The sequence below is a fragment of the Pseudopipra pipra genome, chromosome 4 (genome assembly GCF_036250125.1).
Source record: "Pseudopipra pipra isolate bDixPip1 chromosome 4, bDixPip1.hap1, whole genome shotgun sequence".
NCBI lineage: Eukaryota > Metazoa > Chordata > Aves > Passeriformes > Pipridae > Pseudopipra > Pseudopipra pipra.
In genome coordinates this window covers 13,268,538-13,410,890 of record NC_087552.1, presented here as the reverse complement: position 1 = coordinate 13,410,890, position 142,353 = coordinate 13,268,538, and the positions used below count along the sequence as shown (strand labels likewise).

Here is a 142,353-nt window from a genome sequence, read left to right as displayed (position 1 = left end):
CAGATCTAGAATATTAAGACTACATTTGCTTGAATACAGAGCAAATACAGCCTACAGGACCTACCTGCTTTAAAGTTCTGCCTTTTGTCTGAACATTTACCCTGTACCTGACTCGGAAAAAAATGGACATTTACATAAACCTCAGAGCAGTAACCAGCCAGCCAGCACTCAGAAAATAAGGTGATGAAAGACAATTATGTAACTAAGACAGAAGGATGAATTGAACTCAGGTATTTGTGAAATTCATTACTGGAGATTCTGCCTTTGCCTCAGTACAGCTTGAAGATTAAAGATTTAAAAGTAAAGCTATTTTTTAGATCACAGATTTATTTCCTTCTTCCCTACGTTGTCCCTCCTCTTTTAAGCAGGTAAGACCAGCTTTCATTTGTGAACAGTTGAGTGGAATAATTGAATGATCACATGTCTACTAGGATTTTAAGTGACCTGTATTCAGTCCAGACAGCCTTGTAATCAATAACACAATGCCCTGGGTCCTCACTTTTAGATTGCACTCATATGACTTTTGGATTTAATAGAGCCATCAAAAGCATCAGTGTGAAGGAGCAGTCAGGTCCAAGAAATTAAACTGGACAGGTAACTGGACAGAAACATGCGTACCACCAAGAATGATTGAATGAGAAGTTGGTGTTTGCTATTTGCTCAACAGCCAAGTCTCAGATTTCAGTGCCCCTGAAATGCAGGAAATGAAATCCGGATTGAGTCATATTTTGGACCTGCAGCCCAACACCAAAACAGCATGCCAGAGATCAAAGGTGAGAATAACCATGTGCACTTGACTGAAATGCAATTTACCTTTAACATCTCTGTTAAAAGGTTCAGATATTATTTAAGACTGTATAGAAAACCACCTTCCTTGAGCCAGATTCACATTTAAATAGTGGATTTTTAATTTTTTTTTTACCTCATCCATTCCATTTATGTCTGATAACCATGATGATCACACACTATTAAACTGACAAGCTCCTTCAGACTAAAGCAGTTTGAATGCTTCAAAACAGATGATGTCTGCAATTCATTTGTCCATGTCCTGCACCCCAAAACAGACAAGTGAAGCAATTACCACATTGCTGATAATCTTGCAAGCCTATTTTTTTCCTCCTGCCACCCACTTCCATTACAAGAATTATATTCTACCTTTAGGTGCATAAAATAATTTTAAACTGCTAATTTGCTAAAGCTTTACCTGTACAGTTGACTTTATCAGCTTAATAACCCTGGTTCTGGTATTCTGGTGTAGCAGAGTGCTCAGTTTTTTAAGAGTCTCATTCACTGCACAGGATGAGTTACAGAGCATCTGAAGTAGTCTATTATTTTGCCCTGAGGGCAACCACACAGCTCTGTCTCCGCTACAAGAAATATTGATTGTCACACATACAAAACCTCAAGGGATCTGGCTTCTCTTGCTGTTTTGTGTCAAACTTTATCACTAATAGAAATGTCAGTTTAGCAGACAGTTCATGGGCTGCCTCAGGTTCCACCATGACACAAGTTCTCCTGGGCTATATTTCTTGGGGTATGAATTTGGAGGGTTCCTTTCCCCTCTTTGCTGGAGAGGCTGCTTTCCCTCAAAGAGCCCTTCTGTAACCTCCCAGGCTTGATCTATCCACGCAGCAAACAGAGCCCATGGAGAGGCAGTTTGCCCCTCTCCAGTCCTGCTTCTGCCTGGATCCAGTTTAATTGCTACTAGGGGTTGCTGTACTGCACACCCTAATTGCCTCTTCTTCTGTTGCTCCCTGGAGTAGCTGGAAGACAAAAATACCCTGGTCTCCATTCTTCACATTCACTTCCAACCCTAAAACATTTGCCACAGCTTGCTGTCCAGACATCGTCCCCGAGGCACTTCCCAAAACTCCTCTTTTTTTTCTGATCCTTGTCCAAATGTCTCAAATCTCCATGTTATTTCTCCTAAGACTTTGATCTGCTTTTGACCCAGCGGAAACAATGGTGGGAAAAGAAGATACTGAAAAGCTGCATCTATCACTGGAACATTCTGTGAAAGTCTAGTCATTTACAACAAGGAGAGACAGCTCAGCAAGAAGTATCCCAAGACATGGTTTCCACACACTATTTCCAGGGAACTTTTATGAATACAGCTACTCCACACTCCCTTCTTTTTAGAGGAGAAATTCAAAAGTATTGCCAGCACATGCTCATTCCAACCTTTTTCAGAGCAAAAGACACAAGACTTTTTGTTCAGGCTTAGAAGGCACTTATTGCTTCTCTATGATGACAAAAACTTTATTAAGTTAGACTAAATGGAAAGATTTTCCTGGTATTAGCAGTAGACAGTTTTATATATCCATGTGAATTTGTGTTATTAAAAACAATCACGGAATTTTCATGCTAAGTATCCATTAAAGAGATACATTATTCTCAAGGAAAAAAAATCCATTAAGAGCAAAAATTGAAAGTTAACTTGTTTTTGCTGGATTTTATTCTACCATCACACTCCCATCTGTTTTTGCAGTCCTCCCTTATGTTATATAACTTTATTTTATTTTTTCATTAATTTATCTTTTGTTTTTCCACTTTACATCTTACAGCAGTACATCATAAGCATAATTTCTGTTGAGAAGTTGTAATTCTTACTGGGAAATATGAAAATTTTAGTTAAACCCCAAGATATTTATTTTATTTTAAAACAATAATTATTCTCTCTCAATTAAAAAAAAGAAAAACATCAATTATCATAACTTTTTTCTCCACGTCCCCTCTGAACTTCTTAAGCAGAGGTCTTAAAAAGAGGCAATAATACAATTTAACAACAGTAAATTGCCAGTGAGAAATACACTTCCATTGTTTCAAGCAGAAATAGTTTGTGGGGAAACAACAAGCTTTCAAATATGTGTCTGCGAAAACATGCAAATAGCTACAAGAGTTTGAAGGCCTTATAGGTGGTTTGTTACCCAGCCCAAATAAGCTTTGAAACTGATTTGACTTTGTCCTCTAACTCTGATTTTCACAAGTTTCTGTAGAGAACAACAACCACCAAGTCTCCTATGCAAAAGTGTTGCCTGTAGAAGGAAGCGCTAGAAGAGTCCAAAGAGTCATATCCTGAGTGCAAGGACCACATAACATGTTACTAGAAAACTCAACATCTTCTCACTTGCTTGAGGCATTTGTTCTCGATGTCATTCTGACAGTCAAGCACATCGCTTAAGAATGCTGTTTAAGAACTCCTGGTTGCACATTAAGTTTTGTTAACATGCATTTTAAAAGCATGTTTTCACCTCAAAGGAAATGTCTGTGGTTTTGTTTGTTTGTTTTTCTTTCTTTCTTTGAGTGTTAAATGGATTTTAACAGAAAAAAAAGTAACTTCTGGCCTGATACGGATAGAGACAATTCAGCCAACTCTGTTACTAGAAATTGTTGGTGTCTCACATTTCCAAACACCCCTGACAGTTTATCATGAAGCTATGTAACCACAGTGTTCAATACTGTAGCATGACTTAGATGTCTGTTTTTTAGTGAAATCAACAGCGGACTGTGGTCAACTTGTAAAACTAATACTTGGCATCCTTAGAAAACAATTGACTCCACTGGCTCAAGAAATCAGTTACTCTCTCAGCTCCCAATCTGTAAAGCTGGAATAATGTTTGTCTTCCTCATGAAGAGGTAACATAAGGGTAAGATGCAAGTTGAGCCACACTCCAGACGCAGACTACTGGTACACTCAAATACTGTACCTCATGAGTGATATAAGAACTTCTGAAAGCATTTAATAGCTGCAAGCAAATCAACAGGACAAACTGGTTTTATCACACCTCAGACTCACTAGTTCTGGTGGGTTTCTGTCCTTACTGACAGTACTAACAATAACAGAAGCTCTGAAATCCCACTTCCATGTTCAAACTCTCGGGTTCTGAGCAGAGTTGACTTTGTCAGCCAAACTCAAGGACAAGATAGATTTACTTCTGGATAAACTAGGAAAACAGAACCTGGGTTCTGCCACCTGGACAAACCTGTTGTTTGTCTCCATGCAAATATATCCTCCGTAAATCCTACATAGTATAGGGCAGTAAGACTCGATTCCATAAGGCCTTTCAGGCAGATAGTGGCATGCCATTGCAGGAGTTTGCCATCCTCCTAAATGCATGTGATGGTGCTATATTGTTCAACCAGTTCAGTGAAAGTAAGTATCAAGAGTTCAATCCCCTTGACACCAGGATCTTGGTAGAAAGAAAGAAAACGAACTGGCAACATCTCTTACTTCCTTCTAGTTTCCTGATCTTCTGCCATCCTTGTTAGACATTTGTTTCCCTTCAAGAATTGTTGAATCGATACCCATGTTCCCCTCTTCCCTCTTTTTCTCCCTTAAAATGGTTCGTTCTAACTACTGCCCATCTGCAGTCTTCAGCATCTTCCTAGGCAAGCAGAGAACACACCAGTAGCTCACTGAATGCTTGTTCTCAAACCACGTCAAGCTGAACAGACAGTGCCCTAGCTCAAAAACACAGCCCTGCATCTATCCCTCGGTGATGGACAAGCAATTCTATCTCTACACATAAATACAAGTTTACAGTATCGAATTACTGCAATAGGTTACAGACCTACCAAAAATGCTAAGAGATCAGGGAGACAAAGTATTTTAAGTGAAGGTATGGTTTTGGAGGAGTCAAAAGAGAAGTTATTCCCACAAGTTTCAATGCTATCAGCATTATTTCAGGGCCAGTACAAACCGCCACATCAGGAAAACATCAAGCTTCACAACCCACAACACTTACTTACCCAGTCCTTGTGAGAAACGGAAAGAAGCACAGCAGCAAGCCAATGCCACGAGTTACTTCCATTTGTACAACCCACCTTCTGCACAGGCTCCCCTATTTCTTCCTCTTGACGTTCTCTCCTGTCTCCTCAATCCTCTGCCTCTCATGTCAAGAAAAGGATGAGGGAATAAGGAAGACATGAAAAAAGGCAGTCTTCTACTGCCATTTAGTCAACTTCCCTAGATGAGCATTTACCTTGAGTCTTTCCTCTAGGCTCAGATAAAAAGAACAAAGGTAAGTTACCTCTGCATAAATCTAGTTGCTCTGTAAGGAAATCCATTCATGGCTGCTGGCCTCTGTTGCTTCTTTATTCTAACTGCACTGCCTTGGAAGAGCAGCATCCAAATTCACAGCTTTTCCTGACAGAGTTCACAATTATTAATGAGTGACAACTTCCAGAGAATAATCTACTTTTTCTAGCATTTCAGGATCCAAATGAATACCTCACCTGTAATATATAAATCAAGTAAGCATATAGCAAGAGGAGTCATGTAATTCCACTGCCCAAAGCCTGATGGCACATTAGGTCTTTTCCACCTAGCAGATTTTTTGATTACCTATCAAAACAGGTATTAAAAAAAAAATGTGGTTCTACTGTTTCTGCAAATGCAACTCTACAAAGCTGGCAGGCAGGATGTTGAAACCTCTTCAGAAATTTTCAAAGAAATCTCTTTTGGAATATGAGCTGTAACACTATATCTCCATTGAATGGAATCTCATAATTTTTCCTATAATTCCTAAACAGTGTATATATGATCAGTAAAATAACCAAAGTAACCCTTTTGTCATACTACCCATTGAGTCAGTTTTAGAACAGGTGGAAGAGGAGAGAAACTGTCAAAGTAAAGCACATTACAAGGCAACATAGAAGGAGAAGTTGTAGGATCCAGAACCTAATAGAAGTTTAAGTCCATTTTTGAAAGTAAAGCTTGGTCATTTCCTGTTTCATGCAAAGCAGTTTTCCCATTTCTAATTCTGACTGTAAGACACGTGCCATGGATCATTTAAAGCATGCTTGCACTGGATGACTAAAGGGAAAAAGGCTTCCTGTAAGCTTTGGAACAAGAAATTAAACCCAGTGCTACACTGGTAAAAGAACAATTCTATTATGAGTCAAATCTCAGTTGTAATGCTGAATATGTACTATGAGAGCTACACATTTCAACTACAGAAAGAATGGGTTTGTTTTGTTCAAAAAATTTTACAATGTTATTAGATATAGTAAGTAATTTAAGTCAACCACCAGAAAGAGCTGAATTGGTTATGATTCTTCATAGTTATTGTTCATTATCTGCAGTAGATTGTTTTTGTTATGTACAAGAACACTTCAGATACACAGTTCCACTCATAATCATATGGAAAATAATAAAATTGAAAAGAAAGGGTGGTTTGTACTTTCTCACAGTACTGTCAGCATTACCTGATGTCCAACAGAAGAGAATGATACTGTTCCAGTATTACTTTAGGCAAAAACAGAAGAGCAATACCATTTCAGATGTATTGAGTAAAGTACTAAATCCTGAACCACTTAGGAATTCTCAGGGGATTTCCAACACCCAACTGCAAACAGCCACACTCAGGAAATTAGCACCTTTCATCTGAACTTTTAGTATCACAGTGCACTTAGAAAATAATGTGGTTTACAAAACACGCACGAGACAGGTTGCTCTCCAACATCTTCACTTCTTAAGGATTAGCTTCATTCATTCAAAGTAATAACTGTATTTCAAAGACTGGAAAATGAAGCTTTAGCACTCAGAAACACATCCATTCATGAATTACTGCCCATCAGGATTCTGAAGTTGATGGGCTGGTAAGCAAGGTAAAACAATGTTTTGTTGCACTCTTCATTTCAAGGTTAGTGAATAATCATATCACATGAATCCCAGTGCAAAATCAAAACCTGAGTGAGAAATGCAGGGTGCAGCACCTTCAGCCCTTCCCCCCGCCCCAATAAGCTTATTTACGTATCATCCCCAGAAACCTGAAAGCACAACCTACCTCTTGGGCACACACTCCAATTCAGACTCACTTAAAAACCCTTCATCTACTTGATTCTTTCATGTGCAAAAACTGACTTGGTTGTTCTGCAAGCTCCTTTACAAAGAAAGAGAGTTGCCAATCACTCTCAGACTCCAGTGTCCTTATAATACTCCATTTTTTTCAACCTCCTGTGGTTTAAGAGACATCAGATCAATAACTGGCTCCAAGTCTGGTGTCACTGGCAGATTTTTTTTTTAACCATGGGTCTGTCCACATGACACCAGGCCTGCTGGCAACAGATGGGGTACACCTGCCTCAAATGAGTAAAAGACTCTTTGCACAGGTCTCAGAGGGCTCACAGAAAGAGCTGTAAACTCTATTTGAAGGGAGAAAACCAGACTCATTAAGGAGAAGTCTGGGGACAGCACACCAATGTTGGAAGTAAGGTGTGCTGGGGAGGTCCTTCAGGAGGCCATCTCAGTGAAGGTAAGGGATAGAGATTCACTTGGCAGCAAAGACACAAGGGTTATTGATGGGTTAGAAAACACAGAAATGCCTGATAATGGTCTTGGAGAAGCTGGACTCACTGATCTAGAAGGTCCTTCCCAACCTAAATGATTCTATGAACCAGCCTTAAAAATAACTCACAGTTTCTAGTTATCAGTGTGAAGAAACCCACATCACTACTGTCCACATTATAACTCTTCTATGAATAAACCCAGTATTTCATTTCAAGGGCTGTCTGTCCCCAGGTTTCTTCTGTGATAAATTCAATCTGTTTTTTAAAAGGAGTTGAGCATCTGAAGGCCTCTTTTCACGATATTCACACAGTGAAATGGGACCTTGCTATTACAGTAGCACTCCTTGTAGCCCTACAGATGACGTGTCAGCATTTCCATTATCATAACCTCTATTTCTCAGAGGTTAATAACTGATATATTACTCTACAGCTACACAGAACAAGCCACAAAGCCTCCACCTGGGAGGAGTTCTGCAGGATACAGCTGGATCTTTCCCCAATAGTTATTAATCTCTTTAGGTAAAACAAGTCTTGTAATATTACAGTGTTAAGATAATTTTTGAAAGATCAAGGAAAATAAAGTTATCGCTTCATAAATATTAACTTAACATGTGTAAAAATGTGTACTGAGTAAAACTGCATTTTTAGCTGTAGGTATGCTCCAAATTTCATTTTTGCCTTCAAAGTGTTTGGAACATTTTTTTTTCCCCCACCTTTGAACTATGAAGAGAAAGGTTTCTAACTTCACGAAAATCCCACACTTGAACTTCATTCCAGCAGACCTCACAGTCCAAACCAACCAAATGTTATGGTTAATATGCAAAGATTTCAATTTAAAAGATTTGTTGCAATTTAAAAAGTATCTCAAACTCTTAATCTAAAAATGTTCACTTGATTATAATGTTTTCTCACCAGTCTGTATGTTAGAGCTGAAGGTCACATTCAGTTCCATTTACTTCCAGCACTTACAGAAGATTTACTACAGCTAGTGGTACTCTGGCTTTTGATGCGCTCTTAAAAATATAATTGAAGACCCTATTTCACATACTGTTTTCTAGAACAAAACCTTTCACTTTTCAATCTACATTCTTTGCAATTCTGTGTGACCAAGTTTAAGTATGAAGGCTGTGGCCCCCAAAACATACCAATCACTTTCTGATAGGAGTATTGAATATATATTAACACAGGGCAAAGAAATAGGGACAATTCAAAGCCACATTAATGAATGTGCTACTACACGCAAAGCAAATGATCTGTTCTGATGCTTTAACACAAAAGTCCCTCAAATTTCACGTGTCCATCAGAATATGTGCTTTTAGAGACTGAATAAAGATTTATACTGGGGAAGTCAGAACTTTCACACAAGTGTTGAAGTAAACACACAACAGTTGCACTTCACCTGAAAACAGTTCAGTCGTGATTCTGCTCTTATCATACCTGGGTGATTTGCTAACTCATTTTTCATGTAGGTGAAAGAATTTTTACAGAGACCCTTCGGCCAGGTTGAGGCTTTAAGGATAATTCCAGATGTCACAGGGTTTTACTTCTCGTAATTTCCTCCTACTGATATGACTATTGCACAGGCATTAAGGAGGTTTATGTGTATCTAAATACCCACTACACTAAATTCATGCTTATCTGATACTTTATGCATTTGTAAAAACTTAAGAACTGATTATCAATGAAAAAAAAAAATAGTCCTCCCCCCATTGACTTGCTTACTGCTAGAAATATGTAACTGCAGGATTACACCTGATCTCTTATTGCTATCCACGAAATGCACACGTGAAACAACTCAGAGCTCAGTGGGACTTGCAGTCTCTCACTGGCCATCTTACATGTAACTTGACATTCTGCTTTGTGAAAAACAAGAAGGTATTAAACAGTCGCCTTTCTGTATGAGCTACTGACAATAGTTGCATTTTTTGTCAATTAAATCTTTTATAATTTAACTATGAAGTCAACTGTCCACTTCCTGTAAAAAACACAATTAATAACTTGGATGTTTCTAGCTATGATATTAACATCAATGTTTACATGTAAACATAAGGACAGCAATAAAGTCATAGAATCATTAAGGCTGGAAAATACCTCTAAGATCATTTAGTCCAAGTGTTAACTTAGTTCCAGTGTGTTCACACCTAAACCATGTCCCCTTTTGCCACATTCACATTCTTTGAAGACTTCCAGGGATGGTGATTCCACCACTTCCCTGGGCAGCCTGTTCCAACGCCTGACCACCCTTTCAGTGAAGAAATTTTTCCTAGCATTCAATCTAAATCCCACCTAGTGCAACTTGAGGCCATTTCCTCTCATCCTGTCAACTTTATTACCTGGGAGAAGTGACCGACTCCCTCATTGCTACAACCTCCTCTCAGTCAGTTGTAGCGAGCAGTGAGGTCTCCCTTAAAGCTCAGTTCTGGTTAGCCAGAGAAATTGAATTTTAAGAATGGTATAGAAATTACTGAATTCCAACTGAACAGGCTCAGTACCAGTGAAAAAGGAAACAGTAAAAACTCAAGTATTTAGGAAGCAGGGGTATTTAAAAACATTTTTCAGGTAACAGGTAGTCTTCTCCACTATGTAAAACGATGGAGAGAAGTCATAGATCAGGAAAACCCTGAATGTTGTATTTCAGTAACAAGATGTGAGCCACAGCAGGAAAAGGGTGAGCTCATCTCTTACAGCACCAAATTTTTCCATCCAGGATGTGCCAATCGGATACATCATGTCAGATAAGATCGCAGCAGTGCAACATAACAGTGTTATTTACCCACGTCTTCTTTACTCATCACAAATGAGTCACCCACTGCAAATCACAACCAAAGAACTGATTATTTTCACCTCAGAGACACAAACATTGTTACTTCCAAAGAACAAAAGCTTAAGTAGGACCTTCAACTGATAAAACTGTTGCAAGGTCAGTCAGCATTCTCCCAGTTACCCGTGCTTCACTGCTATACAGTAGCCTTTTATGTATTTATTTAATGAAAATTCTGATTAATTAAAACATCCCAGGTAACTCTTTATTCTATTGTAAAAAGGAAATTAGGACACACCTTAGCAGACTCCCTAAACTGTTCATCAATACCAGAAATAACAATGCCATAGAAATATTATCGTTATTATTTCTTGTTTGACTACCTTTATCATACACATGTACTATTTCATTATACCTTCTTTTGGAAGTTCAATAACAAATGAGATTGAACATGTAAAATACATGTTCATTGTAAGCAGAGCAACCACAGAACTCTTCCCAAGGAGCCACACTGCTTGTCCTCCTCCCGCTCTACAATGTGGAATTGTCTTCAATTCCTCCATCACCATCAGCCCTGTCTGCTCGCCCCATGGCACAATGGTGCCACCACAGCTCAGCTGAGGTGTGATTATGAACTGCAGCTCTGAGGCTTACATTTGGGATGTACTGGCCCCTGAAAATTTACTGCAAAACCTGTTTTCCTTCTAACAAGAAATTACATGACTCCAAGTTTGGGATCTGCCATTGCATGTCGTATTTCTTTAAATCTTCGATAACTTTCTCTTAATTGTGAAGCTAAAGAAATCTCTCAAAAATTCAACAGAAGGCAAGAGATGAGAAGAAACTTGTATTTCTATATTCTTCAGCAGGAAAAAAAAATGTTTGAACTTATTCGAGTTTAGTACTGGCACAGTACTAAGAGGCAAGAGGCATTTTTGTGTAGTTTCCAAAACTCACACATCTTGGGGAACTTGGCACAACTCCTTTTAAAACAAGCCTTGCTCTCCAGTCACCTTCTGCAGGAATGGGGTTCACTGCATCCTCACACTTCACTGAAGGTGCAGGAGCAAGCTGAGGCTGGGAAAAACCTGGCCAGAGCAAGTTTACAGAGGAAGCAGATTAAAGAACATTATGATCTATAGACCATAAACTGTAGGAAGCACCTTATGAGCATGACTCTTTGGAGGCTTGTTCCAAAGCAAGTAAACTCTGTCATGATCAATAAGCCCTTGAAGCTGATTCCAGACAATTCATACGGGGGGGGAAGGGAAATCTAAAACCTTTCAAAGAGAAGAATAGCCAACCAAGACAAAGAGTTAGAGGCTGCAGCTAAGTGAGTGCAGCCAAAGGTAACATAAAAGGCTGCACTCAAGATACAGAAGTCTACTGAAGCATCTCGAAGTGCCATTGCTCCCTGTATACTGTACAAACCATTCTTTTTATTCTTCCTCTCCTTTATTATTTCTTGAGTCAAAGCCAGGTGCTCCCTGAACAGATCTCCAATTTCAGAACTGCTGCACTCAGATGAATAATAGATACCAGCTCTGAAAGGAAATAGTTTGAAATTTCAAATTTGCTTTAGCACCACAGCAAAAGCCATAATTGTCCATTGTCTCCACAAGTGAATGCAGCCTGCTGCAAAGAAAAGGTATACGTTTCTCCCCAGGACACAACAGGATTAGTGGAAATCTTTGCTTTGCACAGGCCAGAAACCTTAACCTGGGAGCAGATCTGCACATTTCCACAGATGGCATTTTCAAGGAAGGACTGTGACAGCAGCAGTTGTGGGAGTGAGGAGAAGATTACCTTCCTAGCTAGTATTTATGCTGTGTACTCCCCCATAGAAGTGAAAGTGTTGTGATTTTACCCCAGCTGGCAAATAAGTACCAGACAGATGCTTGCTCACTCCCCAAGCCTCCCCAGAGGGGTCGGAAGCCCTCTCGTCCTCCTTCCCCCAGTGTGGGGTGAATCAGGACAGAAAGCATTCGGAAAAGGCAGTCAGTTACTCTCCTTGTCTTACAGGTAGCAAACCTGAGACAGGCTTGGCACACAATTTGCTTTGGGTAGCGTGGCTGGTCAGAGGCAGGGCTGGCACTGTCACCAGACCACACAGTCTCAGAGTAAAGCTTTATATTCATTGACCACCAGACAATTTTCCTTTCCTGATCATGCAGAAAGAAAAAACCTTAGGTTTCAAACGCTCGATTTTCATGCAACACAATCTCTCCTGAGCTGTGAGAGTGTCAAATTAATTTACATCTCCTGAGCTCTGTCCCATACACAATTATGCCAACAGAAAACCAATATACACAGAGCATTCCTGGGAACATACACAAGACGCACTCTCCTTTTGCTACTTTTCCTGTCCGATATAAGTACGCCTCATTGGTGTTGTGTTTCAAACTGATTAAACTCCTTTAGGAACAATAAAGCCCTTGATGTGTATCCTAAACAACCTTTGGTGAGAACATGACAAGTTACTCCAAGCAGAAGGAATAGCCAAATAGGACAAAAAAGCTTACATAAATACTACAGTTGATCTTTCCAAAAGAACTTTCTAAAATACTAAATCTTCTAACAGAGAATTGAGTGAGTAACAAAAGTCAAAGTCAGTTTAACTGCTAGGTCATTTTCTACTTTGAAAGATGCACAAAGATTTTCCTTTATCAGAATCAGTCTTATAGATATAACCTCTGAGGAAAAAACCTTGGGCAAATATCCTTAGGTGTCAACATTTTAGCCTGCCTTCATTCCCAGACCTCTTAAGAAATGATTTATATTAGCAGAACAATACAAACTTGTCCTAGCAGGAATGTGAACTCTGTGACTGTTCCCTTCTAAAATGTATTCTTTTTCTCTTGTTCTCTTTGCAAATACCTTGAATTGCCAAAATCATCTGACTCACCTGCCCCCAGCAGCAAGCAGGGCATGAGCCCTTCCCACAGATAACCCTTTCCCTTTTTGCAAGCTGTTCTGATCATGGTTCAGCTGAGATATTAGCACAGGATCCATGGCTTCTGCAGGAGAAATCATGCACTTCCTTGGGGACTGCTCATTACAATAACAACTATAGCATTCATTTGGTCCACCGCTAAATGTCACCACCCTCCCGAACTCAGTGCTTGCATTCAGCTTTAACAACAATACTACCCAGCAAAACCAAGGATGAGCACACAACGTCTGACTATACAGGCTAGACATTCCTTACAGGCTTGAGACCTGGGCAGCATCTGAGATACATAGCTTAGTTTTGCAGAGATGAAGCTCAGGGTCTCAAATCACTGCTCCACACATGAACACATATCGGGTGTCACATACCTACGACATTAGGCATTTTGGAACTTCAAACTCCGGCTTTAAAAGCAGCACATCTTATTTTAAATGTTTTGAAAAACAAGAATTAAGGGAATATGTATGCCAATAATGCACTTCTCATGATCCAGCTCCTTCCAGTTGCCTGCACAGGCTGTGCTGACCAGATGGATACTGGAGCTATGTTTTCATAATCAGTTTAGGCCTGTGCTGAAGTAAAAGAGAAGGTCCCACCTTCAAATTTTAGCTCTCCAAGTGGTGCATCTGACCTAAGAATTCATCACTCCTGACCTTTTCTTTTTTTTTTTTCCCCCCTTTACTTTTAACCACCATCAACTTCTCCTTCTGAAGTGCATTACTGCACAAAAGCTGACAAGCTGCATGGCACTGAGCATCACCTCCTTTCTGGCTGGGAAACCACATTGCTGCCAGACGTTTGGAAAGAAAATCTAAGCATCTACCTGTCACACTTGAAGGTAAACACAGTGGATTCATCTGAGAAAATTTCTGTAAGGTGGATAGAGGGGATTTTACAGAAAAGTCAGTTTTAACTTCAACCATGAAGCAGCTGCCACTGTCCAGAAAGAAACGTTTTCTAATTGGCATTTCAGATCAGGGGTCTGTAGTTTAGGAAATTTAGGAGCACTTTTTTTGTTAGCTCACCTGAAAAGCCAACAACTGCCTCCAGGCCTATGGTTCAGGTCAAGTACTTGTCTCAGCTAGAGTTTTGGAGACATCTGAAGGGCACATGGAAAACACACAGCATTCAAAGGTGAGAGTGCTTGGATATCAAACAGATAAATCCTCAGTAAACAAAACCCTGGCTCAGTCTGAACAAATAAATTCCTGAAATATCTCAGCCCCAGATAAAGGAGGATGTGTCCGTTTTTTTTTCCATCAAGACCTGAGTCTCCTCTGGTCTTCATATCTGTAGGTTCCCTCCTAGATCTAGCACAGAACAGTTTACATTCACTTTTCTCTGTGCCTATACACCCCCTTTTCAAGAGCTCTATTCTGAAGCCTATGAAGCATCCAAAACACAAGTAGGAGAGAAGGGGTTCAAGAGGCAATTACTTACTGCTGACAGTGAGAGATTTTAGATTCATTCACCATAGGAGTCAGCCAGACTTCTTCATTTGGCCCATGATCATACTACAAAATGAACTCTGAGCTGATGCCTTTTATAAATTACTGAGTAATTTTCATGGCTGAGGACTGAAACAGTCAAGTCCAGCCACTGAATAGGCAACTCTTCCACCATGCTGGTCAACTGTTACACACCAAAATCCTTCCTTTCCCTCACTAGGATGGTACACTAGGATTGGCCTATCAGCCAAGTGCCTCCTTAGATGGCTGACAGCAGAAAGAGGGAATTACCCCAAGTGCCACTGTGCCAGACTTCCCTTGCCAAGCCCATCTGTGGCACCGAGTCTTAACTGCAGTGCCCAAAGTCAGAGGGCATCTTCAAGGGGCTTCAAGCGAAAACTCCAATACCAGAAGGAACGTAGCTGCTGAGTTCATCCTGCAACACAACTAGAAGAATGCAAATGTTGGATAGATTATTTCCCTGTCGCTTGCACTGAAAATGAGATACAATGGATGTGTTTTAACAGAGCACAACACAGCCCCGAAGAAAAAGTGTCATCTGAGTGCAACAGGTGCCAACATTCAAACTTCTCCAGCTTTGCTGCATTAAAGATATCCTAGAGCACTCTACCAATTATTGTGCATTTGTCAACACAGAGCAATTGCTGTCACATGGTAGTGATAGATCAAAGTGCCAGTCCTTTGTTAATTTACCTTTGCTGCATTAAGCCTGCATGACTCAAGTGAAGCTCAAAGATATGAACTGATGAAATCCTACTAACAGAACGAAACCTGACAAATATTTAACTATTTCCCTTCTCTTGGAGAATTTTCCCCCAGACAAAAAAATTCTTAGTGCAATTACACTTTTTTCAAATGCAACCTTTTCAAATATAACCTTGATGGTTATCTTCCATTAACATCTAAGTTTGCACTTTGGTCACATATAGCAAATAATGACTTGATGGTTCTTTTCTCTGTCTACAAATTTGTAACTTCACTAAATATCACTAAATATCAGTCCTGTGTATGTCATGCTTTTAAGAGATCAGCTGGAATGAAGAGCAAACTGGTGCAGTTGTAAGCAGCGTTTTTATTACTTGACATGGTCGTAAATAAGGAGTACAACAGATTTACTCAGAAATAGTTTTTAGCAATAAAACCACAAAAATTTTGCAACTAACTAAAGCAACATTATACCTATAATAAAGATGGAAAAGTTTTTTGAGATGAGGTAATTTATATAGCTGAAAAAAGTAAATTGCAACTATTGTTCATAGAATGCAGTAAATTCTATTTCAACACACACTTGGAGTTACTAAAGGAAGTTGTCACTTAAAGGACAAAAGTTAATGAGAATACTGCTGGTTTAACCACAGGACAGGCTTGAGAGGTAGGTCTGTCCAAACCTCACGAAGTTCAACAAGGCCAAGTGCAAGGGGCTGCACGCGGCTCAGGGCAGTCCCAAGCACAAACACAGGCTGGGCAGAGAATGCACTGAGAGCAGCCCTGAGGAGAAGGACTTGGGGTGTTCATGGACAAGAAGCTCAACATAAGCTGCCAAATACTCTCACAGCCCAGAAAGCCGACCGTGTCCTGGGCTGCATCAAATGCAGCACGACCAGCAGGTCAAGGGAAGTGATTCTTCCCCTCTTCTCTTGTGAGAACCCACCTGGAGTGCTGCATCCAGCTCTGGGGACTCCAACCTAAGAAAGATGTGGACCTGTTGGAGTGAGTCCAGAGGAGACCACAAAGATGATCAGAGGGCTGGAGCACCTCTCCTGTGGTCACAGGCGAGGAGAGTTGGGGATATTCAGCCTGAAGAAGAAAAGGCTCTGGTGAGACCTGATAGCTTTCAGTACCTAAAGGGAACCTACAAGAAAGCTGGAGAGGAACCTTTTGCAAGGCATGTAGTATAGGACAACAGGGAATGGCTTTAAATCAAGAGTAAGTTTAGATTAGATTTAAGGAACAAAATTCTTCATTTTCCAGAGGAGTTGTGAATGCCCCATTCCTAGAAGAGTTCAAGGCCAGGTGGGAAGGGGCTCTGAGAAATATGATCTAGTGGAAGGTGTCCCTGCCCATTGCAGGGGGGTTGGAAATAGGTGGTCTTTATGGTGTCTTCCAACCCAAACCATTGTATGATTCTATGAAACAGTATGAGAACACCGATGTTACTTGCTGTTCCTCAACTGCTTTTTAAAATGTGGCAATGATATAGCAGCTTTCTAACTCTCCTTGTAGAGGTGAATATTTATTAGATCACCTGACCATTCCAGTGGAAGCAGGTATTCTGATGGAAAATCCATGTCTTCATACCTGCCATTACAAACACTTAAACCTCAGAAATTACCTTCTGTTCTAGGAGAGGAAAGGGAAGCACAAATATTTGTTTGGGTGCCTTGTTAGGGAAGGAGAGGGAAAAATATTAATCAGCATTTCCTGGAATCAAGTGAGGGCATTAAAGCCATGGGAACCTACAGTTATGACTCCATAGCTTACAGCTGAAGTTGCATTAGAACTGCAGATGACAGTACAGACTGGTGCATCTCTCTTGTTATACTATAGCATTCCACAGAAAATTACCACTAGAGAGGCTGCTCAAAGCTTTTTTTTTAATGTAGGAAAGTCGTAATTGTGCCTCAGACATCCCCGTCAAGCAGAACAAAACAGTAAAAAAAACCCCAAAAAACCAAAAACATTTGAAGTGCAGACTCTAGCTATGACCCTGTTAGGCATCAAATGTTTCTCATTTAATTTAACTAAGAACTTTCTCTGCTTACCACATCTTATGAACTTGACTGACTGCAGAGGAGGTATTTTAAGTCTCTACTGCTAAGTTATTTGAGGAAACATCTGTACTTTAGTACATGAGCATACAAAAGGTACAAACTTAGCTATTAGTATATCAATAATATGTATTTATTCTGATGTTTATGGCTTTTTTTAACCTATTGTGAAAAACATTTTTATAGAACATGTATTTCCTTTCAAAGGAAGCCTGCGACTTGAACTACAGCCATTTTGTTTCTATTCTAGAACCCTTTCCAGAAGCTAAGAACACCAACTAATGGGGCTAAGTTTCTGATTTAAGACTGAAGTGCTATTGTCTCTTGCAAAAACCTTGATGAATAGTATCCTGTTTACCAATTTTAAATAAAAAAATATCCTTCAGATTTAAAATATTTACAGGAATATTCACATACAGTTATAAACAAGATAAAGCACATGGAGGGGTAGGTGAGTCTGACCTGTCTGTTGAACATCAGCTGATTTTGGACCTCCTGTCCTTCCACTTCTTTTCCAAGGTTTGCCTTTTCAGCGTGACCAGAAGCAGCTTCTACTGCAAATTGTACAGCTCTGGAAAATTTTCCGAGGTAATCAGGAGACTGAGAAAATTACTTGTCCAGCTTTTGAAGGGGCTAAAAGACTAGGGATGATTTGTGTTTGGCCACTGGCAAACAAGATGTGCCTGTAAACAGGGTACCACGTACTTACCTGTTTCATGTCACTGAGTTATTGAGGCACTGGGTGCTGCCAAATCAGTAATAATCAAAAGCAGCAAATTCATGAATAGCACTTTTTGCTTCACTGTTTCAACTACACAGTAGGTGCTCAGCTAGACTAACTCTTCTTCCTGCCTCCAGGGGCCCCAACAGCAGTCAAGTTGGGACTTCAGGCCTCTAACTCCTGGATAACAAAAGCCATGGGACACAGTGAGATTGCACAGTCCTTGGACTCCCCACAACAGTTTCTTAAGGTGTAGTGCCTGGCTGTGTAAGTGGTGCTCATTTTCACTTCATTTCTGGTGGTATCCATGGTTTGGTTCCTGTCAATCAGGGATCAAAACAGGGCCTCCCTGAAGCACCCGGCCCAACCAATTGCTTTAGATGTGAAAGTTTTACTTGCAAAAAACAGTGAAACAGCTTTTCCACCCTCAGGAAATTTAGCAGCAAATGAGAAATTGGATTCTTTGTGTCACTCTACCATGCATTACCAAATAGTCGGGAAATCTCACTAATATGCAGTTCTACAACTGCTTTTTTTCTAATACTGCTGTTACTACTTTTACAATATATATTTAAGCTTTTCCATGTCTACACTCAGTGTACTTGTCACACAGCACTATCCCCCAAATCCTTGTTACATATCCTCAAAGCAGCACTGTTTACATTCACACTTACTATTTATCACACAGGGTCTGAAGAGTTTGCATATCTGCATCCAGCCCTTCTCCACAGCTTTCCATTTCTCACATTTATCTTTGAAAGAGCTAGAAGCAATTGCTGGAAAACCCTGATAATCCTATTCAGATAAGCCACAAGTAACACCACATTGCTATTATCCAACATTGTTCACGTAAACCAGAACATGAAGCAACCAACCTATACACATATCAATCTCTGTAATACAGCTTTTTAATACTTTATTTAGTTATTCTATCAGATGAAGGTTAATAGATGTATTTGGTAGCAGATAAATCACCCATTTATAGAAGGGTCCAAGGAACAGCCACACATCCAACAGTGTAGCAACACTTACTTAGAAATGCACTACAAGTCTTGAAAACAGGAATTTTTCATGCAGCTAAGTGGAGATTATCTGCTTTCTTTTCTTCAAGGTTACACTCAAGTTTCCTATATGGCTTGATCCACAGCTGTGCAAATGCTTAACTTGCATTCATATTAACAGATGTTAAATATTTCAGCCTCTGAAACCATGACCACAAAAGGGAGAATTTCAGTGGCTACATTTGAATATGCACATTTGAAATATAGATCTTGATGAGCAGGCAAAGTATTTTCATTTCCTCCAACTTGTAGACTCATTGATTTCAAATTTGAAAGGAACAGATCTGATCATGCCACCTGACCTCCCAAATGCCAGCAATACACAGAGTATCTCCAGAAAAATAGAATCACAGTTGTGCTCACTGCCTGGCTTATTCTTTCATATCCAGTCTCAAGCAAAGAGCAAACCCGGGTTGTGTATTGTGGAGTATCTGATTCTGCTGTGACCCAGAGAAACTTCACTGACCTTTAAAGTTTAACAAGTGTAACATCTCAGTTAAGCAATGCCATTTGCTGTGAAAACCTTAGGCTGTTTTTTAATGTATACAGTTATGTTCAGGAAAACGCAGTGGGCACAGCCATGTGAAGCAATAAAGGAAGTGCAAATTACAGCCTTCTATGCACACTTGAAGTGCCTATGGCTTAAAAATTCACTGCTTCTTTACGAGATGGCTCTCTCTACAGACTTTGTACTTCTTCCTGTTCAACTGTTGTGCTCGGATGCTGTCTACAAGTTTGCCATAGATAGTTGTTTACGGCACGAAAATAAGCGTGTGATGTAGACTGATATAAATATTCTCTCAGATTTACTTCAGGAGAAGAAATTCCATGAGAGAAATAGATTGCCTGGGAACAAATGGTGATTGTCAGACCACAGCCAGGGTAGTATTACACAGACAACTGCAGCTAATTTTTTAGCCACCAGGCAGGAGGCAAATGCAGCATGAGGCTGTATTTCTCTCCTCCTATTTCCCATAACTACTTCTCTATACTTCAGCTTTCAGTCCCTTCCATTTGCCCTCCTTTTCACTTGACAAGATCATCACTTTAACTAGCTACCCTGTTGCTACTTCCTCCTTTTCTGAGAAGTGCAACCATTCCTTCTATATCTGTCTATAATTTGCCTAACCAGCAGTCAGTCACGTGGTTCTAGCAGCAAACATTCTCCACAACAGCAAAAAAAAAATTTAGGAAGCTACCCTGACACTAAGAGGCAGTGAACACAGCATTGCTTCTTGATGGTAAAAGGTGTCTCTTAACTGGTACAGTTCTTTCTAATAGATGTTTTACAAGAGAAAAAATTTTAAAATATGCACTTCTAAGGTTGTATGTACAATAGCTTGATACTAATACAAAGAATTAAAAGCCCTTTGACAGACCTACCAGATAAAGCACATCATCCATGCTGTGCTTCATTCAGCAGCTGTGCTGACACAACGTACAGACTCACTGAAGCCTGTCTGCAAATTTGATGTATGTAAGTGACAAGCTAATTAAAAACTTACTGTTAAAAAATAGTCAGCTTCAACTCTAGCTCTGGGAAGAATTTAAGTAATTCATCTAGCTCTTCACAACCTTGCCAGCGCATGCTAACTATATGAGTAAATGAAGAAAGCATGGTCTTTGCTTTGAGCTGGTCAGAGTAGGCTCTGGTAATGTTTATAACAGGGTCAGTACATACATTCAGCACTTACAGTGAGGCAATTTTGGTGAATAAAGAGTTCCACCCACTTTTGCTGGTTATGGAGTTACTTAAAACAGGGATATTTGACTGTGAAATAGAAAAAGGCTATTTGTGGAGTAGGGCGAAATTTTCTCCCCTGACTTAATTTAGAAACTGCAGTCATGGGTATGTGTGAGGCAGATGCTGTTCTATTCCACTACTGCAAACAACTAGTAATGGGCACTATACGTTTTGGGAGCACTTATACAGCGCACAGATCACTGCTTCTGGCTAATTGGCTTCCTACTGACATAATTCTTCCGATAGATTTGTTGCCTTTTTATAAATTTTGTACTGATCTAAGAAGAATCTACGCCAAAAAGCAACTCCAAATCTAATTAACTAGCATTACAAATCCAAGCGAACAAATCCCATTCCACTGTTCACTGACAAATACCAGCTTGCTTTGCAGCACTTGATCACATGTCAAGAAATCACTTTCCAGTACAAAAGTTGAATGCCCATGTGTCCATTTTACAGCTGAGTTATCTGAGGCATCAAACAGCCTGAAAATACTTAAGATCCCAGAAGGAAGCAGGGTCAGGATAGAGCATTAGTAGATGACGAACAGTAGTCATTCTTCTGGCACAGTATCAGGGCTCACTAACTTGTGACAGTTGGTCTGTCTTCACTGTCCAACTACTGATGTAACATTTTACAGAAAATACTTCCTCCTAAAGCTTAGCATCTCCTTATTTTCACATAACAGCCTTCATTTGCAACATCTACCTTCAAAAAACCTTCAAAGACAGTGGCAGCCCAAACCAGCCTCACGTTGCTGTTGTTTTACTTCACTCTAGGTACACTTACAAGGTTCTTTACACAGGGATTCTGGCCTCACGACAGTTTTGCAGACCTCATATACTATGAATTTTATCAGATCTGCTAGATTTCATGTCCAGATTGGGATGTTAACATGTGGTCCTTACATTTAGCATTTCTCAGCTCTTATCTTTACTAATCCTAACTAACCATTTCAACTGGCCATTCTAGAAGCTGACATGTTACTGTAAAATTGGAAGTCTACCCACAATGTCTCTCAATGTGCTGTCAGAGCACACTTATCCATGACCAGCATGCAGGAAAAAGTCAAAGGCAACAGTTCATTACTGACCACAAGCACTCACTCCACTGATAAGAAAGGCTTGTCTGACTCAAACCTCATCCTGCTGCAGAAGCTTCTTGCATTTGATCTGAACACAAAATTCAAGCATGATATGAGAACAAAAGGGTAAAATCTCTGTAGTTTGGCTGGAGTATCATATGTTTGGGAAGATTAGACATCAGTGCTGCTATCAGTAATGCAGCACTATTGTGAGCACACAGGAAAATCATCTCCCATTGTGCCCTAATAACCAGAGCTCTTCCCAGTGGTCTGCAAGTTAACCAGATGCCTTTTGGTTCTGGCTGCTTCCTCATCCCAAGTGCCTCTCTCCAACAATTCCTAAACTGCACAGGACCTATCCCCTCACCAGTTACCTGGCACCCAGGTGGCTGTGGACATGCATTCCAGCAGTGGCTAAAAGGTGGGATGCACTCCACCGCTTCGCCCGACTGGACAGCTTTACACCTCACAAACCCTCAGTAGAAAATTAAATTAAGGTGAAAGGGGTGCAACAGCAGCACTGACTGTGGCTCATGCTCTGCTTGTCCCTGGGCAGTACCAAGAAATTAAAGCCTACCAGCACTGCCACTCTCTGCTCTCCCTGTCACCCTGCCCCATAGTTGCAGCAGCTGTGCTCATTTCTGCTCTAATCCCCTGCAGCTCCAGGATCCCAAGCACAGGATCAACAGCTACAAACTTGAGGACCACTGCCAGAGCAGAGATGCACACATTTCACTGAACCACCAGTGCCTCTAGCTTATCTTTGCAAATTCACCTCTCCACAAGAAAAAAACCCAGTCAATTAGATAAAAGCCTTGCATAGACAAGTTTAAGTTACATCTACTTCTCCAGAAACCTATGGGCATAAGCTATAAACACAATCTCTAGGGTTGATAGTTAGTAATCAGATTATAAAACAGAAACGAGAGGCTGATATTAATCCACAAAAGAGTTAATCGTGCAGTCAAAAGATGAAAGAAAGCCTAGCAAAAAAAATCTGGTAGCTTGTTAAAATGAATTACTCATCTAATGTTTGCCCTTTAAGTCATTCCAGACGTACTACAATATATCTGCTAGTGTTTTGGCCTCCAGATAACCTGCCTAGTAAATCAAAGCAAAACAGTGCATAATTAAAACCTAGTCTGGTTCAGATTATAGAATATACAATTTATTTTTACAAGTAAGAGGACAAACCCCATAATTCACTTGACATTTCACCACTCTCTTGAAATACAGTCTTTCCACTGGTGAAAATAAACTGCCTAGCAGCTGTGTTATATATTTTACCTAAATGTATATTTAGATCCATCATGTGTACAGACTAACAGATTTGTAGCAGTTTTAAGGGGCAGAGACAGTCCCTACTCAACTTTCACACAGGCAAGCTGAGAAAACCTGATAGTAAATGGCATTTAGGTAAACAGAACAACAGTAGAGACCAACAGGACACTTCATTAGTGCCAACTGGTTTAAAACCAGCCTTGACCTTGTTTGGATTCCTCAATTTCATCCCGTGTTTTCCAGACCCCTGTGTTTGGAATCAGTATGGTATTAACTGAGCAGATTTCACAGTTAGCATCCAAATAAGCCCAACCCCACTGACCTTTGTGGGTTTTGTACCAGGTGAGATTACCAGACAAAGTTGCTGATCTGTGGTCTCAAGAACACACCCCAACAATACAAATTTTCCTCTCAAACTCACAGAATTTCAGATAAATACCTAATATATCTGGCTCACTGTCTACTCCCCTGTGGGTTTGTTTCCCTGCTCCACCCATCCCATTTATACAGGATAAATGTTGAAGGCACACTGAATCATTCTGTGCAACCTTAACTAGAGTGCCAATCCCATCCATTATCCTATAGCTACATAATTAAGCCTGTGCACTTGATGGAAGGTGCAAGAGAAGTGGGAATAGTCTCTGCACATCCTTGTCCCTTTTTTTGTGGCTCTCATTCCATCATAGCCAGAACAACTGCAGTACTACTTTCCTCAGTCATAGGCAATGCTAATTTTGGCACACTTTGAAGGAGTAACACAACAGTTTCGCCAGCTACAAGCATTGAGATGGTTTCTGCAAAGAAAACAAAACCTTAATCCCAAGATATCCAGTCACCATCTCCATTACAACAGCCTCCAGCACTGCCTATTACTTGCTACTCCATGACTCAAGGGAAGTCTGTATTACAGTAGATGGAGAAGATATTTTCCTATTGTTACTGTGTTACAATATTTGTATTAACCTTGTCCCTCAATCCCAAGACAGCTCAGCTCACAGCCAGGGATCAGAGCCAGTCATATATCTTCCATCTTCCCTTTGACAAGGAGCTGCTGGAAAGATTTCAGCTGAAAATGAGCTCTTGCTTCAGGCTAAATTTTGTAGATTTTCTATATTGCTACCTCAAAGATCTCCTTACAAAGCAGAACTTCTGAGTTCTGACACTGTCAGCGCTCCTGACAAGTTTTATCACCCAAAATATAAGCTGAGAAGGGAATATTTATATCATCTGGTAAGACCAATAGTCCTTAGCAAAACTTACTTGCACTAAAACATAGACCTGGGAATCACTGAACACCAGTAGCTCTGCTTTCTCAGTGAAGTTTTTATTGCAGACAGGAGACAAAGGAACTTCTCTCCAGATGAATATGAAGTTATCTACACAATTTATGAGACTGTATGCATTGAAGAGAAGACAATTCTTCCACTTCTCCCTTAGGATTAACAATCTGTGTGATGCTCATGCAGCCACAGGAAACTATCTGAGAAGCAGAGACTGAAACACAAAGCAATCCCAGTTTGAGAATCAGCATCTTCCTGTGCAGTCAAGAGTGCATATACACATCAACAGGCACACAGACCCTGGCTTCCCTTGATGTACTCTTTCTTAGAAGACCGGCAGCACCAAACACTGTTGGTAACATTCAACTGCTTTTTACTAATCACCTTGCAGTGCAGAAAGGAAGATTATTGCTCCAAAGAGCCAGCCATCTCAAGGAAGAAGAGAAGAAAACCACAATGACTAATTGTCTGAAGTGCATTTATTCCAGTAGGCCAACCAGCTGTAAGAGATGAAATGGCAGTTTTTCATCCTTCAGAGTGCAAGCTCTGATAACAAGGGAAGCTTTGTCAAGCAAATTATTATTACTCACCAGCCAAGGAATGGCTGAGACAACCCCAGAAAATCATACACAGAAATGTACTCAGACAAGAAGAAAAACTTTGCCCCATTAGTTCTGATTTGACACATAAACTATCTTTTTTGCCCTTTTGTACCGTCACATGTTAGTTACACTGATTCTGTTACCATCCACACCAGCATGTTTTCCATTCATATGAGCATATCCATGGCTCATTTCCATCTCTACAAAAGAGACTATCCCATGGAGGTGATCCGAATCACCTTCAGAGGAATGGTTAACCCCCTGGGATCATGCGGCTGTCATGGTATTAGGGAGAGCACTGTGAATATCGTTTGTCCTGCCCAATGAATGCTGTCTAAATGCATTGTAAACACATAACATCCCAGACACGATGGCTCCCTCCATAGGCAAGTAGGATAACCAGCACTCTCCCAGGCATAAGATGTCCCACACACCTTAAAAGGTGAACCACTCCCCTCTGGTGTCTCTCAGCTTCAGGAAACTGGATTATTAGTTATCCACACGATGCAAAAGTTAAAGCTGTATGACAGGCATCCTTGCTCCCTGGCCACCTCCACAGGTCACACTAAGATGGTTTGGGACAACTCACATTTGGCTGTCCTCTCCAGTACTCAGAAACCCTAATTCAGCTGGGCTAGTATTGGCTCCTTTGTAAAGGTACAGGACAAGGGTCCATGTCCTCCCTTATCTGAACCACTGACATTAAGGGAGTTCTGGATCAGGTTGCACTTCCCCCTTGAGAAATGCTATGGGACTCATTTGCCTGGACATGCAAAGGCTTTGTGTGGCCTCTCATCACAGCTCCAGGCTACTCCTCCCAAAAATCGTCTCCAAACTTAGTGAGCCTGAAAAATTCAAACCCTTAAGGGATCCTAAACTTTTACATAACTCTTGGCTGCGTTTTGTAATTTTTCCTGTCTAAGCAGATCTTAGAAACACAGTGAATACAAAGAATACTTATTCTTTGCTAAAGAGAAATCAATGGAAGAGAAAAGACTAATTTCCACCTCCAAGGACTGGAACAAAACCACTCAGCTTGAGTCTTCTGTCAAGTCTTCCTCTAAGGAATTTTAAAGGCAGAAGGTACCACGAGGGACTAGCGTAATTCAACAGTTTGCCCTCCAGTACTAAAGAAAACTCTGTAAAGCATTTTTCATCTAAAAAAAAATAAATCCCTGGCTAACATGTTATGTGTTTCTCAACTTCAGGAGCCTGGATGATTAGTTATCCACACAGTGCAACAGGTAATGCCACATGAGAAGCGTCCCTGCTCCCTGCCCCCCCTGCAGGCCACGCTAAAGACATTTGGGACAACTCATGTTTGGCTGTCCTCTGGTACTTGGAAACCCTAATTCAGGTGACTTAGCATTTCTTTTGCACAAACCACCAAGAAGACCTCTCATAGAGGAGAAAACAGGTTCTTAAGGCAAATTATTTATTACTATTACTAGTATTCTTTTAGTCTCAGCTCAACAACATTTAGGCTTTTATTGACACTCTCTAATGCACTAGCCTGGAAGCTCTTGTGTTCACTGAAGTGATGCTTTCTCTGTTTAGTACTGAAAATAAACTATGACACTACTGTGAATCACTGTCTGTCCTTAGGAGCTTAAAATGTTTCTGCACGGATTAGGAGCAGCAAAGAAGACCAGCTGTAGAGCACATCAAGAATGATCCATGTGAGAAAGCAGTGTCTGAGAATGAACCAAGTGTTCTATGGCTAGCACTGAGGTTTTATGGCAGCAGATAGGTTGTTCAGTGTTGTAGGAACACAAAACAGTTCACGAGGAGGGATGGTCTAGAGAAAATCCTGAGCAGATTCCTGCAGTCACTTACGAGAAAAGAAGGAGTTCAGTTCCTGCAAAGAACACAAACTGCTGGCAGCAGTAAGCAATGCAGTCAGGTGAGAGTCTAAATGCAATTTTAAAAGCTCTTAATGAAAAACATTCTCTACAGAATTTTTCATATATTCTGCAGCATATTTCCCTACGCTGGGTACTGTTCTTACTGCTTTTAAAAGCACTTGTGTTGACCTGATTCAGTCCTTTACTAGACAACTGCTGTAAGGGCCACAACTATCCTTGGTGCTGTGGTTGAAGCCCAAATGGTAGCTAAGCAGACACTCACTCACTTCCCCACCGTTGGAATGGGGAAGAGAAATGGAAGAGTAAAAGTGAGAAAAATCATAGGTTGAGATAAAGACGGTTTAATAGGTAAAGCAAAAGTCACACACACAATCAAAACAAAACAAGGAATTCATTCACTACTTCCTATGGGCTGGCAGCTGTTCAACCATCCCCAGAAAAGCTGGGGCTTCATCACATGTAATGGTGACTTGGGAAGACAAATGCCATAACTCCTAACAGCCCCTCCTTCCTTTGTCTTCTCTGAGCTTTATATACTGAGCATGACACCATATGACCTGGAATATCCCTTGGGTCAGTTGGGGTCAGCTGTCCCAGCTGTATCCCCTTCCAACTCCTCATGCACCCCCAGCCTCCTTGCTGACAGGGTGGTACGAGAAGCAAAAAAGGCCTTGACACTGTGCAAGCCCTGCTCAGCAGTAACTAAAGCATCTCTGTGTTATCAACAGTGTTTTCAGCACAAATCCAGCACAAACCCAAAACATAGCCCCATACCAGCTACTGTGAAAAATGTTAACTCTACCCCAGCCAAAACCAGCACACATGGAGAAGGCAGCCCATGCATTTCGAAGAAACTAAAGCCTTTAACTTGCCATGCACGAAAACTAATTATGACATAGTACAGTCAAGAGATACAAAGGCAAGCCTTAATTGAGCTGAACAGAGCACCTAGGACAGGTGAGGTACAACAAACTCAGAATTCAGCACAGTCTGTTTTATCCAGCTTGCCCTCACTAAGTAGCTTGGATGTGTCTGTGGTACAAAACCCTTTGCAGCACGGACACTGTGGACAAATATCAGTCTGAAACGGAAATCCGCATTCTGCCACCTGACTGACATAAGGCAAAACCCAAAGAAAGTGGCAAAACCCTGCAGTGAGGGTTGGCATAGCTTCCTGTCTTGTTCTTCTGCTCACAAGTCTCACAGGAGTTACTGTCTGATGGGCAGAATAAGGTGCAAGAGCGGCTTGCTGCATCCCACAGACATAGCCTTTCCCCTTGCAGTGGAAAATTCCACTCTGGGACTCAGCTGCTCATTAAGGGAAACTACCCAGTTATTTCACCCTCACAGGTGTGGAGATGCAGTGGCTCTCCAGGACACCATGCATAGCAGCCATTTCCAGGAAACAAAAGACCAACTGAGGGAAAACATGAATAAAACATACCCTGTGCAAAGCAATAAAGAAAAGCCTTTATCACAAGCTAAAACAATACTGCACATGATTGATTCTTTAAGACATGCCCCAAAACAACTAAATGGTTTAAAGGGTAACTTTTTAATGGGGTATAGGTCAGAGAATATTTTAGGTGCTAAAACCAATGCCATTTTTACAGCAACCATTTCTTACTAGGAAATCTGACAGGGTATTTTCACTTGGTTTCTAACTTGCTTCTTCTGCATGTCCTTTAACCTTGTGATCCATTTCATTTAGAGATTACTCACTCACTCAGAATTGGGCCCATGTCAGCATATTTCTGTAGAAGCAGTGTCAAAATATGCCCCCTTTTCATGCAACACCAGCTTTCAGAAATATAGTTCTGCTAACTCAGGCTGGGGTCTCTCCTTCTCACCGACTCCCCCTTGGAAACAAAGACTGTTACTCTTGCACATCTGTAGCACTGTGGGACATCTTCACAATTCCATGGCTGTTACATGGGAAAACTGAGCTGCCAGAGTTGTTAACTCTAACCCATTCAGGGCATGTGTCCCAGCTCACCAGACTCTGTTTAACAGCAAAGACACAGGACAGGTTTATAACTACACCTTGCACACAAAACAGTTGGTGAACACCCGAAACTAACAATCTACTTATATTTGCTGTGAGACAGAATCAATGTTTCATTTGTGAAGCCCTTAAAATGTGAGGCAACAGATTCCCTTTCTATGGGCTGCATCTAACTTGCAGAAATCCTAAGCTGACTTTGTGGTGCTCGCAGGAAAATCAATCCAGCAAAGTACAAGGGGCTTCCCACCAAAATGGAACACAATTTCATTTTGTGAGAATGCAGTGTGTTTTGTTCTGTTAGCCCCAGCGGCTTAGGAATTGATTGCCATGTATTGGTGTGAAAGGAAAGCCAACCATTTGCACAGATTCTCTCCTCTTTTAGTACAAGCTAATACCACAATCGATGCCGATAGCAGCCAGAGGCAATTGCAATATGTCAACAAAGGAAGAAAATGCCGAGAGCTCTACAAGTGTGGGAAACGACTAGGCTGGAGGAGCACGTGGAACATATTTAACCATCTTCTCCTTTAACTATCAGAATGCTTTCAGACCCTCAGGAGCAGGTAGCAGCTGGCTGGTATCTCTCCTGCAGTCAGACATTTCAGTAAAAATAAGCAATCAGAAATGAATATATTAGTTTCTTCCCAGCTCCCGCAACGTGCATAAACACACCTAAACGTCCCCAGTGACTGCTGTCAGCACAGGATGGAAAGGTGGGTTTGTAAAACCCCTTTGGCACAAGACAGTTTTCTGCCACACCTCCTCTTCCTACCAGCAGCAGCTCCAAGCTGACTGCCCCACGAGCTGCAGTAGGATTCCTCAGCACAGGCTGGTGCATGCACAGCTCAGCAATGAGATTAATGGTCACAAGGCAACAAAAGTAAGATCAGGGTATAACCGGATCTGTCCTTGGGCAGAGAAAAGAGGAACAACTGGCTGTGAAATGGACTGTCTGCACATCAGGACATGTCATTGAATTGTCACTTACCTTTTTGCAATTAAAAATTATGGAGGAGTCCAGTGTGATGAAGTATTACAGCTGATAATCCAATCTCTGTCCTTTAGATGTTTTTTGCCAATCTGGCTCCCAAAAGGCTATCCACATTCATGCCAGGAGGAAGCATGCTGATGGGAATTCAAAGAGCAGCTGGACAATTTCATGACCAGCATCACCGTTTGTAAATCATGTCAAGAGTAAGCCCAATGGCACAGGCTCTCACTGACAGCAGAAGGCTTTTCTGAACAACCCCACCATTCTGCTAACAACAGCCCACACACGTGCAAGGTAGGAAAGACTGATTTGAAAATCACCCACCTGCCCTTTCATTTTCCCCAAGTATCCAGCTGAGTCACTCATCAGCACTAATAAGATGTCAGTGTCACTCACTAGTTCTCACTAGCAGGCAAGGCACAATTTTTGTTAGCTTCTCAGCCATGTTTGGGAACTCTCCTGCAAGAAGGCAACTCAGGAAATAAAAATACTAAAAAGCCAGGTGATTAGGAGACTCAAAGGCTTACATACCCATGTGTATAACTCTATCCAACACAGTTCTTCAAGCATTGATGCTTAGTAGTCATTCTGTCCCTTCAGGTTTCCAAAACCAGACACCACTGACACCCTCACTGCCATTGTTCAGCTATTACCCAACTTGCCCAAAGCACTCCATGGCTGGCCATGGTTTGTGTCCAAAAGCATGCCCAGAGGTGCCCAGTCACTAAATGACATCCCTACTGCTCCATCCAAAGACCTTGCCATCCTGAAAGGGCTTGGAAACCAGATACTATACCCCCAACAAGAAAGGCCAAGCTCACACAGACTTAGCTAACCCCACTCTCCAACCACCAGTGAAGCAAAATGAAAAAAAACAGGGATGATTCCATCTCCAAAGAGAGGAATGCAACCTATCACTGCTGGAAGATGCAAGTATTTGCCAAATTCCCGGCACAAGTGCAGGTTTCATTCTAACCCCCAGAAAAATCATACACCATCTCCTTCAGCTGAGCACTCACTGAGAAGCCTCTTTTATCCCAGGCCCATAGACTTTCTTGACTAGTGAAAAACATAGAAACTGTAGGATCACTTCTAGGCAAGCATGTGGCATACACAGCTACCCAGAGGTGGAAAGTGTTCTCCTGACTTAACTATAGCAAACCATAGCAACAACAAATGTGTTTCACATGTGGCAACATATACTCTAGCAGCTCACTTTTTTGATCAAAGAATTTAAATCATTAAATCCAAACTCGCAGATGAAATATGATCACTTTATTGGAAAATGGAATGTAACCTTCCACTCGGACCCAGAAGTTAATGCAGTTATTACCTGATGTGCTTGACTGCTTTGTTTTCTGGCCATACATTTCTGATGGCACTCTGCCTCAAACACAAGAATCACAATCACAATTAAAGCCTACACCGTGGCTGCTGTGCAGAAATTGGTAGGGTATAACCCTTTTCACCTTCAAATCACAGCTTCAAAAAGCTTAAGGCCTGAACAGACCATTAGGTCACCATGTCTGACCTCCTGTAGATCAGACCCTTAAACTGCACTGTTGGCTCTGGACTAAATTCAGCCAGTATTAACCGACTAAGCCACTTTCCAGCCAGGCAGCCAGTCTGGATTTCAAGACAGCAAAACAGTGGAAACCTATCCTTTTCCCTGGATAGTTAGTTCCAGAGCTTAGTCCCTGCTCTTAGGAACTGCTGCTTTGTTTTCTCATTGCAGTTGCATGTTTTCAACCTCTACCCATTTGTTACTGCATCTCTTACCCTAGCCTAGTAAATACGGAAGAAAAGAGACAATTACCCACTCCATGGACTTCTGAAAGAACTCAACAGCACAAATTCCTCAGGTCCTTGCTAAAAGATATTTACCTTTTTTAAATCAGTCTGACCATGCTTTGCCATATTGCCCCAATGTTTTAACACACCTTTAAAAGCACATGTATCATCATTTCAGGCTTTTTTCTCTTAATGATTTTGCCAGCTCCAATATGCAAGACACAAAGCAATAAAATACTAACATACCTATGTCTAATTTGCACGCAGCCATTTCAAAGTCTATTTTGCATTAACAACTCCCCTCCACCCAGACTGTTTTGCCTTACCAGTCTGTCTTCACTGTAATGCAGCATCCACAAATATCATTCTACAACCTATTTACTTGCAGACTGTAAATAGAAATGCTGAGTTGTGGCTGCTTCTAACAAAAGCCCTCAGCAGATAAGGATTCCTTAACAAACAGCTAGAATGAGATCAGTTCATTAACTCTTATCCTATCAGCTCTGGACAGTTAACTCCTGCAAATCACAAACACCTGTGAAGTTCAGCACCTCTTGTCCCCTGCACAATTACTTTTCCCAACCCTAGTGCTTCTACTTAGCTTGTTTGCTGTAGCACCTGTTTTCCTTTAAGCCATAATGACTTGCACTAATACATTCCCATCCTGCAATTCTTTATCGAGTGCATCTCATTTCAGTTTAGATATATTTTCCCCAGGACTACTGACAGAATAGAAAGCATACTGATGAGTCCTAAACTAATATGAACTCCTAATCCAGTGATCAACTCCCATCTGTCCCTTCACACATGCCACAAAGAGGAGAAACATTACTTACGATTCAAAGGAAAGTTCCAGCTAAAAACAACATTTAAAAAATCAAAGTACATCTGGACTATATAGTAAAGATTGGTTTGTTTGTTTTTTACTGTAGAAGTTGTAACACCTTTTGCAAACAACAGCAAAAATCCTTTTGATCCTATCTTGGGTCTTCAGTTGCCCCTCCAGTACAAGTGTACCTCCTCAGGCCATGCCTATTATATTAGCCCCATTGGCTGGGTGTGCATCCTGAATTCCCAACCAGCATCTAACCACAGAGCTTCCAGGGAATTAATAATCTTCCCCTCTCTGCTAATCCTCCCCTGTCTGGTAATCTTTATTATTCTTGGAAGGAGAAAGCATCTGATCAGAGAAGATGCCCTCAGGTTAGGGGGACAGGGATTGAGCTCCGTTAGCAAAAACCCCACAGGCCAAAGCTATTGAGCAGCTGTTGGTAAAGGAGGCTTACAAACCTAAGTCTAGGTTTCCAGCCCCATCTCTCAGCACTGCTTTAAGCAAAAGGAAATGTCTTATATCAAGCTACTGCTTTAGTTTTATAAATCTATCTATATATACACCTACTTTCTGTTCCTAAAAAGTTTGTGAAAAAGCTTTTAGTGGAGGGTTATACTCAACAACTCCTTATTCTATTCACACACCCTTTTACTGTCTTTTTTTTTTCCTGTACAAACCCAAACCTATGAGCTAGGATCGAGTTTGGCTTTGTTAATATTTTGAAGATTTTAAACTTTTTAGCACAGAAATAACCTGCCTCAAGCTTTTGAAAACAACTCTAAGAGCTTCTAAATATGATCAAATTTGAACTGTGTTTCAGTATCCGGCCTCCCACTATGATATATTCTTGAATGTTATTGCCTTCTTTTTTTTATACTTGCCTTCATCTCAAGCTTAAAACTGTACCACATCAGTGCTTTAAGTCCCCACAGTGCTTCAAAATGGATGTGAATATAGCAACACAACACAGGTGGTGGCAACCACTACAATTTCCATTTTAAATCTGCAGTTTTTCTAAATCTTACTGTGAGTCCTTCTGATTACTCAATGTGTATTCTTTTATAAACACAGGCTTTGCAAGAGGCCTGACATCTCACCTGAGGAATGACAGAACTTGTATCTTAGGACATACTTCACTTTCAAAAAGGAGATCACAAAAAAAGAGGAAATAGCAGAGGCTTGGGGCACATTCAAGTAACAGGACATCTTACAAAGACTGTGAAATTTTAAAATATTCTCCAACTACTCCTCCCTGTTTTCATACATTACTATAAAGTAGAAATACATAATGACAATTATCTGTCTTCAGATAATAAACACTAATTCAAAGAACAAACACTAATTCAAAGAACAAAACCCTAGTCATATTGCTGCCTATAATGCTTGAGGCTGTGAGGAGTCAGAACAGAATGCCAAACCCAACAGAGATGAATAAGACAGTACTAACTATAGAAAGTGACTATTCAGCGTTCTTCAGAGCAGAAAATTACAGCTGGTCATGGATTTTGACCATGTGAAACACTTACAGAATACTACACCTTGCCATTTTCCTCTAATTTTATAGTTAGTGCAGTAACTTAGGACTATCCATATATAGTAGAGACCAGTTAGGCAGAACATGCTGGAGAATGCAGTTTTCATGCTTCCTGGCTCTTGAAAACACTCAGTAACAATCAGTGTAAACCATTACACGATGCTTTAATGGTGCTCAGGTGTGCAGCCACAGTGTATGTTTTAAAAGCAAAGTCACAGGAGCAGTGCAGTCTTTTGTGTACAGAAATAAAAGTTCCATGCAGAAAATAATGGAAGCATTTATGCACCCTGAAGTATAGAAGCTACAACAATGAAGCACTTGAAAGCCAACAAAAAGACAGCCATGCTAGGACCCACGCCAAACTATGTGGTAACCAATAATATATGTTTTCCTCAATCATTCCCTGAAATAATCCATACATCCTATGCTATGAAAATGTATCAATTGCTTGATTTATAGCATGGTAACTGATCTAGTTCCAACCCTTCTGCCATGGGCAGAGATACCTTCCACTAGACCAGGTTGCTCAAAGCCCCATCTGACTTGACCTTGAAGACTTCCAGGGATGGGAATTTTTCTGGGCAACCTGTTCCAGTGCCTCACCATCCTCACAGTAAAGAACTTCTTCCTAGTATCTTATCCAAACCTACCCTCCTTCAGTTTAAAGCCATTCCCCATTGTCCTGTCACTCCATGCCCTTGTAAAAAGTTTCTCTCCAGCTCTCTTGTAGCCCCTTTAGGTACTATAAGACTGCTCTAAGGTCTCCAGGCTGAACCATTCCAACTCTCTCAGCCTGTCCCATAGGAGAGGTGCTCCAGCCCTTTAATCATCTTTGTGGTCTCCTCTGGACTCGCTCCAACAGGTCCATGTCTTTCTTATGTTGGAGACCTCAGAGCTGGATGCAGCACTCCAGGGGGGGCCTCACGAGAGCAGAGTAGAGGGGTAGAATCAGTTCCCTCGACCTGCTGGCCACACTGCTTTCGATGCAGCCCAGGATACAAGCGGCTTTCTGGGCTGCAAGTACACAACCTCTCATCCACCAGCACCCCCAAGTCCTTCTCCTCAGGGCTGCTCTCAGTGCATTCTCTGCCCAGCCTGTGTTTGTGCTTGGGACTGCCCTGACTGTGATGCAGCCCCTTGCAGTTGAGTTGTTGAACTTCATGAGGTTTTAGTCTGATGTTCTTAGTCTGGCAAACTTTTTTACTTTGCTTTTGGATTATCTTTTGCAATGAATAACAAAGTTAGATAAGTAACTACAGCAAAGAATAAAAACATCATTTCATAGAGAAGTCATTTATCATGTGTACAGCAAAGTCCCTAAACCTTAAAAAAAAAAATTAAAGGAGATGGATTTGATCAAGTTCAGTCCCACATTATACTTAAAAACATATCATATATTGTTTTGAATCATCCTGCAAAGCCCTCTGGTAATGTTTACTCACTTACTCTAAGCTAAGTCCTCTACTTGTCACTTTTAGCTCCGGTGGAGGGAAAACTTTCTGGTATCAAGTGACTATTATTCGAAGTACAGAAGTACAACCTAAGCCCCGCATGTGGCAAGCAAGCTTTGTAATCACGCTCTGAGTGCAGCTAAAGGCTCACAGATCTAAAAAGCCCAGAGGACAATTAATTTTTTCTTCAGTGCTTGCTACGGATGAACACAGTTTAATCACAAAATAAAGCTGGGAACATGCTGGTAGTCTTCCACAAGAGCTATGTGTGCTTGGCTCTCCATCTAGTGGGGAGCTGCTGGTTTTGGTTCATGGCTGAAGTGGGAAGGATTCCCAGGCCAGCAGTGGGGCGTGGCTCAGAGGGGTTAGCACTGCTCTGTCCACATTTCTTAAGGAAACTTTTCCTGTCTGACCATCCAGGAGGCAGAAAGAAAACTTTCGAGGCATTTAACCACTGCCCTTCCAAGTAACAAACATAACAGATTTATGGCCAACAAGATTGCCATAGGATAGTAATGATAATCAATACGAAATCATGAAGGATTCTCAAAAGTCAGTTGTTGATCAGCTGGTTGATCATTTCACTACTCATTTAATGTCAAAATGGTGTAACCAGTTTTCCTTACCTAACAACAAAATAAGAACATAGTACATAGTCCTTCCCATTAGGTTCTCAGTTGGATTTTCATGAGAATCTCTCGATTAACTCTTGATCCCCAGGCTATACATCATGTACCTGTATTTCAGGTGGGCTGGGCTGATATTACTGAGCACACTTCCCCAGCTTTTCAAACACTTTTGGCATATATGTAACATACTGGGTCACGCATTCATGACCATCCAAGATGCTGGTCTTAGCTGGGCTGTAATTCCTGGCAAAGCCAAGTGCCTCCCACAGAGAACTTCTACTGGTATCAGCACTACGGGTTATCGTGCCATTTCCCCCAGAGCCAAATTCAAGGCTTCTGGCCATTTCAAATGAGTGTATGCACATATTTTTGCTATCTTTTCTTTTAATGTACTACTCATCCTTTTCACTTGTCCTGAAGATTGTGGATTGTATGGTATATGTAATTTCCTCTCTATCCCCAAAGACTTACACAGCAGATTATATATTCCCTGTAAAATGAACACCTCTGGTTCAGTTGATGGTGAAACCTTGTATCTAGGTATAACTTCTTTCAGCAAGGCTTTTACTACTCCTCCTGTGTCAGCCCTTCTTGTTGGAAATGTTTCTGCCCAGCTGTCTACCACTATAAAATGCTTGTGCCCAGCCATGGGTGGCATGTCTGGAGAGCCTATTTGGTTGCTCTCCTAACTCTGAGCTCAGTCAGATACTTGAGAACTTTTGGCAAGCAGTCAGCTGTTCCAGGTTTTATTTGCAGTGGTATAAATTCCAGGAGCTGCCCATACTTTTTGTACTTGGCTATTACCACTATCCCTCCATGGGCTTTATCATGAAATCATCTAGCAACAGTGAGTAAACACTTCTTTGGCAGAATCAGCTTTCCCACAACTGACCATATTGCATCATCATTTTGAGTTGCCTCCCACTTATTTTCCAACAGTCTCTTTTCTTCTGTTGAGCAGTCCTTCTCATACATAGTCTTAGTCTGTCAAATTTGGCCATTCATTCTGGTTAATCATCAGAACCAGAACACTACATTGTCCTAGAGGGTGCCTGGCTCTGGCCTTTGCAGCTGCATCAGTGAGGGCATTCCCTCTACCAATTTCTCTTGACCAATGCCTGTATTGTGGGCTGGGCAATGTATTACAACAACTTCTGCAGGTAACTGTACTGATTCTAGTAAACTGTGTATTTCTTCTCCATTAAATACTCTTTTCCCTGCTGATGTAAAAAACACACTTTCCATAACATGGGTATGACAAGCCCCAAACGCTGCACTTGTCAAGGCTACTACTTCTGCTCCTTGTACACTTATCCTTGCTGGAAGTGGCTGTGCTTCCATTACCTGTCCCTGGCTCACCACAGCATACCCAGACCATTGCTGTCCTTGCATGGTAGTAGGACGAGCCACCTGCAAATAGAACTACATCTGGGTTATTTAAGGGCACATCAGTTAAATCTGTCTGTGGTTTACTTGAAATATGCATCATCCAAGGTCATCTTGGTTTTGAGGCTAGAGTTGGCCACTTCTGGGTTTCTTCTTTCAGAAATGTTTCAGTAAAACTGTTTATTGCTTTCCAGAAATCAATCCTGGCCCACTGGGATAAAAGGTATTCCATGAAGCAGCTGTGAACACTCACTGGTATGGCTCTTTACAATTTTACTCTCCTTTAAATACCAGAGCAAAGCAGCAAATGCCCTAAATTGGAATGTGTATGAATGGCATACTTGGCAACCCTTCATCTGCCAAGGGCATGCTCCCCAAGAGCTGTGTGCACAAGTCAGAGCACAAGCAAGAAGAAAACAACAGGCTCCAAACTAATAGTGATTATGTCAGCATTTCTCCTGAAGGGAGAGAAAATTCTCAGCCAGTACCACTTTGAACAAGTTACAAGTAATTTCCATTGAAAAATGTGGTCAAAATACTCTTTAGCCTTGAAAGGGAAAACCATTTGTCATCACTTTGCTCTTCCTTTTATTAGTATATATACTTATACCTAAGTATAGCAGGTGTGCACACTGTTCTTTCCTGTAGTAAAGATTTTTATTTAACAGCAAGTAGTTTTCTGCTGAGCTTGACATCCTGAAACCTTGTAAATTCCTTTCTTCTACAAGTTTGCCTTGACAGCCAACTTGGTTTTGTTTCTGTAAGCAACTAAAGAGTTGAAAAATACGAAGTTGCGTGGATCCAAGGTATGCAGTTGAGTGGAGTAAGTTTCCAACATAATGGAGATAACAAAGCATAAAAGTCTCTGAAGACTCAAATGTTTGTCATGTTTTTTAAATGTGTATCTGGTGAACCACAAGAATGGGGAAAGAGTGCCCAACTCCAGACTGATAAACATCAGAAGGGCCACTTTGATACTTCACTTCTGTGCATAAGCATCTCAAGTTAGTCCTGCTTATCACATGACACCTTTACCTAGTGGTTGTATCTCATTACATAATTAAGTTGCACAGTATTCTCCGGCCACTCCAGCTGCAGAAGTTGTTTCATCTTTTGAGTGCAGAATCCCTACCTGTCAAAGTCTCCTGTTACACCTCCAGTTCCAAAAAGCACTCTGGATACTTTTGTACTATTACCAGTGCTGTCCTAGGAAATAAAACAAAGAGCATGCTTGGCTTACCTTACTCGACATGTTCTATGTTCTCATTGCTTACCATATCACTGCAACAAGCTCTCTTGGCAACACTGGTCTTTACCTCAACTCCCAGCACAAATAACTGTGCCCTGCTGCACCACCAGTGCAGGAGAAGGTCAGTATTTACTTCAAGTTAAGATTTCAAACTTGCATTTTATAAGAAAAAAAAAAAGAAGGAAAAAAAGCTGTTACACATTTAGTGTTTTTGGGGGCTGAAAATGATAATTACAAAAATTCTACTTATTTCAAGTTACTGTTAAAGAAAAAAAATGAAAGCAAAACAAAACAAAACCAAATCCCAAACCCTGGGTCCTTACAACACTTAAGCCAAATGGCTTAGCCTTTATTACAACTAAAAGAAACACGGTGCTTCTATTTTCATAGCAGGATTCAAGCATCACAGGAAGTAATGGGCCACAAAGCTCTAACAATACAGTGTGTGGGGAGGAAATTAAATAAACCAAACCCAAATCTTGCTGCAGACATTACAGCTTCTTCCACATGGAACCCACAGTTTTCAGGACAGCAGAGTGCAACACAGAGGCAGCAACAGCATCATTCTAAGCTCAGAGAACATTCTAAGCCTGTCACACCAAACGTGGTATCACCTAATTGTGTCCTAAGCCATAGTGAAAGCAGAAGACAGGGAAATGAATGTGGGTTATTTGTTTCACAGTCCTGCTCAGTTCCCTTCTTCCAGCATAGCAGGCAGTTGATTGCCTCCATTTGGACAATGGCTGCACAGTCATTGAGCCATCTGGGCCTCCATGGCCTGCGCCGTCCATTCCGGGGCTGTCTGACTTATCTTCTCCAGCAGGTTGTTCACTTGGAAACACAGTGACTGAATCTGTTTGTCCCAAGTTGGCAGAGCTTCACGAGCTGAAAAGCAAAAAAAAAACCAAACAACCCCTTCTAAACAAAGTAAGTCTTAGCAAATCCCTTGCCTCTTCAACTGCAACCTTTCCATCTGCCACTGCCCTCGTCTAATTCACAGAGGAAGCTTTCCTTGCAGCTACAGCAGGCTCATTTTGGTATTCCAAAGCTACCATTATTTCAGCTGTTAAAAGCCTGACTCCTGCATTGAAAGTAGATTTGAACAGAGAACTTCCTGGTGAGCCTGTTCCTGCAAGAAGACTGATGGAATAAATTCACCCTTTTCTGCGGGTGAAAAGTCAAAGGTTCTCTCTCCATTATGGCAAACCCTGCCACCTCCTGGCCGCAGCAAGACACAGCAAGCTCCCTTCAGACAAGGTATTAAACCTAAATTTCCTTATCCTGTTGAACACTATCTCAAAAAGCTCACTCTGAAAGGTGCTAAAAAAGTAAGTTACTGTGGTTGAACTTACTCTCAAAATGAACAATTCCGTCAATCTGATCAATAAATCCGTTCATGCGACCCTCGGTTATCATCTGAGAAGCAATCTTTTCTGCCTGGAAGAGTAAAGAAAGATGGCAGAAACTTCATCCATTCTGAAAGAAGTTAAAAATCATTAAGACTTAACAGCCTTATAGGCTTTTCTACATCTGCACACGTTGTGGGGGAAGGAACCTATAGACAACACTAATTATGAAATGATTAGACATACTATCAGTGGTATCTAACTCCACTATTGCTCATTCCACATGGTGTACCTTCCATTCTCACAAGATGTGCTGGGTATTCAACCTTCCTCATAACATGAGATATTTAATTATTTCCTAATATTTAACTATTTTCCCTAATATTTACCACAGCTATTTTCTCAAGCTGCTGATGTTCCTTGTTTTTAAAAAAAAAAATAAAAGTAGACAATGGATACCTTGGCTGCTGGGATCTCTAGTAACGCTCCGAGCTCTTCAAAAGTAATGTTGTTGTAAAGCTTGCTCGCAGATAGTAAGTTGTGTTCAATAACAGCTCTATCCAGGATACTGGAACCTTAAGGGTTGAGATGAGGAAAAAAAAATTCAAAACACTACTATAAGATTTAAATATTGGTTTATATTGTAGAGCAAGTGAAAAAGCACTTTTTTTTTTTTCCAAAGTGTTACAAGTGCAGAAGGTCCAGATGCATCTGCCTCGCATCAGCGTTAAGCTACGCAGAGACAGTGCACAAAAAGAAACAGACAGCACGTGGTTGATTTTAAGGCAGATAGCTTAAACCCTTTTATTTAATTTCTAGAATAATCAGGTGTATCCCTTGCTACAAGACCCAATGTCTGAACTGAGGGAGTATGACCTCCTGTGATCAGTTCCTAGCTTGCCAAATGGAAAGACCACTGCTTTGTTTTTTTATTATTCATTACAGCTCTTAGGGTACAATTAACTCTCCCTTAGTGTGCTTGTGATAGACCCTTATCTAAGGGTCCATCGCTGTTGACTGAACAGTTTAACTCATTTGCCCCTTAACCTCTAGTTGAAGGTAAGCACAATATTAAATATCAACTAACCTGCATTCTTTAACTTATAAGGACAAACAGTACAGGTTATAAATAAACAACAAACTGACCCAAGGAAAGGACTGCAGGAGACTGTTAGCAAGTACTTTTAACACAGTTTTCACTTCTGCGACTACACAGTTATTTATTTGTCCCTAATCAACAAATATTATTCACTAGGAAGATTTTCCTGTGTCAGAGACCAGAATGTTTAGGATTCCAGTGAAGACATTACTTGACATTATTTATCACTATTCAGAGGTTCCAGAGCTAAGAAGGTGACAGTGAGATGGTTCAGAAAACAATTTGGATAAAGTGTGAGGTCCAAATCATCCTCTCACTCTACGTCACCTTCCTGTCAAGTCAGGAAGCAGTTCAAATAAATTCATCATCTGCACAGACCATTTATGGCTTATGTGCATGTCATGTGTTTCTAGGCATCCTATTTATAACACTGCCTTAGAACTGGAGAAGCTCAGAAGGACAGAGACTCAGTTAGGAATACTGGGAGGTTGTCAGTGAAGATGACAGAGAAAGAAAATTTGACAAGTTATCTTCCAGAAGAGTATTTCAAAACCCTGAACGGCAAATGGGTAAGATGAATTATAGCTTAGAAGCTTTACTGTGCCCATGAGGGTAATGTGCTGAAAAAATAATTTAAAAATAACAATATAAGCAATACTAAGTTCTTTTCCATTACCCTTCTTGCCTGAATTGGGCAAGTCTAACTCCCATGGATGAGCACCTAACATCAGGAGGTTTTACAGAAATACGTACCATCGGCTGTAGTTGCTTTCTGGTGAGGCATCAGCATAGCTGCAAACTCTTGCAGTTGATTTCCACGGATAATTCTGTCGAGATACATTTTCTCCAGGATCCCATAGGCTGCAAGCTGCTGGCATCTCTCATCCTTGAAGAGCGTAGCAAGCATGCGAGAACGCTGCTGTCCTAGGGCAGTCAGGAAGAATCCTCACAAATGAGCACCAAAGCACCAAGTATTTAGAGATAAACAGCAGGAAGTTATCATTGTTTTTCCTCAATACACGCAAGTAACAGCCAATGAACCTGTACTAAGGAAGGAATTTGGTTGTGCTCAGTTCCAAAACACCATTTGCCACTACCTTCTGCATTTTTAGCCAAGATGCCACCTTATCACTGGCAAAGACACCGAACTAATCCACCTCTGAGCTAACAGATGCCAACAGGCAATTCTGACACCGTGTTCATAACTTTGGATTCCTCAACAAATCTTAGTGCAAGGTACCTCCACACAAGTAATACACAAGATTACTTGCTTCAGGGGAAACACCTACGCTGGCTCTTTTATACAAAAACGTATTTTACCTGCTGATGCCAAAATAGTACAATGTAAAGCATGCTTCAGTGCCTCCAGTCGCTCAGTTTCGTGGACTATGCTCTTATAGGACAGCTCGTTGTATCTTTGGGCAGCCTCAATGAACTTTCTTCTGTAATCGAGAACTCGAGCATAGCAAACCTAGAAAGGAAGGATGTCTCAGAAAAAGAAAAGTAGCAGAGGTGGCTGCATAATACAGGTGTGCAAAACTTGCACGCTATCAAGTGACAGCTCCCATAAATATTGCTCTTCTGCATCTTAGGGAAATCTGTGTCTTCAAAGAATTAGCCTGACTTGAAAAGTCCTTGCTAAAGTATCATGGAAAGCAATTAAAAGGGCACTTCCCACCACTGTTCACATGTTAAATATTTCAAATGTCTAAAGGCCAGAAACTTAAGTACATGAAATATTGTACAGCTGATACTGTACTTATGTAAGGTTCCCCTTCACTATTGACACTGACAGCTGGCACTTAGGTAGCAATTTGTGTGTTTCAAGTGTTTGCTTTTTCCTTTCAGGGCTGTAACAGCATCTGATATTTCTTCCTTCCTTTGTGCTCTTCTACAATTTACAGAAAATATTTACACTTTCAACTGAGTGCACACTTTAAGAATTAGCATGGGAGGAGAAAAAAAGGAAAGAGAAAACCAACAAATCAAAGCCACTAGACACTGAGTTACACAGCTCACAGCACACCTGGTTTGTGTTGTAGAATTTTAAACACCATCCCCTTGATCAGTACTGTTACATGTAGTCATCACTGGTCATCAGTTACTAAACTCATTTGAGAAATTTGTGTATGAACTATGTACACAGTAAACCCACAAATAAGCAGAAAGGCCAGCAGTTAATTAACCACTTAAAATTTTAAAGAAGCTACTTTTATGGATGGGAATCATTATCTAATTACCGAGGGGAAGGGAGGGGGGCAGGGAGGTCTTCCATTCTCCCTAGTTATTGGATGCAATTTTTTCCCCCTCTTAGATTTACAAACAAAGGTGAAGGCAACATTCTCAACAATATTTCAGATGTTTTGAAGCCTTCTCAATCAGTAAAGGAAATTGGCATTTAAGGAATCTTTACAGACTTATCTCTGCATCACAAGGAAAGAGTTGTTTCATTATTGCTGTGTCTCTCAAGCTCCCAAAACCATTTAGAAGCTTTTCCCTTTGTCTCTTTTCTCTTTATGAAAGTTTTAGTGGCAGTATGTAAAAAAAACCAAACAACAAACATCTCAGTGTGGAATCATCTCCCTACAGAAAGAGAAAGCAATAAAGCAAGTTAGACAACCTTATAATGGATTTGCAGCTGCTCATTAGTTGATTCATTCTGCAGCAGGGAAGCTCGATTAATATATGCTTCTGCCTGAACAGGGTCATCATCCTCCAGATACAGCCTGGCAATTTTCAGGTAGGTCTCCAGTTTATAATCTACATTGTACTGTCTGTAGAGAAAGAAAAGCAAGTGCTCAGAGTTGCTCCAGAACTACCCTTGTTCCTAACTGTTCTAAACATATATTATGATTCTCAAGCACTTGGCAACATTTGGTTTACCCTGCTTTCTTCTTCCCTAACACCAAAATTAGCGCCCTCTGTTCAGTGTAAGGAAATTTGAGATGAATGCTAATATAGAACTGGCCCCTACAAACAGCAGTAGAAATAATGCTGTCCACCAAGACACAAATGTACACGCTAATAATCTGATTTTTGTGGATTGGAAGTCTGCCACAAGTGGTGAGCCATTTGAGTTAAGAAGCAAACCTGTAGTGCAAAGCCTACAGCAGCTCCTTCTGCATGCAGAGAAAGAGGACAGGAAGGACAATCAGAGAGAAATAACAGCAAGGGTTCTAAATCCAAAAAAACAAACCAAACCAAACCCACCCCACAAACACCTGAAAGAATCCTCTACTGTATTTGTTAATATCTCATTTCAAACTGTGTCTTCATTTTGAACTGAGAAGGTGGACACATGGAAGAACTGCCACCTTTCAAGAACCTTTCCATAACCTTAGAAGCATGTTTGCAAAATACTAGTAAAAAGAATTGTTTATCAACAAGACTAATTAACAGTGCATAACTTCTGATGCAGCATTTTGACCCACTAAACTCCTACTGTAATGTACAGTCATCAAGCTATACTTCTGTCATCTGACAGTAGTTCTGGCCTGAACTACAGTAGCTCTGGGAAAATATGCAACCCAAAAATTCTCACTCACTGATCTAGTTAAGTACAAAGAGAGCAAAGTACATGTAACAGCACAGAACTGTGTGTAACATACTTTTGTCCTGTTTCCAAAGGGATCCCCACCAAGACTTGTGCTGCATTTCTCCAGTCTTCTTCTTTCTCATAGATCGATGCAAGATGTTGCCTTATTGAAGCGACCTAAAGAATAATAAAATCAGTAGCAGAAACTATAAGAGTTTAATGGTTCTGGATTAACTGTCACAGTATTTGTTCTTCTTCCTGAATCCCCTCAACCTACACTCCACCTTCACAGACACAGCAACCTGCACACATGCAACTCTTCCCATGCAAGGACTCCTGTGTGGGACTCCTGGATCGAGTTTTAATACCAAGCTTTTAAAATATGAGTGCTGGTTTGAAGCACGTCCACTTCAGTTTCTGACAACATAAAAAGAGTTCATCATCAGGGAGTGACAAGTAGTAACCATTTATAAAGCTTTTAAAAAGATGAAACGGATCTTTCAAGAACTGGAGCACCACGATTCACAAGCCATTTGTTGCAGTTACACCTCGTATCATGCCTGTGAGACATGAATGAAGTGAACTACGATTAGATCCTACTGCAGAAACTTCTGCTTTGTAGGGCAGCTGTCAGCAGGTAAAATGTCAGTGCTTACAGCCCAGGTTTTAGAAGTAGAAGCGTGGGTAAAAAAAAGAAATCATCAGATGTCTTGGATTTAATTTATGCATAATCATGACAACAAGAGGCAAGCATATTCAGCTCAGACTTAGAGTAAAAGCTGCCTAAAAATACAACAGATAAAGAGAAGAAAATATAAATCGTGACAGAAATTGCCTTGCCTTTCTTCTCAACACTAGATCCTAGAGGCTTTTTAGATAAACAGCCTCTCAGATGATGATGCACATTCATACAGCAAAACACAGAACTGAATTGGAAAAGAACTGCAGCACATTCAGTAGTCAACTAGAACTGGGATCTGGACATTTTTTTCCTGGTAAAATGACTATGGCTAAACAGAACACACACACAGAGGTTGTTTATTTCTAAACAAAAGCTATCTGTCAAGATGCATGCTCTTTACATCACCTGCCTGCCCCAGTACTGGGGCAGAAGGCAATACAATGAGTACCAGTCTGTCTCTCAACAGCAACTCCAAGCTCAAGTATTGTTCCATTGTAAGAAGCCATTTTCTGGTAGCAGAGGAATTACATGCCCAGCATCATTACAAAGTGACTAAGTCTGTATTCTTTGCACAGTCCTAAATACTCTCTGCATTTAACTCAAGTTTTCCATGTACAGGAACGCAAAACTGGACTCCAAGTAGGAGTATCTGTTTTGAACAGCTTTTTTAAAGGCTTAAAATAGTCAGCAGATAAGGAAGGGGGGGGGAAGAGGAACCAAAGCCAAACCCTCAAACCAAAACCTCCTCAACATTGATCTCTCACCTGCTCTTCAAATGAAATAACTCTAGGCTGTATCTTTTCCAAGGTGAAGTGGTAGATTTCTTTGGCTGTGCTGTCAGGAAGACTTGGAAGATGGGTACAGAAATCTGTCAGCAGCTGACGTGAGATCACCAGACTGACATTCTCATTCACCACTGGGTCAGAGACAAAAGAGATGCAACATTTGTCAGTGCTTTCACTATCAGCGATCGTTTGCTTTTAGAATAAATTTGAATATTCCGATTTTTAAAACTACATCCAAGTGAAGGGGGTTGTTTTTAAAGGTTTTTTTTTTTTTTTCTTTCAGAAACTGACTACAGGTCACCAGAGTTCTAACCCCTGGCACATAATAATGAATTTTTCACTACAATTTATAGTTTAGGGAGGTGTTTCATGCTGAATCACTGTCCTCAGTTGCTGAAATATCTTGGAAAAAGTAAACCCTTTAGGCTTAGTCTCACTAAGTTTACTCTCAACTCTAAAAGAACTACAACAGGTGTAATTTACAGAGGTGTTCAATAAGCCAAACACCCAATACAACACAAAAAACCCCTTAATAATTCCATTCCCTCTGAACTTCTGAATGAGGTGATGACAGTTCCTCTTCCTGTTGTGTTTGAGTTCCAACAGGACCCAAACATCATGTATTTATGTAGCCTCAGGCAGAGCTTGCAAATATGCAACCCCACAGACTTCTGGCCTTCAGTCAGCGTGTAACCAATTCTACTTACTTGCTTCCACAAAAGCTTTCAAAGCTTCAAGTTGTTCTACACCCGACAGCTGAATGGCTTTTTCCAATATTTGACGGTATCTGTCCAAGATTGGGAAAAAAAAAAAAAGTTAAAAATCACTCACAGGGCACATTTTGCCACTAAGAAGTTCTGCCTCTCTGCTTATTTTCTATGTCAGAGCCCTAATTTTGTTTATATTTTCTATGCCTTGAGGTGGCAATTTTCCAAGGAATATGTTCTCAAAGGTCATGAACATTCACCTGGAACTGATATCTGGCTCTTCTTAAATCCCAGGACTAGATTCTCAGACAACATAGCTCATCACGTTATCTGGGAATGTATGCGCAATCTTGAAGGTTTAAAAAAAAAAATAATAATCACATGGCTAGGATAGTGAACAGAAAAAGTAATGAAAACTATTATCGTTCATGGGTTCAGCCTAATAAAGAAAAAAATGTTTAAAGTGCCACATTCAGTGAGACTGAGAAACAGTGTTGTGAGGGGTGAACAGCATGTTATATCCACTTGACAGGAGGACAGCGCAGGACTTGTGCATTTCCAAGTGCTTATTCCTGCACAAATGGCAACTTAGAGCTCATTAAACTTCGCCTCAGCGTGTGCGACACTGATGAAGTGCTACATTCACGCTGAAGCCACATTTTGGGGGGGAAATTTTCTTGGTTTTACACCACAAGTCCTAAAAGTGACTCAGCCTCCCTAGAACATAAGCAACTGGACTGGGACTCCCAAGAATTCCAGGTGGCCGATCCGCATGTCCCGGGGGAGTAAAAATCCACGAGACACATCGCGCCGCGAGCAGTTCAACCCCCGAGGTTTGCCGTCCAAAATAATAAAATAATAATAATGAAAATAATAGAAAGGATAATAATTATTAATAATAGCAATAGTAGAGTCGTTGACGTATCTATGGCAGCCGGGGCAAATCAACTCCCTGACCTATCGCTGTGGCACAGCAGCCGAGCTCTGAGGGGCGGGCGGACACGCGAGGAGCCCGTAAACAAACAAAAAGAAGAAATTACAGAACGACGAGGTGAAATATTTCCGTGTCCTTTTTATTTAAAGCAGCGCGGCCGCTGGGCAAGACCCGCCTCGTCCCTCCCAGGGCCCGGCGCCCCCCTCTCGACCCCGCTCCGGCTCGCACCCCTCGGCCCCGCCGCGGGGACGACTCACTTTCCCGCCAGGTCCTTGTGGGAGCCGCTGGAGTTCATGAGCTGCGCCAGGTCCTGCCTCACTGCGCCCGCCGCCATCTTGGGAGCCGCCACCGCCTCCTCCCACCATGGAGCCGCGCGCGCGGCGGCGGGGGCGGTCACGTGACCGCGGGGGGTGGTGTGTGTGGAAAGAGCGCGGGCAGCGGGAGCGGGACGGGGCCGCGCCGGGCGGGCCCCGCGCGCGATATCCCACGGGGCAGGCGCGCGCGCGCAAATCCCACGCGCGGGGAAAGGCCGCGGCTTCCTCCCTGCCTCCTCTTCCTCCTCCTCTTCTTCTTCTTCTTCCCGCGGGTGGCGCCCGCGCGGCCCCGGAAGCGGCCGGCGGGGCGGGGCGGGTCCCGGAAGCGCGGGGCGCTGCTGCGCCGGCGGTTGCCAGGGCGGCGCGGCGCAGTATTATGGGATGCGGCGGGGGAATGGCGCGGGGCGCGTGATTTTGAACAAACGCGGCGGCGGGATCGGCGCGGGCGCGGCCGCCGCCGCGGCCCCCGGGAGCGGCACCGGGGGGGCGCCGGCACCGTGCAGAGGCACCGCCAGCGCAGGAGGAGGGAGAGCACCCGCCCGCCCGGTGAGTGCGAGGGGCGGGAAAGCGGCGGCGGGAGGACGGGGAAGGGGGTGCCGGGCACGGCTGACAGCCGCCTCCCGCCAGGAAGGAGCAGGCCCGGCCTCGCCGGGCGCTCTGCCCACGGCGGGCCGTGCTCCCGGGCGGCCCCACCGGCCTCCCCCGCGGGATGGCGCGGACGGCCGGTCCCAGCCGCCCCTCCGCCGCAGGGGCGCCCGCCTGGCACGTCCCATCCCGTCCCCGCCGCTCGCCGGGGGCAGCTGCGCCCGGAGCTGCGGCGGGGCGGCGCGGTCAGAGGGGCCGCGGGGAGCGGCGAGGCTGCCCCTCGGAGCGGGGTCTGCGCGGGACCCGGCGGTGCGGAAGGGGCCGGGGTTGGCGGCTCTGCGGGGCGGCGCCGGGGCGGGGCGGCGGGGGCAGGTGCGGCGGGGGCGGGAGCGGCGGTGACGGGCTGAAAATGGCGGATCTTTCGAAATGCGGCGGCGGCCGCCGGCGCTGACGGGCCCGGGCCGCCCCCGCCAGGTGAGACCCGGCCCGGGGGCCGCGGGGGGAAAGCGGCCGCGGCGGCGGCTCCGCGCGGGGCCCGCGGTCGCCGGGGCTCGTCGCGCCGGGCCCTGCGGGGCCCGGCTGCTCCGGCCCGCGGGACACCGCGCAGGGTCGCCCCAGGGACCGGGCTGCGACCCGGACCTGCCGCCCGAGGGGCCCGGGGAGCCTCCGGGGCCGCGCCGGGCTCGGTGCCGGGCGGTGAGCGTGTCCCGCCCGTGTCAGCGGGGCGATGGCCCGGGCGCTGCCCCGCGCGGCGGGTGCGGCGCTTTCTTGGCTCGCCCAGGGTGTCAGGGCGCACCTGTGCCTTGAGCGCACCGCTGTCCGGCCCTGGACAGCCCCCGAGCTCCGGGGGAACGTGTCCAGTCCTGGGCTCCTCAGGACAAAAAGGATAAGGAGTTAAGGGAGAGGGTCCAGCGGAGGCCACAAAGATGATGAGACGTCTGGAGCATCTCTCTTAAGAGGAGAGACCGTGGGAGCTGGGCCTGTTTGGTCCAGAAGACTGAGAAGGGATCCAGTTAATACATAGAAATGTTTCAAAGGCAGGTGCCAAGAGGTTGGCACCAGACTCTTTTTGGTGGTGCCCAGCAGTAGGATGACGAGCAATGGCCATAAACTAATACGCAAGAAGTTTCACCTCAACATGATATAGAACTTTTTTATGTTGAAGGTGGCAGAGCACTGGAATAGGCTGCCCAGAGAGGTTGTGGAGTCTCTCTCTCTCTCTCTTGAGATATTCCAAACTCACCTGCATGCATTTTTGTCACCTGCTCCAGGTGACCCTGCGTTGTCAGGAGGTTTGGACTAGATGATCTCCAGAGGTCCCTTCCAACCCTGACGACTCTGTGATTCTGTAAATGTAACTGGACCATCTTTTGGGATGGTCCCAGCTTCTCTTGTCACCACTCTTGTGTGTTATGAGGCATCTGTGATTCTGTGATTTGCATTCAGAATGTGTCATTAATTATTCGTGACCTTGACTTTGAAGCGCGCTGTGTACTAATTATGTAACGCTTGGTATTGAGGTTTTGGGTTCTGGAAAGCACTGTGGCATCCACAGGATGTGCAACTGTCCACTGGAATATAGTGAAAAAGCTCTCATACCTAAGATTTCCAGTGAAGAAAGAACAGATATTTAAACAATTTGTCATTAGATTCATCCTTCTGAACAGTTGTTTTAAATATATTACAGTTATTATAGGAAATACTGAATATAGAAAAATAATTTTAAGTATTCTTTGCAATGTTTACGTACAGCTGGCAATAACAAACAGGCAATGAATAATTGTGGCTAACTTATTCACAATAGCTTTTGGCTTATGGGAGGCAAGAAGAATAGCTGAAAATATTTCTTCTGTCAGTGGAATCCTTTTATTCCTCAAGACATCCAGTTTACCTATCCGTCAGCAAGCGGTAACTGTTAGTTACATGCCTGGTATGGACCCACAGAGATGTGTGGCTGTATTGCTCTGTAGGCCAAGCACTCTTAAAGGCTGGCTTGGAGAGTGTGTTAGAACATACTGCCCAGCTTCTCTAATGGGTTAAAAAAGTACTTCATGCTTGTTGTAATGCTGTAAGCTTGGAAAGTTTGTTATGCAAGGTTGGTTGTTCAGGTTATGTATCAAAAACTACCTGCTGATGTTTGGTTTGCTTATACTCCTGTAATGTCCAAGCTCAGATAGTTTGTAACTGAATGCTCTGAACAGTTCAGCCAGAATTCTCAAAAAGGTTTAACTGCTTTCAGGTTCACTATCTGCGAACTACAGGTCAATATGAAGTGTGGTGAAGAGTGCTTTCAGATTTCAGCCTTAGAGCCATTGTTATCTCACACATTAGGATATTTTCGGTTTGGAAAAGCAGTCAAAGCCCCTTACGTTCTTTTCCCTTATGCCTGTTGGAAAAATATTTAATGGGGAAGAAAAAACACCTAAGGTAGATTGGAGGTGGTGTGTGTTTTGATTTCTGCTCCAGCAAGGAACCATGCTTCTTTATCTGTCACTTGGTCTGCTTGTGTTTTTGTTCCTTTCCTGTGCTACAGAGGTGGTGCTTTCGTCTTCACATGCTGTCAGAAGCACATCCTAATGTCCTACAGTTTGTGTACTGTGACAGCAGGAGGGTACCGTAGGCTATTTTATAACAAGTACCTAGGGGACAAACTCATGTTTGTTTTGGGTTTTTTATTATTATTCTTAGTTTCAGGAGCTCCGAGTGAGAAGAGGAAAACAGTTCTCGAATTCTTGATTCAAGGGTTTGTATTTTGCCAGGCCTTATATTTGAGTAGCTTGGTTTCCTCAGTTGCTTAGAAAGCCGATAAGCAGCATGTGGCTTTCAGTACAACCTGTGACCAGGCTCGCTCCCTTGACAGCATCAGAAGTATGAAAAAAAATTTTCTTGCGTAAGAAAGAATGAGACTGATGGAATAATCCATTGATCAGTCATGGAACGCACAGCTACATGATGTGAGAGATTCAGGTTTGTCATGTTCCAGATCCTGATGTAGATTAGTGGCTTCTTAACTCTTTCGGCTTGTGTGTCATGCCCCTTCAGGAGCCATCCTTCTGCAACCAGACATGTTGCTTACCTGTGTGAGGGTTATGTCCTTAGTTTTGGGCTCTGCTTTGATCTGTTGTATGAGTTCTAGGTACATACTGAATCCCCATCTCTATGGACTGACTGTTTTGGATGTTTTCTTCCTTTGGAGTAAAAGCAGTTTCTGTTATAGACTCAAGAAGCCTATCTGAAAAAGCTTCTTTCTGTTCTTGTGAAAGATCTTTTGGGTGTGATTCCTCAGTGCTATTGTGGTGCTGGTAAACTTTGAACTGAGCTATCCAAGCACACTGACTCGCCAGAATTTCCTTGCTACTTTGTAGAGAAGTTTCCTTCCTGGGTTGCACACCAGTGTCAGCAGCATGGAGAAAATGAGACTGTGCTAGCCCACCGTTTGGTTTGGATGGCTGGCTTTGCTCCAGCCTGGCTCCTTTATCTGGGCTGCCCTTGCAGCTACATAGATGGTTGATAGCACAAGGAGGAGGGAAAATGTATGGAAATGGATGGGCAGATGCCAAAGGTGGACAGGAGACTTTTAGCAGCAGTGCTGACTTAATACTTGCAGGGAATTGAAATATAAGGAAAGTAATGCTGCTGATCATGTGCACACAGAGGTCAAAGTAGCAAATGATGCTATTTGAAATAGCAGTGCAATAAAGGTATTGCTAGGATATTTCTCACATTATCATCATCATCATGGCTGGGCTTCACAAACGAAGATTTGGGAAGGGCTCTACCCACATCTGTTACAAGCACGTTGGTGGCTAAAAAGGCCAATAGGAGATAGACACGTGCGGTTGCAGAAGGCACAGCAGAAAGACTCCTTAGGTGGTGTATTCTGCAAGGCACGATTCTTTCTGCGTTGTCTTTTCTTCTCAAGAGTGATCCTGTGTGCGTTCTCAAAGGCATCAGCAGCGTTATAGATGGTGTGTCTCCAGGCCTCCCGACTGGAGGCCAGAGTAGACCGGTTATGGTGATCAATATGGCCAAGGCTGAGATGTTGTTTCAGAGAGTCCTTGTAGCTTCTCTTCGGGGCTCCTCTCATGCAGCAGCCAGTGGCAAGTTCACCATAGAGCAAGATCTTAGGGAGGCGGTGGTTGGTCCTTCATCCTTGAGACATGCCCTGCCCAGCGCAGCTGTGTTCTCATCAACATGGCCTCAATGCTTGTGACTGCTGCTTGTTCTAGAACAGATGTATTGGTCACATAATCTGACCAGTGAATGTTTAGGATTGTACGGAGGCAGCGTTGATGGAAGTGTTCTAGGAGTCGCAGGTGGTGGCAGTAGATGACCCATGATTCAGATCTGTATAAGAGAGTAGACAGCACAATGGCTCTGTAAACACTGATCTTTGTACTTTTCTTCAAGTGTTTATTTCACCAAACTCTTTTATGAAGCTTTCCGAAGGCACTATATGCCTTTGTTGTCTATCTCTCCGTCAGTCTTACCATCCGAGGAGATGAGGCTTCGCCAATGGTGATGTGGGGATGATGGAAGACTTCCTGAGGTGCAGGTTGATGGAGAACTTCTGTCTTCTTTAAGCTGACTTCCAGCCCAAAGAGGTCAGCAGCGTCTGCAAAGCAGGATGTTAAACGCTGCAGAGCTGCTTCTGTGATTTCTCACATTAAATCTATAAAATTGTATCAGGTGCTTGCTTTTGTTAGTGTATGATTAGCAGTTTGTTGACATATAATGTTTTTTAGCTTTTGCTTTTCCTTTTAAAATTATAATGGAATCAGATAATTAGGAAGAAGTTCTTTACAGAAGGGGTAATCAGGCACTGGAATGGGCTGCCCAGGGAAGCGGTGGATTCTCTGTCCCTGGAAATTTTTAAGATGAGACTGGATGTGGCACTTAGTGCTATGGTCTGGTAACCACAGCAGTAGTGAATCAAGGGTTGGACTTGATGATCTCAGAGGTCCTTTCCAACCTGGCTGATCCTATGATTCTATACCCAGAACTTGCCTAGGGAAGAAGGATCTCTTCATAACTGGTATGTGGAGAACTGGTTAAAAGTTTGTTGGGTTTGTTTTTCTCTGTCCATTCTTAACAAGAAGGCAGCTAGCACCTCTGTTATGACAGTAGTAACATGAGTTTAATCAATCTTCCCATGGAAAAAACCCCAACCAAACAACTAAAAAAAACCCCAAAACACAAAGCCAAAAACCTTAACTGTATAATATAAAATTCTCATGTACACATCACTTGATAACTGTCAGTTTGAACGTGTAGGCATTGCTAATTTGTGTACCTTGCCCATTCTTCTGATCTGCTGCACACAGTTGTTTGTGTGGTGTGTCAGGTAGAGAGTGTTCACTTAACAGAATGCAGAGTAATGGGAAGGGAATGATATGTGTTGGTTGAGTGAAGTATGGTTGCCTTGGGAACTGTTTTGCAACTATAGATGGTTAATTTGTAGTAGAAGAACACCTGATATTTTCTTAAGTATTCCTTGTAACTGTTGAAAAAAAAGACTGGATACTTACACTTGTTACATATTCAGTGTTTTGTAAGGACTAAGGCTGGAGATTTTTTCTTGCTATAGTTTGCCACTGGTATTGTATTTGATAAATCTAGAACCATGATCCTCCGGGAAACATGCAGGCAAACTGCTTCCCTGTCCTATGTGGAGAATGGGAAAGAAAATGGAAATTATTTTGTCTGTGTTCCACTTACATATTTTGTTACTGTGTTCAAACGATTTGCTTTCAGTCTGCAGTTACATATGCAAACATGGTGAGTTTGCAGGCTTAGATGATTAATTTTTCCACTTACCTTTGTTAATCATAGTGTCCTTATGGATTAATCTTTTTCTGGTTTCATTACCTGCATTTTTTAAAAGCAATCTCTAGCTCAGTAAGCTTAAACAAAAGAGACCGTTGAGAAAACAGTGCTGAGTGATATTTTTGCAAGTCTTTGCTTTACGACAAAACAAACCTTTCCATTTTAGAGACAAACTGTAGAGTGTCAGAGAGAGTAAGAAAATGGGGAATGCATAAAATGAATGACACTATTTTGCCCTTTATTGAAATGATGGCAAAATTGAAGAACAGCAATTAATTAGGAAAGTTGTACTACGGCAGGATCACCTGTGTGCAGTTGTGCTTTTTCATTTGATAACATACCAGCAGTACAGGCTGAGTCTTGGGTATACATATGCTTCCGTGGAGGTTTTTCTGACATGCCAGGTCTCAAGAGTTTCATAATAAATGCATTTCCTATCTTTTTGTGCCATTGCTCTTGGTGAATTTCAATTGACTGGAATAATTGATGTGTGCTTGTTTGTGTTTGGCAAAAACGGATGGGAGAACACAGCAAACAAGTAAATTTACTATTTACTTTCTTTATTTTTTGTTGTTTATAAAATAATGAAAGGATTTGTTTCTCTGAGGTTTATTTGTTTTCCCTTTGAAATCGACTTAGGCAAACAAGTGACTTCTTAATTGTAGCTTCATTCTGCTTTGCATAGGTAGGTGTTCTAAATCACTTGCATTAGCAAGCAGTCAGGAATCTCTGGGGACCATGAGCCTTTTGCTTTTATGTGGTGCATTCAATCTTTTCTTGAAATAAGTTTTGTCTATTTGCTGGGTTAATGCCTGGAACATTAAATGAAGACTGGGGGTTTTTTTTCCATTTGCAAAGATGAGTTATGGTGCCAGTGCTGTGAAGTGGCTACACCGGAGTGACCAACAAGGCTGTAGGCAATTTTGCACCTACACTGATATTAGCAAAGTTTGTCACTTCTCTTTTCCTGTGGGAGAAAATGTATATGAGCTACAGATTCTCCCAAGAGAGAAGCAGAAAACACGCAAGAGGGAAGCTGCTTTTCAATTTTTACTGTGCTGCTAGAATGACTGAGAAAAATAAGGGCTTATTCTTTCTGTTGGACAGGAAGGTGAGTTTTAGTGTTATTTCAGCAAAAAGAAATCAGTTGAATAAAAGGTTTTGACAAGTTGGATAGCCTGGATTCTTGAAAACAAAAATCTTTAAGGACGTTGGTATCATAGGTTGCTACATTGGTTTCTACTATTTGTTTATGGCTGCAACATAAGATCTTAGTTGTCCAGATCATGAGAACCTGAGCTGTCCTCAACAATGCAGGTGCATTTTGCACAAGAATCCCATAGTCGCTTATAAGTTATATTGCTGCTGCTCAGTTGGTTTTGATAGATTGTGCAGGTTGACACAGAGCTGCTTGGCTACATGTCCTGAGCTGGATTCTGGAGGAACTTAGTGAGGTGCTGTGACACCCTCTGGTTCAGGTATGTCCAGCTCTGTGGATATGTGGTGCTTTTAACTCTGTTTAATTGTGAACTAGGGCAGCTGAGTCACAGCAAACAACCTGCCAAGCTGCAGGTCAGCTTCAATGTTCCATCACAGATAACACTGTTAATCCCCAGTCCTCCAAATTATGGATTTACAGTTGGCAAAAGCTTCTTTTGTGTATACAGAGTTGTCTTAGAGGTAGTAGAGAGGGAAGCTGTGAGCTAGATCTTGCTACATAAAAAAAAAAAAGCCAAACAACTTTTTTTCAATGGAAAAATACAGTTAAGGCTTGGCATGTAATTGTTTCTTCTCTTACTCATTCTGAGAATGAGATGAACATTCTGGATCTATGTCAACTCAGTGTGGTGGGGACTTGTCCAAATGGTGGTCAAGCATGTTTGCCACAGAAGTCAAATTTGGAACAGTATCCTATAAGGACAGAAAGGGATATATTGAGCAGCATGAATGGTGCATGAGAAGAATTCTTTCTAGGTGGCCTTGTTGTGCTGTCTGGAATAAAGCATCTCCTGGGACAGGATCAGATACAGTGTCAATATTTCACTGTCACTTCCAGCATATTGAAAACAAAGGTTGTAGGAGACGCTGTGTGCTCCTAGTCACTGAAATGCTTCTCTTTGGCTAGTCCTGTCTGTGAGCTTTTGGGGGTTTTTGAAGTGTTTATCCAAAACTGTTGGTTTTCCGTTCACCTAATGAAACTTACCCGTTTGTGTTTCAGAAGCTCTTCAACCTTTTATGTTATGTCACATGAGACTTCAGAGGTCTGAGAAGCCTACATTTTAAGTGGCCCACGTGGTTCTGGGGCAGAGATGAAGATTCCACTGAAATTCCCACTTTTCCCATTGAATCGATCTCCTGACTCAAAATCTTAATTTGAAATTTAATTCCACAAAAGTCAGTCGGTTATTGCATGGTCCTAGTTATATAAATGGACTTTCCCAAAAATAACATAGGGGTGCTTCATCTGGAGAGTAAAGTGGGAAGGAGGGGGTAATAGTGTTTTTTTGGCACCTGAATGAAGTCACAGTTTGCCTGCAGGTGAGTTACTTATCTTCAGCTCAGCCCTTCTGCAAGTAAATATATTCTGCACTTGTGAAGTGTTGTCACGTTTAAAGCTGGTGGAGCTGCTGAGATTTGCAGCTAGAAGCATGTTTTCTCACAAATCCCTGCAATATAACTGTTGAAGCTATTTTTGCTTTTCTTTTAATGATCCACTGGACTCAAAAATGAAAAGAACCAACTTAGATTTCTAGGATACGTTTAAAAAGCAGTAGTGGTCTTAGCAGCTTTCACTGCTGTTCAGATATTGCCATCACTACCTTGAAAGCATTGTGGTTTGTGGTCTTAAGATTTTTACTTGGTTTTCGTCTCTTTGTTCTCTTAACTGCGAAAAGAATCATGTGGTTGCATAAGACGCATAAGGAATTACGTTTTTAGGACAAAGTGCTTTTCTGTGCCATTTTTGAAATTAAATACCCCACTGAAATCAGTGTTGTGTGGGGGTTTTTTGTTTTGATTAGAATGAACTTCACGTGTTGTACCTTCAGCTGGACAGTGCAGGTGTAGTATAGGTGTGGTGCACTGCATAATCATCATGCTTCCCAGTGGCAGAGTGTCAATGAAACTGGTAGGTTACAATTCTGTTGTGATGAACTCTTGCTCATAAACATGTGTAAAATGTGCTCTTGCTCAAATTGCTGGCAACAAGCCTAATCTTAAAGGTGCCCAATGTGATAACACCTGCTGAAAGTCTGTGAGGAACTTGATATCAAGCCTATGATGGCAGTTTTCGTGCTCGTTGTTTTTGAGAGTGTTCTTGGTGTGATATCGCTGCGTGTTCTGAATTATTCTGTAGCTGTGCATTCAAGAGGTGTTCAAAATTTGGAAAGCGAGACCTTTATTTCAACCTGTACTTCAGAGTCTGAAATCTGCAGTATTTGGGCCTGGTGATAAGTACTCCTCATGTTTCAGGTTTTGGTTTGTTTTTTTTCAGTCAAGAGAAGTTCACTGCATGTTTATTCACTTTTAACTTTAGATTCTTATTGCCTTAATATTGGCCTCCTAATATTAAATACAGAAAATTGAATAACTTTATGTTATTTTGTTGGTTTTTTTTTTTCTTTTGGTCTCACCACAAAGTTTGCATAGGGTTAGAAATGCTTCATTAAATATAAAGGCCCTGGAATATACAAACCCAAATTTTGAATTGTTCATGGCAGTGAACACCTTCAGAATGTAACACCTGTGCAGTTCTCTGGTTTAGCATTTGTCCTACTGTATGTTGTGAAAATGACTGAAACTGGCATAGAAACCAAGAGAAGGGTGAAGGGAAGTGTTCTCATTTTTAGTTTCTATTTTATTTTTAGTTTGTCTAAAGCTCTGCTTGAAAGTAGAACATTGTTTCCAGTTACAAAAGGCAAAACTGAACTGCTTTGAAGTATTCTGCTGCAATGAATGTTATTTCCAGTTCTTTCCTGGAAAGTTGCTCTGAGTATTGTGTGTGGTAAACAAGCAGTGTTTAAGACTTTAACCCTACCATGGTAAAAAGGAAAGGAGGATGTACTCTTCAGCACACTCTGGAATTTAGTTAGCACTGGTGAGGATTAGACCCTTAAAGGACACCAAGGACTTCTCAAGAAGCAGGTTTATCATCAGCTTGCTGATCCTGGTGCATCTTCAGAATGACATGGGAGTCTGAGTTTTTGACTTGCTATGAGCCACAAGTAACAAATGCTGAAAGTATCCATTGATGATTATGAGTAGATAGATAGATATCTCTGCAAATTTGAAACATAGACATGGCTTGAAATGCAGACTAATATTAGTAAAATGGTGTGGTCTTGCCCTTTTCTTAATGGACATTTAACCAGCATGTGAGAGCAAGGGAATAGCTACAAGCCATGCATGGGAAAGTAATTTGATCTTTAAGTGGCTTAGTTTTCTAGATACTAAGGATTCTGAGCAAGTGCTTGGAGTTTTGTTGGGTAATACTGCTCAGTACCTCACAATGGCTGGAATGTTCTTCCTTAATAATCTTCTTTTTAATAGATGGTACATTTGGGCAATGTAATTGTTTGTTTGTGGTGAAAAGGGGATTGTCCAAACTGGAGCTAGATATCTCTGTGTTTTGAAATGCTGGTTTTCCAGGAAGCAATGCACTCACATGTGCAATATGATTCAACCATTTGCAATTTGTATGACATGCTGTCTTTATCAAAAATTTAGTTGTAGCTTTTTTCCTGTTTCTGTCTTCTGTTTTGCCTGAAAGGCTCTGACTCCTGGGGATTTTTGGTTAGGTACTCTATCTAAGGTCCTTGTTAGTTTAATGGTAAAAATTGCTTTTGTACTTGGCGTGTGTAATCTAATTTCTGTGGTAGCATGCTGTGATTCCTGGTATGTGAGAAATAGTTCTGATGTGAAGAAAACAGCTATAGGTCACAGGATAGCTGAGTCTTGAAGTATATTTGTAGCAGCTGTTGTGGTGAAGGAGGAAGATACAGTCATGTAAACCGTTTCAGTTTTTAAGACAGTAAGACATGAATTTTTGAAAACTTTAATAAAATATCCTTTTTTTTAGTTTACAGCATGTTTGTAAAGAACATCATCTCATTCTTCCTCTGTGGGTTGTTTTGGGGGGGGGAGGGGACATTCATTGTGTTTTAACTGTCGTTGACAGTCTTTTGTAGTATTATATGTCAATTATAGCAGCCTAGAGAGCTTAGTAACTGTTTCATGGTTAAATAATTGCAGCATGCTTTTTTCCCCCTCCATCCCAAGAACTGGAAAATTAGGAAGGTGAATGGGAGTAAGTGAATGAATTGCTACTGCAGTGCAGTGTTTCCATTGGACTGTACTTAAATTTTGCTGTTGTTGCAGCTTCCAACTGCTCACACAATCACAGAATGGTTGGGGTTGGAAGGGCCCTCTGAAGATGATATAGTCCAACCTGCCTGCCAAACCTAGAGCAGGCTGCATGTGTTGGTATCCAGGTGGATTTCTGCAGAGAAGGAAACTCCACAACCTCTCTGGGCAGCTGTTCTAGATCATGGCCACACTGTTCCTGACACCCCCAGGATACCATTGGCTTTCTTGGCCATAAGGACACACTGCTGGCTTGCGGTGAACTTGGCCACTGGAACTCCCAGGTCCTTCTCTGCAGAGCTGCTTTCCAGCAGGTTGCTCCCCAACCTGTACCAGTGCTTGAGTTTATTCCTCTCCAGATGCAGAACCCTGCACTTGCCTTTGTTAAACTTCATTGGGTTCCTCTCTGCCCAACTCTCCAACCTGTCCAGGTCTCACTGAATGGCAGCACAACCTCCTGGTGTATCAGCCACTCCTCCCAGTTTTGTATCATCATCAAGCCTGCTTGCTGAGGGTGCACTCTGTCCCTTCATCCACATCATTTAACAAGTCGAACAAGACCAACCCAGTACTGACCCCTGGGGAACACTGTGACCTACAGGCCTCCAACCAGACTGTGTCTGATCACAACTCTCTGAGCTCTGCTGTTCAACCAGTTTTCAATCTACCTCACTGTCTACTCACCCAACCCACACCTGCTGAGCTTACCTGTGTGGATATTGTGGGAGACAGTGTAAAAAACCTTAATGGGGTCAAGAAAGACAGCATGCAGTGCTCTCCCCTCATCTACCCAACCAGTCATTTCATCACAGAAGACTGTCAGACTGGTCAAGTATTATTACCCCTTGGTGAATCTGTGATGACTGCTCCTGATTAACTTCTTCCACATGTTTAGAGGTGATGGCCAGGATAAGCTGTTCCATCACCTTTCCAGGGATTGAGGTGAGACTGACTGGCCTGTAGTTTCCTGGGTCCTCTTTTTTGCCCTTTTCAGAGACTGGAGTAACGTTGGCTTTCCTCCAGTCCATGAGTGTCTCTCCTTTTCTCCATTACCTTTCAAAGATGGTGGAAAGTAGCTTAGCACTAATATCTGCCAGCAGATCCCTCAGCACTTGTGGGTGCAATCCCATCAGGGTCCCTGGATTTGTGGGTGTTAGGTTTGCCTAAGTGATCTCTAGCCCTATCCTCCTCAAGTAAGGAAACTTTTTTTTTCTCCAGACTTTCTCTCTTAGCTCCAGGGTTAGGGATTCCTGAGAGCTGGCCTTAGCAGTAAGACTCAAGCAGAGAAGGCGTTTGGTAACTCCATCTTGTCTGTGTCCTTTGTCACCAGGGCACCCATCTCATTCAGCAGTGGTCCCACAATTTCCCTAGTCTTCCTTTTGCTACTCATGTACTTGAAGAAACCCTTCTTGTCCTTGACATCTCTTGCCAGATTTAATTCCAAATGGACCTTAGCCTTCCTTGTCATGTCTCTGCATAATCTGACAATGTGCCTATATTCCTCCCAAGTGGCCTGTCCCTTTCTTCACATTCTTTAACCTTCCTTCTTCTGTTTAAGTTTTGCCAGAACCTCTTGTTCACCCATGTTGGTCTCTCACCCGGCTTGCTTGATTTCTTACTCTTAGGAATGTGCCAATCTTGAGTCTGGGGGAAGTGATGCTTGAATATTAACCAGCTTCATTGGGCCCCTCCAGGGCTCCAGGGCTTTGTTCCACGATACCCTACCAAGCAGATGCCTGAAGAGGCCAAAGTCTGTTCTCCTGAAGTCATGGGCGCTGTGTGCCCTCCTCACTGCCCTGAGGATCTTGAACTTCACCGTTTTATGGTCACAGTAGCCAAGGCTGCCTTGGAGCTTTACATTCCCCACCAGGCCCTCCCTGTCTATGAGCACAAGGTCCAGCATTGTACCTCTTCTCATTGGCTTCTCTTATCACTTGGGGAAGGAAGTGATCAACAAATTCCAAGAACCTCATGAATTGCTTGTGCCCTGCTGTGTTGTCTCTCCAACAGACATTGGGGTGGTTCCCTGTGAGGACCAGGGCTTGTGAACGTGAGGATGCTCCCGTCTGTCTATTGAGGACCTCTTTAGCTTGGTCTTCCTGGTTGGGTGGCCTGTCTATACATGTGACCCCTACTGTAATGTCACCTGTCCCCACCCTTCTCTTAATCCTGATGGAAAAGCTCTCGGTTGCCTCCTCACCATCCTCAGGCAGAGCTCCGTGTGCTCCAGCTGATCACTGACATAGAGGATGAGACAAGATAAGACATAGATAAGAGACAAGGACCCCCCCTCCTTGACTCTTATGCCTGCCCTTCCTGAAGAGCCTGTATCCTTTTATTCCAGCACTCCAGTCATAGAAGCCATCCATCCCACCACATCTCCGTGATGTCAATGAGATCATATTCCTGCAGGTGTGCACACATCTCTTAACTGCTTTTGTTTATTCCCCATACTAAATATGTGGGGGCATAGAGGCATGTAAGAAGGGTCCCTGATGAAGCCGATTTACTGGCTGGAATTCCTTTGTGCTGCTCTTTGAGTTCTGTCTTGCTGACTTACGATCCATCTCCAGGCTCTGGGCACCTCTTGCTGGCGCTGGCATAAAAAATCCAACACCTGGGCACACCTTTGGCAGAAGGTCTGCTGCCTGTCTCTGTCCCAGGAGAAAGGTCTAGGCCCTGGTGCTCAAGGCCTGGTGATTTTAAACTGCTTAATCTCTAAGTTTTAAGACCCAAAAACCGGATTTTTTTCCAGCTCAGCAGCCTTCGGGAGTTTACAGATCTGCCACTGTTGGAGAGGGCAGATAAGCAGAAGCTGAAAAATTTGAAAAGCCTATAAGCCTAAATTTTGATTGCATGTGGTTGACAGCATCTCATTCTTCTCAGTTAAATCATGAAGGATTCATTCTGTATTTCCCCTTCTTCCTCCTGCTGTTGCTTTTGTTCTAATGAATGGCTTTGGGATTGGAATAAATTATATTTTTAAACCTTTACTAGTTAAGGTTTAAATATGCCAATTTATTAATGTAACCATACAATTATTATGGGGGTTTTGAGTTTTAAAATCCTCAAATGTGAGCTATGGCCTGCTGACAGTCCTCTGCTCCACCTTGATCAGAAAGAGGAGGGATAGTGTTGGCACATTTTGGTCTCAGCAGTGGAAATGCCAAATGTTACCCCTTTTTTACTGGCTGATGGGTGATACTGCATTCTTTTGTATTCATTTTTGTTTAGAGTCCATTGTAGTTGGAGTGAACAATTATTGATTAGGTTGTCCACTTTTACTTCTCTGCCATTCATCTGACCCAAGTTTCATTCTCCCCCTTCTTGAGGGCAGGCTTCATTGTTCTTCTTCATACTTCTTTTTAAGGATTTTTGCAGTTTACAGCTTGGGAAGCTGAAACTACTTGCACTTGCCGGTGCTTAATAGTGCTACACTTAATTGTGTGTATCTGGCCAAGTTTTACAGAACTACTAACAGATACTGCAGTATCTGGTAAGGATACTTAGTTTCACTTAGCATTTGCTGTGCATGTGGCAACAGTTTTACTGATCCCGAGGGGTTACATTCCAGGAAATGCATTCATGAAGCCTTTGATTTTGGGTGGTGCTGTGAGTTTGGTTTGCACTTCGAGGTGTTCATACAAAAGCTGTTACTGATTTGATTTCCTTATTTTCTGGTGAAGGTGACATTTGATAATTTAGTTAGAAAATGAATGTTGCCAATGACTTTAGGCAGGTCTGGCCAGTGTTCTTAAATCTGTCAAGTTATACCAGAGTGTTCCCATGGCTGAGCACCACCAACTGTGTGCTGTGCACTGAGAAGGGAATGGGAAAGGGTCTGCTGAAGCAGCCACAAATGGTGATGAGTTTCATGGTGATGAGTTTCGTGGTCTGCTGCTTCATTCTGATGACCTTGCTAACATGCAGCACCTTCCCAGGACTTCTTGTAGAGCTGGTCTCTGCAGCCTTATTCCTGTGTAATCTGAATTTATGAACAGTTTTACTTGCAGTGCATAGCAAAACTGTTTGTTGGTTTGTAACATATTACTGTACTCAAACTGGTCGTGGTTGCAGACTGGAAGGTTAACTGTTCTTATCTTAGTGAAATACAGACATTTCTGGATCTTATAAGATGCAGTTAACGTGAAATACAAACATCGTTGCATCTTGCATTTTGTTTACTTGTTTGCAGATCACTGCGCTTTATGATACTGATTTTTTGGATTTTCGTGTTTAGTGTGGCAGCTTTGGTGTTTTATCAACAAAGGTGTTGATATAATCAGTCTCAACTCTTTTAACAGAGTTTCTTAAAGGTTGTGCAGTGACATGCTAGTGACAAAGAGAAAAAAGATCAAAGTTCACATGTACCTGTGAGATACCATTCTTTGTATTTGCTATCAATCCTGGCAGTATTTATCCTCTTCCTTATAAATCCCCTTTACAACATCATATATGTATTATTCTTTGTGAATATCAAGAGTAGAAATCTGTTCTATGGCTAGGATGATCACAGGTGGTTCACTCAAGCTGAGAATTTGTCCCTGTCTTCCTCCTAGCAGTACCTAGCATTTTTCAATGTTGTTGGTCCAAGGCTTTGCTGACAATATGCTTTAGTCCCAAATTTTTTATATGTGTTTGGCTGGCTGAGTGTCCTAAGCTGAGCTGTGTTTACAAGAATTCATTGCAAGAATTTCTTCTTGAACTTTTAATTTAGCTTTCTTTTGTGGGCTAAAGTTATCTGTTTAGTAATCTGATCCTAGGATTTTTGTGGAGTTCCCCAGCCTGATAGTGTGCTCATACACTTCTTGGCCTAGATTGGTTTTTTTCTTCAGGTTTTGAGCCAAGTTAAGTGTAAAGATGCATCTTTTTGAGGGGTTGTAGGTGTACTTCTTGCATTATCAAGTACTCAAAGCATGACTGCTGAAGTGAAGGAAGCTTTCAAGTGTTTTAAATAGTTAAAATAATTCTCTACACTTTCTTGAAGATCTAAGCTGTTAGAATCTTAAAAGAGGTTGGCTTGCTTTTACTGTTGGTAATCACTTTAGTAGTGGAGCTGGAAAAAATGGAAACAGTATAAAAGCATTAGTGAAAAATAAGCAGCTGAACTGTTGAGAAATCCTGGCTAGATACCAAGAAGTAAAAATCTGCAGGGATGCTGGAGCTGCCTTTGACAGCAGCCTGTGGTATAGTTAGGGTGAGATTTTGATAGTTGCCTTTCATGTATCTATTTCAGTCATATCCAATGTGCAATGAAGAAATAGAACAAGTGGGTTGTGTATGGTTCTTTTTTGCTGTTGTTGGTGACACAAGCCTGGACACATTAATGGAAGCTAACTGTGAAATGATGAGACGTGGTAAATGCAAAATCTTTCAATGTGGTCACCATGAGCTGTTAATCTTTACATGTCAGTTGCTGATTCCAGACTTGATGTGACGTATTTCTTTTCCTTTTGCATTCTGATTTGCAAGTGGTTGGTTTGGAGTCAGAATGCTGTTTAAAATCCTGACTCTATGTATTTAATATAAATATACCTTCAACTATTTAATAACCATTTACTGCTTTGTTACATAACCAGGTGTCAAGAAGAAAATGCAAATAACTGTTAAACTGCAGAACTACTTAAATATATGTAAATATGGTCATAGTGTTAAAAAATACTAAAAATTACCTTTTTTTCTAGAGAATAACATGTAGAAATGCAAACCAAAAGCAAGTTATTTAAAATTATTTATAATTACTGAATATGGTGACTTTTCCACTGTCTGATTTAGATGATTCTCTCCTTTTCAAACTCATTGGCAATCATTATTGGGATTGCAGTTGAGCCTAGGAGTCTAACTTTTAGATCCAAGCCCCTTGTATTTATCAGTACAGAGCAGGATGATGATTTGGTTTGGTTTTGGCTTTGGGTTTTTTTGTGTCTGAAATGAAGTCGTAATATCTAAGACACAAGCTTTTGCAGGTTGCTGAGGAGACAGTAAAGTGACACAGCTCAGAAGAAGAGCTAGTGGCATTAACATATGCTGAAGCAGTCTACTTTAAGCAGTCTACTTTTACTATTCCTGTTTTTGTGTAACCTCGTATTCAGTTAACCAATTTGACTTTAAGGCAGCAAGGTGATACTATCAGTGCTGTGTCCTTAGGAGTGAGCTGTTTTGTCTAGGGCTGGTTACCAGGGCTGGCATCATTGCAAGCTGTGCAGACGTTACTTTGGGAGAAATGCTTTCCAAAGGAGGTATTTCTGGCAGTGACATCAGATCACTTTGTACCTTTAAATGCCTGCCAATAAGTGAGCTGTGAGTTTGACTGTCAGTCATCTGGACGAGTCCTTTCCCGGCTCAGGCGTCCTGAGTGTCATGGCAGTTGGATCTGGCTTGTGCTCTGAGGTGAGGGGGATTCGTTTGGCACCCTTCGCAGCCAGGGAGGCTGTGGGCTGCTCCAGCATAGCTGCCGGAGCTTGGCATGGAAACTGTATAATCACAGCAGGTTTTTTGCCCCCAGTCCTTCTACCTTGTGGGTAAAAGGCAGCTGTTGTGTCTTTGGCTGGTGAGTGAAACGGACCCACGATGACTCCAGAGGAAACAATGTCACCTTGGCATTTGGTCGGTGATTTTATTGGCACAGTTCCTTATGAATTAGTATTAATAACTCAGCTCTGCTTTTCCTAGCAAGTAGGAAACAGAATTTGCAAGGATTTTGTCCTCTTGAGCTTATAATGAGTACTTGGGAGCGTGTACACACACCTACAGGGTATGATCATCCATCCAGTGCACAAGTGTGCTCATGGGGTCAGCAAGTGGGGAAAATACCTTATTAAGCTGATCTGTTTTCAGACTCTGACAGTGATACAGCTTTAGTGGGAATGGTAGATGTGACCACTTCCAGCAGTGTCTTTAAGGCTTTTCAAGTGGGAAGTTATGCTGACTTTGAATCTCACTAGTCTTTCTTTAATACATAAATTGGTTGCTCCTACCAGTGAGCTTAAAAATTCCATTTTCTTTCATATGGGGTGTTCTTTGTTTTGTGTTTAGAATGCCTTTCAAATTAATCATGAATTTGGGCGTTATGTTTTCTGATGAGTATTGAGGAAAAAAAAAAATTACTGAGCTGCTCTTTTCGTAGTGAACATTGAGGGATTATCCATTCATCTTAGAAGTGCAGGGCTTTGGTCCTGAGGTAAGTGGGCTGCTGATTGAGCTTGTGGTGTTGTTAAAGCCTGTCACTAAAGAAACATTTGGTTTTTTGAGATTTCCAAAGTGAAAATTTGGCAAAAATGTTATGTCTGGTGTGGATAATAAGTCTCTTGAGGCAAGATACCTTGCTAATCAATGATGACATGTATGAGAAAAGACATCATCTGTTAGATTTTTTTTTTTTAAAGCTGTTTACCTCTTTCTTTATACTTCAGTAAGTTTAAATGTCTGTGTCCATATCTTCAGGGAGAAACACTACTTCTTTGTGTACTGTATTGTCAGGAGTGGACTGGTAATCCACACCAAGTCAGTGGCTTGATTTGTCCTCAGTGAATGATGTTGTAAAGCTTTGGTCTAAGTTATTACTGAGAGTAAGTTCAGCTTAATGTGTTATGTTTTGATAACGATTTGTTTCCATGATCTCTCTCCTGTGCATGCACAATACTTTGAAAAAATTCTGTGATATTTTCTTCTTTGGTAATATTATTTATAGAACTTTGAAAATATATGTTTTCTGGAAGCCAATAACTTTTTAAAATATTGCAGTACCTGCTCCGGTCATCGCTGCCACTGCTACTAAAATGGAGGTGGTTTCAGCAGAAGTCAACAGCTTGCTCCCTGAGGAAATAATGGACACAGGCATCACTCTGGTGGAAGATGACGGCATCGAGGCAGTTATTGTGTCGTCGCCGATCGGAGACTCTATTCCCATGGAAACGGAACTGGAAGAAATAGTGAACATAAGCTCCACCAGCGACTCCTCAGCTTCGACCACGGCCACAGTCACCACGGAATCGGTCACTGCCCCCAGCAGCCACTCGGGCGATGCGACAGCAAACACCACGACCCCAACACCCGATGTGAACGCAGCTGCAAAGCCCACCTTTCCCGGTGGCCTCCATAAACTCGGTGCTCAGACCCCCGTCACTATTTCAGCCAATCAAATTATTCTCAACAAGACCACCGACATTAAAATAGGCAATCAGAGCATTAAACCGGATGGGCAAAAGCTCATTGTAACAACTTTGGGCAAGTCTGGCCAGCCTATTGTTTTAGCATTACCCCACAGCCAACTCCCGCAGTCGCAGAAGCCCGTGTCCCAAGCCCAAGGCGGAGACTCCAAGGTACAGGGCCAGCAGATCAAAGTTGTTATTGGAGGTCGGTCGGAAGTGAAACCTGTTGTTGGTGTCTCAGCTCTGACGCAGGGAGGTCAGCTGATAAACACTGCAGCCCAGCCCTCTGTCTTGCAGTCCCAACAAGTAAAAACAGTACAGGTAAAGTGAGTTATGCTGATGAAACATCTTAAAACCAGTTTTGTTGCCGCTATTGTTGTCTGTTTCCTGCACTGATTGACACACTGTTGTTTTCAGCCTTTGCATTTATTCTTTGTATTAAAAAATACAATGCTGCTCTTAGCCCATGCTTTCATCTGTGGATGCATTTACCATTTTATGCTGTTTGCCTCTAGCTACTGTCTAGAATTCTAGGATTTGCCTCAGAGAAAGTGAACTATTCAGTAAAATGAAGATAATTTTCTCATTATTTTCATTTTATAAAAATAAATTCTCCATACTTTTGGGAAGGCTAAATTGAACTCTGTGCGCATGTTGTTCTTCATTCAAAGTGTACACTTCTTATGAAAGAATAGCTTCTGCCTATCACATTTAGTTCGTTTAAATAAACTCTCTGAAAAACAACTTCCAACATCTGAAAAAGAAGAGAAAGGTATATCTTGTCTGCCTCAAATCTAGTTAAGCATATCAGTAGATTATGAGGGACTAGACACTATCGTAAAATGAACACTTCAAGGTCTTATTCCCAATCTCTGACATGGATCTTGAGATATTTGAAACCACAGAGAATCTACTTGGATCTTAAAATGTGTTGGAAAGACTTGGGTTATGACTCAAAGGGTCTGATCTTCATCTGGTGTAGGGCAGAACTAAGTGTGAGTGACATAGTTCTAGCTGGCAGCAAGGGAGAAATAAGACCTCTTGAAGCGAAGGGAAAGCAGAACTCATTGCAAGTTATGATGGAAAAAATATTTATTTTTGCCTCTAAATGAAGTAAGAAATTAAAACCCAAGTATTCTAATAAAAATAATCAGCTGCATATGAAAAATTGCAAAGCTTTAAGTGTTTTATTAGCCGAATATTTCCTGACTAGTATTTTGTGGCAAGCGAATGTGAGCAACTCTCAAGATTTTTTTAAGCTGCAGGTGATTCCTGCACCAATTTCTATTCTCTCTTTTTTTGCTACATCAAATCTGTGGAAACATGTTTAATAATGGCTACTTGAGACATAAATTTTCTAAAAGGACTTATAATTAATGATCAAGGTACATAAATGGTTCTCACTGTAGCCTTTATAAAAGTCTCTTGACTCAGCATAGGAACGTTTAAGAGTGGGTCAGTTCCTGTTGCTTGACTTCAGTTATTCTCTGCCAAGTGACAGATACAGGAAACTGAGGAGAATGACATAGCTGTGATGTGGTTTTTCTTGCATGAGGTGACCTGTACTATCACTGACTGAAATACAGTGACTTGGCCAATGACCTCTGCTGTTTGTCATTAGAAATTCTAGAGGTTCCTTGATAGGAGCTCTTATGAATGGACTTGCATCCATTTATAAATCTAGTTAATTGCAGTTTGAGTAAATTTGTTTTGTTGGGGTCACTTTTTGTTAAACCATTGCTTCCATTTGCACAACAGGTTGAGTTGTTAACACCTGGCATGCCTTTTTCCTATAAGGAGAGAGAGAAGTAGAAATGAAAAGCAAAAAGGCAATGTTAGTACCTGATACTGCAGGGAAGATGATTACATTAGCACTTCACAGACAGTGCTTCTCCCTGTAGAAGATTAGTAAAGTATCAGAGTCATAAATGAGGCTGGGTGAGACATTCATGGGCTATTCTACCATGACTGGGGAGGTAACCTGGACCTGGAGTCCCTGCATTTACCCCATCATCCTGAACGAGCTCCTTAACTTTTCAGTGACTGGAAAAGGAGGCAGCGAATGCCTCCCTGCCTTCCCAAGGGTCTTGTGTAACTTGTCTCTTGGGACTTTGTGAATCAGGTATTTCAGATGGAAGGCACCACAGTGCTTTGACTTGGTGCTGAAAAGTGAATCGGTAAAAGATTAGATGACAAAGAGCTCTCATCAGTTCTTGTTACATTGTCACTATCATAGGGGCTTTGCATATCATTAGAGAAACTCAATTAGCCTTGCTGTAGTCTAATTGTGGCAGTTGAGATCTCAGCACTTGAGAGGTATTTGGTAGAGTTCAGCAAAAAGTTTCTTGGAAATTTGCTTCTTCTCTGATTATAGCTCTAGAGGTATGAGTCTGTGAAGTTTAAAGTGTGGCAAGACCTTTGGCCTCATCTATATCCAGAGGTTATTTACTGTCTCTTCAGAACTTGTCCTGATTTAGTTGAAACTGCTGCCATGGACATGGCATCTGCTTTCAGCCTGTGGCTCCTGCCTCCACAGAGGCTCAAAAGCAGTGATGTGCCTACTGGTGTTACTACTTTAGCCTGCACTAAGCAGGAGTTTGGCCTTGCATGTGACTCTGAACCAGATGTCCAAACACATCACCATGACTGTCATTAAGCTGGTCTGACTTGAACTTGGCTTGATGTGGTAACTGGCTCTGGTTTTAGCAGTTACATCAACATCTCCACAGCATCACTGCTGCCATGGCAAGGCAACTGCTAAGCCATCGTCGTGGCTTCGTCTCATCATGGAAAAGTGACCTTTTGCACTCCCTAGCCTCAAAATCCCATTCGTAGCTCAGTTTCTTCATCTTCTCTGAAGTATGCTGTTCTCCTTTTCTATTTCTAAAGTCCCTGTTTTTTCATATTATGCCAAATATAAATTACATGGAGAGTGCCTACATGGACAACCTCCCGAGAGGTCGTCTAGGGAGTGGATTAGCTCCTTTGCGGTAGCCGCCCATGCAGTCAATGTGAGGTTGGATGTGCCTGTTTCTGTATGAATAGAACACAGTTTGACCACCGAAAACAGAGTCCAATGGTATAAACTTGCTAGTTCATCTTTGGTGGAGAATGCTTAGGAAGACATAAATTGACCACTTAAATCAAGTTGCCTGCAAATAAATCTCTGCTTCTGTAGGGGAAAGAAGGTTAGTGTGTAAATATAATATTCTTATGGAAGAGCGTGTTGTCCCAGGAAATATTTTTGCAGTCTAATTCAAAGTAACTTGGAGAGGCCATACTTAGTTTACATAGGCAGGGGAATAATGTTAAGCTTGTTGAGATCGGTACAGTCGATGGCAGAGGGCTCCAGAGAACTTGCTCTCTCTGGGTATCAAAGGGGCAGTCTGTCATCTTGATTATTTCCTCTGGCTTCTCCATTCTTTACTAAAATGTATCATGAGTTTCCCACTGATGTAGAAGCTTCTCAAAGGTGGCTGGGGTTGTCAGCTCTGGTGGCAAAACCTCAGAAAGGCTCGCTTGGCAGCAGGTCGATGGAGAAGCGCTGTTCCTCACGTATAACCAAACATGTTTGAGTCTTGTTATGTCTCCTAAGCCCTGAGGGTATTCACTTATTTATTAGACCATCTTTGTAGACAAACAGTTCATCCAAAAAGCAGGGGCACATTTATCTGAGGAAAATACTACAAGTTGAATATGAGGGAAACAGGGCTACTTGTGTTGACCAGCTCTCGTTTTGGGATTTTTAAATTTTTTTTCTGAAATACTTCATCTTAATGGTAGCTAGTATTTTGCACGTATTCATGTAAGTCATTTAAGCACACTTATTGACTGTTACTGGGAAACAACTGCTGTTGTCCAGAGCTGGCTCTTCCTGCTGGATGTTGATCATGTTCCGAGCCAGACTTTGCTCTCACTTTGGAGAGTAAAAGCAATAGCAGTTGAGTTGCAATAATACCTTGTGGCAGGGTAAGATTAAGTTAAGCAGAACAGAAATCTCAAATCAAGCAGATGAAATGTGTGGAATTTATCAGAAATAAAAGTGTGTGCAAATTAAAAGAAAAAAATTACTGATAAAATGGCTGCTCATCTGTCAGCTGTGTATGTGCTAAAAGAACTGAATCCTTGAAATGTTAAAATGACTTTGAGTTAAATTTATGAACAGAGCCATGAATGGAACTTCCTCCTTCAAACAACTCATGTTTCAAAGTTTTAGTTAATATATCTCCAAAAAGAGCAGGTTTATTTCTTCTGTTTCATTTTAAGCCTTGGCAATTGTATGTCACCTATAAAAGCAGATGATGTGCCCTGGAAGCAGCATATTTGGTCTGAGGTGGAGGTTGACTATGAGGAACACTAGTGCTGTAACTGTGGAGTAGCACACGGCCTGTTCTCTGCTCGTGCCCGGTGTCAGAGCTGCTCACTGCTGCCTTCCCTTGGCTGGGCATAGCTCAGGCATGCAGAGATGGTGTTTGCTTTCCGTGGCAGACTAGGGGGCTCCAGTGCCATAGCAGAAGGGCAGCTCTGGCTTTCCTGGTTTGTGCCATGAGTGTGCTGCTGGGAGTGCAAGCAGCCTCCCATGTGCTCTTTGTGGAGCAGTTGAGGAATTTGTGATGGGCTACTGAATACTTCAAATCTCTTGTCGTTACTTGTCTGTAAAAAAAGTGTTTTCAGTCAATAAATTCTATAGATAGGGTTTTGCGTAGGAAACCATAACATCCAGCCTACTCAATTGCTTCCTTTAAGCATTCCTAACTTTCTCCAGCTATTAAAAGTAGCTGTCAGCTCTGTATCTTGGCACATCAGTGAGATTTCTCCAGTCAGCTACTTGAGTCATAAAGGTGGTTCTGTGCCTTTGGGAGGTGGCTCCCCACAGGGATGCCAATGTTGTGCCTCTCTGATATTGCTGGAGCTGGTGGCTAAGTTCCCACAGGATGTGCCTGGGAGTGTGTGGTGGAGGAGAGGCAGGATGTGCCTGCTCCAGTAATGCCTTCCAGTGTGGTCATGTGGACTCAGGGAAGATCCTAGCAATAGTCCACACCTGTAGGCAGCCTCTGCTGTCAGCAGGTTAAAAGCCTTTGAAAAAAGTCAACTTCTAAATTGAACTGTTCACTACCTGGGTGCTGGTGTATAAAAACTATTAGAATAAATGCATCAGGGAGTTAACTTCTATCAGTGTGGGAAAGGGGAAAAAGTAATCTTTAAGACTTTTAAGACTATAAAACCCTACTTGTAAAGATTTCGGGTTGAGGGGATCTGTCATCAAATGGCATGTACATGTTCTTGGTCCAGCTGTGTTTCAGGAAACTGGATCACAAAAGAAAAAAAAGATCCTCTTGTGCCTGGAGGTAGCCAACTGATTTGTTCTTGGTTAGTGACTCATGATCCACGTACTTTTGGGGAACTGTTGCAGAAGACAGTTTCCCCCTTTGCAAAATAAAAGTGTGCTGCTGTGTCAGAATAGGTCAAGAGATGTACAGCAGTAATTTTCAAATTTAAGTCACTGGAGGCCAAGTTTTGTCTTGGTTGGCTGAGAAAGAAGTAACTTCATTTAAAGCTTCAAATATTGAGAGTTGTGCATTTAATTTTCATATTTTTATGTAGACCAACGGCATGTAAGAAATAATTTTGGCATCTTCAAGATGAGGTATGTTTGCACAGAGAGATGTCTTTGTAAGGGATATGGCTATCCTACTCTGGTAGCTGGCTTTCTGAAGTGTCATGGATAATATCCAAGCTCTTTCCATAGGGAGAAATGGAGATGAAATGCGAGATAAGCAGTTATTCTTCTAATTATGCGTGCGAGTATTGCCCTTTTTATTTTTTAATGTACTTAACAATACAGTGATTTAGATCCAAAATGCTCAAGTTACTTTAGATCTTTTTTCCTCCATCTTTTAGATTGCGAAGAAGACCCGAACCCCAACTTCTGGCCCGGTGATCACCAAGCTGATATTTGCAAAACCAATCAATAGCAAAGCTGTTACAGGGCAGACCACTCAAGTGTCACCAGTCATTGCAGGTTGTACTACTTTGACTTGTTTTGCTTTACCTTTTTTTGAAGGCTGTTCAAAGAGGTGGTGATTGTAGAAATTTTTTTGTCTCAACTATTTTACTGTAGTTTCTGTCAAAGTACCTCAAGCAATGGAAAAAAAGAGATCAGAGCATTTTATGGGTAGGAGCAGATAAATGCAGTTGTTGATACCTTTATACTTAGCTCATTTAGAATAATCTTTGTAATTGCAGAGTTGCTTTTACTGCAAGATGCTTTTACTTTATGGATTTTGGGGAGGAGAAAAAAATACCCCAGAGCCACAGAAAAGACTACTTGCTAAACAGAAAGTAATTGTAGAAACATTATATAAACACACAAGGGGGAAAGGAGACACGTGCTGTTGTATTACTTTAATCTGCTTATAGTTGGACTTAAATGTAATACATGCAAGTAACAGAAAAAATGTTTGAGTGAAATAAGTGAATAAAACTGTGTGGTTTTTATTAAGTCACTCACCTACTTCTAAAATAACCATCTCAGAAGCATCTAAGAAAGTAATTAAGGCAAAAAAGAAATTATTTTTCTCTTTGGAAAAAAATCTTTGAATCCTTAAAAAAAAGCCTAACCAACCATAGAACAATAACAAAAGCACCACCAAAATGAAAGAAAAAACCCACAGTGTAATCATTTGTTTATTATGGCAGAGGGACCAACGGATCTGTTGCTGAATGCATCACAGCAGGTATGCAAACATCCTAGACACGTAAATTATCTGAAAAGGACAAATGTAGGAAGCCAGAGTTGTCTTCAGAGCTTTGAAGGATGTCTTTAACTGCTTCCAGATTGAACAACCCAAGTAGGCCTAAAATCTTTAAACAAAGATGTTGTTTAAAGGTATATTTAAATAAATTTGTTAAGTCTTTACAGAACTGGGACTTGAGCTGGTTTTAGAAAGTATGTAACTGTCTCCTGTATTCAAAACTGATAGGTACAAGTGAATGGCATGTAACTGAAACATAATCTTTTTCTTGAGTTGTCAGGCTGCCTGCAGCCCGACCTATGTTTCAAGTGAAACAGGGATTCCCCACCCCACTCACCAATTTGCCCCCTTTCTCAAATAATTCCCTACCAAATATACGGACCTGTGAATAAGAAGATTGCTATGCCTGCTTATATATTTGAATTAAGCTGTCTTTATGTTAAAAAACCAAACCAAAATCCAAACAAACAAAAAACCCAACCCAAAAACATTAAAAACAACTTGCAGTTTTTAAATCAATATTTTGGAAAATCTAGAGTGCCTGTACCTGAGCCTGTGAGAAAAGCATCACTGGGAGGTGAAGATGTTTCACTAATCGAGAGGGAACTCTTTTTAAACATCTGCCTTTCCTCTCACCATTCCAAACAGCCAGCACAGCTTGCCAGCGTTGAGAGGTTGGCATCATTTTAGGGAAGGTGTAACATTTGTGTTTTCAGTTTCAATTTTGTTTGCATGTTTTCCTGAATCTGGTAAATATTTTTAGTTGCCTGGGAATTCCTACAAACTGAGGTTGAAGTTGTAAATTTGAAAGACTTGTCAATATAAGTAATCAGATTCTGTTCAGGAAGCTGATGCCAAAGGGTGCAGAGGAGATGTAGTAAGAAAGGGAAAGCTGTCACTAGGAAAATAACTCAAAGCATTGAAAACTGTAGATGATAAAATTCTCACTGACTCTGACATTCTTCGGGTTGCATGTGGCTTTAGCCAACATCTGGCAACTATCTGTGCTGTTAGTTAGACTGCACAAAAGTGGTCATTTTAGAGCACGTAGACCTCAGAGGAAATCAGGTTTCCATGAGGACAATGCTTTTTCTTGTTAGTTCCGGTTGACTTTAATTGTTACGCCACTTGATTTTGGATGGAAAAGTTATGCTGATGTGTGTCTCTTATTTTTATAAATGTAGTACAACAGAATGGGTGACAGACAAGCTATGTCAGAAATGAGTCTGAACCAAAGTGCAGCAGAGGAAAGCTCAGTGGTCGAGCACTCTCTTGGAAAGAAATATAGAAAGTATGAAAAAAAAATTATCTGTTTTCCATTATGGGAGTTTTGCAATATTCCTGAGACTGATTTCATGATTTGGCGCTGCTGGTTTTGATGTTTACTGTTCTTTGGCACGGTAAAAACGGATAGTTTGTAGACTCACGCTACCACCCTTGTTTTCTCATGTGTGTCATATGTTCTGTTGGGCAGTGAAAGAAACAACCACCAACACAGAAGAAAAAAGCCAAAAACCTTAGAGTTCAGTGTAGACAGACGAAACAACTTCTTCTTGGCCACTGTAACACAGTTCGTTTTTGATGGTTGAGGTTTTAAAAGGAAGTAGTCCCCCCCCAGATGCTCAGTTTCTCCATCCATTGGCAGCAGCCCAGGGACTTCCTAGGAGACTGCCAGCTGGCTGGGGGTTTGTGTGCAGCAGAGGTGTATTGGAGCTCAGGATGCTGTCCTGGCTATAAAGAACTTGCAGCTGAATGTCACAGAAAGCTCAACGTACATTCTGGCACTTTTCAAGCCCAAGTAACAGTTGTTTTATTTGCAATAATGCCAATTATTTTCTTCTTTGATGCTAAATCTAACTTAAAGAACACCAGTGTCCTTCATACCAGGTTGTACACTCTCAGAAGTAGGGATCAATTGCACAAGATGCAGAGAAAACTTTACTTTAAAAGTCAACGTGAACAGGGATAACTGGAGCTGATGGTATCTTCATTGTTTGTAGGTAGGGTTTTTTCCCAGTCTGCTCCAGGGACACCACCAAAGACAATAACGATCTCTGAGAGCGGAGTCATTGGATCAACTTTGAGTACTACACAGCAGACACCGAATAAAATAGCTATCTCACCACTCAAATCCCCTAATAAGGTAAGGACCTGTTCTGGCTGCAGCCTTCTACCCCTCCTGCACAGGGTCTGAACGGAGCTCTGTGTCTTTGCTACAGGCTGTTTATTATCTCTCCTGAGATAATAAACATATCTCCAGAGTCCATAAAGGTATCTCCAGAGTCTCTGTTGCACATCACGATGCTCTATGGTAATACCCTGAGTTAGATTTTTGCAGTTGGCTCCCATACTGTCGTTTTAAGTAAATATGCATTACTGCATTAGTTTCCCATTCCTGCCATTTTTTGCCATTCCCTAAGCATCCATTCTGAGAGCAGCTGTTCCCTCTTAGCCAAGCATTCAGACTATTTTTAATGCCTTCATAAAATGTCAACCAGCTGTTTAAGAGGAGACCTTGATAATATTAATGGGTCAGCACTTATTAACCACTGCCTGCTACTGCATAGGTAATTTAGTCTTCTTGATCGCTCCTGAAGTAAATGAGATTTGCAATGGTCCGTGACAGATACAGAGCTAGAGATTGGCAGAGGTCAAGGCAACACTGGTGTTTTAGATTTGATGAAATTGTCTTGAAAAGAGGAGTATTGCTGCAGAAAGGAAGGGAAGGGAACAAGATGCATAGTGCGTGCAAGCTAAATATCACACATAAAAAGTAGAGTAAGAATAAAGAATTCTTTTGGTTTGGCTGTGCTTTAATGATGTAAGGTTATACAAATGGAGTGAAAGACTTGTGTTTGGCAATTCTTAGTAAGGTAAGCAACATGAAGAAGAAGTTAAAAAAACCCATAACTGTAGAATCAAAATTAACAGTGAGTGTGAAAAGACTCCTTAGGGTTACATCTCGAATTTACTGTAGATAAGTAATTCTAAGTGTCTTTTAAGCACTTAGCAAACTCTTTCAATAACTGGGATTTTTCTTAAAATGTAAGGAAGTTTAGAACAAAAAGTAGAAACCCTGCCTTTGGAGGGGTATGTCTGTATAGAATAGAGTATTCAAACACTGCATTCTACAGAAATGTGGTCAGATGACTGGATCTCTGTGGGAATCTGGAAAGTAGATTTAAAAATACTGATGTTCTTATAGTTTGACTGAATTGGCAGTATAAGGTGAGATTTATTTTTTTTTCCACAGCTCTTCTTTAAAATTTCTATTTATGATGTACCAATTATAAAGCTGTTATTTAGAAAATCCAGATGCTGCGGTAGGTTTCTGCATTAGCCTTTTGGTGCTGGAAACGAGCAATGCCTTCGAGTTTCTAAGGGTTTGCTGTTGTTGCAGTTGGACTCGTGATTTGAGATTAAACACAGTGCCCTCGTTCAGAGAAGGAGCTCTGTGACCTGGTGGAGAGCTGTACTTTCATGAGAAGGGGAATGTGTATGTACAGGGTCCTGTACCCTGCCCGGGGATTTAAACTGCTTCTTTGTTTTGCCAAGCAGCTAACAGTGGTGTCAGTGGCCTCCCAGCCTCCCAACTCCCCCCAGAAGACGGTGGGCGTCCCACTGAATGTAGCGTTAGGACAGCAGATCCTCACAGTGCAGCAGTCAGCACCCTCCTCCCCTGGGAAGGCTATAGTCAACCACACAACCACCCAGGTACACACTGACTTTCCTTTGTCTTCTAGCGTGTCTGTGTCATTGCTTGCTGGAAACTGGAGTGCTGGATGGCAGATTGGCAGTGGTCAGTCTGAAGGTGTTCTTGTAATGGTGTTTGCTTAAGAAGTGGCAAAAGAATTGCCCTGGGGAGCACAGACTTCGTCAATTGAGGGGCGCAAACCATTGCAAGCCTGTACAAGGACATGCTGTTAGAAAGCAGCTTTCCAGCCTGGAAAGCTCCACTTGGTGTAAGTTCTTGTCTCTGTGTACTGAATCTCCCAGGTCATCTGAAAAACTCCCAATGACACGGGCAGGAGTTCTTTGGTTCTCTCTCTTCTGCCACTGTTTCTCTTCCACTGACTAGGGGTGCTTTCCAGGTGTTTCTGAGGTTTGCAGCAATTGAATTCATATTCCTGTGGTAGAGGAAAATACACATAAGTAAGACACCATGGTATGGAACCTACAGAACTAGAAATTGTTCATTTCCTATGTCTCATTTTTAGAAAAATAGGGTTTTCCATAATGGCTTTTATAAATTGATTTGCATTGATAAATCACAAAACAAAACTGACCTTTCTTACAAACTGCAGTTGTTACTGTTTTCCTGTTTTGTAATCTTGGGTGAGGTTTTTTTTTTAATATAAATATCTGCATTCCTGTGTTGGTGAACATGAAGGGATGTGTATGTCTGTAAATAAACAGAGTGCGGATAGAGCAGGGAACGGACACAGTTGCATGTACAGCATGAGACCAGAGACTCAGACAGACTTTGCCAGCCTTATCTTACTAATACAGGTGACAACTGGAATGCTGATATGGGGATGTGGACACCATCGAGATTTGAATTTTACTTTTTTTTCCCCAGATTAAAAGTGGCAAAACTGTCTTTTGATACAGTCATTGAAAGGTTGTCACTCTACTGCAAGCGCCCTAAAAGTAGAGAGTCTGTGGGGTATACATATTGGGTTCTGATCCAAAGCTGTCTGACACAACACAAGGTTTCACCTGTCTGCTCTGGGCTCAAGAACATGCCTTTAGAAGAACTGTCACTTGAATCTTAGAATCTTCCCAGTTGTCCTTGGATGGCAGCCTCTAATCTGAGAGCTAGAGAGAACTTTGCCCATACTGGTCTCCCTTTGGTAACACTTTGTCTGTGACTGTGCTTGCAGATAGTACTTATTTTGAATTGCTCTGGCTTGTTACGGTTTCAATGTATTAACAACAAAACAAAAACAAACAAAACAAAATCCCAAGAAAACACCTTTTAAAAGACCAGACTTATATATCCAGTGAAATGTGTGCAATTTTGAGATATCATTTGTGTAGTTGCTGAAAGTTGGGGAGCTGGGAAAATGTTCTCATAAGAATTCACATCATACTACCAATCAAATTTAATAGTAAAACTTAAGGACAATATGTTTTATATCAATATTAAAAGATACTGAGAATAAAAAACTGAACTTCAGAAGGAGTTAAGACGGAAGAAGAAAAAGGAGGAATAAATCAAAGTTTGAGGTCGAGCAAGGCTGGAAAAAGAGGCTGTTATCAAACCAATAGGCTTATGAATGTGTATAAGTAAAATAAAAACTTGTTATTAGTTTGTAGCTTAAGAAAAATTGGAAAGATGAAGTCTTTCAAATTCCAGGTATACCAGTACTCCAGCTGTGAGGTAGTACAGGTCTGCTGAGCTCCCTTTCTTTCACCATTTTGCCTTTTTTCTTAATGAATTTGTTTTGCTACTCCTCATTGTTCCTGCTTTTTTCATTTCTCAGCTTGTACTCTGTTTCTGATGTCTGCCAGTTTATGGACTCTGTTCCATTTTCTTCTCAAGGGTTGCATAGTGATTTCTGTGTATTAATCACAAACTGTCTTAACAGAACATATCTGTACACACAGAGATAAATCATGCTGCAGTCCAGCACAAAGAGTTCTGCAAGTTCTTACCATGTGCTTCTATTAGTAGAAATATTTTTAGGTTTGGTTGTTGGTTGATTTTGGAATACAAACTGAATAATGTTCTGGGTAGTCACCTGAAATAGTTTTGGCAGACATTGTATCTGGGCAAGTGGACTGAGTCACCCCACACATGTAAATATTAGTTTATTCTGGTGTTTGGTGTAGAGCATTGAAAATGGAACTGAGTTTGCTCTGAGCTGTTGAGAGGCATTTAATCTCTTCACATCTGTTCCACTTTTGAAAGCAAAAATGGGGGCAACTGACTTCTGTCTCAGGGATATGAATGTTGTGGTAGAGTTGCTCACTAACAAATTGAGGAATAAGCATGCTGATGTTCTTTCTGCCTGGGTACAAGTAACTTCATGCTGTCTGTGTTGGCTTAACAGGCTGTGAAATCAGCAGTGCAGACCATTACTGTAGGAGGAGTGGGTACATCTCAATTTAAGACAATTATTCCTTTGGCAACTGCACCCAATGTTCAGCAGATTCAGGTACCTGGAAGCAAGTTCCATTATGTCAGACTCGTTACTGCCACAACAGCCAGTAGTTCAACCCAATCAGCCAGTCAAAATCCCAGTACGAATACTCAGCCTCTTCAACAAGGTAAGTGCTGGTGTTAATGTATTGTCCGAAGCTTTTATTGTTTTGGGGTTTTTTTCCGTGTTTGTTTTGTAAGGATTAAAATGAATACATAACAGAAATCTGTGAAGACTGCCAGCTGTACTTGGTTTTGTGGTAAGACTCCTATAAATGTCATATTTTGCTGTTACTTACGGTTTGTGTGTGGAAATGCCCCTTTGTGTCAAATTGCTCTGTAGTTGGGCCTGAACTCTTGGAGCATTTTAAGTTGCTTTTACCTAGTTTACCAGATTGTGGGGCACTCGTGGCAACTCCCACATCCTCGTATGAAAAGTGTGATGGCAGGACAGCCCACAAACTTATTGCCAAAACTTCTGTATCATGAAGATCCTTCTATGTAAATTACTTTAGAAGTGCCAGATGCTTCTGCTGGTTTCTGTTTGTGCTTTCCAGAGCTGTGAAGGAATAAAAGATTTCAAAGGGAAAAGGGATGTAAGAGAAATACAGTGTCCAGAGGAGGTCTGCACCCAGGCTGCTTTTTAAGCCATTGCTGTGAAATGTGTGTGCAGGCTCTCATGCCAAATACTTGTTTACAAGGGCATTCTTTAGACCCAAGTGTTGTATGCCATGAGTTTGGGCAGTGCATTGTTACAGAACCTCTGCATTATGCATATGTGAAAGTCTGAAGGACTGAACTGTGGACTTTGAGTGAATAATACGTGTTAATGTGATGTTGTTTCTTGACACTAGCGAAGCCAGTGGTGGTGAACACGACCCCAGTGCGTATGTCAGTTCCCATAGTACCAGCACAGACTGTGAAACAGGTGAGCTAAGTGTTAAAAGGCATATTCCTGACTTGTTTTAGCTGAGCGTAAAAAAAGTCTTGCTCCAGCTCTGTAATGAAATGTTCATTAATAAAAGTGCATTTTGAATCAGTGAAACACTGATTTCATGAAGACCTCTTCTCTCTCCAGGTGGTGCCCAAACCAATCAACTCAACTTCACAGATAGTTACTACTAGTCAGCCCCAACAAAGACTTATTATGCCAGCCACTCCACTGCCACAGATACAGCCCAACCTCACCAACCTCCCACCAGGAACTGTGCTGGCACCAGCACCTGGCACAGGGAACGTCGGGTATGCCGTCCTTCCAGCTCAGTATGTCACACAGGTATGGTGTTACCCGGAGGTGTGCTGCTGTTGTGGGACATACTGCCTTCCCCTTAAAGGTTCTCACTCCCTGACTGTCACCTGACGCTGAGGCAACAGTTTCTTTTAGGGACCCCTGGCAGAATGACAATGGCACTAAATCAATTACAATTAAAGGTTTATTTTCTCAACAGGATTTTTTTATTAGCGTAGCATAGAATTTATAATCAGAATAGCACAGGATTTCTATAAGCAGAATCAGTGCAGCGCCATTCTGAGTACCACAGTACAGAATTTGTAATACAAACTTATAATACAACTTATGGTTCTAATGACCTAGATCTCAACTTAAAATTTCTAATCACCTAGACCCTCTGCAGATTGGGTCAGATCTTGATACACAGCTGGCCTCATCAATTTAACAATCATAATCTAAACTTGAAAATTGTACGGAAAAGTACAAATCACTCGGCCCTCAGAGGAAGCAGATGTCAGTGGAGGTGACCCTGGCCACTGTGTGCTCATGGGTCTCAGCAGCAGGTCCACGCCAAGTTCCCCACTTAGGACTTGGAATTGCTTGGTGTTATAGACTGTGTTCTGTGTGGTGTTACACTTCGCTCTTCTGTGACAGTCATCACCGCTGCCTGGATGGGTGCCTGAGACATTCACAGTCAGAAAGGAAGAGAGTTACTGGCCTTGTGCCCAGGAATCCTGAGACCTGTAGTGAAGGGAAGAAGAAATCCTACTGCTTTGTCTACTTGGTTCACAGGACCTTCAGGGCCTGATAATGAGGAGAAAGGGAGTGTGTATGTGACCCACTTGGTCACAGAGAGTGGCTGCTTGCATTACAAAATGGTGTTAGTTAATGCCAACACATTGGCAGGGGGCAGAAACAGGTGGTACCAGTCACACCAATGCAGGTCTAGGGATTAGAGTTTGCTCTTTGCCAGGATCTGACCAACAATCAATATGAAAAGCAGAATAAAGGTAAGGTTCTGCTGAAGGCTGATGAGTCAGTTTGTAGAAACAAGGACTCTGATAGCTCATGGCCTTGCTGGTACCAGCCTCCTTTCAGGTTCCCTTCTGGTTTTGTCACAGTTGCAGTTTGACACTGAGGACTGTTACTGTGTCCTTCCACTCTACTTATACAAATTTTACTTTAACTAATAGTATTTGTTGGACCTCTTCTCTGAGGTTTTGTGTTCTGGTCACAATCACTCCCCTTTGCCTGGCCCCAGCAGGTCCATATCTGGAACCTGTCCCAGCAGGAGAAAACAGCTGCATGTAGGTACTACTCAAGAAGGTAGCCCCAGAACAGTGTCGTTTGGCAGGTTCTTAGGGGGTTTGGGTTTTTTAATGTGACAAATAAACTGTGGGTTCAGGTATGCAGGGAAGTTGGAATGCAAACCATGACTCACTTTAATTCCGTATTAAGTGGATTGTATATAAAGGAAGCTACTAAAGTAATTTGTGCAGGAAGTGATCCTGCTCTACTAGGGGCAGGGTTGCTTGGGAGAAGGAGGGGGAAAATTAACATGTTTTTAGGAGCAGGAACTGGTTGTGATCTGAACATTTCTGTGTGTTATCTCTGTCATCTCTATGGCTCTGTATGTATGACACTGTAATTGAGAACGAAAATATAATCTAAAATAATATTTTTACGCTAAGTGTGAAGGCAGGAGGTTGCCACCTGGTCCAAGTTCTATAAATGTTTAAAACTGTACTTAAAAGCAAATTATTTATATGACAGTATCTGAATAGCTAATTAAAAGACTAGCCACACATCCTTAATTTCTTTCATGTCACACATTAACCTTTTTGTTTTGTTAGCTACAACAATCATCGTATGTATCTATAGCAAGCAACACTGGCTTCACAGGGACATCCAGTATCCAGTCCCAAGCACGGCTGCCATTTAATGGGTAAGTATTTTGAAAAACAACCCCAAAACTGTGGAATAGGCTGCTTAAATGAGCATCTTCTTTCATTTCTATTATAAAGAAGGGTGGGAGGTGAGGTGTTGGAGTTTGGTTTGGGGGATTTTCCAAGAGGCTTAAGTAAACTGTGGTGTGGTTACTACCTCTGACTAAAAGGCGTGGATCTCTCTGACAATCGAGCCAGTCTCTTGATCAAAGCTGTGTTATCCTTTCTGTTTTTTGAACTCGGGTAGCAGGAAGTTGACCCGAAAGCTCTGTGTTGCTCACTTTTTTTATTTTTATCATCACGTGGGAGCTACAGGCCTCAACTACTCCTCAACATTACTGGAAAGAGGTACTGGACAACATATGAGCTGGATGCTTAGCACATGCAGAAACTCAGCCAAACAACAAAATGGATCCTGATAGGAGGCTTTGGGTTTTTTCAGTCTTGCATTTTTCCTTTAAGGATGAAAATAACAGCTAACATGTATTATTTTCCCTTTGCCAATCCAGCAGGCTTAGCTGTTCTGCACAGGCCTTTTGTGTTATTGTTTGCTGGAAATGGTGCTTTTTGTTGCTGCAACCTCAACTGATGCAAACTAATCCCAAATCCAGATGCAGCCATTCAAATGAACGGGTTTGATTTAATCTCCCTGGTATTACATGCAGAAATTGCTGGATACGGACGGAACAAATCTCATCAGAAGTGATTAGTGTCACAAAATCTGAGTTTTAAGAGCAGTTAAAGACTGTGTCTAATATAAAACTTATAGATAAACTGAATACTGATTTTGGCTTGCTTTCCCATTATTCTAGAGTTTTTTTGGTTTGTTTTTCTTTTTCTTCCTAATTCCAACTAGAACAAAAGAAAAGGCCAGGATTATGTTGTGCAAACCTTGACTGGATCTAGTCCCACTGCATTTAGAGGGGTTCTGGGGATGGTTTCCCTGACTCCAGTTTTTAGTTATGATGCTTCCTCTAGCTTTAAGCCTCATTTCTACTTTAGGCATGCATCCAGGTTTGCAGCAAATAATCCAGCTCTTTCTGGGTTGGAAAGGCACTGTATAAAGGACTACATAAAATAGTTACTTAAATGCAGTCAGCCAAAAAAATAATGCAAGGGGAATATAAAGGTTTTTTCAAAGTTTTCATTATGAGCTACTTACTTAAATTTAAAATAGGAAGAAACTGACAAAACAGTGTTTGTGTATAAACATATAAATGCCCTTTTTCCCCCCACAGAATAATTTCTTCTGAATCTGCAAACCGCCCCAGGAAGCCTTGCAATTGTACTAAATCTCTGTGTTTGAAATTGTAAGTACAGCTTGGTATTGGGGATTTTTTTAAGCCTTAACTTTAACATCACAAATGTATGCCAAGTATCAGAATATAAAGGTTTTAAGTATGTCAGAAATTTTATGTCTAGATGCTAATTTAAGGTTACCGTTGGTAACGGTGGAGATGCTGCAGAGCCTGTGTAATTCTGCAACTCCTGTCAGCTATACAGGCCCTAGCATTTTAGAAATGTCTGACTTTGCAGCCTTGTTGCATGATGAAGCCATGAAGCCATTCCACTCAGCAGCTCTAGTTGCTTTGGTGTTACCATGAGGGAAATGGCATCCCATGGTATCATCAGTGGGCATTTACTATACTTCGGTGAAGCACATCAGTAATATCATGCTGGTTCGAGTACTTCAGCAAATTTGGGCTTTGTATCTCTTATTAAAGGACTGAATAGACAAGTGATTCTTCACTGATAGTCTGAGTCTTTCGTATTCTTATGAGATATTTTGCTGTTTCATTTGATATATTTGTAAGAATTTGACATAAAAGCATTCTAAGCTGAGGACAGCTTCCTTATTGAGGCAAAGTCAGTTTACCGATATTTTTTGGACAGTAATGGAAGAAGATACTGAAATTAATCTGTGGTTCCCTGAATCCTAGACAATGAGTAGGAAATCAGGGGTGTGGCACTCAAAGGGGAAGTGATGCAGCAGTATCTGAACCCAAGTTAAGAAATGTGTTTAAACTTTTAAGCTTGTGTTTCTTTTTGTGTTAGTGCACCCCATCTCTATATGGGGAGGTGTGCCCTGTGCTTTCTTTTATGTCTTTGGCATAGAAGACATGGCAAACAGGAAGTTGTGTAGCTGTTTTTTCAGATATTTTACACATATGAATGACCTCATAGTGCCCAGTATGTGTTAGATGTGTGGAGTTTTCCACTTGCTTTAGTTTTTGATGCTATAGTGCACTAGAATTTCTGGGAGAATAATGGCATCACTGGTGATATTTCACACCTTCAGAGTGCTTTGGAAACAACCTTTTCTTGTAAATTGCTGTCATTATATCTTTAAGTGGCTAGGCATTGGTGGAGAGCAAATGGTTAAGTCACTCTGGCAAAGGTGCTTTCTTACTAGTAAAACTTCTTCCTGTCTGGAAGGGGAGTTGCTTTTTCTCAAATGCATGTTGAAGGTAGACACATAGCCTGTTCTACAAAGAAGTAAACTCAGTTATTTGTTCACTGATGTTCTGTTTGTTTTGGAAGCCAGGACCATCCCACTACTGAATTTTAGACAGGACAGAAGAGAAAGCTGTTACAGATTGTAAAAGCTTTTGATGTAGTTTGTCCCTGGGACCATTCAAGATGCTAAAAATCACCAAAACGCAGTGCAGCCAGATGAAGGCTTGTAGTTGACTCCAGGGGAACCCTAATCTAGTTCTTGTAGCATTGTGCTGGGCAAGCCACAGAAAGACAGGTTTTTTTAGGCTCCTAAAAATGAACATATGCTCCCAGCAGGATTTGAAAAGCAAGTGAAAAGTATCAGTAGTTTTTAGCTATAGCTGGAGGTGGTACTGGAAGCATTGAAACATGACAGAGTTTGTTGTGGCCTAAAGCCATGTTTGAGCTGGGGATGAATGTGGTACTTCCATGTATCAGATCTGTGGGATTGGTGAGATCTTGGTTTTGGTGGGAGGCACCAGAGGTACATAAGAGGCATGGCAATGTGATTGGCTTTCCCTGTCCATGTTTTGCTGCTTTTTATTCATATACTTGTCCCTTTAAAAAGTCTCTGATAACTACAGCCTTATCCTCATTCAGATCCTTCCCCTAGTTACCTGTGCTTCAAAGCCTCCAAGATGTACCGATTGTTATTCCTTTTCTATTCTTCCATCCTTGTTTTGATGAACTCTGTCTCAGCTCAGAGCTGCAAACAGTGTATGGGCAAAACTAACCAAAAAAGACTCGTTGCTGTGTTAGTCAGTTTGCCTGTTACCTGGCACTCCAATTGCTTGCCTTTTGTTTCAGCAGCATGAGAGTTCCTGAGGGCTGGCTTGGACTGGCTGAGTCAGGAGCTGGCTGTGAAGTGGCTGCAGCAGGATGGCCCTCAGTATGTAGGTGACCCAGGAGTCACCCTAGAAAAAAGTCTCCTTAGCTTTTCTTGCTGCTGTGGGGACCTGCGCTATGTGAACATGACACCCTCAGTTATACCTGTGTCTTTAGACAGCAGCTAGACCTGTGCTAGAGGATTTTGGCTCTGCAATGAACCTGGTACTGCTTGTACAGGTGGAGTTGAGCACAGGGTGACCCTTACCCTTACTGGTGCATATTGCCTGAGTAGGAACTTCTGCTGCCGCCACCAGTGCTAACGCCAATGTAATGGTCATGATTACAAACACCTTCTGCATCTTCTGTTTCAGGTATTGTGATTGTTTTGCAAACGGTGAATTCTGCAATAACTGCAACTGTACAAATTGCTACAACAACCTGGACCATGAAAATGATAGGCAAAAAGCAATAAAGGTGAGGGGCCTCTTCTCCTGCCCCCGGGATGAAAGCTATTTAGCTTATGTCTCCTGAAGCTACAGAGCGGGGCAGAGTGGGTGTATAATGCCCTGATCTCCTCCCACATGTGCAAGGCTTAAGTTCTTTTATTGCACCTCTAAATTCTGATCCCTGCGTGCAATGACTGACCCTTTGGGTCTGCATTAACAGGCCTGCCTCGACAGAAACCCTGAAGCCTTCAAGCCCAAAATAGGGAAAGGAAAGGAAGGAGAGTCGGATCGGAGACACAGCAAAGGGTGTAACTGTAAGCGCTCGGGATGTCTCAAAAACTACTGCGAATGTTATGAGGTATGAAACATTGTCTCATTTTAAAGATACTAGCTTTTTCCATTTAGTGCAGTGACTTGCTTTGTCTCTTGTTTGTACTGCTATAATGCTTTTTCTTCTTTTCTATTGCCATAATGTTACCTCTTCTCCCAGCAGTTTTCACATAGAAATCCATGTAAATGCCAGAATTGATCACTGTTGTTGTGTAATTTTAATTTTAAACAATGTAGCAACTTCAGACCCCAGCTTGGATTTGTTTTTTACTGAATAGCACTATTTCCTAAAGAAATCTACTGCACTAAGTCCCTAGGAGGAGTTGAATCAGCATCCCATGCATGCTCTGGAATAGAATGTGTCTGTGGAAGTCGAAAACAAAAGTTGTTGTTACTTCACCTGCTAACTGATCAGTCTGTGGATGTAGAGACAGTGGCAGACTGACTTCTCTCATAGCTCAACCATCTAAATTCCCACGGAAACTGGAGGTTGGTGAAGAAAGGGATGAGTGGGAAACCACTGATTTACATTTTATGCTCTGTTATTTGATTCAAGTATACATTCTTGGAAAGCATCTCAGCTTGAGGTAAGAATTTAGAGAGAAAATTACTGCTTGGGGGTTTCTTCTAGTGGCTAATTAGTACGAGATTAAAACAAGATCTTTTTGTTGTGGCTTGTCATAAAAGGGCTCAAGGTTGCAACAGGTCTCTTATGGGTTTTTTGTTTCCTTCAGGCAAAAATCATGTGTTCTTCCATATGCAAATGCATTGGCTGTAAAAATTTTGAAGAGAGCCCAGAGCGGAAGACGTTGATGCATTTAGCAGATGCTGCAGAAGTTAGAGTCCAGCAGCAGACTGCTGCAAAGACCAAGCTATCTTCTCAGATCTCAGATTTGCTGACAAGGCCAGCACCAGCACTCAGCAGTGGTGGTGGGAAGTAAGTTAATGCTGCACATGTTTAAGTTGTTTCTAGTGTGGGTTTTTTGATGTACGTGACAGGTATGCCCCTGTCATCTTTGAATCTTGTCTGTGTAAGCTGTAGAAGCAGGAGCAGTCAGGTGAATGGAGCTTTTTTGTTCCTGCCTTCTGTGGGACCTGGGGCATGCCAAGCTTAGCTGTAACTAAGCATTGTCTTCTCTTCGTTGCCTGTGTGCTCACAGAAAGCACGAAGTACAAGTGCCATTTACTGAGAGGACGTAATCCTTGAGCCACCCGTGTAGTAAAAGCTGGAGAATGGTTCTGTCTACCTGGGCATTTCAATGACTGTTCCAAAATGTCCATCAATGGAGGCAGGCACCAAAGGATAAAGGCCCAGCAGTTCATTTGACTGTTGTTAATTGGGGCTTATTCACTCCCTGTAGGTTGTCTAAAGGCTCTTGGAAGCAATGGGACAAATGAAATCTCACCAGCCCTTGTACTAAAAAGTTGCCCTGTCCCAGAGTTAGGTGCCTTGTGTGTTTTTGCAGAGACTAAGGGGATCTTTCTTTGTTTCAGGCTGCCCTTTACATTTGTAACCAAGGAGGTGGCCGATGCAACCTGCGAGTGCCTTCTCGCGCAGGCAGAGCAAGCGGAGAAGACGGGCAAGTCCAAAGCTGCAGCGGAGCGCATGATCCTGGAGGAGTTTGGACGCTGCTTGATGAGGGTTATTAGCTCTGCAGGGAAGTCCAAAGGTGACCCTTGTGCCATGAACTGCTGACTCGTGCACATGAGCCGCAACGAAGCGGACTGAAACAGAACACTTAAGGCACAGGGACACTTTGGTGTAGCATAAAGGATTTAATAATATTTGTTAATTTGGTGCTTGTTGTAAATTGACCCATGTAAGATTGAAACAAGATCTTTTATAACAAGATGTAGAGCCTTTTAAATCTTAGCTAAATCCTCTTCTACTTAAGGCAATGCCTAAAGGTCAATTTTTCTTCCCAATGTACAGCTTTTACCCTGGATTTCTTAAAATTAGATGTGTTCTCCCCTTTCCCCCAGAATAATTGTCTGAAGGGCATATATAAATTATTATAATATATATTATTTACGGTGTATGAATTGGCATCACTTTGTGCATACAGGAAAACACAGATGATGTCAACAGCTGGGTCATGCTTTTGGTGACAGACCTGTAATAAGGAGGTACCAGTGTATCCAAGATAATTCTGAAAGGAAGTATGTAAAAATGAGCATTCAAATGGAAGGTAGTACTTGTATTTAGGACCTGACGCAGCATGTTCCTTTAGTGCACGGAGCACTGTGAAATACCTAGGCAATAATACAGAGGGGTTGCTTGCAGATTTAGCATTGAGCAAGTTGTGGAGAATCTGGCTGGAGTGGGGCCCAAGGAGTTTAGAGGCAAATGGAATTAACGGGAATTTTTGATAGGAATGTGGCTGAGAGCTCAGGTGTTTCTTAAGCTGGAACTTGAAGGCTAAGACAGTGGCCTGTTCTCAGAAGTGATGCCAGGTGGCAGCAATGCCGTGATGCCAAACTGTCTGCCCAGCGTAGTGTTACCTAAGTGTGCAGCAGGTGGACACTGTTGCTTAGGTGAAGATTGGTTTTTCAGAGGCCTGCAGCAGCCTGATCCCTCAGTGGAAGTAGGGCTGTGCAGTCCGTTGTGTTTTGTAGGATCAAGCTGTAGCCCTGGAAGTTGTTTAAGCCTGAGAAGCTGAAGTCATGGGAGATGACAATCTGCATCTGAATCGACTTGCAAATGCAGGTACAGATCATGTTCAGCCTGGCTGTGGGTCTTTAGGATGCTGCTTCTCTATGCCTTGGCAATTTTCTTGGCATAAGGGCTTTTTTAGAGTTGTTGAGAATAATTGTGAGAGCTGTGATCAGAGAATATACTAGCACAGAATCAGGATTGCTACAAAAACAGACACACAGATCCTTTTACACTAAATGGGGGGGGCAATCAGCTATAGCTGGGTATAGACTAAGGCAGGGGATTTTTTTCAGTATTTGTTACAGGCAATCTCAAATCACATTTTTGATAGTGGAACACATTTGCAAAATTAACCTGGTAGGTTACTTACCTATCGTGAACATCCATTAACCATGTTTAATCACAGGCGTTTTTATTACCTGTCTCACTGCAGCCTGAACTAGCTATGTTTTTCCAAAAGGTATTTTGTATTCCTTCTATTAAAACTGTAAATACAGAGAAATGCAGCAGAGCTCTTTCTTCAGGTTTTCTAGCAGGGTCAGGCTGGGGAAAAGTAGGGCCTGGGCAAACCAGCAGCAGAGATATGTGCCTATGTGTGTGAAGGCAATAAATAGGATGGGAGGATGCTTCACCTCACAGCCCTGTGCACTGAGCAGAAGGCCCTTGACCGGTGCCTCCTCAAAATGTCTTGGAGGCATGAAAGGGCCTGGGAAGCATCCAGCAGCAGTGCTGGGCCCACTGAGTGGCTGTTGCAGACAGGGCTTGGCCTGCCAGTCACTGTCTGAAGGGCTCTGTCTGCCATTAACATCTCCCTGAGCGTCAATAACAAGTATATTTGTGCATATCTCTGAAAAGGGAATCCTCCTCTTGTGTAAGTAAATGCCATTTTTCTCATGATTAGGACTTGGATTTACTAAAAAAATCAGTGCAGTAACTTTACCTGTAGATAGTGCGGATATTCTGTTTACTTCTAGTGACCTAATATAGTATGTCCAGTAAGATTTGTATAAATGTAAATTAGTGTAAGTGAATAAAGTAATACCTACTTACGTTATTTTTCGAACAGATTGCAATATGCCTTTTGTTTAGACTTCAGTCCATGTTAATTTTGTATATATTCCGTGTCCTACTCTAAATTGCACCTTTTGTGATGTGTATTTATATACAGTGTGCAAAAGCACTTGTGAAATTTAGATTACAGTTGTAATTATGTATGATGGCATTGCTGGAGAATATTTTGCTTGTAAAGACTTTGAAGGTGCAATCAAATGCTCTTAGTTCTTCTATTTTGTTTTGAACAAGCTTTCTCAAATATTAAGCTTGGATTCCTCTCTCCCTGGTGTAGAGTGTATGAATTGGTTTTTGTACTTCCTTAGCCATTTGCATCAAACTGCTGGACAAGATTTACAGTCATCCAGTTCATCCAGTTAAATAAAAATAATTGGGAATGGGGCAAGGGTTCATTTTATAGTTCTGTTTACATCCGAAAGTAGAAAAATAAAATTTATATTTACAAGACCTATTCAAAAAATACACTTTTCTATATTGTACAAATAAAACAGTCAGATAAATCACAAAAAATAAACATTTATACTATTCTGTAAATACGATTTTTTTGCACTCCTTTTCTTCAGCACTGACAAATACACAAGGTTTTTCACTGAAATATCAAAATAAATTTTTAATACTAGGTCCACTTCTGATGCAAGTACTGACTTGCATTTTCAGTATGAGACCAAATTCTACCAGAGATAAATATCCCTTGGTTACTGGTGTATTGTCATGCACAGCAATCCCAGTCCATAACTACTCATATTGGGGCTGGAGGTGTAGGCAATCTGAGTGTTACAACAATATATGATTGCAACCAATCTAGCACTGGGATTTTGGCAGCATTTTTCCACTTGTCCTAAAAATCATGTGTATATATATATATATAGAAGGGAAATAGTTTTCTGCAAAGTATGTTGTAGCTGGAATTGGCTCCATGACAGTGATGGCTTCAACACAGCTTTTTGCATAGGTAATTGGAGTGGAAAAAAACAGTATAAAGGTTTTGGATTGTTCCTCCCAGCAGTGATTGCATGAAGTTCTGTGGTGCTGCAGCTCTCAAACCAGAGCTTGAGGAATTCAGTGCAGCAGTTCTGCTCCCACGGTGTGATTAGGACTAAAGAGAGGAGGAAGAACCCGAACCAACCAGGGACAGTTTCGTCAAGTCACTGGTAGGCAGAATGGCACCTTTAATTATTATTCCTGCCCCAGGACATGGTGGATCACCATTTTTCATCCCATCTCCATCATGAAGCTTGAAAGTAACTGAACAGCAAGTTTGGTGGGAATTAGTTGCCTTCTGTGTCTATGGATGCAACTGCTGTTCTGCACGGTAAAGGGATGCCATTTAGTAGCAGTCGTGCCAAACTTTGTTATTCCTGGTAAAGCGCTGGAGGCAGTTTCAATTGCCATGGAAATGAATTAACTGAAAAAGCCTGTCCTACTTGATGGCATCAAAGCTATGACTCAAGTCATCAGTGGAAACATCAAAAGGAGACTCCCTTGTGCCCTGGGCTGCAGGACACAGTTGAGTTTGCGTAGGTGAGCTGCTGGGGCCACGAAATGGGACCTGAAACACTTGCCCTGCTACAGCACACCCAGGTACAACTTGAGTGCCACTTTCTTTTCACATCTTTATTTTGCTTTTAAGGTAAAAGCTCTTCAAGCTTTCTTGCCTGTGGCTTTCATAAAGCAGATCTGTTTTGGTGAAATCAAATTGCCAGCACATGTGATCTCTCCCAGCCACATGGAATATGCATCAGTTTTCTCCTGGCAAGAGCGCTCACAGCATGGAGCCACCTAGCACCTCCAGGGGACACTGCAGTGTCTCCTACCACTGTCCCAGGCACCTCAAGAAACCATTGCTCATCCTGACCTGCCACACAAGTTTCATGAAGTGTGTGGCTGCTTTGCAGGATCAGATAAACCTTGATTTGCTTAGTCAGACTCCGATCGGGTGCTTTGCCGTGGCCCAGCGCATCACTGCTTAATACCAGTTTTGGTGGCTGAATCATGGGAAGACACGTGTTGCCTAGATCCAGCCATTGCTGAGCCCCTCAGCAGGGCACAGCCATCCTTGGAACAGCAGAGTACTCATGATGCCACATGAGTACAGCTTGACTGACAGCTACCCAGTGGTGATGGAAATAAATGTCTTTTCAATCTGTGCCTTCCACAAGGGTATTTCAAGTTCAGGTGTTGCGCAGGGTTTGTTCTCATGTTTAAGTAACATCTTGTTATTTTCTTTAGTAAAACTGTGTAGTGGTTGTTGATGCTCAACTCCCCATCAAATAAATGGTTTGTGAGGGTGGGGAAGAGGGGCCTTTCTCCCAGAAGCTCCTGGAAGACTTTCTGTTCTAGAGACGAATGCCACAGCTTGGTATTTTTGTTGCCACCCCCTACGTTGCCGTACCGCTTTAGGACTCGTTCCGAAATGCTTGCTATGCAGTGCACGCTCGCCGAGGGCAGACTCACTCTGCCTAACTTTTTTACGTAGAGCACTGACCTGCACCTCAGCCTGCTCTCATCTGAGTCAAAGAGGGAAGCGAGACAAGCCTCGCATTGCAAGTCCCAGGCCAGCTGCTCAGCCACAAAGCTGGCGGCGCAGGTGACGCTCCATGCGTGGAGTGACAGGTCCGTCAGCGCATTACTCAGCGCGGAGCTGTGCAAAAGGAGGCCTGCGCAGAAGGGGTACTCCGTTGCCAGTGCCCTCCTACGAGCTGGGTTATACTGAGCACGAATGCTGCCCAGGGTCAGATCTCTGCTATGAGACAGGGATACGTCCAAGGAGCTCACGTTGCCTGAGCCACTGCCGTGTGGTGAGCCTGGTGACAGGCTGCAGCTGGCCAGCAGTTTGTGATAAGCAGCCTGGAACACAGTGCAGGTGGGGCTCCCACTGGTGCCACAGGCCTGCTGGAGGGCCCTGAGAAACAGCTCCAGTGGGTCCAGGCTGAAGGCGTAGGTCTGGAGGTGGTGGGAGGGAGTGCCTTCTGGACACATGTAGTTGGAGTAAAGCCACTTCAGGCTTTCAGCATTGAGCAAGAGACTCAGAAATCCTAGTTTGCGTTTGCTCTTAATAATGTATCTCCCCACAGAGTCCGTTAAGGTGACAAAGAAGCTCTTGGCCTCATTGAAGAGGTTGCTTATTTTGGTGTAATTTCCAGCCAGCAAAGGCACCTTCAGTCCCTTTCCATAGGGACCTCTGCCACAAAATACATCGCACAGAGAGCTCATCAAACGCACAAACTTGACAGTGCCACTGCAGTTCTGAAATGAGGCCAGGCCCAGCTTCTGGAGATGTTCTAGGGCATCGGCAACACCTTCGCTGAACAACAGTGTAGCAAAGTTGACCTTCAGGTGGTAACTCTCTTTGCTCCCAGATCTGCCTGAGCAGGGACTGCTTGGCTCAAACACCCTCTGCTCCCGCAGAGCTGCCAGCTCCACCACATGCTGCCACCACATGGTGTCACTGAGCCACTCTACTTTCTGGAAGCACTGCAGAGCATTCCTTATCAGCTGAAGTGCGTGACAAACATCAAAGAAGTATGTGATGCTGTGAGCAGAACCAGGCGGATGATGGAAAGTGCACCGAATCCTTTCGGGATCCATCCTGATCCCCAAAGCTCTGGCGGTCTCAGCACCGCAAGCAGAGGCACCTGATGTCACAGCCAGGACCGTGATCCCAATGTTATTCAGCTTACTGATGGTCTGATGAAAGAGCTGAGCAAGCAAGCGGCCGGTCATGCTGTTCACAAAGAAGTAGCCCAGTGGAGCTGTCCAGGGACTGGAGATGCCGACTGCCATGAGGATTATTGCTTCCGAGGCCAGCGGAGCCTCATCAGCATCAAGGATGCCTGCTCCCAGGTCAACAAAGCCTGTCAGGCGCCTGGTCTGTGGGTCCCACTCCTGCTGCTTCTGCAGGGACATGTCTTGTACCATAACAGCACAGTAGCAGTAGGCCTGATCCCCTCTCTCCACCTTTTCCTGAAGCCGGATAAAAATGTCATTGCTGAAGCCTGCAGCAGCCTCGTTATTAGACAGCCAACTGGAAAAAAAAGGAGGATGTGATTCTGAGATGTGATTCTGAGAAAGCTGAAGCAACAGTCAGCACCTTTTACCCCTCAGGATGTGGTCAGCCATGCCTGGACTGCAGAGCAGGCTGACAGAGTGTAAAACTGGCAGCCCTGCCTTTCTTAGTAGTGCGAGTTTGTTTTCTCACATCCTAGTGATGGGAAGCCAAGGAAAGCACCTTGTATAAGATCTCATGATAACAGGGGGGAAAAAATTACACCACAGAAGTGTGAATCAGGCTATGTACACACCGGACACTGTAATCCAGTTTGGAAGATGTGAACCCCTCAGCAGTCCATGTGGAATGCTACTCTTCCCAATACACTATACCCTATCCACTATCTCCTGCCACCCCTGTGAGAAGATTCCTTGGAGGAAGCTGTGTAAAACCCCACAGGCTGGCATAGACAACGTGTGTATCCCTTGAGCATCCTCCAGCTGCCCTACAGGAGTCTGAGGCTCTAAACCTGCAGGGGGAGAGTTCCTTCAGCCTTTGTTTTGTCTGTCATTACAACCTCTTGTTGTCAGGTCTGACAGCACTTCAGGTAGTAAATTCTGATAAGCAGCCCGGGACATAGTGCAGGTGTGTTATTCTTATGCTGTGTCCCACATGCAGGAACACATTCCAGCTCTCTGAGGGCTATCCGTGTTCCTTGACATCTGCTTTCCACTCTGCTCCTGTTACTAAAAACAAAGCAAGGAAAATTACTACCGTTGAATTACTGCTCCTCGGGACAGATCTGTTACACCTATTCCTACACGAGTACCTGGAAATACATTCAGAATGAAGGAATGAGTAAAAACTTGCTTTGTCAGGCTGCAGGGATGAGGGAGGGGAAAAATCTTCCGCAGATAATCATAGGCCTTAATATGGTAGAGGTGGAGAATACAGGCAAATTGCCTCATTTCTGGTGAGTATTCTGCCATCTGCCTCCAGCTGTGCAGCTCAAAAGGCAAATCTGCTCGAAAAGAAATCACAAGAGATCAGCTTTAGTGAAGCAAATAAAGGGCTCATAACAGAGGGATGCGTGATACAAATACACTGCAGAACACAAGGCAACGGGGTGTGGCCTCTGGAACCACTTGGTCCTGAAGTCTGGTGTGAATGTCATTCTGCAGTTTTGAGTAAAGACTGTGAATCTCACACATGGGTGCTGCTTAAAAACTGACATAGCAAGTAAGAAGCCAGCAACTTACAGCTGAACTCTGTGATTTGAAATGGCTTCTTCAGGTTAGATCATCAGTGTTAACAGAAGCCACTTCTGGGCAGCACAAAAGACAAGGTTTTCCTAGTTAAATACACTCTATTCTTGAGTCATGTGACAAGTGAATGGTGGCATAGTTTGATTTAACAGCCTTGGTTACAGGTCTGACCTGAACACTGCACCCAGCCTCAAGCAACTGGATTTTTGGGGGAGACTTTAATTCTCTGTAGGATTGGTGTCTGCATTCCGGACCTAGAAACCACAAAGCTGGGAGGTCCTAGGAGCCTAACAGTCGGGGATTACCAGCACCACAAAGTCAAGCAAAGACACAAAACCGGGATGAGGGAGCGAGCACACGCTCTGTCTACCTCAGCAAGCGTCCCTTGCAGTACCTGAAAACTGCGCCCGCAGCAAACTCACGATTTCCTCAGGAAGCTGCCGCTTCTTCACCAGCATCCTGAGGAGGCTCGCCACGGTGCGCGGGGTGTCCGTGGGGCGGCCCCGCAGGCTGTAGTTGTGGTCCCCGCCGGGGGGGCCGCGCAGCGGCTGCTTCAGCGCCCGCACGCGGGTCCTGCTCCTCCTCCTCCTCCGGCCGGCGCCCGGCGGCTCCTGGCGGGGGAGGGAGAGGGAAGGTCACGGCACACGGGGACACCCCGCGGGGAGGGGGCGCGGGGAGCGCGGCCGGTACCGCCCGCACCGCACCGGGGGCAGGAAGCGGGAGGGCACGGCCCCCCGCCGCAGCTTCCGCCGCAGCCCGAAGCGCTCGAAGTCCCCCTCGGCGAAGTGTCGGGAGCAGAGGATGGCGCCGGGGCCGGGCCGCCACGGCCGCCGGCTCTGCGGGTCCACGCGGTTCACGGCGCGGATCCACGCGCGGCGCTGCGCGGCGTCCACCGGGAACCTGCGGCAAACGGAGAGACAGGGATGGAGGGAGAGGGACGGCGGGGAGCGCGGGGAGCGCGGCGGGGGCGCAGGGGGCGCTCGCTCACTGGTGGAAGGAGACGCCGCGCTCGCGGCTCCGCGCGCTGTCGCGTGCGGTGCAGCCCAGCGCGGAGCAGCTCCGCGTCATGGCGGAACCGGCGCTCGCCGCCGCCGCGCCCGCGCCCCGCGCTGGCCCGCCCGTTGGCCGCCACCGCCCCGCGCGCCCGGGCCGCCCCCGCCCCCATTGGCTGGCGACGCCGGCGGACCGCCGTCCCATTGGACGCGGCCGCGTCCCCGCTGTCCAGAGGGCGGGACCGGGAAGGGAAGGGAGCCAACCGGAAGCGGCGGCCTCGGAGGGCGCAGCCAGTGGCGAGCGGCGATCCTCGGGGCCAATGGGAGCGGCGCTCCTCACCCCTATATATATATAGCGGGGCCAGGCACACCGCCCGCCATTCCCGTTCTACCGCCGTGCCGGCGGGGCTGCCCAGTCTGCCGTGGGCTGCGCCCGCCCCGGCCACGCCGTGTGCCCACGCAGCGGCCGCGGAGCCCGGCGGCGGGGAGCGGCAGCGCTGCTGCGCCTCGGCTGCCGCGAGAGGTGGGTCCGGCGCTGCCGCCCCCCCCGGCTGTGGATGCCGGCTGGTCTCTCCCTCGGGCTGTGCCCCCCGTCCCGCCCCTGTCCGATGATGAGCCTCACTGCTGTTCACATCCTGAGCACGCCATGATTACTGCCCTGGAGCTGAGGACAGGCGGCACCGCAGCCCCCGCGCTGCCGCCGCTCCCCGCTTTCTCATCGCCCCCCCTTCTCCGGCTCCTCTAGATCCCCTAACTCCTGTCTCCCTCTCCCCCAGGGCCCATGGCTGCGCCTGCCCCGAGAGACGCGGCGGACAACCCCGAGGAAGGAGGCGGCTGCACATCCCTATCCATACACACACACACATCACACCACCACCACCACACGGGCCCTTCCCGGCGCTTCCCGCCGCGGGAAGGCGCGTCCCCGTCGCCGCCGCCCGGAAGGCGCGGGGCGCGCCCGGAAGGCGGTGTCGGCCGGGGGGCGGTGCCGGGGCTGCCACGTTGGAGCGGTCCGGGAGCGCCTGAGCGCCGGGGACGCGGGGGTGAGCCGGGCAGGGGGGGGACCTCGGCTTCCCGCTCCTTTTCCCTTTCGGCTCCTGTGGGAAGCGGGGCGTGGGTGCCAGTCCCGAGGGTGAGGGGTGTTGAAATAAGACCCAAAAATGGGCTGCTTGAGGGTGTTTGGCGGCAGGGCGTCCAGGGAGGGTCTTCTCGGGAGCAGGTTTGTTTGGTGAGTCAAGGCAGAGAGCTGCTGTAGGGTGGTGGATCCCTTGGTGCTGCTGGAAGAGGGTTTTTCGCAGCAGTTGAGGGTTTGCCCCACGTTTTCCTGTGTTATGTCCAGCAACCATCGCTTTCCCCTACGTGTCGATGTTACTCTGCCGACGGTTCCTCCCCTCCCCCCTGGGTGTGCTCTGGAGAGGATGGCTGAGGTGCCTGTCCGTGGGATATCTTTAGGAGAACAGTCCCTCTGGCAGCTCCTGCCAAGTCCTGGTGCAGCAGCTGAATCCGTGGCAGTGCAGCCTCACCATGCTCTGCTTAAGCATCACTTTTGTTGGACTTTATTTTTTAGCAAAATGAAGCTGAAGGAAATAGATCGTACTGCCATGCAGGCATGGAGCCCTGCCCAGCAGCACCCCATTTACCTGGCCACAGGTGAGTTTTTGGGAAGCATGGACTGACAAACCTCTGGCTATGTGCAGTAGCTGCCATTGAGTGGCCCTAGTTGAAAATTGTAGAAGTTACTTTGTGTCCTGGAGGCTGGAGCAGGGCATAGGTTGTGGTGTCTTGAGTAGAATTCTCCAGTTGTGCCAGCATGAAAACATGCTTTGCATTCTGCAGGTGACAGTAAGCCATCCTCCTCCTTCTTCCAGGGGAACGTGACAGCAGTCCTAACTGCTGGTCACTTGTGGCTTGTTTGTAACTTTGATCATTTTCTGTGCATCGTCAGGGAGAGAGAGGTACTTGCCCAAAGCTTTTCCTGCTGATATAGGTTAAGAAACACCCGAAGGGTGAACCATGGGGAGAAGAGTTATGTAGCACTGCATCTAAATAACAGAAACAGAAACCTGAACCCCGTCTTGGGGTCCTTTTTGCAAGGATGTTGCTTTTATGTCCCTCCTTGTGCTGCTTTTGCAGTCAGTGCTTTGTGCAGTGGCTTTCTCACTGCCAGTCGTGCTTCCTCGCAGGTACATCAGCTCAGCAGCTGGACGCCACCTTCAGCACAAGTGCTTCTCTAGAAATATTTGAGCTGGACTTATCAGATCCTTCACTGGATATGAAGACCTGTGCCACATTCTCCTCCTCCCACAGGTAGGCAGTGTTGTAAGGGAAAAGTTACATCTGTGAAACTGTTGTAGGTGGTGTGTGTGGAAAGGTCGCTTCATGTGGTGTGTCTGCATTTGTTGAGGAGAGGAGCAGAAGTTCAGCGCTGAAAGACGAAGGCACACGAGTGCCACTGATGTTGTAGGGCAGTGAGCTTGGACTGCAAGGGGTTGCAAGCAGCTCATGCTCGGACATAAACCTAAAACATCTGACATTGGCTGGAAGGTTTGAGTGTGTATGTGGAGTCTCTGGGATTCACAAGAGAACAGAAGAAAACGTGAAATTGTGAAAATGCAGTCCTAACTTTTCCTATTGCCCTATCCTGGCATTTCAGGGAGGCTCCTGTAACATAACTAAATCGAGTCATGTCGTATGTATTCCCACAGCTGGGAAGCCAAGTTTGACTGTACAACTCCACTTTAGTGCTTAGTTCCTTACTGTATGCTTATCCAGAGAGACATTCTTAGCATCAGAGCATCCAATTTCCATCTCAGCAGCGCTTGTGGCAGCTCTTTGGCAGCTGGTCCGGTGCCTACTGCTCCTTGTGGGTGAAACATCCACAGTCTCTGTTTAATGCCCTGCACTGTGGGCAAAGCTGATGTTAACATGTCCTACTGACCTGCTCGGAGCAGGATGAGGTGTTTGATCTTTTAGAATTTCATTGCTCCACCTTGTTTTAACTATGACTGAGATTCTTCAAGGCTTGTTACCTGTTTACTGAATTTCAAAGAACCCTCCTTATAGCTGGGATGCAGCGCTCCTGTGAAAGTACCTCCCTTGATGAGCAACACAAGAATTTGACTTTGCCCCAGAAAATGCATTACAAAGGAGGTCGAGGGGTTTTTTTTTGGTCTTTTTATTTAAGATAAGATAGCAGTGTATACATCAGGCTTTATTTTGGTTTGCAGCAAGTGAAAATGTCCTGGTGATTAGACCCACAAAAGATAAATCCTTTCCAAGGAAAGTTTTGCACTGCTCTTGTAGAACCATGCTTTATCTTGGAAAGAGCATAGGGCAAGAAGAAGGTAGTTGAACAGTTGACTCAGCTTTTTTGTTTCTTACTGTTTTCTACCTTCATTTTGGATTATCTGAAGTCTTGTTCAGTCTTGCTGGTGGTGCCTGGACAACCCTGTCAGTCGCTCCATTTCTCGTCAACTTTCATGGTTAGGTGCAGAAGTATAAAAATCATACCCAGGGAATGAGGCTGTCTGATATCACAGACCAATTTCCTTTTGTAGCATCATTCTTTGGGGAACCCCCACTGTAATCTGAACAGTGAGAGACTCAGCACTTGGCTGTTACAGTATTTCTCACCCAGCATATGCTCTTTGTGTAGCTTCCTGCAGGATGTATTTTATCCTGCTGAAGTTGCTGTGATTAAAAGAAATTACTTGAAGACTTCCCAGAGATAACAAAGAGATTAATAATAATACAGTGAATGCTAAAGTAGCTCCTTGCCACCTTCCGGTCTGTGTGGGTTTACTTTCTGTTTGCATAAGAGCTGATGGGTAACTATGTCATTTTATTGGAAGAAATTCATTCCTTACATGGCTAAATGCACAGGAATGCTGTTTTGCTTATGTAGCAAGTTCACTGAGATGAAGGAAATTTGGGTATTTACAGAGAGAGACAGTGGTGCAGAAGTTCTTAATTTCTGGAAGTGTGTTTAGTTCCTTGTGATTTAGCCTGGAAAATAGACTGTGGTCCAAGAGATGTGTCTGTGATGTGAGCAAACCACTTGCTGAGCCCCTGGTGTGGCAGATGAAGTGCTTGCACATCCAAAAGCACAGATATGGGAAGGGATGTAGAATTTTTCTAGTTCCACCTTTTTTTTTTTTTTCCCTCTTATGTGAAGCTGTTGGCAAATAGCAGAAGTTTTTCTCCAGGCTGCAGTTGGATGGGCTTACAGTCCTTACTTTGAGTACTCCTATTGTTTTGCAAAGGTGAGCTCAAAATCACGTGCAGCTGGGTGCACTTACTTGTTTTTGCAGCCAGGAGATTAGAGGTGTTATCAGTTTCCAGGTAATTGATTGTTCCTGTTGTGACCCTGCCTCTTGTTAATGAGCAGAACGGGACATGTCTTTCTGATGAAAGGAGTTGTAAGTACAGAGACTCATCCTTAAGGAGAAATGCAGGCAGTGCTTTTCTCTGACATGCCTGCTCTATCTGTTTGCAGCAGAGGCTTTAGCTGGGGTGAGCAAAAAGGGGATTCATCCTTCTGTGGGGAGCTGGTGGTGGATGGTTGTAGACTGGGTCCTCTGTGCCTTACAGGTACCACAAGCTGATCTGGGGCCCGCACAGCATGACCTCGGGGGAGAGAGTCTCTGGAGTCCTGATTGCTGGGGGTGAAAATGGAAATGTCATCCTGTACGACCCAGCCAAAATCATAGATGGAGACACCGAAGTAATAATTGCCCAGAAAGACAAGCACACGGGACCAGTAAGAGCCCTCGATGTCAACATGTTCCAGGTTGGTTTTCTGCTGTTCTTCATAACATACCATCATAGAGGAGTGGCTTTTCTTCACTTGTAACCTAAAAATGTTTCTGTTGCTTCCCCTCCCATGAAAAGCGTGAACTAAATTTAGCATTTGAGTGTCTGTTTGTATTTAGTAGGGAAATCCTGTCCTGTTACTGGCATTTCAGGATGGGGTATGAAAGCGTTTGAGGTGTCTGCTTCATTCCTTCCCTTTGTCAGTTTGCATTGCCAATTCAGGGAGTCTTTTTAGCTCAGCTTATGTGTGAAGTAGAGGTGGCCTTCTGTGGTGTCTTTAGCCAGTCTCCTTTTTTAGCTTCTGTGCACTGTGCCAGTATTGTTCTCCTCACACAGGAAGTAATTATGTGCTCTCACTCATACTTATGGAGAGACCAGATTCTGGGTATCTCCTGTGGGGATTAGGTAGGATCCATCTTCAAGACTTCTAAGTATTGTTGCTTGGAAAGAGGAGACAGCAAAACACAGCCACGTGGCCTTTTTAGCAGAAGGGCTCTCAAAACCAGCAAGCTTTCCCACATCACTAATGAGCATTTACTTCCCTCTAGATACAGTGTGGTTTTTCCTGGTCCCCACCAGCTGTGTGAGAACTGAGTTGAATTCCTTCCCTAAATAACAGTTCTGTCCCTGCCCTCTCAGCAAGGCTGCCCTGTGTCCATTGTATCTGCTCTGAATTGCTCCTTTTCCCTTTCTGCCTGTTATGAAGTCAAGACTCGCTTGTCATCAGCCATGACATGTGGTCAAAGAGCACTTGGTGCCCTTGGCTCATGTCGCCCTGCCTGGACTTTTGCATCCCAGGTGCAGGAGTGCCCTGGGTGGTTGCACTCACTGTGAGCAGGGTGCTGTCCACCAGAGGCACAAATGCCACGCTCTGTCTGGAGCAAAGCTCTGTGCTGGACATGGCTGCAGCACAGCTTCCTCCTCTGCCCCTTCACACAAGTGTCACCCCTTTCCCCTTGCCCGTGTGGCTGTGCTTCTGCAGCCCCTTCCTGAGTGTTTGCTGTGCACTGGAGGAGCACTCCACGAATTTTGGTCTTAACATGCCAGTCTAGTTTAGTGTGTGGATGTTTTTTAATTAACTCAATCTTACCTGCAGTCTCAAAAAACCTTGCCTTTTTTCCTAAGCTGCTCTGTGTGAGCCAAAAGCTATACCCTGAGCTGACAGGGCAAGTCGACAGAGTCCTGCAGATCTGATGCCTCCCAGCAGCTAAGACTGTGAAAGCTGATGCTGAAAATACTCTTAATGTCTATTACTGTGTCTTACAGACTAATCTGGTGGCCTCTGGTGCTAATGAGTCTGAAATCTATATCTGGGACTTGAACAACTTTGCTACGCCAATGACACCAGGAGTGAAGACACAGGTACCAGATTTGTATTTATTAAATTCTGCAGAGCAGGCTAGTGAAAAATATGTAAATTGAGAGCTCATTGAAACTTACAGTTTTAAAGCCTGTCTCAAGTGGGGTGGGGGAAAGCCTTTTGGAGTCTAACTTGGGTAGTAGTTAACTGTGATTAGCCGTGAGCTACATTTCTGGCAAGGTTAGCTACAGTCCTTAAGGTCTCTCAGGTTATACTACTCTTCAAATATCCATAACCATTACATGTCTTAGTCTTCCTCTGCATGTTTCACTGCATGGATGAATTTGAAGATCATGAAGGTACATAGAGGAAAATAGGAGGAAGATAAAAAGCAGCTACTGAGAAGTCAGATGATGAGGCAGTAGGTTTTGCAGTTGTCTTTGTGGGTCTCAGGGTGTGGTTTAGTTGCTGTACTCAAGGCCAGGTGTTTAGCCCATGTCTCTCAAAGATGATCTGTGGGGAAAAACAAGAGTCTTCTGTGCTATGGGCCTTGTGAAGGAAATAGAAGAATGGGAGGAAGTTGTTTCAATGCGTGTACGTTTCTGTAGCTGTTACAAAATTGCACAAGAAGTTTGTGGTTACTGGAAAATGGATTTCTTACTGTATGATAATTTGGAGACAACGAAGCGAGCAAACGGGATGAGAAGTAATCTTCAGTTTAAAGATTTTTAATTTAAACTCTATGGGTTTGGCTACTTTGTTTAGTTCAAATCATTTATTAACATGTAGGCATTTGGGAGGATGCTCACCTTAAAGATCCGTGTAAGAGATTTTTTTTTTTTATATGTCTAATAGTAATTTTTTAGGCTGGGACATCTTTTAGTCCATATGCTTAATGATAGCTGGAAATAGTAGGGCAAAAAGGACTGGGTTAACACTGCATTTAATTCTTGGTCTGAAAAGTAAGCAATGGGGGGGGGAATAAAAAACCTCCACAGAATTCCTCCAAGCAAACTTTTTTTTTTTTTTGCTAAGTCAAAAGCTAATAAACAAGACAAAAGGGCAGTTCATATACTTCCATGGAGTAATTTCTGTTCTTGAAGACAGCTGTGCTTAGTCTTGTTTCAGTAACTAATGTATAGTGTAAAGCAGAAAATAACTTTGCAGAGAACTGCCAGCAGGTTATAAACCAGGCTTTTCCGGAGTTGTACCCTACAGCTTGTGTACAAAGGAAACCAGAACACGCAGCATGTGGGACGAGTCTCTGAGCAGATTTCTCATTTATCAAGTCCTGAAACTAGCAGGGTTTGAGTCTTCAGTTTGGAAAGGTTGTGACAGGCTGTTGTTCTGTGCAACAGCCTCTTGAGGACATCAGCTGCATTGCATGGAACAGGCAAGTCCAGCACATCCTGGCATCCGCCAGCCCCAGCGGCCGCGCCACCGTGTGGGATCTCAGGAAGAACGAGCCCATCATCAAAGTCAGTGACCACAATAACCGGGTGAGTTTTCTCTCGTGCAGCTGCAGAGGTGCTGGCAGAGATGTGGGGGTTGCTTCTTGACATGTGGGAACAGGTCACAGCACCCTTTGTTACATGACCAAATACTGGTGCCTGGCCCAGTTTTCTGTTATAAGGCCGTGTTTATAGGGAGGAATTGTCAGCATTACAAATAAAAATGGACAGATGCAGATTAAAGTGAGACGAGGCGCTCAGATGTCGTATCAGAGTGGTGAGTTAGTTTTGAAAAAGCCTTTACTGATCTGTTTGGGGCTACCACAAAGATTTTTATTCACTTGGTCAGAAATGACGTGTTTTATGTGCTGAAGAGATGAGGCTACAGCTGATGTGCTCTGGGTGAGCCCATCTTTGTTTCACAGAGCAGGGGACCTCATGGCTTGATGCTCAGACAGAGAGAGCATCCTCCCTTGGCATCACATGTGGGATGAGCCCTGGCAGGACACTGAGTGATGGAGCTGGGGTCTGTGCTTCTGCTGGTCTGGGTGTGAACATGGGAGCAGGCTGCAGCTGAGCTGAGAGAGGGCAGGGTCTGTGGTGGACAGCACCACAGAGGAGTGTAGCACTGAGCAGGCCACAGGAACACTGCCCTCTGTAGCTGTAACCACCATGCCTGCTCCTTAGGCAGTGTAAATGTGAAAAAAGAGCCTGTTGAACTTCTGGAGAGATCGCATAATTTTTATAATTCTGTATTATTTTAAATGGAATGTTGCTTTAGCAAACTCTGAAAATATAGCAAGAGTTTAAAATGAAAGTGAGAAAAGGGTGCTTGTGAAGTAGTTGTTTGGTCACTGCACTCTTATTTTGATAAACTTTGTAACTTGATGTTTTATGTATTTGTTGCCTAACATAACAGCAGCACAGTAGGCTGTCTTCTTCATGTGGTTGTAGTCCTCTGATATAATGTTCACATGACAATAACCTCTGCCTAATGATAGCTTTTATTAAAAATATCAATAAAACAGGTAGAGAAAAAGGTTTGTACAGTGGGCTTTACAGTTTTCTCACATTAAAACGTAGAGCTGTGGAAAAAAATCAGCACAACATCATCTCTTTGAGAGGACCTCGGGAAACTAACTGCAAGTCTCCTCACTCAGAGAAATGAGGAGAATATCCCAATCTGAATGCAGTCAGAAATAATGCCCAGAAACATGGCTGCACATCCCCTCACAACAGTGTTTTACCATCCACATGGATGAATTTGGTCTAGTTTTCTTTTTTCCTGTAGCACTGCTTAGTTACTTGATGCTTTGGCACAATGTTGTCCTGCAGATGCACTGCTCGGGCTTGGCGTGGCACCCTGATGTTGCTACCCAGATGGTTTTGGCCTCGGAGGATGACAGGCTGCCTGTTATTCAGATGTGGGACCTGAGATTTGCCTCCTCACCGCTTCGTGTTCTAGAAAGTCATACAAGGTATGAGTCTTGTGTAACCTGCTGCTCCGTGGCGTTAGCGCTGTTAGTGACTGTGTACCATGTCCTCATGTGTGGACTTGCACCGTTTCTCTGCCTCTCAGTCCCCTAAATGCCCTAAATTTGGGTAGATTTTGGAAGATTTTGTTAAATTCTTGTCCCTCCTCAATTGTGAGTGAAACTTTCTGTATTGCTCCAAACCACTGCTTGATTTAAGGAGCTAGAACAGCAGTAAGAAAGCAGTGTTTCTGCTGACCTGAATCTCCTGCTAATAAAAAGAAGCTGACAAACTTGATAGTCACTGACCTTACCTACAGGTTTGCACACTCTGTGTTAATGATACAGGCAAACAAACCATTTTGTTAGACTGGTGTCCAGGTTCTCCCGTAGGACTGTTGCATTTAATTTTCAGATACAATGGCTGCATCTTTATAACTTTTCATGCACAAACTATAGAAAGCATGTATTTCAACAAATAAAGTGCTGATAGCATTGGAAAGTTTCTCCTCCAGGAAGAAGTGGGCCAGTCAGGTGCTGAGCTAATGTAGAAACTCAACTCACAAATATGCTTTATTTATCACTGTTTTTCATTTATATGAAACTTCTTTTGGTTGTGACTTTTCGTGCAGGGGTATATTGGCCATTGCTTGGAGTATGGCGGATCCAGAGCTGCTGCTTAGCTGTGGGAAGGATGCTAAAATCCTCTGCTCCAACCCTAACACAGGAGAGGTATTGTATGCTCAACACTTAAAAAAAAATAAAAATTAAAAATCTCTGTTCAGAGGAGGCACATGCAAAGCACCTGTTGCTGTGCTTCCATTCCTAGAAATGATGCTTCTGTGACATGTTTCTCCCTATCCTGGGTACTTGTGTTGCTATGTGTCTTCTGAGCTTGTTCTGGTGGTGCAGGATTCCTTCCTAGTATTGTCAATATTAATGTTTGTCCTTGCTACTTCTCTCCTCTTGAGTAGTAATGTCCCTGTTCACTATAAGAGATGGAAATGGCTCCTCTTAGACTTCTAAATATGCTTCCTACTCTTTTGTTTTGGGCCTTTTGTGGCTGGATCTTTGTTGCAATTGCCTTTTTCCTTCTGTAAGAACTTTTATCCAGACAGGAGGCATTTTGTAGCTTACTACAGTAATGGCAGATCAGTAAGAGCCACCCTACTGCATTGCCACACACCTTTCTGGGCCTGGGGATACCTTTCAAAGGGGATGCAAATCTGGTTTTCAGCCAAGTAGAGTGTTTGTCCCTAGACTATGACAAGTGCTTCAGGCATGCTGGAGGGCTCCTTGCCTGCAGTGGACAGTAATCCTGGAGTAGAAGTGAGAAGTGTTTCTAGAATTCAAACACTGGCCCAAAAGTACAAAAGTTCTAGGGTGGTAAATGAGTTATCTGAGCTAGATCTTGTGTTGTTATGAAGGTTTTACGTGTAGAGGAATCATACTATGTGTTTTTATTAAAAATAAAAAACATTTTCCTGGGAGAAAACTTTGCTGTCGGCATTTAGCATTTTGTTCTTTGAGTTTCTCCTAGTTTATGGTTAAATGTCTGCTGTAAGGAAGGGGCTTGTCTGTTCCAAGGCACAAGCTCTCTGTCCAGAATGCAAGTGTTACCTTTTCCAATTTTCCTGTGAAAACATTTACTTTAGAGCCTGAACATCTCTCTGTGTAGTGTGTGGGGATACCTAAATTAGCTCTGAATAACCCAGAATGGATGTCGGCAGCTCACAGCTTATGGTGGGGGACAGCACAAACATACCCCACCTGCATAATTTGTCCTGTGTGGATTAAACAGAAGATTTAATGGGAGAAGGGAATGAAGCAGTGGTATGTGATAATCAGCTGTTTGGGGGCTGTCAGGGTTTGCCCACTGTTAGTGTGAGTGGTGATGTGGAGGAGCAAGAAGAGCAGACAAGTCTCAGGGCAGGCAGGGGAATTGTTGCTATTGGACATGGTGCTCCATAAAAGCTCTGATTTGTTGGACTTGGTTTTGCTGCCTAGGTGCTGTATGAGCTGCCCACGAACACACAGTGGTGCTTTGATATCCAGTGGTGTCCCAGGAACCCTGCTGTCCTGTCTGCGGCCTCCTTCGACGGGCGGATCAGCGTTTACTCCATCATGGGAGGCAGCACGGATGGCTTGAGGCAGAAGCAAGTTGACCAGGTGTTAAAAAATGTTTGGCTAAGAATAGGGACAGAGAGGGAGGGGGAACAAAACATGGGCTCGTGGGAAGTCTGCAGTGGCTGTCTGCAGCCCTGATTGCAGGAGCACCAATTCGGTGCAAATAGACACTTATGTTTATTTTAATGGAGAAATGTCTCATCTGTTTTTCCCCTTTTTGTGCTATCAAAGCTTTCATCGTCCTTTGGGAACCTTGATCCCTTTGGTACAGGACAGCCCCTCCCACCCCTGCAGCTGCCCCAGCAGGCTGCCCCACAGAGTGTTGTTCTGCCTCTGAAGAAACCACCCAAATGGATCCGGCGGCCCATGGGAGCATCGTTCTCGGTAAGGATGAGACAAGGCTGGGTGTGGTTGGCCAGGCAGGGAGGGAGACAGAGGTGGCACCTGCTAAACACTGTGGGAAGAGGGAAGTTCAGTGTTATGCTCCACCTTGGGAGAGCTTCCCCTGTTTGTCACTGTGGTCGGAGATGCTCGGGGCAGCTTCCAGATGGGGCACTTGGGACAGCAAGCCAGCCTGACAAAAATGCTTGGGAAAAAGAAACTTTGCCAACAGACATTTGTTTGTTTCTGTTTTTGCATTAGTGCTTCGCTTTTATTTATGTGCAGTGCTTGCTTTGGAGTAAACAAATATACATTGGGAGGGGGAATGAGACCAAACTGGGCAAGTATCTGAGATTTGAGTGCAGTTCGAAGGTACTATGTGAGTCAATATGCTGGGGAATACTTGGGTCAGCTTTGATCAAAGTAGCAGGAGTTGCTGTAGCAGCACATGGCTTGGTTCCTCCATGGCTGGTTGATTTGCGGAGGAGCCAGGTGAGGGGATGGGAAGGCCCTGATTTTTTGTGAGAGCAGAATCATCTGCTTATTGGTTCCACCTTTGGCTTATTTTCTAAACTCACAGGTAATTTCTTCTGGAGATTTTAACCTATTCACTTGAAATGGATTTCTTTGATGAAATACTTCTGAATTTTCAGCATCATATGTCTGCTTATTCACGATCTGGTGCACAAATCAAATGCAATTTTCTCCTGTCAAAGAGAAGCGATGTTGCCTAGTCACTGTCTGATGTGTCATTTTGTAATGGTGTTTATTCCCTTATTCATCCTGGTTTTCCAGAAGCCAATTGTCAGTCTTTTTCCTGGCTAGGCTTTTGTTTTTTGTAATGTGTATTTTGTCCATTATTGGACTGGCCTGTGTAAATTCACTTTGAGCTATAGAATGAAACAATATTATAAGCCCCTCCTAGTTTTTTTCCTATGTTGATTTTACCTCTCTAAATTGTCTCACAACTTACTGCCCATGTCTCAGTAGGCTTTTAACTGGTAAACAGCCTGGCAAGAGCAGGGCAGACATCATGCTTGAGCGTTTATTTAATGATACGTGGGTTTCTTTGGTGTCATGGGATACTCCATTTGTGCTGGGCACTGTATAGACCCACAGCTCTAGTTCTCTGTTGCTGGTCAGTCTTTTGCCTGAAAGAAAATTGGCACAGGAATAGCTGTGCTCATAAATCCTAAATCTCATAAATGTTCACCTACTTATCCAGCAAGCTCCTTACGTGCATAGAAATATGGGGTGATGGGGGGAAAAAAAATCAGTGAGTCAATGTCAGGAGTGTTCAGTTGTTGGATGATAAGCATATATGTGTTATATAAAATCACGTGCATACATTTGTGTATGCTCATACTTTTTCATGTGTGTTCCCCTGTATACTTGTATTTTTCACATACTGCGCTGTGTGCTTCAATTCCAGTTTGGAGGCAAGCTGGTTACATTTGAGAATGCCAAGTCTCAGCAGCAGCCAGGCATGGAGCAGCAGCAGCAGCAGCACCATGTCTACGTGAGCCAGGTTGTCACAGAGAAGGAGTTCCTGGCCCGCTCCAAACAGCTGCAGGAGGCTGTGCAGTCCGAGGGCTTTGTCAGCTACTGCCAGAAGAAGATCGATATGGCCCTGGCTGACTTTGAGAAGAACGTGTGGGCCTTCCTAAAGGTAATGGGATAACAGCTGTTCAGGAATTCCCTAGTGACTTGGAAACTGGTGTGGAGGTGGTTCCTTCTGCACATCGTGGTGTTTTAGCAGAAGAGATTCTGGGAATGAAAAGGTGTAGGCTGTGGGAATAGCACCCATAAGCCATGTCACTGGAGCTGGCCCACCAGGAGAGGGAGGGTCCCCAGGGCCAGGGGGTTTGTGAGGAATCATGGCAGAAGCAAAGGCATGAGTAAAGGTATCCTGTGGTTTTTGGCATCCCCCATCAGTACATATCTGTACAGGGAGCTAGTGAGAAGGAATAAAGCTTTGGCATAGCTATAGATGGGCTTTTCACTGCTCACTATGAGCATTTAGAGGTTTCCAAGTGAACCAGATAAGCATCAACCAGATTGAAGCCTTGCCCACCTGCCCAGGTGCCCAAGTCACTGAAGACTTTTGCAGTTCTCTTTATTACATTCAGTCTACTCAGCCACTAGCTCTGACTGGGCATTTTGTACCAGTCAAGTAAAAAGCCCTTGAGGGAGAAAATGAAGAATTGTGAATCGCAATATATTCTTTAACTTTTTTTAAAGGTGAACTTTGAAGAAGATTCACGTGCTAAATACCTTGAGCTCTTGGGATACAGGAAGGATGATCTAAGGAAGAAGGTAAATAGGCCTGGAAGTTGTGCTTGTGTTAAAAGCTTTACTTATGAATGTATCTGCAGAACACAGCCTAAAATGTTGACAATGCCACATATGGTTAAGTATTCATGGAAATGTCAAAGCAGGCAATAGACTTCAGAGGTATGTTTGCATCTGACTGTCCAATGCTGATCTGAAATTCTCACCCATCAAGAAGCTTTGATATTTATTTGTTCAATCTATTCATGTAACTGTGGTACTTGACATCCTTCTACTGTAACATCATGGAATATGATCTGGTTTTAAGCTTTCTGGTTGAAGAACATGGAAGCAATTTTCAGGGTATCATTAACTACCTTGGAAAACCTGGGATAGTCCTTCTTTTTTTACAAAAATTTGGATTACCAGGAAGCAACTTGCACATCTTTAAAGATGTTTCTTCCCAGTTGTAGGGAGATACAGTGTTACAGGGAGATACCTGCTGTGCCTTTTGGCTTCTGTTGCTTTCAGTGCTCTGTCTAGTATTTCTTCAGTTCTGTTTCAGTGGATTTGAATGTTTGATTCATTTTCATTGTATCAATCTAATGTTTTACTTTCAAGGATTGGTCCCATTGAAGTGTCATTATGCTTATACAAATTAAATGTCCTTTAGGGCAAACTTAATATGATTACAGGGGGAAAAAAAGTCATGTTTTTGCTGACAATCTGTCCCCAGCTTCAAAAGTTTTGTGCATGACTCCAAGGCAAGCACATCAAGGGAAATCCTGCTTTTGAAAAGCAGATCTCAATTGGAAAATCTAGTTGAAATTTAGTAATGGTCTTGCAGATTGGCCTCATGAGACTAGAGCCTACTGCTGCTGTTGCTCTGGGCTTGATATGCCCTGTGCAAGCTGAGAAAATGGGCTTAGCTGAACTGAGTGGCCTGAAATGCTGGGCCTACCCCATGATTTCAGTATTTGAGAAACAGATGACAGGAGCTCAAAGGCCACGTTTTTATGTAGCTGTTTCTCAACAGAACATTCCACATTGAAGTTGAATCCATGTTTTTTAGTGTCAAGAAACAACACAGGACAGCTCATCTGTAAATTTGTGATAGCCAGATGATAATACACTCAGTAACACAACTGGTTTTTCATATTATTGGTAGCATAAGGAAAGTAAAAGGGAGTCACAATTTCAGCTTCTTGTAATAAGCTGTTAAGAGTATGGGGGGGTTTGTCTTCTTTAAACCTCTGATTCTCATGCAAACCAAGTACTGGATTTCTCATTTTTTATTGTAATCCAGTGATTAAAAAAGAAAAAGAAAACTGTCTCCAGCAATTTGAGCTCAGCTTTTTGCACAAACCAGCATCCAAGGGTAAAATAAAGCCTACAGTACCAAAAGCAGTAGATAACATTAGCGGCAATAGGAAAACAAGGCTCCCTGAAGCTGAACTAATACATAAACTCAATACATTATAAATTGGTGGTTTTGAGGGCCCTAGTTGAATCTAGAGTCATGGTTTGCTCTGCAAAGCAGTAAAAGCTTTTTTTTCCAAGGTATAAAAACTCTTTTATACCGTGGAAAATTCTAGCCCTCAGCCATGTGCTTGAAACCACAGTTTCCTGATAGGGTCCCTGCTCCACAAGGATTGTCACTGCTTCGTTTTTCCCTGACCAGAACAGACTGAAGCTTTTGTCCTTCATGTTCTGATACTCCTTTTATTACTGTGGTTTCCAGCAGCTCTAGTGAGGTTTGAGGCCCTTGAGTTAACAGTTAAAAGTTTAAAAGCATAGAGCAGCTATTGTTTCCATCAGAGCTTGGGGTCCTGGGGTATTAGCAGTAAATCCATCACCTGGAAAAGGAAATGGCTTTAGTTTCATGTTAACTGTTCTGCAGGAAGCATAGTAGCTACATGTTCCACTTTTGCAATCTGAGAAATCAGTGAGAGGTCTGCCTCTCTAAAATAAAAGGGTACTCACTTAAATCTTCGTTCTTTTCTAGATTACATCTGCTCTGAATAAAGAAGGTCTTGTAGATAGTGTTTTGGGAGAGGTAAGCAAACACGTGTATAACTCTGTGATTAGTTTTACAATGCTGTGGTAATGTGCAAAGTCAGAATAATTTTTCTTTTGGCCTGATAGCTGTCCCAGAGTAAGTCACAAATAATCCAGCATGTGGCAAGTTCCTACATTCAGTAGGATGAAGGTACTTATTTAAAAAAACAACTACTTTTTTCTTCTCGAGTGTTCCCCCTTTCTCCAGTGAAGGGCTCTCAGTCACAGAGTTTAATTCAGGGTCTCATTGGTGTCCCTCCACCTTTCCTTTTTCCTGCCTGTGTCTTACCCACTGTGACACTTCGTGCTGCCTGTGAGGTAGGGCAGAGTCTTGCTGCCTGACAGCTGATTTCAAGAGCACCTTCACCAGGCTTTTAAAAAAGCAAGACTGGGAGTGTGGTCCCATAACACTTCCTACAAGAATAACTACAGTTCAGGCATTGCCTCTTGCAATTGCAGTGGCCTGAGTCTGCAAGAGGAGTGCATTGCTTTTGTGCAGTAGACAGTTCAGATATCTGTAGTTGCCTAATGGGGAAGAAAGATTTTGTTGCATGTTTTCAGGCATCGAAGATGAAACCAGCACAAGGTGCTGTGTAATGACAAAGGAAACAGGGCCTCTGCTATGTTTATGATAGCCAAGCATATATGGCCACTGCATTTCTGTGATCTGCAGTCTGGTTCTAACTGTTATTGCTGGGAAGGTGGCTATACTCTGCAGTGCAAAATATTTCTTCCTCTTTTGCTGGCTTTTTTTTCATGGCATCTTCTCTCTGCTGAAGACTCCTGCAGAATCTGAAGAATCTGTGCCAAATGAGGGGGATGAAGGCCGAGCTACAGAGGAGCAGTTCTTGGGAGAGGTATCTGTTGCCTTCTAGACTAACCCTGCTGACCTCCCTATATTTACTTTGTTACCATTAAGAGCATTTTATTTTGTTGGCTTTTCCTAGTGCCGAGGATATACAGAAATACAAAAAGTTACTTAAAACGATAATAGCAGTCTCTTGTTAAGTTGCTCAAGATTTTTCTCATCAGCTTCAGACATCATGTGAATAGATTTTGGTGGCACTGAAGTACAAGCTTGTTTTATAAGAATCCAATTTGCACCACACTCGAGGACTTTATTCTGCCATCGTTTTTGCTCTGACATTTCCCTAACACGAATTATCTGCCACCAGAACCCTAATGCTTTTTTTTTTTTCCCCTTTGCTTTCCGCATTGCCTTCTTTCCTCCCTCTGGTTGATTATTACCAAGCAGTCAGCTTATTACTGCCCTGTTTCAGGGCATAACTCTTTGCAGAGATGAAGCTGTGCTACTGGAGGAGAGACAGAACGTTCATTCTCTTGCATTGCTCCCACCAAAGTCACAGTGCCATCCATCCCCTGGCACCTGAGCAGCGAGTGTCAGGGCTCTGGCAGCCAGCTGCCTTAGGAGTGTCTGTTGCAGCACTTCAGACGGATTTATCACAGGCAGGTTGGGATCAACCATGCCTGCTCTTGGGATCCTACAGCTACTGTTCATTTTTGTGCATTTGAACAGCATTGTTTTCAGCCCTATGTTTTAAATGTGGGGACGGGTGTATAATTAGCACTGAGGACCAGCCTCTGCCTTGTGAAGTCAGTAGTACTGAAAATACTGTATTGCTGTGTGAACAGGCCAGCTTCATTGGCCCCCATTCCCTCAGTCTCCCTTTTGGGTTAGAATTAGAGCTGTTAGCCCAAAACTAGCTGTGTTCCCTGTGCTTGTCTGCAGTGAAGATGAGGACAGTAGTTTAAGGCTCATGCAGGCTGCAATGGTGCACTTGACTCCATTTAACAGCCTCTTAAGGACACTATAAAACCAGAGTGCTCTCCTTAGGTTAGGTGCTGGATTGCTTGTTAATTCTTTAGGCACTGCAGTGGCAGGCATGTATCTGACTGTATAAGGATTTTGCTGTATGCAGTCCTGAAGATATTAGATGTCTCATTACAAATGTTTGCTCTAAGAGAGAATTCACAGCCAAACATGACCCCAGCCTTCCAGCATGGATGGTAAATATTTGTGAGACTGGCCTGGAACCACTGATGATGCATCAAGGTGGGCTGTCACATCCATAAAGTAACTGGAAGGGCACATTATTCCTGTGATAGTCAGAACATGCTCTCAGCTGATACCAAACACTTATCATGTGTTATCTGACAGCAAAATAGTTTTCCAGATGCTGCCTCCTTTCATGAGTCAAACATGAAGGTTGCTTCTGACTTTCCATCCCCATCCAAGCCAGCCTGGTTTTGGTTGGCTGTGTGCTTCCTCCTCTGAAGTGCAATTTAACTGATCAGCTCACAAGCAGGGTGTTCTCAGCAGACTCGTGAACTCCCCCTGCATGTACTAAAGCAAATTCTGCACTCTTCTTAAGCTGTGCTGTGAAAACGGGTAATGGAGAGAGAATTCCCTCTTGGTGTTATTTTTTTTATTATTGAAAGGTTTTGTTTGAAATCCCAAATGCACAAAATGGTCTCTATCTTAAATCCTGGGGAAGTTTTGTAGAAAAAAAAAAAGGCAGCTTCTGTCCACTGAACCACTCCTGTACTGAGTGCAAAGTGCTTAGGTCTGGTCTATGTTGTACTTCCATGTTGAAAATTAAGCATGTGTTCACATCTAATTTGCTTAATTAGACTAGGATGCATGCCTAGTGCAGAGTATTTCAAGGACAAGCTGAAAGTCTAAGTGGAGCAATGTGGAACCTAGGTAGTGTTATGGTAGACTGTTCTTGGTAGGGGTTGAAGTTGAAAGAAGAGGGAAGGGAGAGGTTTCTGAGTTTGTGGTAGTGGCTGTTGTTTTGCTTGGAGGGGATTGTGTGTATATGGGCATGGATGTGTGTGTGCAAGTTAATGTTCTGTGAGGCAACTGCTAGTCTGAAGGTCTAACTTGTAATGCAAGAACCATATTTTTTTAAATGTGTGTATATTCCAAGTGTTTATATAATGTCACAAATTCTGCTTTTCCTTTCTCTTAGACACCAAAGGACCATAAACAAGAAACTGAGGGTTTGGGATCTGCAAAGACGACATTTAACATTTCTGTTAGTGGAGGTAAAAAAAAAACCACCTTGATATTGATTTCATTTTGTGTGCTGATATTTATAAGTGCTGATGTTAATACTGGTGTTCCAGTGAGAAGGCCATTTCTGCACAGAAATTGTGAAGGATCGTAATGACTTGCCTCTAACCGCACTTGTTTCGCAGCAATCTCAAGGCACTTGAAAATGCAACTTCTTTAAGGAAGGAAGGGAAGTGTACAGCACTTGTGTACCCCGTTGCTGAAAAGCAGCTGCTCTGGGTGATTTCTGCTATAAAGGAAGACATGCTTGATGAGGCATGAAGTGCTAGCAGAAACTCCCAGGGGATCTTGAGTGACGCAGAAGCCACTGATCCCTGTCTAGTTTGACTCTTTCTGGCACTGTATGCAGGGTTGTTGTTTCAGAGGCCATTTAGACCTCTAGCATCTTGCTCTGCCACAAGGTAAGTGATGCTTGACAGTGCCCCCCGTGACGTGGCTGTGGCCATGCGTGTTTGAGGCTGGTGATGAACCGGAGCATCCCTGTGAGTACTGCCTGGAAGCAGGCTGGTTTGCAGGCAGCCTCGTGCGGTGTTGTACAGTCGGAATCGGGGTCACTGTTGCTTCTTTAAGTGACTTCTGTGCCACCATTTGAATGTGCACCCCCCTCTCGCTGCAGATGTGGACGGTTTGATCACGCAGGCTCTGCTGACGGGCGACTTCGGGAGCGCGGTGGATCTCTGCCTGCACGACAACCGCATGGCTGACGCCATCATCCTGGCCATCGCGGGCGGGCAAGAGCTGCTCTCCAGGACACAGGAGAAGTACTTTGCTAAGATGCAGAGCAAAATTACCAGGGTGTGTTTTTTCGCTTCAGAACTAACGTGCTTCATGTGCCTTCGGCAACTCCCCTTTTTCACCTTAAAAGTTTTCTTGCCGTTTTTTAAGGTTTATTTCTGGGAGAAGTTAATAAGTATTCAAATCAGCTCTAAGATCTTGGAGCAGAAAAGCTTCCGTTGCTCTTTTTTACTGCACTGATAAGAAGGGAAGTCTTGCACACTACCTGGATACAAGTACACAAGAGTATTCTTTATCTGCTCTCTGGTGTCTGAGTTGCATATACACTAATAGGTTCTCACCAATAGATAAGTATCTTAATCAGGGCACATTTCAGTTTGTTATTTTGTCACATTTTTTATGAGTCACACATGACCCATGCTCAGGGCCAGGCAGCATTATGTAGATTTGTGCCTGTGGTCAATCTTAACAGATTTTGCTGATGCTTCGTTTCACTGCCTGCACAGAAAAGAGCAAAGTGTGCCCCGGGTAGATCAATCACCCTTTGTCTAGGAGACAGCATGTTATGGCCAGCTGGTTATTGTTATTTTCAGCTTTTTGCACGGCTAGGGATTGCTGATGCTGCTCGTTCAAGTTTTTCTTCTTTATTACTGGCATGAGAAAGTAGCAACAGGAAGATGAAACAGGAGAAGTGGCTTTAAAAGAACACAGAAAACTGCTCTGCTAATGCTGGACAAATGAAAAGAGGAAAATCTCAAGTATTAAGACTCTGCAGGATTTCTTCCCTTACCCCCAGCTACTCCCTCTGGTCTAATCAGAGAAAGGAGAATTTGTAGTGTGTGAGAAATTTCTTCTTCACTGTAGTTAATCCTTTGGGGAAAGGATTGGAGAGCTGACCAGTTATCTGTGCCTGTGCTAACAATCAAGTGTTGACCTTGTAGTTAGGATCTTGCATTTGTTGTTTAGGTGTGGGGGTTTTTTCTGGTCCCAAACTGCACACTTATTCCTTGTTCAGAAGTTTCTGAGCTTGAAATCTTGGTATGACAAGGGCTTTGTTCACTGAAGAGCAACTCAGCTGCCAAGTCTGTCTTTTGTCCCAAGTAAAATAACTGGAGGCAGAGTTTGAGAAGAAAGAAATGGGAATTATTTTTTCTGAGGGCTTGGGGACAGACAGCCTGTGTGTGGGTGAAGGGTAGGGACACTACAGCCAGCTCAGGTTGATATTGCTGCCACTTTGCTGCTTCCTTTACACAGCCTTTTCAACTTGGCCTCAGGTCAGCCTCAGGCCAAGAGCTTAAAGCCGAATTAAACCATTTGACAAACAAAATCCATACCCCTTCCTGAGCATTGTCTGGAAGACTTACAGCTAAATACTTAGTATGTTATCTTTCTCTGCAAAAACTGCTGAAACTCATTTTCAGCAATCACAGCTTGTGGAGATTTGTGTATTCTTTTCTTGCACGTTTTGTAGCAAGAATAATTGTCCTGTTTGTTAACTGAGCTCATTTTGATTTTTCACTGTATTCCTTTTGAAGTAAAATGTATTGTACTGCAGCTGTTCAACTGCAGTGCAGTATCTATTGTGACCCTGGATAGAGTGGGGATGAGTGCACTTGAACAGATACAAATCATACCGTAGGTTATACAAAGGAAATCCTACCAAGGTGTTAACTGTGGTCTCTCTCCTTCTGGTCTAGCTCATCACTGCAGTGGTAACAAAGAACTGGAAAGAGATTGTGCAGTCTTGTGACCTGCAGAACTGGAGAGAGGCTTTGGCTGCTGTGCTCACTTATGCCAGGCCAGATGAATTTGCAGCCCTTTGTGGTAAGCACACTTTACAGGCTGGGTGTCATTTATTCTACTTACAGCAAAACTACACTTTGCCAGCGTTGTTTTCCTTCCCCTATACTGCTGTAGTGCCTCTCTAGCTTCTTTCATGGGTCATATAGTTCCTAAGTCCTGTTGCAGAGGAGGAGAGGAACCTCTGGGATGCTATTTTACCAGTGCATTCCCTAACTTTCTGGGCACAGAACTCAGAGCCTTGTGAGCAGCTGTGTCCCAGTATTGCCTGTGTAGCACACAGCTGCTGGTCTTGTACCACTGGGGGTGTTGATGTGATGGGTGTCTCAGCCAAGGGACCAGTCTTGAGGTGTTTGTGCATGGGGTACAAGTAGAAATGTTTAAAGGAAGCACTTCACTCTTCTTTCCCAAGATCAGTTTTGACTGCTGGAAAGAGTCCTCTTTCCCAGGCAGTGAACATGCCTGCCCTTGTGTGCTGTGTGGCAGACAGCTGGCTGGGTTTAACCCACAGGGAGGTTATATTACCAGTAGCTGTGAGCCTGACAGCCCTGTGTCCCTCAGCCACGGTGTCTGGGGAGGTGTATGACTGCCTTGAGCAAGCATCAGCCCAGAGCAGTACCATGGCTTTGCTCACAGTTCCTTGGCTGGTTGCACACTCGGGTCACACTCCTGAAATGAGGGGCTGCACAAGTGGGTGGTGGAGGAGAGAATTGAACCCTGGCCTCTTGTCCTTTATCATGTCAGCAGATGGACTGTCCCCTCTGCTGTGACTCGCATTTGCAGTTATTTGACAGGTTCTTGCTGCCATGACTACCTCTGAAGTGCCCTGGACTCCCATGAGATAATCTGTGCTAGACACCAGAGTGTGTCCTTACCAGCAGAGCCCAGAGGCAATATCCCTTCTCACTGAGACATGACAGCCATTGTAGGCTTCCTCAGCTTCAGCAGTGATGGGGAGGGATCACCTAAGTGATTCACCAGCACCTCTGTTCATATTCCATCTAGATCTCCTGGGCAGCAGGCTGGAAAATGAAGGGGACAGCGTTCTGCAGACACAAGCTTGTCTCTGTTACATTTGTGCTGGCAATGTGGATAAACTCGTTGCCTGTTGGACCAAAGTTCAGGATGGAAGCAGCCCCTTGTCCCTTCAGGTTGGTAATTATTTCAAGAAAGGTGTTGGAAGTAACACACTGCAATCATTTGGCACTTAAATCGAATGATCTAGTGTAGAGCTTTGCTGTCTGATAGCTGGATGTACATCAGGATGCAAGCCTTTTCCTTCGGGAATGGCATAGCACATAAATATGATACTGGAAAATGCACAGTTGTGAAGCACAGTGGCCCTTGTGCTTGCCCTGGTCTTTGGGTAGTCATGCTACAACACTTCTTGTGTTAAAGGGTAATGGTGGAGCTTGAGTGTTTTGGTGAAGAAGAGTCTTCGAATGCTTGCATCTTTGGCAGCTAGGGAGTGCTTGGACACTTCTACTTTTGGATGTTCAGGAGAAGAAATCTAAAGCATTAGAGTTAAATCTAGAGAGAAAGCTGTAGGAAGATTCTCCTTGGTGTTTTCTCCAGGAGTTTGCACACACAAGGCTTGATTTCCAGTAGTGAAATATATTGCATATAGCAAATATCTTGGGGGAATAGGAGTGGAATGAAGCAATTGTGGAATAATTTATTTTATACTACAATCTTAGTTTCTTCCATCTGCTCAGGGCCTTTGAAGGACCAGTTTTAGAAAGTACTTAAAGTAACATTACTTGGCAGTGCTGTGAATCTCTTGTAGTTAATTGAAAGAACTGGAGTGTATGAGTTTTGCTCTGCATCATTAACTCTCTCCAGTTTTGAATTATCAAAATTACTTGATTTTGAGGGCTTTATATACAGATTTACCTTCAGTTTGAATTTGCATTTTGATTGCATGGCTTTGCTCTCTTGGACACTAAAATTGAAAAATATTATTGGAGTTATAATTAGGCTGCTTGTTTACTCTGATGTGGAATTCATAGAAAACTCACAGAAGCTGTTGATTATCTTGATTTATTTGTAGGGGTTTTTTTTCCTTTTTTGAAGTGCTGATTTGTTGAGAAAATCAAAAATGTTTTATTGAGGAGTCAGAAAACAATCCTTAGTAGTGATGTATGGTTGAAATTTTGTGTGTGGTACACTCAATAAATCTGCCGTAAGATTTTAAAAAAGGATTGAATGTTAATATTGTCAAATTAATATTTGTAGTATCTCTCAATATAAATGTAGTGAGAGTAAGAAAATCATGAGAAAACTGACCAGAAAACATTCCTGTAATTTAGGACTGGAAGGAAACCCAACCAAGGCCAGCTCTGGTGTTCGGGGATGTGCATGGAAGGCAAGATATGGAGTACTTTTGCTATAGCAACCAGAAAGCAATGGACAACTCTCCCAAGGGAGATCCTTTTAAGATGGTTAAGAACTGACTTACTAAAACACCATAAACAAATGTGCAGCAGCACAGCACTATTGTTGGTGACATGATGTTTCTTGTTTGCTCTCATGCTGTCACCAGATAATTTTATGAAAGCATACTCTTGGTGGGCATGCTTAGTGCTGATAGGGCCCTGAAATCGTTTTTAATAAAACCAGTTCTTTTGGCTTTGAACTCTGCTGGCTATGCTGTTAGAAGCTACTTGGTTGGTGTTCTGTTATCTCACATGGTGGGAAGGCTGTGCCTTGGTGCAGCTGTGGCTGTCTGGGAAACCTGTACTGGGCTTGGGGCTTCTCACTGGGTGAGAGGGGTTTTCCAAGGCTGCCCTGAGGAACAGCCCTCCATGACAGTCATTAGCCTGTCACTAGTTAGCCATTCACTTTGCTGTTCTCACTCGTGCATGGTTTTTTTTCCTGATCTTTCAGGACTTAATAGAGAAAGTCGTAATCCTGCGCAAAGCCGTGCAGCTCACCCAGGCTGTGGACCCTAATGCTGTGGGGGCCCTTTTGGCTGATAAGATGAGCCAGTATGCCAACCTCCTGGCTGCTCAGGGAAGCCTGGCTGCAGCTCTGACCTTCCTCCCTGAGAACACCAACCAGGTATGGGGCCTTCGGGCTCTTCACTCTCTCTCCCTCTGTGTGAACAGGTACACTTAGAGCAAAGGTCTCTGCACGGTGCAGTCAGCCATCAGGACTGCCATTTGACATGCACCTCAAGATGTGACAAGCTGTTTCCCCTCTCCCTGTGTTGACCTTGCTGAGCTGACAGGAATGCACAGCCACCTTCTGCTCCCTCTTTGTTTCACACCTTTGTCCTTGCAGCCAGTGACTGCCAGAGGGTGTCCCTCCAGCAAGCCAGATACGGTGAATGAAATGTGTGCCTTGACACTTGGCTGTTTTCTTTTGACTTCTCATTTTCCATCAGCTGACATTTGTAGACAGGGTGGTTTGGGAAAGAGGCAGGCACATGTAAGGCAGTCCCAATGGCCCCATGTCTCATGCATGGTCACGATCGTGCCTCAGTCCGATCTAACAAAGCAGAGTGGGCTTTTGAGAGCTCATCAGACAGAGGGTGGCCAATCAGCCTCTTGGTGTGATGCACTGGGTGACAGGCAGTGCAGTTAACCTTCCTTCACTGTCCTGCTCTGATTGCAGCCAAACATCGTGCAGCTGCGGGACAGGCTTTGCAGAGCCCAGGGGGAGCCCCCGGTGGGACAGGACGGCCTCAAGGGACCATATGAGAGAGAGCCCGTGCCCAAAGGACGAGCTGGCCCTGTGGCTGGACGGATGCAAACACCCCAGGCTCCAGCCCAGCAGTATTACCAGCAGGTAAATGGGGTTTGGCAGTAAGGGAGGGACATGGTGCTTGAATTCTTAAGAGTGATGGATATAATAATTCTTCTCCTTTCTCTTGATCTGAGGCTGTATGCCATATACCTCCCGAGAGCTTTATGGTAAAGGTCACTGGGGCTTCCTTTCAGTCAATACAGATACCTCTTTTATTCCTTATCTGGAAGCATCCATTAAACACCTTGTCAAGCAGTCTGCTGCTGAAGATTTGGTGTTTTCCCCCTTTGTTTGAAGGTGTGCTTCAATGCCAAGAATAGCTGCATGGGAGAGCACTGCAGGAGTTCTGTGCTTCCTCTCATAGTCCCTGATGTCCCATCCCTGCAAGCCATGGGGCTTGCTCATGCTGCTCACCAGACTCTTCTGGGGCTGATTGCTCCCACCCCCAGCCCTGATGTTGACTGCAGAAGCTGCTGAGCAGTGGCAGTAGCAAACTGATGACATGTTTCAGCAGCTGTGGGTACAGTTTGCTGTGCAAACACCTTCTCAGATGGGCGTAAGGGGGCACAGGCAGGTGAGGAAGCAGGTGGTTTAACTTCCTGGACTGAGAGTGAGCTGTGCTAGAAGAAAGACCTGGTTAAGTATGAGACTAATAAGGGAGCTGTGCAGGAAGGAAGAGGATGAATGGGGAAGGCAAATTCCCTGATTTTATCTCTAGCCTGAGGACAACAGCACAACAGAACTCACTGGCCATCACTGCAGTGTGGTGTGTTGAGCAGCCCTGGCTGTGTGCATGCTTGGAGGGCATTGCCAAGACTCTAATCCCTCAGTAGAGCACTGCAGCTCCCCTCCTCTGCACAGGGGCTCTGGGCTGAGCTTTTCTGAGAGCAGAGCTGTGTGGGGGCTGTGAGTGTTCTCCTTATGCGGAGGAGACTGGCACAAGCAGTGGTGTCTCTGTGCTGCACTCAAGCATTGCTTGCCAGAAAAATGAGGCAGGAAGGAAAAAGGGCTGAAAGGTTGAGGGGGGGAATTGGGAGTTCTTGATGTCAACAACGTGTGCCTCTGCCTTCTTTCCAGGGTGTTAGCAAGGTAGATTTCAGAAGGGACAAAGCCTTCATCCAAGATTACCTTGCTAACACCATTGCATATGATTTTAAATGCATCATCATCAATGATCAACTCTACTGTTCTGTCTGTGTCTTTGGCCTCCCTCCTTGTAACCAATGAGTTGCCTTGAGAAGTGATTCTGTGTGATTCCCGTTTGGCTGTGGGGAATAGCAGCTTTCCTCTACATGGCAAGATCTTAGCAATGCTTTTTCTTTAAACCAGAGTTTCCTCTTTCTCCTACTGTTTCAGGAATGTCTCAAACTATTATTTCAGCAAGCCCTGCTCAAAAATAAAAGGCTGGGTTTATCACAACTCCTTGAGCACACTGCGAGTTATCCCCCTGTGTTCTTGGCTTTTCAGGAAGTCCATGCTCATCAGGGGCTTGAAGAGGACAGGTATCATGTCAGAAAGGTGCCCAACAGTGTGCTGATGAACCAGAATGGAGAAAAATTACACATTTGAGTCTCAGGATACTTACTTTGACTTCCTTTTAAGAAAGGGTGTACGAAGGACTTGCTCAAGCTTAAGGCAGCCTTTGTTTAATTGCTGTCCCAATAGGAACATGTACTTAAAACTTGGATTCCTTTCAGCATAGGTTTTTTTTTAAGCCTCTTTTTCATCTAGATAAACCAGGCATGAAAGGAAGTGAAAAAGTCTTTTAGGTTACTTCAATGATGAATTATGCAGACACTAACAGTGGTTGTTGTACAGCTGACTGCACCATTAGCCTAGCACTGTGTGGAGTTAGAGACACATAGCCTGAAGCCAGCTGAGCCAGCCAGGAGTGCAGGGTCACAGCTTTCCCTCTGCCTGTGCTCACACGGGGCGTTGAACTCCTGAACCCTGGCCATGTGTCCCACTGTTGGGCAGCACACCCACTCCTTGCTCAGGGATGTCACAGGCATAGGAGGTTTATGGCTTCTGTCCCATCAGAAAGGTAGAAGTGGTCATATGGAATTGAAGGGCTTTGAAGTGGCAAAGAAGGAAGACAGAGGAAAGGAGCTATGGGAGACTGGCTGGGAAGCAATTACCATTAAGATATGTATCTGTGCATGTGCAAGAGCTGAATAACAGATTTTAACCTTTTATAATTCATCTTGAGCTCAATTTAAACAGAATTCTTTTGTGTGAGGCGGTATGTTTGAATTTAACATGGAACTTGGGACTTGCAGCTCTGAATAGTGATGCTTGGGGTCATGGACTAATGGCGGGGGGGGCTTCTGCCATAGGAAAATGTAATGAAAGAGGGAGACCTGGCTCACTGGCACATATAACACTGCACTTGCTCCACAGCCAATTGTAGCTGCAACTCCACTGTGCTTCGTTTTCGCTCTGCAATTCACTTTGGCTCCAGTGCACAGTGATTTTGTCTGTCTTGAATGCATTTTTCCTTCTTTCTCTGAGATTTTTATGGCTGTTACAACTGCCAGCATGCAAACCTTCTTGCATCTTGTTTTGTGAAACCCTTTAGACTTTTTTTATTGTTTTGTTTTCCATGATTGGTATTTCTTTGTTCGATTCAGGTTAGAATTGCCCCTACTGTCACTACCTGGAGTAACAAAACTCCTACTGCCCTTCCCAGCCATCCTCCTGCAGGCTGTCCCTCTGACACACAGGTATAACCTTCATTATTCCTCTCTGAGCCCCTGCTCCACCCCAATATGTCCCCTGGTGTAGTCTGTGTGCTTGACATGGTCTGGTACAGATAGACAGAAGGAGCAGCTTCCATGTGCGCTCTGGATTTATTCCTCTGCATCTCATTACTTTTTTTTTTTTCACCAGCACCCAGATGAGGGGCTCTGGAAAGCCTTGAGTGGGAGCTCAGTGTGATCTGAGCCTCCCCACCCCTTGCCTCACACTGGAATATTTGAAGTTTGATGATATTTTTCCTTTCCCCCCTTTCCATGAAAATCAGAAGCTTCAGAGTTAATGTTTGCTTACTTGAAAGATGGCAGGGTGCTCTCAGACTGCCTGAATAACAGGCAGCACTAGCAGGGACCTCTTCCTTGTGCAGGAAGGTGTGTGCTGCTCTGCTTGCTGCTGAAATCACTGCACATACAGGCTGTACTTTCAGTGTTAGACTGGGCACCCTAAGGCACTGGGCTGGTTGGAGGCCTTTGCCTCTGTGCTGGTGGCTCTTCCAGGGAATGTGGTTGATCATTTTGTTGCAGTTTTGCTTCGGCACTGCATTAACGTTGCTGACTAAATCCTGTCTCTCCCAACTATTTTTCCTGAAATCTTTTTGCTACAGGGAGACAACCCACCTCCTCCAGGGTTTATCATGCCAGGTGCTGTTAACCCCAACATGCCGCCGCAGCAAGGCACATCTTCCAATTACAGCATGTACTCACAGGCAGGGACGCGGCCGACGTACCCACAGAGTGAGTAACAGCAGCTTCACCCTCTCTCCCTCCCACCCAGGTGGGCCAGCCACATTTAGTTGGGGATAACCAGTCCCTTGCTTGTGGTTGGGAATGTTCAGACCAAGACTGTCCTACATTTCTTGTGGGGGTGGGGAAAGAGGTTCTCGAGGCGACATTCTGAGGTTGTCATTTCATGGTGGGGTTCAGACATTAAACACCCTCTACAGTCAAACACTGTCTCCTCTGCTGAGAGGTCGTCTACCCACAGCTTAGACTCACTCCTCAGCTGGCCCTTCCCAAGGGTGTGCTGGGGTCAGAAAGTCCAAAGCCTGAGACCTGGAAAAGCAGCACAAAGAGGGACACAACTCATCTGTGTGCAGCTGGTCCATCCTTTCTTGTTGTGACTCCATGAAGATGGGAAAGGGGATGAGGAAATGAGGGCAGTACTAGACTTGAGTGAGGAAGGGGGGGGCACAGCACTGAAACTCGAGGCAGGGATTAAAAGTACAGATGTGAGAGAGGAAAAATGAGCATAGGTGAGCAGGACAGGTAATGAAATTAGGCTGCAGGGCCTGCAGTGAAAGGTTGTGAGCTTACACTCACTTCCAGAGTGTTGTTCATTTCCTTGGCCTAGGACTTCCCTTTGTGCAAACCTAGGATGGGGCTTTCCCTTCCCTGAGAGACACTGTGAGGATTGCAGTGGTCCAGAAGAACAGCAGTGTCCATGTGCCCCAGCCCCACCCCAGGTGACACAGTGGCTCTGGGCCAGAGACTGTGTGTGGGAGAACAAGAGTCCTTACAGCCAAGGCAGTCCTTTCTGTGCCTCCCTGCTCCCAGTTGCAGGCTGGGGTTTTAAGCAGTGCTACAAGTGCAGGCAGAGTTGTGGGAGCCAGGATTTGGCTGGGCAGGTAAGTGGTTTGAGGGATTAGGGGCATGAAGAGAGTGAGGTGAAGAAGGAAGCTCCTCTGTTATGAACTCACTGACTGAATGTTTTCTCTCCCTGTTTGTAGCTTATCAGGCCACACAGCAGTACTCCTCTGGAACAGGGGGACCAGCTCTCTATCAGCCTCAGCAGCCTATCGCTGTCCCTGCTTCAGCCTCTTACCCGAACCCTACCCCTAACACCGCCCCTCCCTACCTGCCCTCTGCCCCTGCCCACCCCATGCCCTCTCCGCTGTACCCCGGGCAGCCTCAGCCCTCCCCGACAAGCTTGAATCCTGTCTCTTCCTTCCCTGTTCCTCCTTCTGGCACATCCTTTCAGCATGGCAGGCCAGGACCTCCAGCAACTTCTGTGGCTTATGCATTACCTACTGGACCAACAGGTACTCTGCCTGCAACCAGTGACCTTCCTGCATCCCAGAGAACAGGTCTGCGCTTGGACAGGGGGGCAGGCAGGGAGGGGGGAGAGGGTTTTGGTCTTTACTCACTCAGTTCAGTATGCACCTTTTCCTTGTGAATGCTCTGTACAAAGGTTGCTTTTGCTTAGAGATGGGTTCAAAGCATTTCTAAAGCACATCATCATCCCTGTGCCTCTGGCAGTGGCACGGCTGCGCTGCCGCAGCGTGAGCAGTCATCTTTCTCTTGCGAGTCAGACCTTGCCACAGTCACAGAGCTTTTTGTCTTGCCCAAGACAGGAGGCTACAGCAGTCTTGTTATGAGGCTGTCATATGCCATGGATGGATAGTTGCACAGCTTTAACCTTGTGAGGCTGGCATCAAAATCTGCTCTGTGGCTGGAGAGTAGAATACAAAAATGAGCAACTTTTTCCTAATAGCCGCAGACAAGATGATCCCAATTCTCCTCGCACAATGATTTTGCAAATGTGATTTGTCCCTGTGCCCCTGGTTTTTGAGCAGCCTTTCAAGCCCGCGATTGGCAGCATATTTAATTCAAACAGCATTTCCTGTGGCATCAGCTCACTTTCATTATTTTGTTCCTAACCACTTAGTGCGATGGAATTGCTGTAGCTGTGAATGCCTTAAAAGATAATCAGAAGTGATTTAGAAATGCTTTTACATGTCTTTCTTGGATGTCAATTAAAAGCATGTGTGTGTGGCTGGCACGTAGGAGCATGTTTGAGCATGCTTGGTGAGGGAGCACTCGCTGAGGTGGGGGCTCCGTGTCTGCTCGTGACTGCCTGGATGTCACTGTTTGCTGCGGGACAGTGACCTCGCTTGCGGTAACAAAGCTGTCTCTTCACTTAGCAGCCTGTGAAACAGCAGCTTCTCGTACATCAGGCAGTGCAGGAAGTATGAGCAGTCCTTTGATAAACTTGGTCATAAACACACTTCACATCTAGGTGCTCCAGCTGAAGTGTCAAGGACCGGATCTGGGGAGTGGAGGGAATATTAGGAAAGATTTGAGAAGTGTTTTGGAGATGACAGCTCTGCTGACAGGCCCTAATAAGCCCACTGTGATTCCCCCTCTTGTTTTAAAAGTTCGTTGGTGTGAGGCAGTGCAGAAAAGGCATTTTGCCTTTGTCTTGACAACATGAGTCCTATGAGTATGTGCTCCCCGTGTCCTTCAGGCTGGCAGCTCACACCTCTCATGGCATTGCCTTCACACGTGCCCTCATGTTTTGGGGAGAAACGGTCTTTTGCTCTGTTAATAGGACTGGTGTAGGGCTGCCAGAGTTGCAAGGGGAGAAAAGGCCTTTTCCCTCCATAGTGCAGCCAGATTTGGTGCCCTCTCTGTTCTTATGGATGCTGTACTGTGACCTCTCCCAACCCCTTGTTACAGGGCATGTCAAACTTGAATCTTTAAACCAGAGGAATTATTAAATTGGACAGAGAAAGATGTATTGGTTTCTGGGCCTGGGATGTTAAGCAGCACATTATAATGCAGACAGCATAGCTTCTGCACCTCCAGATAAATGGCAGGAACAAAAAAATTGTTCATTCTTATCCATTTTACTACTCAGCTTGTGTCACTGGCAGGCACTTCAGATCTACCACTTTTTAAGTTTCTAGCAGTGAAGTGGCATAGTCCATGTGGTGTGCTCAGAGTGGTTGAAGCTCTATACTTTGGACAGTAGAAATTAGGAACATTAATGACAATACTAGTTGATTTGTAAAATGGCATAATCCACATAGACTGTTGTCTAACACATCGTATGTCATTTTAAAAAAGAGGAATTGAACCAGTCCTTATCCATAATGCCTGGCCAGATTTCCTTTCAAAGTTGTTCATACCAGGCTTTTTATAAAACCTTCTGAGACCTATCAATGCTGCTTATGTTTTTCCCAGCAGCTGTGGTGAGAAGGTAGCCAGTATACAGTGGCAAAAGCTCAGGAACCCAAACTTGGGCATTATCTCTGATTTCTGGCAAACAGCAGCCTTAGGCTGAAATGCAGAGGTGGACTCCAGGGCGTGGTGAGGTGCTGAGGCCCGGATGGCTCATGAATGTGGGCACATGAGTGCTGCCTGCAGCTGGAGAACTATGGAAAAAAATAAAGGGTGTCTGAAGAGCACGCTCTGTTCTCTTCCAGTGTTTGGATTACGCCTTTCAAAAAGCATACAAACAAGAAGGAAAAAACCCCTTGTTTTTTAAGTGCAGAAATGACAGCGATCATGCTTAATATTCTTAACCACCAACCTATTTTCTGAGCAGCTGCACTGGTTAGTGAAGGATGCCTTGGCATGAGATCCTGCAGAACCACAGAAATCTGCAGCCAGAAGTAGATGTCACCTGTAACACTGTGTTCTAGTGCACAGCATATAGTGATGCTGATCTTGGCATTGAAGTGGTGTGCTTTTGTGTGTGGTGATAATCTAATCTGGGAACATCATGTTTCACTTTGTAAACGTGACTCATTTAAAGGGAGGGGTACGGGAGGAAGGAAAAAGATCTCAAATGTGAAGTCTTGAAAAGCACCTGACCTTTGAACTGGCTTGGATTTAAAGATGCACTTAAAGAAACATTTCTATAAATATCTTCTAGTTTTTTGAAATGCATGTAACGTCAGTCTGTTAAGCTGTGCTTGGAGCTTCAGTAAGCAAGAAAAGCCCACATTTATTTTCATTTTCAACCTCTCTCACTTTTTGTGATAGATCTTTGAACCTGCTTTCAAGGGAGTTTTAATTTTCAGCATCTTGAATCCTGTTTGAAAATGTGATAGGCCAATTCTTAGCTAAAGTAAGGGTTTGCACTAAAACCGTAAGCCCATCAGACCAACCCCAGGGACAGGAGTTATCTCATCCCCAAAGTTCCTCTTCTGTTTGAAATGGTGAAGGCTTTATTGGCTGTGTTTGTCATTTGGATTTATTGCTCAGTCTGAGCTTGCAACGTGTCATTTTGTTTGAGTGTAAAGCAGCTGTGTGAACATACTTTTATTGCTGGGCTGCATGCGGTTGAGACTGTGCCTTGATTTGAGAAAATACTTGGATATCCACCTTAAAGTCAAGTACTTGCAGCATCTCGTGAAAAGCTTTCTGGAACCGTAAAACGATGTTGAGAAGTTTGCTGCTGAGAATAATGGTCTGTCGGCTTCACTGGAATAGAAAATGAGAACACCGGAGATAAGAAAATGAACCAGAACTCTGCAAAATTTGTTAAAAGAACTAGAAACACTGATTTACTGCATGGAAAGAGCAACAGGCTTGTTTTTGGGGAAGGTGGACAAAAGCAATTCCATGGGGTGGTTTGAACAAATGATTTGTCTCTAAATTGACATTGTAATCAGTTTAGGTGTTTTTTTTTCCTCATTGAAACTAATTTGCTACTCAAAAATTGCAGACCAATTGTTTTATTATTTTTGAAGAAAACCTTTTTTTTTTAGTTGACTTTGCATTTTATCTGCAGAAAGCCTACCAGCTCAAGACCAGGCCTCTCCCTTCACAGGTGAACTAGGTACCACCTAACCTGAAAATAATTACAGCCATTACGTGAAATTAATTGAACAGACATCAATTATGCATATGTTCTTCAGAGAACATTAAGTGTGATGCTGTTTGCCAATTAATCAAATCAATTTTTAATTCCTTAATTAAAACCAATAACAACATATCTGGAATTTTTAACCACAGAAACAAATTCTAGTTTTCCTTTTTTAAAGGAAATTATTCCAAGAAATTAACAGTGGTAGCAGCCTGGGATATTTTCCTAATGTGTTACCCCTATCAGCACTGCAGCAGTTAGACTCCCTGTATCTGAATACTCTGGAGTTTTCTGGATAGGTAGGAATAGAGGAGCCCTGGGGGCACATGGCTGCCAGGAGATGGCACTGCCTTTGGTTAAAGAGAAAGCAGAGGTGAAAATGGTTCTAAATTGGTTTTCATTTACCCCTTTTACATACTCTGGATGTGGAACTTGTTTAACAGAACATCGGGAGCAAATTCTGCAGTGACGTTAAGCTGTGCTGTGTAAGGTTGAATTCATCATCTGCTAAGTGAAAAACACTGTGGTGAAAAAGTCCATTGAGCAGGGATTTGGTTTTGTTGGCTTTTTGTGGCTTTGTGCAATAAATCCTGATTACTCGGCGAGGCCGCGGTAATGCCGGGATGTGATGCTGTGGTCCTGATTACACGTGCTCCATGATGAGATGGGGAGCTGCTTCTAATGCACTAATGTGAGCTTTGGTGTGCAAATCTTGCAGCTGCACAGAGCCTGGGAGATCACAAGGTTTGGTATGGAGCAACACCCCAGACTTGGAATGAATCTGCTCGGACATCCTCTGTGCTCCTTCCAGTTTCAAACAAATTGCCTTTGGTGCAGAAAGCTAGATCTTTTTCACCTTGCTCAAGCAGCTCTGCTCTGATTTTGGGATACAAAGCTCCCAAAAACATGCTGTAGCTGGCAGGGGAGACCTGGGGGGTTGACTCTTTTGTGTTTCCAAGGTGGCTGGGTGAATCTGGCCTGAAATGTTTGCCTCTTACACCTCTTCTTTCTGTGTGGTGTTGCTGGGGAACATGTCTTAACTGCCATGTATAAATGTCACATGTAAGCTCTCTTCACATATACAGTCTGTGTAGCAGAGCTGTATTTTGGGCATGGCAGGCCCTTTTCAAGGGGCATGTCTGCTCAAAGTTGTTTTTTTTTTTTTAATATTTTTTTCTGCAAGAGAAGAAAAAGTTAATAATTAAGTTATTAACTTGAGAACAGTTGGTTAAGATCCCAAGCATGCCCAGTGGGTGCAGAGCCCAAAGGGTCTGATGGCAGGGGTGTTGGGAGGCTTGGCTGGCACAGGAGCTGTTCTAGCCCTCAGGGAAGGGCAGGAGAGGGCAGGCTCTGCTAAGGCCCTGCCAGTAGAGCCGTGGCAGGGAGCTGGCCCAGCTGAACTCAAGAAGGCGTCACTGCCTTCCTCCAAGGTACTTACAGTCTCTGTTTTCTTTCTGTCCTAGGACCTCAGAATGGCTGGAATGACCCTCCCACCCTGAACAGAGCTGCCAAGAAGAAGAAGGTACTCTAGGAAATAGTGCCTCAACACAATTGAGTGCTGGTCACTTGAAAAGCAGTAATTTTAAGCTGCTCCTGGGAAACTTCTTGGCAGGAGAGGGAAAGAGAAGGGTTAGCAAACAAAAGTTTCACCTCATGAGCAGAAATGGCTTTTATGACTCTCCAGTATGCATTATCTCACTCAAAATATTTAAGCCTATAAAGAGATGGTGTTTTTCTGCTAAAGTTGTGGTTGTTAATAACAACATTGATCCTGGTTTAAAGGAAATGCTTCTGAATGTTTTCATCTGCAGTAAAGCAGCTGAATTTTGCAGGAGACGATACTTAGGCAAAGTTATGAGGCTGTGCAAATTGTTATAGATTATTGACTTTGCTGGAGCTGAAAGCAATTTATCCTGATTAAGGGTCTGACCCTGAGAGGTCTGTTGAGAGTAAGACAATTTTCATGATGGAGATAATGTAGTTTTGTAAAACGGATTTAGATTGCAGCAGGGCAGAATAACTGGGGACACTTGGCACAGAGCAGAGTGAGCCTTTTCCTCCCCTGGTGCTGCTGTAGTCTGGAATATCTCCACAGCAGTTAGTGCCTTCCACTGTTCTCTGACCCTGGTGCATTTGGGAAGCAAGAGTTAGTCTAGAGCATGTAAAGTGTGGGGAGAACAAAAAAAAAGTTAGAGCAAGCAAGGGAAGATCTGAGTGAAGGTGAATGCAGAAGTCTGCCTTAGCCTTTTGGGTTTTGGTCTCTGCAGCTCAAGATTAAGAAGCTTTTGGAGGCTGGATCAAGGACGCCTTGTGTGCTCCTGACTGCCCCAGTGCTGGGACCTTTGTCCCACAGCAGCCTGCATGCTGCCTTTGGGGCTTCAGGCTCTGAAGGAGAAGAAAGAAAGTTGTCAGAGAGAGTAACTGCTGGACCTGAGAGCTCGAGAAGCAGCCTTCTGCAAACAGGGTTTTTGTTACTGCAGCGTGTGTGTGTGTCACAGCCACAATTCCTGCCATAGCCAAGGCTTGAGGGTTGGCTCCCTTCTAAATGAGGAGTCACGCCTGTTCCCTGTTGGATATTTAACGAATCTGTCAGTCGTGTTTCTGTTTGTTTCCCTTCTGTCCACTGTCTGAGGGGTGGTTTAGGATATTATAAAATGACTCACCACATGGACTGTTATAAAATAGAAACGTCTGGCATTTCAAGCCGTAATTTTCAACTGTTTTCTTCCTAACTAAGAACTTATTCACCACTCAAAAGTTTATTGCTGTGATTCATTGCATTTATAACTGACTTTGGTGCTGGATTGGGAATATTTTTTTTGCTGTCCCAAACCACTCACTTAATTCTAGCATCACTCGTTCAGGGTTCTGTAATCTTTCCTTTTTTCCATGCACACCTCAAGAAATGTGCACATTCCCATGGAAGCCCTTTCTTTTGTTTGGATTCCTGTATGATGCATAGCAGAGGCCAGTAGCTCATTTTGTTGTTTCTTCCCTCTACCAAATGTTTCTGAAAAACCCCCTGTGTAAAGACTGGCAGATGCTTAGGGATGAATCTGAAATGCACCCATAATCTGTCTTAGCACAAACCTGTGTGCCAGAAGCTTGAAAGGCTTTCAGAAGCTTTATTGGAGCATGTTGCTAGCTGTGACCTACGTACTGCATGGACAAAAATACACCCTTGGAATTGAGACACAAAAATCTAAATATAACGACCCAATAGTAAGAATAGATGTAGGTGTGGGTTAGTTTTCTCTTGTAATAGTGCTGGTCTGCCAAACCTCTGATTTGTGCCCTTGGCAGAGGGAGAGTAGCTCTGATCTTGAGATGGCTGCACCCAGTTCTTGTGGCCAGGGGCAGGCTGGGATGGCTCAAGGCACTTATTACTGTGCAGCCAGAGGAATGGGTTTGTTTAGGCAGAGTGAAATCCTGTTATTTGTATATCCAGAGCTCTCAATTACTGTGGGGTGGGAATTCTGTAAGAGCTAGGCATTGTGCTCTGCCTGCAGCAGCCACAACAACATAAATGCACTGTTTGTTGGGTTTGGTTTTGTTTGTTTTTTTTTCCCCAGGTCCCTGATAACTTCCTGCCCCCGGTTCCCATCACTTCCCCCATCATGAACCCGCTGGCGGATCCGCAGTCTCAGATGCAGCAGGCTCCAGCTCCAGCACCTCCCACCGGTGCCCCCACCTTCCAGCCTCCGCACCTGCCGGCTGGGCCACTGCTGCAGGGCGGCTACCCACCTGCTTCCCTGCCACCTGCTGCTTCCAAACCCAGCACAGAGGGGGCCCCCGGGGCCCCAATCGGCAACACCATCCAGGTAACAGCCCTGGCACTGCATGGCTTTGGTTTGTCCATCAGCAGAGCCTGGCAGGCTGGGATCCTGTTGGCCAGGCATTTCCTGTACCTGCAAAGTGTACTGTGGAGTTTTTAGTCACTAGCTTTGTGCCATGCTGGCATCGTGCTGCTGTAATCTCCACCTGGATCCCACCTTTTTGCAGTTAATGCTATAGTCAGTATGGGCCAACAACCTGCTTCCTTCTGCAGCTTCACACCTTCCCAGAGGGAGCAACAGCAGGTGCTGATAATGTCACCTCCACACACCCACAGGGAAGAAACAGGAATTGTGCCAAGCTAACTAATGATGCCGCTTGGTTTAGTCAAAAACAACGTGTGGGTACAGTGACCTGGAAAAGCCTCACCTGTTCTCTGTTTCTCAGCATGTGCAGGCACTGCCAACAGAGAAGATTACCAAGAAGCCCATCCCTGAGGAGCACCTTATTCTTAAGACAACGTTTGAAGCTCTTATCCAGAGGTGCCTGCTGTCCGCCTCCGACCCGGTAGGTCACTGTGGTATTCCCAGAGTACCCCTGTGTGTGGGTGAACATGCTGGTACCTGTAGCACAGGTGTACCTCTCAGCCTCTCCTTTGGTCCCTCTAAAGGCTGCTTTGAGCAGCAACATGTGGGAAAGCCATATGCACACAGGGTGTGGACATCTGAGGTCAAAGCACAGTCCAGCTGCTGAGCACTTTGACTCTGGTCCTTACAGCCCTCAGCATGGGCAGAGCCTGATGATGAGCTATTTATGAGCAGGGAATTAACCCATTGCAGCCCCCTATATTGCTCTCTTCAAGGAAGGAGGGTTGGAATTGGTTACAGTTAACGTTTTGATGATGATGGTTAAAAAAATTAAAAATTCTGAAACCTTCAGAGAGAGAGCTGTTGGTCTTTCTTACAAGTGATCCCTGTGGAGGCATGTCCTGTACATTTGCTTAGCTGCTTCTTACAATTCAGAGCAGGAAGCAGCTGGTATTATGCCAGGTCTGGGCCGAGGCTCACATACGTGAGTACATGCCTCAGATTTTGATCTGTGATTCGTGATTTCTGATAACAAAACTCATTTCAAAAGGAAAAAAAGACTAGCAGAGAAGTGGAAGGTTAACAGCTTTAACACAACCACTGGAGCTGGATAGGAAAAACATTTCCTGTGCCAGCCAGCACTTTGTAAATGAGCCATCCCTCTCAGAGCTTCTCATTTATTTCTGGTGGTCAGTAAATAACATGTCACTCCAAAGCTCAGATGCTGACTGTTCAGCTCGTGCCTGCCACATGCTAAAAGATGGTACTGGTGGTGTGCAGAGGGCTTTGTGCACTAAATGTGCTTGCTTTAGCAGCACAGACTTGTGCTCCTGTTATGGAGACTGGGAGCTGAGCTGTCTGAGGGCTCTGTGGCAGTGGCTGTGGGGGTATATTGGACATGTGGTGTCAATTCTGCCTTCTACCTGCTCTGCGGTTTCAGCTGCCTCTGTAGTTTTGACTTGGTATTTGCATGTATGTACTCCTCCTTTCCCCTGTGTGTCTCAGTCCAGCAGTTTCAGGGTGGGCTCACCCACACACTCCTTTTGCAGAAGCTTTTTCAGGCCATAGGACAGACCTCAAGGTTCACTCAATTGCTCAAAACCCTTTCTTTAAAGCTTAGAGTACATATATGTATATAGTGTATACTGCACACTCTTTGACTTTTTCTTCCTCTGAGTGCCCCTTCTCCCAGACAAAGAAGGCAAAAGCATTCTGCTTACATCTGCACCTAGGGATTGCTTTTCTGCTCTGCCAACACGTTTTGCTTGCTTCTTGTTAAGTCTCTCTGATTTTCTTAGGCAGAGCAAGTATTTAAGTACAGGGAGATGAGACACCACCCTGGCTGTACACATCAGTTATTGTCAGAGCAAATGCAGGCACTACTTGTTACATTCTAAAGGGGAAAATGGCAACAGGAAACAGAGAGTGAGGACAACCAGTTTGCACTTCCACCTCATTTCTTTGGCTGGAGAGATGTCCTGCTGTTTACTAGACACAATTTATTCTTCTTTGTCCTAGTTGACCATCTGTAAAATGAAAATAGAGTGTTCTCCTATTTGCAGGTTTTGAAACAAATGCTCTGAAGTCATGTATCTGAGAGTTTGCCAGTCCAAAAGAACCAGCCAGTTTATCTGCTCCTCCTGGGGTACCTTTTCCTTATCTATCTCAGTTCCTTGACAGCATAACTGGTGCTGAGGAGTTTTCCACATGTAGCCTGAGATCCATGTGCCGTGTTCTCCTTTATGTCCTCTGCATTCTGAACAGCTTCCCCTAATTTCTAGCACAGCAGGCAGCCATCAGCCTGTGTTCACCCTTGAGCCAGAGCATTCTCATAGACTTTATTTTCTCTCTGGACAATATTTAATCCAGAGAAATGTTTCCAGTTGCCAGGGAAAACAGCACTATCCTAAGTGAAGATGGATTGATATGCATACTGATTTAGGAGAAAGTTCCATTACTCTTGTGCACTGATAGCATTTCTGCCACTGTTGGCCACCAGCTTTCTTGTGCTCCTGCAATTGTAACCCTGATGCTTTATCACTGTTTTATTACTCTGGATTAAAATGTACAATTTCTGTGGATGTTGGTTTAAAAAAAAAGGTGAATAAAAATGCATTTCTTCAGCAGCTGCTGCTGCAGGTGGAATATACTGGGGTTATTTTAAGAACCTTTGGTGGCAAAGTAATTCCAGGTACATCAGTGGGTGGATTGTTCTGTAAAAGTCATGGAAGCACAAAGGATCTGCAAGGACATTTTGGTTAAAGCTGTTAGTTTTTCTGTTGATACTAAAAACTTATAGACAAACTCCCAGCTTTACTAATCACATGAGGAAAAATATAATTAGGATTTGCCATAAATGATGACTGAGTTGCACTTACTTAGACTTGAGTATCTGCATGTGCCCTTAAGCTCTCATTGACGTTGCTGGATACATGATTCCAGTAAGAATTTTATCCAGTTATAATGCTTTGCCAGTGAACCATAGAAAAATGTGCTGCAGCTCAGAATTCTGTCACTTTTGTATCAGCTAAACCAGTGGGTTTTGCAAATGACCAGTGGCTTTTGGGGTGCACCTCTATGATTTACTGTTCTCTGTAGCAAACTAGGGCAGTTACATATGGAGAACTACAGCCATATATCACGTGGTCTTTCCTAGCAAAATCCGGGGAGAAAAGTACAGAACAAAGAATTCAAATGATGTGTTAGGAAAATGCTGTTGAGGAAGAAATTTGATGTGTCACATGGATCTCTTCACAGTGATATCAGATCAGTATGGTGTTCTTAAAATCACTGTGTTTTAATGTTTTTATTTCTCTTGCAGCAAACCAAGAGGAAACTGGATGATGCAAATAAACGCCTGGAGTTTCTTTATGACAAACTTAGGGAACAGACAGTAAGTTCTGTTTTACTTTCCCCCACCCCCCAGTCAAACATTGCCCATGACTTCATTGCTGGTGTGGGCCCCTCTGCAGTATGTGGCAGGTGCTTGTTCTTTCTTTGGAAGTGTGCTTCAAATCCATTTATTGGATGTTTACATGGACTTCTTGGAAAACAGCGAGGTAGCGTGCTTGGCCCCAAATGCCTGTGCGGACTTTACAGTGTTTTGGGGTCATGTCGTGAGTGTTATGGTGCTGTGCAGAGACTGTGCTGATCCAAAGAGCAGAGCTCCTTGCAGCAGGCACTGTTTCTCTGCTCCCAGCAGGAAGTGAGACACACATCCTGGGGTTAAAAAAGAACCCAGGGGACTTAGATGTTGGAGGCTCACTGACTTCACTGGAAGGCAGATGTGCAACTACTTTTGAAGATCTGGTAATTTTTCCAAAGCCTTCCAGGAGGCTTTGGCAGAATAAAGGACTGTGCTTAGATGTCTTAGTACTTTAGGATTAGAGTGATCTAATCCTGTTATTGTCAGGCCGTGTTTGCTGAGCAATTAACTTTACCCCAAAGGCATAAAAGCCCAGTAGGTTTTTCACAGTGCCACAGTCTGTCACAGCAGGTCTCCCATCCCAGGGAATTGCACCCAGGGGCTGGCTGGCAGTGAAGGCTTGCAGTGCTGCAGAGAAGGTATGATCTGGTTGAAGTCTGCTGTTAGACTTCCCAGTGACTGTTCCCAGTGTGATGCAGCTCTGAAGATGGCTATCTCTAAAGAAAGGAACTTAATTGCTTCACCTTCCTGAGGGCCAAGCCTGACACTTGGAATTTCTGTTTTCCTAGCACTAGTGTAGGTGCTGTTTTTTCTTTCTGCTGACCTGCCTTGCCTGGCTTCCTTGCAGCTCTCTCCAGCCATCATCAGCGGTTTGCACAACATGGTGAAGAGCATCGAGACCCGCAACTACCAGGAAGGACTGAACATCCACACACACATCGTCAGCACCAGCAACTTCAGCGAGACCTCTGCTTTCATGCCAGTCCTGAAAGTTGTCCTCACCCAGGCCAATAAGCTGGGGGTGTGAAGTAGCCCTGCACTTGAAGTAGCCCTGCACAAGCCTTGACGGTTGCTTTTCCAAAGAAGTGCATTTCTACAGCAAACATGCAGGAAACGGACCAAATGCTCGTCCTCACAGCATGTCGCGGTAGAGCGCTGACAAATGGCATTACACTCTCCCTGCAGAATACTTTGCTCTAGAAGGGCTCTGGAGCCCTGGTGCTTTTCTTTTTATTTTAATCTTTTTCCCGTTCCCTAATGATTCTCCTCTACAAATAGTATATTTAATGGATGATGTCCCATATTGTCAATTTTTAGGTGCATGTTACACTGCTAAACAGTGGCTTTTAATAACAGATGTATGTGGTAAAACAACAAGATAGGTTGTGTATCGGACCCTAAAACAAATTATTCCCTTCCACCCCACTGTTCCTTATCCACCGGATTAAAAACAGTCTGATCATGTTATAAGTGTATTTGGTCTTTCATTTTTATGAAGCTGCTTGCAGTCCTGTTATTACAACTTACATGTTAAATAGCTTAATTGTGCACTGGGGCAAATGAGCAAAATAAAGGCTAATGTGATATTTTCAATAAATGTAAATTTATTAAAATGTGTCTTTATGAAGTGCAATGTAGAGACTTTGAACCTGGAGTACAGTGAGGTGGCTTTCTGTTGTGTCCTTGGCACAAGGACATTTTTCTTATTCCATGCCTATCACTGAAAGCTCTGTGTAGGACACAGAAAGAACAGCAGTTGAAAGAAACATCTGGGTTTGGAAAAAAAAAAAAGAGGCAGTTTTGCATGAAAACTACCTAAAATACCTGTGCCTGTGGACTGTGGATTTGGCAATGCATACTGCATGAAATATTATAAATAACAATGTAATCACTGCTCACTCCTGTGACTTAAACAGATTCATCAGGCAAAACAATTTTATTTTCCTTTCCAGCGTTTTCTTACCTCATAAGCATTTATAATTGGTGAATATGAAGCACCAATTTGGAGTTGCCTTGTTTCAGGAGTTTAAAAAACAATTGGAGTAATTTTCTTCCCTTGACCTAGGTTATAGGTTTCTAAGTAGTGTTATAAGTATTTCAATACTTAAATTTAAGTATACTTATAGCAGTGTATTCAGTTCCTGTAACTTGGAAGATTTGCAGGTATCTTTTATTCATTGTGCCCTTGATAAAAACTCTGGTGCTGGCTGAATCACATCAGAAACATGAAGTATTTTAATGCTTCCAGAAACTGGTAATAAGGAAGTGTCAATCTGCCTCAGTGGGGAAAAACATGCAGGTCACCAGCTCCAAACCTGATTGCTGGGACAATGTTATCTAGTAAATACTCTGCCAGATGAGAATGATAACAGCTTGGTGTGCTCTACCTTCCTCGCCTGTGCCTGCTTTCTGCAAACTTAGAATGAAATGCTGGGGCTCTGAAAATAGGGGAAGGCAGGAGGGGAGAGGCTGCACAGAAGCAGAAATGTTGACAACTGCAGCTGAAGCGGAATTTGAGCAGAACAGTACCCCAGGATCTCTGCAGTGTGGAGAAGACTGCTGGACTGAACTGCAATGTTGGTGCCTCCCTCAGGGCAACTGGGCACAGTCTGGCCAGATAAGCACCCTTGTATTTTGATTCGAGGTGGAAAAGAACAAGTTTTAAAGGAAAGAACACATTCAAAGGTAAGCAGGAAAAATAAAAATAAAAAAAAAACCTCAGTAGGGTGGAGAGCAGGTGTGCTGGACTGGCCTGAGGTTTCTGTGATGTGCTGTTCAGCAATGAAAACTAAAGACAATCTTGGTATGTCAGGATCAAACCAGTGGGTAGGAGGTAATGCTAGGGGAATTCAGGAGCTGGTCATGCATATGCTCTCACTGTTTTTGGGAGTAGTCCTGGACAAGAAGCAGGAGTGGTGGCAAGCATTGTTTTGTGAAGCTGGCTGTTCCTGGCAGTAACACCTGTAGAGACTTCATGGTGGTGGCAGAAGTGGGATGCACTCCCGTGGGTGCAGAGTGCAGGGTTGAGGGCAAAAGCATTGATGTAAATTCAAAGCTCCTAAGTTGGGAATAAGAAGAGCACTGGGACCTGAGATGATTAGTGGGAACAGCTTCTCTGTGTGATATGGCTTTGTAAAAGCCAAAGAACGTTTAGTGGCATTGCACAAACCTTTGTAAGACTTCCATTCATATAAAAAAGATGCCAAATGAGAAGGGACTTAGCAAGGCACACAGATGTCAGGGACTGACGAG

General features: G+C 43.4%; 4 protein-coding genes and 1 long non-coding RNA gene across 18 annotated transcripts; 3 read left to right on the top strand and 2 right to left on the bottom strand.

Moving 5' to 3' along the window:
- Window positions 1-39,060: 39,060 nt before the first annotated feature.
- Window positions 39,061-48,438, bottom strand: COPS4 (COP9 signalosome subunit 4). The gene is made up of 10 exons (XM_064651667.1): window positions 48,090-48,438; window positions 46,899-46,978; window positions 46,171-46,322; window positions 44,798-44,901; window positions 43,810-43,963; window positions 42,510-42,660; window positions 41,943-42,113; window positions 40,550-40,665; window positions 40,097-40,181; window positions 39,061-39,629 (listed from the first exon to the last, which is right to left on the bottom strand). Exons 1-10 carry the CDS (start codon window positions 48,164-48,166, stop codon window positions 39,496-39,498), a joined length of 1,224 nt encoding a protein of 407 aa, XP_064507737.1. The 5' UTR covers window positions 48,167-48,438; the 3' UTR covers window positions 39,061-39,495.
- Window positions 48,438-92,506, top strand: LIN54 (lin-54 DREAM MuvB core complex component). Of its 5 annotated transcripts, none has more exons than XM_064651652.1 (14): window positions 48,438-48,692; window positions 67,662-68,389; window positions 73,970-74,090; window positions 76,824-76,966; window positions 78,382-78,537; window positions 80,880-81,096; window positions 81,823-81,896; window positions 82,047-82,244; window positions 84,053-84,144; window positions 85,384-85,455; window positions 87,841-87,943; window positions 88,136-88,273; window positions 88,980-89,182; window positions 89,740-92,506. In XM_064651652.1, the coding sequence occupies exons 2-14, from the start codon at window positions 67,697-67,699 to the stop codon at window positions 89,939-89,941; spliced, it is 2,412 nt and encodes an 803-aa protein (XP_064507722.1). In that variant the 5' UTR covers window positions 48,438-48,692; window positions 67,662-67,696; the 3' UTR covers window positions 89,942-92,506. The 5 variants fall into 5 exon arrangements, with proteins under 5 accessions (XP_064507722.1, XP_064507723.1, XP_064507727.1 ...); XM_064651654.1 differs by lacking the exon at window positions 48,438-48,692 and adding an exon at window positions 49,120-49,205; XM_064651655.1 differs by lacking the exon at window positions 48,438-48,692 and adding an exon at window positions 65,351-66,308.
- On the top strand, window positions 85,464-86,815 carry LOC135412785 (uncharacterized). Its single transcript, XR_010429949.1, has 2 exons — window positions 85,464-86,585; window positions 86,626-86,815. It is a non-coding gene; the product is annotated as an uncharacterized LOC135412785 (long non-coding RNA).
- A 1,062-nt stretch (window positions 92,507-93,568) lies between the features above and the next one.
- THAP9 (THAP domain containing 9) lies at window positions 93,569-98,355 on the bottom strand. The gene is made up of 5 exons (XM_064651658.1): window positions 98,214-98,355; window positions 97,930-98,125; window positions 97,620-97,836; window positions 96,831-96,981; window positions 93,569-95,996 (listed from the first exon to the last, which is right to left on the bottom strand). The coding sequence occupies exons 1-5, from the start codon at window positions 98,291-98,293 to the stop codon at window positions 94,046-94,048; spliced, it is 2,595 nt and encodes an 864-aa protein (XP_064507728.1). The 5' UTR covers window positions 98,294-98,355; the 3' UTR covers window positions 93,569-94,045.
- Window positions 98,356-99,170: 815 nt separating this feature from the next.
- Window positions 99,171-140,571, top strand: SEC31A (SEC31 homolog A, COPII coat complex component). 10 transcript variants are annotated; one of them, XM_064651651.1, is made up of 29 exons: window positions 99,171-99,260; window positions 99,785-99,867; window positions 100,401-100,524; window positions 102,808-103,006; window positions 104,296-104,391; window positions 105,688-105,828; window positions 107,116-107,258; window positions 107,885-107,984; window positions 109,260-109,421; window positions 109,611-109,763; window positions 111,193-111,429; window positions 112,002-112,076; window positions 114,037-114,087; window positions 114,869-114,946; window positions 117,083-117,158; window positions 117,803-117,981; window positions 119,619-119,745; window positions 120,727-120,872; window positions 122,608-122,781; window positions 123,337-123,510; window positions 126,099-126,191; window positions 126,827-126,956; window positions 127,949-128,305; window positions 131,740-131,787; window positions 133,278-133,336; window positions 135,387-135,635; window positions 136,036-136,155; window positions 138,997-139,068; window positions 139,949-140,571. In XM_064651651.1, exons 2-29 carry the CDS (start codon window positions 99,789-99,791, stop codon window positions 140,126-140,128), a joined length of 3,822 nt encoding a protein of 1,273 aa, XP_064507721.1. In that variant the 5' UTR covers window positions 99,171-99,260; window positions 99,785-99,788; the 3' UTR covers window positions 140,129-140,571. The 10 variants fall into 10 exon arrangements, with proteins under 10 accessions (XP_064507721.1, XP_064507712.1, XP_064507711.1 ...); XM_064651642.1 differs by lacking the exon at window positions 99,171-99,260 and adding an exon at window positions 99,285-99,349 and having other exon boundaries at window positions 127,949-128,260; XM_064651641.1 differs by lacking the exon at window positions 99,171-99,260 and adding an exon at window positions 99,285-99,349.
- Window positions 140,572-142,353: the final 1,782 nt, after the last annotated feature.

Bases quoted from the DNA above. Each gene is read 5' to 3' on its own strand.
- SEC31A (XM_064651651.1), top strand. From the start codon at position 99,789: ATGAAGCTGAAGGAAATAGATCGTACTGCCATGCAGGCATGGAGCCCT. The intron at 119,746-120,726 runs GTAAGCACACTT...TATTCCATCTAG, and splicing joins TGAATTTGCAGCCCTTTGTG to ATCTCCTGGGCAGCAGGCTG. The intron at 133,337-135,386 runs GTACTCTAGGAA...TTTTTTCCCCAG, and splicing joins GAGCTGCCAAGAAGAAGAAG to GTCCCTGATAACTTCCTGCC.
- THAP9 (XM_064651658.1), bottom strand. From the start codon at position 98,293: ATGACGCGGAGCTGCTCCGCGCTGGGCTGCACCGCACGCGACAGCGCG. The intron at 97,837-97,929 runs GTGCGGTGCGGG...CTCCCCCGCCAG, and splicing joins CCTCCCGCTTCCTGCCCCCG to GAGCCGCCGGGCGCCGGCCG. The intron at 96,982-97,619 runs GTACTGCAAGGG...CTTTTCGAGCAG, and splicing joins GCTGCGGGCGCAGTTTTCAG to ATTTGCCTTTTGAGCTGCAC.
- LIN54 (XM_064651652.1), top strand. From the start codon at position 67,697: ATGGAGGTGGTTTCAGCAGAAGTCAACAGCTTGCTCCCTGAGGAAATA. The intron at 81,097-81,822 runs GTAAGTGCTGGT...TCTTGACACTAG, and splicing joins TACTCAGCCTCTTCAACAAG to CGAAGCCAGTGGTGGTGAAC. The intron at 82,245-84,052 runs GTATGGTGTTAC...TTGTTTTGTTAG, and splicing joins CAGCTCAGTATGTCACACAG to CTACAACAATCATCGTATGT.
- COPS4 (XM_064651667.1), bottom strand. From the start codon at position 48,166: ATGGCGGCGGGCGCAGTGAGGCAGGACCTGGCGCAGCTCATGAACTCC. The intron at 46,979-48,089 runs GTGAGTCGTCCC...AATCTTGGACAG, and splicing joins CACAAGGACCTGGCGGGAAA to ATACCGTCAAATATTGGAAA. The intron at 40,182-40,549 runs GTATCCATTGTC...TTACTCTTCCAG, and splicing joins TAGAGATCCCAGCAGCCAAG to GCAGAAAAGATTGCTTCTCA.